Source organism: Condylostylus longicornis, unplaced genomic scaffold (assembly GCF_029603195.1).
Source record: "Condylostylus longicornis isolate FDR11 unplaced genomic scaffold, ASM2960319v2 ptg000049l, whole genome shotgun sequence".
In the NCBI taxonomy this organism is placed as follows: Eukaryota; Metazoa; Arthropoda; class Insecta; order Diptera; family Dolichopodidae; genus Condylostylus; species Condylostylus longicornis.
In genome coordinates, this window is record NW_026578018.1 from 4,065,616 (window position 1) to 4,209,794 (window position 144,179).

Below are 144,179 nucleotides of genomic sequence, written 5' to 3' on the forward strand. Positions count from 1 at the left end.
AATACAATGATAATTTTATTCGCCTTTAATAATATGCTCGAAATTAAAATATTTGCTTTTACTTTTATAACTATAATTTATTTATTTGAATTTATTATTCTTAAACTGTATGAAATACAGTAAAGCCCGCTTAAGAGTTTCTTTAATTATGTCGAAAATTTTGTACAGATACACAAACAAAAAAGATATAACAGATAACAGATGAAAAATCTCTATTTAGCTGTACAAATTATATTATTAATTATATTATTAATTCAATTAATGACAATGACTGACAATGATTTTAAGAAAAAATATGTTAGTAGCAAAAATTCTTTTGTCTTAAACAATATATTTCGTACACGCAATTATTAAAAGAAAAAAGTGATTTTATATAAATTATTCTTAAGTAAATAAACGACAATAAGAAGTGATTTTCCATTAAATAAAAACTATCCCTGATAAAATTTAGCAATTATGCAAGCTACATGAAAAAACACAAAAAAATTCTAAAAACTATGCGACTTTTAAAACAAATTGTGCTGCTAAGCGACGTGAAATATTTATCTGAGTTTTACTGCAGTATATAAATATGTATAGATACTGATATACACAACAAATAAATAACCGCAAATGTTACAATATATATTAATACAAAATAAGTATATTAATCTATACAAATACAAAATAAGTATATTAATCTATATATTCAGATAGATATTTTAATATGCATATGTATCAATATATATGCACATACATATAATCCATAAATGCACAATATGAGATCAGTATAATTCGATAATTTTCACTATATAATATACACTGATTATTTTTAATAAATCTATGTAATATAATTTATTTTATATACTATTCAATATCCTTGTAAATTATAAATCTTGATATCTTCTTATAAAATTCTTTTTTCACTCCTTTATACCATTACAATAGTTCTATTATAGATTTACATTAAATATATGTGCATATACACAATAGTATAGTGTTAATATGAGTCTATATGCATAATGTTTTTGATTCCATGTGTTTTAAATTTTCGGATTTCCTTTATTTATTGTATATAATGTGAGTATATATATATTGCTGATCGACATAATATATCAACATATGTATATCGCTGATTTGTGTTAAATTTTATCAATATTATTAAGTAAATATATATATTTATGTATACATATACACAAATATGTGAATATATCATATACATTCCCATTTATATTGTATATGAGAATTAACTTGTTGAAATAATATAAATTTTAAATTATACATTTTATACATATGTATACATAAAATACCCTTGTATATAATACATCTTGTATTTGATTTACATACATACATACATATTTTTTATAATAAGATCAAATAGAATAAAAGATTACCGTATATACAATATAATTTATACATAAATTTATTTATATTAAGTATATATTTTGTACACATTATTATATACAATGGTATTGATAGCGTAAAAGATAGCTCAAGATGATAACAAATTAAGAATTATATATATATATATATAGAAGGATGAAAAATTGTTGAACAAAATGCTAACGATTACATAAAAAACAATTTTTTATTTTGCTTTTTTTTCCCCCTTTTTACTTAAATTGTTTTGTTTTCATTTTGCCCTTCTAGCTATAATGTGTATTATGTCTGTATTCCGTTCTTTTTTCATCTTCCATTATATAACAATATTAAATCAAATTGAGTAAATCACTAGAGGAGAAAAATAAGACATTAAAGTAAAAATTTGTATGCTACGATGGAAGAAATGAGAGAAACTTATTGAATAATTCATCTATATTAGCAAAAATAAAAGATTAATAGAAAATAAAAGTTTATTTATTATTTTGTTTTTCTTATTTTTTTGTAATTTTTTTTTTGTTAGGTTTACCAAACTGGTAAAAATAATAATAATTTCAAACTATATACGTGTGTGTGTTGAACAGTATATGTGTATATAGATAATCATAAACCTAAATACATAATTAATTTAAAATAAATAAAAAATTAAAAGAAAAAAATTATCCTCTTGGCAGATCAAGTGAACAAATGTCTAAAATGTAATCAGCAAATAAATATGTGGAATAAACTCGGATTAAATGAATAGTTGGGAAAATTGTATACTACATATATGTAAGTAAATTTGAATTGAATTTTGAGCTTCAATGAAATTATCAAATAATTTTTAACATTTCATTTTGTTGCATATATTTAGAAAGACTGTAAGGAACGAAAAGAAACATACTCTGGTTGTGAATTTGCGTTTGCAGTTCTAAAAAAGACGTTTTTATAGTTTGCTGCAAAAAGCATCCCATTTTTGTTGGTGAAGCTGCTTTAGTAGTTCTATTGAAAATTCAACCTTTGCTTTAGTTTTACGTTTCCACTGCGTATTCGATATATTTTAAAATAGTGTCGAATATCAAGAACTTTTAGTATTCATTTTGGAATATGATACATTTTAAATTTTTCGTTTTTTTAGTTACATCGAAAATTAGATGTACAAATTCTAAACAGAGAGGAAATAAGAATTTTGCAAAAATCATATTCTAAATCACGAATTATTTCAAATATAATTTTTTTAAAGTGATATTTAACTATGGTTTGTTAGTATTTATTGTTTTCATAATAGAGCTTGATAAATTTGGGTAGTTTAGAAGGGGGAAACAAAAAGCAAATAGAACCGATAGATTTCATGTAATTTATAATTTAAAAATGCTCTAATTTATGAACTACTGATAGAAACCAAAAATAATTAATTCTATTGCGTTTAATAAAAAATTTAACTTCAATTTTCAACACGATCTTTTAAACCGAATATTAAAAACATAAAATTTTAGCTTCAAAAATCCATCTCTGATATTTTACAAATATAAATATTTATAGATCAATAATATTTTCTTAAGGAATCAATCAACATTTTATAATCATTAAAATACAATAAACTGCACTTTAAAAAAAAAAATAATAAAAAAAATATTATTTTCCTGAACCTGGTGGCAATATTTAATTTATTTGTTATTTCTTGTGAACTTTTATACTCTTTATATATGTATGTATACCTTTTATACTCTATATATACAGATACCATATATAGACCAAATTTGAAGAGATGTTCGTGACAATGAACTAACATAGCAATCTTTATTATTTTTATTGTTATTATTATATTTTTTTCTATTTTCTTCTATTTTTCCTCTATATTATTATTCTAACATTATTATTCTATATATTTTATTTTTTTCTTATTTTTCAATTCTGTTAAAGATGTACCTAATAGATACCATATGGTTAACCACTGTAAAATTGATTAGAAAACTTGAGAGAAAATATTTTATTCTTTATCACTTTTCTTAAGAAATAACTATACAAATATTTATGTATGAATTATGTTCACTAGAGAAAGTATTGTGATGGCAACAAATTCCACATGTCGAATTTTCGAACGAAAATATATAGCCCTTATAATAAAGAACATTAATAAAATATTTTTAATATATTTTTTAGGTCTGTCGGAGCTCGTGTATATCTCATTTAATTTTGAGATATACACGATTGGTTAAACCAATTAATTTTCAATTATAAAATGAATTGTATGGTAAAATGTATGGCTGCTACTGGGGGCTTATTATTTATGTTTAAGAAAATATTCAACTAATTTTCTTGAAATTTAGTATTACAACCCCAGACAACTGCAAAAATGAACTAAAAAAATTTCCTGGAATAACAGAGCTTGAACTTTTAGTATGAAGTTTTAGTATGAAGTTCATTTTATATTTTTTATCGTATTTAAAACCCTAATGAACATAATTTAGTCAAGTTATTAAATTTCAATTCTGTTAATAGACGAAACTGGAAAATTAAATTCTATAGAAAGTGAACTTGTATTAGGGTTCCTAATTTAAATTTTTTAAAATATGGTAGATCTAAATATTGCTTGTTTTCTTAGAATTTAAAAAACTGTTTTAAAAATTTTTTCCTAATCTTATGCAAAATTTCCATTAAACTAATAAAAATATTTATTTACTAGAATTTATATAAAATCTAGTCGGTTTTGCTCTGACGATTACATATTTTCATTTCTTATACACAAACATACATTTATACGGTGTTTATTATGAATAAATGCATTATGTTATACATTTATGTTATACAAAATATGTATATGTATATATGAATACTTGTATCAATTTTATGTTTTTAACAAAACTCTTTTCCACTTTCAATTTCATTTCAAAGAGAAATTTTTGTTTTTCCTTTTTCGTGTTCTTCCTTGTAAAATGAACACGTATAACATATCCTGTGGTAAGCGGATATTTATGAATGTATATATATACATATAAGAACATCGACTTAACTGTTTATTAATGTTAAGTTTCTGTTAAATTTATTTAATATAAAAAAAAAAGAAAAACTTTTATTTTTGAGTTTGATTTAAAAAAAAAAAACATAAATCTTATGAAAAATTTTAAAATAAATCATTAAATTTAAGAAAAATCCAAAAATATGGAAGAATGAGCAATAAAATTATTTAGCACTTTGTCTAATATAATTGATATCGTACGCTAAAAGGAGAAATAAATTACATAGCATTTGCTATATACAATATGGTGGTGATGACTATACTATACGGGTATATGTAATAAAAAAATTTTAAAAATGTCCTTAAAATTTAATAACTTATAAATTATTTTAAATCAACTTTGAAAATTCTGAATATAATGAAATAAATTCTTAAATAATTTATAAGAAAAATATTCTAAGTTCTAATTTATTGTCTTACTGATGAAGAACTTTTAGCTGCTATTTCAACATGTCAAAAAGTATTAAGTAGATCTTCAATCAATCTAAAAGTTTGATATTTAATGAATTAAAAATTATACATTTTAATGAAATTTAAAATGAATTTTAAAAATTTATTGAATACCAACAGTGATCGTCAATAAAATAAACAAGCAAACGTTCCAGAATCTGGTCTTTAAAACTAAATTCATTCAGAATGATCCGGAATGTTGCCTGTTTTATTCCCAGTACACAATTCCGGTCCTTCTGCTGCAAACGAACAATTTTTGCATTTAAAAGTCCTCCTGGAGCATCATCATACATAATTTATTGGCATATTTCTTTGAATAAATTTAACTAAAATTAAAAATCCCAAAAATTATTCAAACTCATTTAATATGGTACAATAACTCATAATTAATATATCTTAAAATATTTTTTGAATATAATTTTAAACTCCCATTGCAAATTAAATTAAATTAAAAAAATATCTAAAGGCGAAATATTTATAATATTATAAAATATATATTATAGAGAAATTATTTGGTATCGTACCCTTAATAATTTATAATCAAAATAACTCAAGCATAAGATATTTTGCTTGGGCGAATCATGTAGATAGAGTCAGTTTAGTCTGATTTAACTGCAATTGAAGTAATCTAAAAATAAGTAATAATAGAAGACGAATGTCATCTTTTTTGAAATTTCTTAAAACTAATTTATGACTATTGGTCTGAAACCACTGTATTTTTAATTTTCAAGGAAAAAATTTTTATAATGACTGTGAAGATGACAACTGATTGAATATTTTACTTTTTTTCTTAAATTTTTGGGATAAAATTATAAAACAGATTTTATTATAAAACAGAAAGATAATCAAATTTTCCTAAAAAATTCTTTTTTAAGATTTTTATGAAAGATTTTGAAAAACTTTCTCAATAAAATATAGTAAAATAATAAGCTGATTAAAAATTATTAGATCAAAAGTTTTGAAATATTATTTTTTATTATTCGAAGAATTATGATAGAAAAAAAAATATTTTTTAAGGATTTATAACGTAGATAAATTGCGTATGAAATTAAAAATTAAATAATTATTTAGATACATAACTGCATAAATTGTTTAAGGGTATTGTAAATATTTATTTAAATATTTTTTTTCAAATTTCTATATTTTAAAACATCTGCAACCAATGAAATGTGCAATTAGTAAAAAAAAATTGCATATATTTGGGCGATTGCTGTTTATTTTATTTGTTTTATTACTGAGGGAAAATTTAAGGTCCTTTGATCGTTTACCAACATGAATGAACATACATAAATACATAAAAACAAAATTGGAATTCGTATGGTTCGAACACAGAAGTCGGAGTTGCAAGGAGACGAACAGTATGGAGGATTTATTCAAAATTTCAACTTCATAGAGAGTTCATTCAAAATTATGGAAGTATTGAAAATTCGATAGGTAATGAATTAAACTCCTTCGCAGTAAAGTTTGAACTATCTTAATTTTTGAACGATTTCTTTTCAACCGAAGCTATGTATTATGACATTTAAAACTATTCACCATATTCTAATAGTCGCTGGTACTATTGGTGATGGGATATTATTAAAAAAATTTTTGATGTTCAAATTTTAAAATATAATTTTATTCAGAAAACTATACAAGAATTTTGAATTACAACTCATCACCTCAAATGAGGCGACTAACAGAATATGGGTGTATGTAAGACGACATATTATATAGAAGGATTATTGTAACCGATATATTATTTTAAGATAATTTATAGAAAAGGGCATAAATTATAACAATTTTTTACTAATCTAAGATACAATCTACTGTAAAATGTTTATCAGGCAACATACTGAAACCTCGTGTTCAATTAATACTAAAATGTTATACAAAATTAAATTAATTTAAAATTAGGGATCAAAAATTTAAAATCTATTTTAAAAATAGAAAAAAAAAATAATTCAACTTTAATTATTTACAAAATTTTAAACTTTATCCAAACTATTTAAATTAGTTTAAAAAAATTTTATTTTTATTTTTTTCATTTTTCCACATTAACTGCTTTCCTCTCCATATAATAATCTTTATTTATTTTCTCATACTTAATTTATAAAAATTTGTTTTTTGAAAATATTTTACAAATTTTCATTTTTGGTTTAATTTTTGTTTTTTTCTTTTTATAATATTCTACTTTGCCTTCCAATTCAACGAATGAAATAAAGGTCAGCGAACATAATATACTTATACGTTTATATATATAAATATTATATATTTTTTCATTTTATTTATGAATTTCGTGATTGATGAATAAATTTATGGATTAAATCATCTTATATATACTATCTTTGTATAGACATATATAGAAATACCTGTGTATATTAAATAAGTATTAATAAAGATACAATAATAATGAATACAACTGAAAAGGATGTTCATTTCTTATATTTTTATATTATATTTTATATTATAATTTCAAAGATTGTAAATGTATAAAATTGTGTGGATATGTACATATGATATACAAAATTATAATTTATATATGTATAATTTAACAACAAATTTTATAAAAGAGAAAAGTTATTACTTTCGAAAAAAAAAAATAAGTATAAATTAAGTACTCTTGAATCGAGTAATCGTCATTTATAATTTATTGAAATAAATTATTTATTAATTAATTTTTAATGGTTTTTTTTTTCTCAATTTCGGATTAAAAAAGGATATCTAGGTTTTTTAAAGGATAAAAATTTTTTTTTGATTATATTTTGTTCTTGTTTTTGTTTCTCTTCTTTTTAATATTTATTTTTAATAAATATAATTTGTCAAAATATTTTATACAACTTTAGTTAAGTTTAATTATAAAATATTGTTTATTTGGTATATTTAAAAAATTTTACCCCAGAAAATATACAATTTCGTATTTAATTAAAATTAATTATGTACGGTTTAATAAAAATCTGTTCATGTAATTTAAAATTCAACAGAGAGTGTAAGTGACTGATTTTTTTACTAAAATGATTTTTAATTATTTTATTTTTTTCTGGTAATTCCCGTCAAATTCGTTACATAGTAGGGTGGCTTTCGAAAATTCGAAATCTAGCTTGGATCTTAATATAAGGCATGTTCGATAAATCAAAACTATACACAACTTTCAAATGTAAGAATTTTCGATTAATCTTTAATACAAAAAAAAAATACGCATTGCATGCTTTAAAATTGTTAGGCACTTTTATTTTAAGAATTAAAAAAAAAATCAGAAAGAAAAATGTGTACGGTATTAAAATCTGAAAAACTGCATCGTTCATTTAGTTGCTCTAGATATGTAATAAAGCAAAAACAAAAATTTTAAAATTTGCGTTAGAACATTAAGTGTGCATATCTAAATTATCGAAAATCCCCTAGTTCTCAACGTCAAATCGAAACATTTTTAATTCCCATTTCATCATACAGAGATTGGGACCGAAATTTTCAAAATTTAAAAAAAATATTATTTACGAATGTATTCAGTTAAGCTTAAGAATGTTCAATGAATGATTTTAGTTTCATGATTCCGACCCGATAAGCAATTTGTTTAGAATATACAATTTGAAGATTGTATATTATTGTGTGTTAATACCAATAATACTAAAATGAATACTGATATTATCATGTTTACTGAAAAATAAAATTGTTTAAATCACAAATCTGAAAAAAAAACCTGAATAAATTGTAATCATCGGTAAATTTCGGTAATTTTCGTAAAGTATTTTTAACATAATATGAAACTTAACGATTTCAACAAAATACATATCTATATGACTCGCATTGTTCACATACACTCATAAAAATTTCATAATATAATCATATTACAAATATAGGCGCAGATTTTGAATGAAAAAATTTTTATGCAAAGGATACTGAAATTAGGTCAAATCTCCTACTACAAAAGAATATTATTTTTTTTTTGTTTTCTTTTTCTTTTAGTAAGAATCTTTGAAATCTAAATATAGAACAAGGCATATACATTCGTATATTTACAAAACAAATAGAAAATGTAAATATTTTTTACACATTTTCATTTTTTTTTGTATTCTTCTCTTTTATTCTGTCTCCAATTTTCTCCCACTCGCATGTTATTCTTTTTTTTTCATTTGTATATCTCTTAAATGGTTGGAAAAATTAAACATTTTTTTTCCATTTTTAAAACTATCAGAAACAGAAATTTTGTAAAATTCTTAAATAATTTTTAAAAATAATAGATATAATATTAAAACCACTATAAAGCTTTATTTCTATTCACCCACGTCTTCTTTTTTTCGCAACTATAGATACATTATATAAAAAATTTTAAGTTCCCATTCCCATACATGTACGACATGGGTATATGTAATTTTATTTATTCAACAGGATCTTACACACAGACATCCTTTTGAATTTTATGAAATTTTAATATCTATATAACACTACCTATATGCACATGTTTTTTATATGTTTATCTTATTGTATATGTATAATTTTATATCCTATATATGTAGGCAAGTATGATTGATATTAAGCTAAAAATAGCTACAATCTTCATTTCATCTCATTTATTTTTGTTTTTGTAACAAAAAATCTTGTAAAATAAAAATGATTTGAATTTTTTTTGCTCTCTTTACAAATGAAATGATATTTTAACTTATTCCTTTTTTTGAATTATTCTTATTTCATATACATACATAAATGTATAAACAACCATACATAATTATATAAAAATATTTTACATTATAAATAAATTGAAAATTTATTATTTTTTTTTTTGTTTTTTGAATTATTTATAGATTTTAAAATTAATACAAATTCTTACTGTGTTTTAAGCCTATTAACGAAAGCATGTTATTGTATAAGAATATAAAATTTATAACTCAATCAAATTTCAATTGAAAAATTAAAAAATATTTAATATTAATATTACATAAACACATATATATGTGTATTTATAGACATACGCACAATAAAAGATACCACATCCTTTCATAGGAACATAAGCATTCCTTCAACATGATTGTAAATTTTATTATACAGTACTTAAAACCACCTAAATAATTTGAATATCGAGAATTTCACGTGTTTCAATTTTCGATATAAAAATGTAAACAATCATCTGCTAGAATGAATATTATCTGCTGGCTTAACTAGTTATCTTAATAACTCTTTTGTTGTCATGAAGTATGCTGAGTTTTATAATTAGAAAATGATTTTTACAAGTTTAAACATTAAAAGATTTATACGATGTGCAATTTGACTGCATTTATATACATCGGTTATAACTGATAAAAATGGAACATGAATCTTTCTCTTCCGTATAGTTTTCTTCTTTCATATTTAATCGATATTCTAATTAGATTCTTACTACGAGATATTTTAAATTAGATTTTAAAGAAAATTGAAGTCTTTAATCGGCCATTTTCTAGAAATTTATTTTACTAAAATCTCTTGAAAGTTCTTATAATATATACATACTTTATTTAAATCGACTATCACGATTTGCGTGAAGAGCTTTTGAATTTTTAACAAACTCCTTAAGGACTATACATAAAAATATCATGCGATTTCTTAATTCGAAATTAGTTATATCCAGAATTTCATGGCTAAAATATAAAAATCAGTATAAATTATATGAAATTTAAGAAACATTATGTTTATGTATGTATACATAAGAATCATATATAATATTGTACAAACATATCATGACTTTTTTTTAAAAATTCAGTAAATAAATTTTGAGTCTTAGACTTGAATAAATACGCATAAATAAGCAAAAAATATTACAATTACTAAAAGTAAAATTTTAATTTTAACTCACAAAAATTTTAATTTTACAAAATTGTCGTCTTAAATCACTTACTCCACTTTCTCTAAAATATGTTTTGATAAAACTTGATCATTTTTATTTCATAAACAATAATAAATTTTTAATTTTCATTTATTTAATTCAAAATTGGTCGCGAATTTCAAGGTTGGTATATTATAATTGTACTTAGATTTATATTCTAAATAAACATATACTAGCTAGCAGTATTTTGAAGTGTATGACGTGTTCATGGCAACTTTGTAAGAAAAATTTTATAATTTTAAATTTTATAGTTCAAAGATTTCTTTGAAATTTTCTACATAATTTGTACATTTATATAAAGATACATAATATTAGTATGTACGTATATAATATGTATGTATAACTTAACTTTCTTTTTATACTTCATCTATCATGTTTTTTTATAATGTGTTTTCTTTATATTTAGTCTAAATTTATTTGCCTTAAGCAAAATGTCATTTCTTCTCTCCAAAATTTTATATAGCTATTCACTTTATTTTTGCTAATATAAAAATTTTATTTTATTTTATAATTTGATATTGAAATTAAAAAAAACAAGGTAAAAAAATACAATTTTTAAAGGTGAACGTTAAGAAAAGCACATATAATTTTTTTATCCTTTTAATGGCACCCTAACAAAGTTGCGTGTTCTTTAGAATGAAACCAATTCAAAAATTTACATAGTTATATAGACAGTTATAAATACATAGATGTAGAAAAAAATTTAACAATTTAGCGCCATATCCAAATTATTTATAGAAACGTAACGTATACATACTTGGGTTCCAGGTGGATTTATATTTATTTCTTTTCGTTGCTATATTAACCGCTTTAAAATCTTTAAGATCCTTTAAAAAAATGTATAAATATTTGCTGTATTTTTTGTTTTTATCACGTGAATTTTATATAATATATTAGTACTTATACGTCAAACATTTTCGTTCTTTATTATCATGTACATGGTGATTCTTCTAAGAATGCACAACAATAATTTCTAAAAAAGAATTTAAAATTTTTTAAATTAGAATTTTTGTTTAAAAATAATTTAAAATTTTCGGAAGTACCTGCTTTGAATTTAATTGTTATTTGCTATATAGCTTCCACTACAACAGAAATGAGACCTTCAAATGAAAGGTGTTTATTAACGCTAGTTTATTGCGGTCATTTATCGCTACAAGAGAAATGTAACCTCCAAACAAAAGATATTAAATAGCGACAGCTCATTGCGGCACGAAGTTAAGGTGGTTGATTTTTGATAATTCTGCTTTAAGTCCAAGCTCCTTAGATAACATGTTTTCGCGTTATATTAACAAAATACTAAGTACTTCATATATTTGATATCAAATACACCAAAACTTCACCCAAACCGTAAAAAATTTTAAACTCCAATTTGTCTTTTCAGATTTTTAAATATGATTTAAACAAATTACTAATTTGCATTAATATATAAGAGTTGAATTTTTCCATAATGCACTATTCCTGCAATATCAGTCAGCATTTCTTCATGAGTGATATATACTTAATAGTTACACTTTTGTTTTATAAAACAATAAGACATACATAAATTACAAATATAAGTCTAAATCAATTTTAAGCAATAACTTTGTAACTTATGTATAACAATATTTCATATACCTACATAATTATTATTTTAAAGAAGAAAATTTAATGTTGTTATTATAACAAATAAAGTTGGATCAAACCAATGGTTTGTATTGTAGCACTTTTCCCTTCAACAAATGAAAATTTTGCTTTTAAATACAGTCTATGTATACCTATCACACTATTAAAATTATTTTCATTCATATACAAAACTATTTCTAGGGTTGCATATATTTAGGATGACGCATATATGCAGTCTTTGAAATAAAGCAAAAATTAATATAAAAAGGGGTTAACATAATGCTCGATTTTAAGGTTTAATTGTGTAAGTTAAGAAAAATAATTATATTTTTTAATTTCATGGAATTTACCGTTAGCTTTTTGCGTTAATAGAAATTTGAAAAAGCTTGCGGTTTCGGAAATATAAGGTGTCAAAAATTCAAATTTTACAAATTTCAAGAGGCGATAACTTGAGAGGGGGTGGAGATGGAAAAAAATTTTCTTCTAGCGAAATGAACTATGTGATAATGTCTAAAAGCTCCTAAAATTTCAAGCTTCTACAGGCTGTAGTTTGGAAAAAAAACGACATCAAAAATTTGCAAAAAAAGGACTTTAGATAACGGTAAATTTGAACGGCCATTTTGTTTTTCTAAAGTTCAAATATAGTATGCCGCGCTAGGGGAAGCAAGCCGCTGCTTTTCTGCGTTTGAAAAATTTCAAAAATGCTTATGGTTTCATTGCAACAAATAGTTAAAAAAGGCCATTTTTAGGGTTTTGGGGGGGTATAACTTCTAGAGGGGAGGAGATAGGTAAAAATTTTGTTCTACAGAAATAAGTTTCTAGTAAAGATCTATGTACATATAAAATTTCAGCTTTGTATCTTCAAGGGTGTAGAAGTTTTGTAAACAGACACACGGACAGACGGACGGACGGACGGACGGACGGACGGACGGACGGACGGACAGAGTGAAACTAATAAGCACTTTTTTTCAAAAAATTTTTGGAAAAGTGCTAAAAACGGAAACCAAACCAGAGATATTTTATCTCCTTCCAATTTCCTAATTTTCTATCAACATTCGCCTCTTTTATTCGTTTATCGTAAATCTAATGACAACGTATTATTACATAACATTTACATATACTCACACACTTCTTAACAAAATATAGGTTACGTTTTAAAAATAGAATATCTATAGCATCAAAATATAGCAAAAGAAAATAAGTTTAAACGGAAATTCATTTTGGATTATAAAAGTGAGAACGGGAAACATTTTCATCTTTATTTTTTTTGTTCTTTCTATATTTTTATTATACTTGACAGTTTATTATAAAAGAATAAATTTTTTTGTTCAATTTTCTCATCGTTTCTTATATAACAATATTTGTGGTATATGTAGATATAGATGGAGATATAGATGGATAGATACCCACCCTACATACCTACCTACCTACCTACATTGATTATTTTTATTTATTTGTCGTCTATATTTTTCGATTTACTTTTATAATTTTAAATGGTTACACTCACCTAAATTGTATATTGTATTTTATATACATATATTTGATATATATATAGACCTGATGTTTATTTAGGTTCTCGATTAGTAAATCTTTAACTTATAAACAATTTCCGAAATATGACATACATATATAAACTTAATAGATTCATTATTTGTATTTAAGTAATACCTAAAAAATTATTTTCGAAGTGTATATTTCAGACTCCGAATGTTTGTACATATTATTCAGCAGTCAGAATTCATCTTTCTCGAATACACTCTACATGAAATGTTACGAGGAAGCTGTGCGACTGATGCTCTATAATTTATATAACAAACATAATTTACTGAATATGCTTATTGAATCACTGAATATGTAAAAAAAATTTCATTCCTCACAATGTATCCTATCTTTTATTTTAATATTCCAATTAAAAAGGCCATCTAATATTATATGTGGATAACTGATAATTGCTAACCAAACAATTTTTCTATGTATTTACATACATACATATATATGTATATTTTAAGAACTATTGTTATATTTTCAATATGCAAAGTGATTTTAATTTTTTAAAATTCATGATCTTCCAATATCAATCTTGTTTTTAAACATCATTTTTGATTTTTTTAAATTAAATATTAAGTAGGTGACTACATGAATGTACGTACATATGTAAATGAGGCCACTTAAAAATTTTTAAAACATTTAAATTAAATTTAAGGATTACTTTTAAGATTAAACTGGTTGCCTTATGCTTTATGAAAAATCTCTTTAAAAAAATTTTTTATAGTTCTAAGTTTCTTAAAATAAGTAAATATAAGTTATAGGTAGATGCAATGTGCACTTACATTTTTGTAACAAATTACCTTTAATAAGTATGAAATGTTATCCAAACTTTCAGTTTAGAATTTTTATACGTTCATCATTCTCAACATTTCAGATCCATTCAATTTTTAAAACAAATTTGCGTTGTACGAATAATAAAGTATTGCAAGTAGTCATTAGCTTAATATTCAAATTTTCTTAATATTTTTAAGATACGTATTCACATTTTCTAAACTTTTGCTATTTGTGTCTCATGAATCCATACAGAATTGGCGCCAATATATAAAATATTACAAAACGTTTGAATTCGTAAAATATATCATTCATTCGCAAGATTATACCATAAAATAATTGAACTTTTTATATTATTATTTCAAATAATATTATAATTAATTTAATAGTCCACAATAAAAATTTGAAAGAAAAATTATTCTAAATTTTTATCAAACGGTAATAAAAATGAATATCAAAATTTAAAAAAGTTTTATAATGTCATAATAATTTTCTGTTTGTAAAGCTGTCAAAAATTCACAATGAAATCTAATGAAATTCACAATAAACAAAATTTTAAAAAAAATGTTAAGAATTTAGGGCAGAAGCCAATTCAATTGCTGAACTAAACTATTGCTTCAATTCAAATCAAATGCGTTATATATATAAATATTGCATTCAGTTTGGAAAAATTTCAGTTATTAAGCAACTAATCCCATACTACCATACAGTTGAATGTGTGCGAGCTTGAATATGAACCTATGCAGTCACAAGCAATCAAACAATTAAGCACTCAAACTATTGCAAAACTAAAAATTCCACGTCTATCTGGCTCTTACAGCTCAGGCTGACATATAATTTTTAATTTTTTAATTACTGCCTGATTGTAAATTCGTTGCCCGCACATCTAAGAAACTAAACTATTGCAGCAAATCAAATCGAGTGCGTTAGCTAAAAATTGCAATCAGTTTATGAAAAATTACAAACTGTCTGATTACTTAATTTAATGCATGAGTTTATATATTATATGGAATTCAGAAGAGCAATCAAATGGTTACAAGACTGAAAATAACATGTTTGTTTGCGCCCTTAAAGCTAGGTTTTTACAATTATCATAAAAACGGATTTATTTAATTTCGACCTATTTCAACTAAATATTTTATATAATCAGCGTTTTTGCTGTGAAAAATACTTATCTTATGTTATGCTGTTAAAAATACTTGAATTATCAATTATTTATAATTAAACTCCTAAATGTAATAAACATTTAGCATTTTGGAACAAAATAGCGAAGATACTAAATTCGGTTAGTTGTTATATACATGTATAACAGGAAAGTCAACACGAAATTTTGTATTTTATTTTATGCGTCTTTTAAAAATAAATAATTATTTAAAATACAGATATGTAAGATATTGTAATATCATTATAATTTTAAAAATCAGTGATAGACACAAAAGTAGTGTTCAAATTTTGTTATTATGAGCTTTTGAAACAAAATTTAGAAAATCACCTTATAAATGTTGACTCTATTGACTTTTTCTGTCGTTAAATTCAATAAATAATTCAATTTTGAACACTTCAAATTACAAAATTGTTAACTTATTAGTCACCAAAGTGGTCTGACGGAAAAAATTGAGTAGAATTGAGGATATTAGACCACATCTACAATACATCTAAAATATTAAGCTCATATTATTATAGAGAACATCGCAAAATCTTTTTTTGTAATATTATACGTCAATACAAAATGATTACTTTTAACTATAGTCTACATATATAATTAAAAAAAGCTTTTCGTGGTATCTTCAACTGACAATTAAAAAAAATTCGAGTCTTGATATTTTTACTTGTCAAATATATTTATTAGAGAATGGTAAAATTTGTCAAATTTGTAAACGAAAACACTTCATAATGAAATAAAAGTTATTTAAAAAGAATCTAACTAAGTTATAAAATATTAAAATCATATAAAAATACAACTCGAATAAAAAACTTAAATTATGACTGAAATTCGAGTACGTCCAAAGCAATTTCTGCTTACTTTAATATTATTTGGTCTTCTGCTATGGTACGTAGCATCTCGAAACAAATGTTCATCAGACCTAGAATATAATGATTCGTTACCTTTAATTTATGCTGTAACACCAACTTATGCAAGACCAACTCAAAAAGCTGAATTAACTAGGTAAGTAACTTCTTTCACATTTTCAAACTAAATTCAAACTAAATTATATTTTTTGTAGGTTATCACATTTAATAACGCTCGTGCCAAATATTCATTGGATATTAGTTGAAGATGCAAATCAACCATCGAAATTAGTACAATCACTATTAGAACTATCAAAATTAATAACTAGATCCACTTTATTAAATATAAAAACACCTGATGAATATAAATTAAATAAAAAAGATCAAAACTGGATGAAACCAAGAGGTGTTGAACAAAGAAATTTAGCAATACAATGGATTAGAGAAAATTCAAATAAAGATAAACATAGTATAGTATATTTTATGGATGATGATAATACATATTCAGTTGAGTTATTTAGTGAAATGATGAAAATTGAACCGGGTAAAGTTGGTGTTTGGCCTGTTGGACTAGTTGGTGGTTTAATGGTTGAAAAACCAATACTAAATGAACAAAATATTGTTACCGGTTTTAATTCTGTATGGAGACCTGAAAGACCATTTCCAATTGATATGGCTGGCTTTGCAATCAGTACAAACTTATTAATAAAATATCCAAAAGCATCTTTTAGTTTTGAAGTAGATAGAGGTTTTCAAGAAAGTGAAATTTTACGATTTGTAACACTTAAAAATGAACTCCAACCATTGGCAAATTTATGTCAAGATGTTTTAGTTTGGCATACAAGAACTGAAAAGCCTAAATTAGTTGGCGAAGATAAATTATTAAAAGAAAAGAAAAAACCATCTAATGATGGAATGGAAGTTTAGAAATTAGATTTTTTTTAATAATCCGAAGTGCGTTAACATTAAAAATTAAGAAATTTTTAAATTTTATAAATATATTTATTGGAATCTGAAAATATTTTTGGTGAATGCAGCATATTTCAAATATTATTGCAGTATATATTTTTTAAAATATTGTCTGTTCTTTCAATATAGAATCAATTAACCAGAACAAATAGTTTAATATTAAATAAGTATTAAAAGTTATATAAATTTAATTAAAATTAAATCCTACTCCTATTAGTTTTTTAAAAACAAGGCAAATTCATTATCTCAATTAAATAAAATAATAGAATTATGATTTTGAATATACTCGTAATGTAATTAGTTAACAATATTTATTACTTTCATATTATACTTTTCAGCTGATTTTGGCTGTGAAAAAAAAGGATTGCTAAAATTTTCTTAAATTGTACCTATAATATTACAATAATTACAATTGAATGTATCCATTGACATATGTATTTATTGATTTTCATGTAATTAGAATGTTTTTTAAGAAAATGTAATTTAGCGAATCCAAGGAACTTGTAATATTTTGATTTTTTTTTAATTAAATAAAAATAAAAACAAAAATTTTATTGCATTACTTTAGTATACTTACTAACTTACATTACAGACTATCTAATTGGCCGAAGTGACTTCTGTGCTGAGTGTAATGCAGTCATTAGAAGAAAACCGATTAGTTTTTCATGGCATGAGGTTTGCAACTTGTTGTAAATCTAATTTACTAAAAACAAGGAATTAATTGCATTATTGTAAATTAAATATATTATAGGCAGATGCATACAGAGATGCAATTTGTTTGAATAGAAATATAAGGTTTTGTTAAAACATAAAATGTTTCTTTAAAAGTAAGAAAAAATTTTGAAATTTTCTATGAAAATTTTCAAATTTTTTGTTATTTGCAGTTTAACAAGATTGTGATTCCGCATAGCGTCCAATTTTTCATAAAAATCCAAAACAATTTTACAATGAACAATATACATACATACCGGAAAGAAATATGTAGATACTAAGAATCTACTAAAAAAATAAAATTCAAATTTTAGTTAACCAAAAATGGTACATGAATTTAGTAAGCAATAAAATTATTACTTTTAAAATTGAAGTAAGCTTTCAAAACCTCAAAATTATAACTAAAAACCAAGGTTTGTGAGGAAAGATTTACAAATTAACGAATAAACGATGTGCGCTGCCATGACAGCAGCATCGTAACGTTTGACGTCTACGTTATGAATAAGCACTACTTGCCGCTTTGAAAAAAATTTTTCATGCTCTTCCAAATAGCGAAAATTCGAATAAAATGGTCACTTTAATATTAAACGTCAATCAATAAATATAAAACAATTGAGGCTTTTGGAACAAACTTCACTTCGCATTAAGAATGAAGTTCATAATTTAAGTAAACAATAAAAATAATAGTAAAATATTTTTATAATTATGGATCAAAATAAAATAACTCCGGTAGATAAATCACTAAGTTTAAAAAATATTAATTTTAAAGTTAAAATAGAAATACATCTAGGGGATAAAAATTCAAATGTTCTAGAGATAGATGTGCCACCAATATCTACAAAATTGGATGAACCGCTTGTAATTGAAAATGAGGATGGAAAGTTTATGGAATATGTTGCCAATACCAATGTGATTTTAAAAACAAAATCACGTGTGAGAATAGAAAAAAAATCTGATAAGAATAAAGATCCCCTTAGTATTAATGGTCATAAAGATATATCTGAAGATGCAAGTATTACTGTTGAATTATTTAAAGACGACGACAAAATTGAAAATAATTGTAACACGAATTGCATTGAAGGAGATTCATACCGTCTTGAAGAAGAAATTAATAGTCAATTAGAAAATGAAATTCTTGGTACTAGTGAGGACACAAATTTTGAAGAAGAATCATATAACGATGAACATGAAATAGATAGTCAAATAGAAAATGATATGCTAGATACTAATGAAATCTCAAATTGTGAAGAAGAATATATTGATGATGAAGAGATTAATAAATTAGATGATGATATACCAATCGTTGAGAACAATAAAAATAATTTAGAATTACCACGTGATGGTCAAGTATTAAGCATTCAACTAATTAATGAAATACCAAATGAAGAGGAAAACCAAAGTAGTGATGATGAAGGTTCTATAACTAGTAGTTTTGCAAGAGAAATTTTAAAAGAAGACATCGAAATAAAGACTGTAACACATATGGCAAAAGAAGTCCTTGGTAAACCTCCACCAGCTTTACGGAAAAAAGGTTATAGTAAATAAAATCGTAAAAAAATAATCATATTCCCATTTAATAATTTTAGGGGTCTTACCAAGACATTGCGTGAAATGTTGTAAAACTTTCGCAAGACCAGCAAGATATCTAAAACATTTGGAAGTTCATAAAAAGAATGAGAAAAAACTTTTTCAATGTTTAGAATGTTTTGAAACGTTCACAGGTGAACAAGATCATGAGCATGATAATATTAGACCTCTACCTAATAGTGTACAAAGAAAAAGAGAAAGAAAATTTGAGTGTACGATTTGTAACAAGAGATTTTCAACAAAAGTTATTTTGAACAATCATTTAACCCTGCATTCTAACGTAAAGAATTTTTCATGTAATTACTGTCCCAAAACTTTTTATACAAATGGAAGTTTAACACGTCATCTGCATAAACATACAGGAGGTAAATATCTAAAAACTATAACTACTTATTAGAATATTATTATTTTAAAACTTACTTAAATTTATAAATTTGTTTCAAAAACCTTTTTAAAATTTTTAGTTAAATGTCGATTTTGTAATGGGTTATTCAGAGCTGGAAATATCCTGGAGACCCATGAACGAACACACACTGGAGAAAAACCTTATATTTGTGAATTATGTGGAAAAACATTTGCGTTATCATCCGGATTAGAATATCATATACGAAGACATAATAATGATAAACGTTATGAATGTGAAACTTGTGGGAAAAAATTTTATACGAACTCTAATCTTAGGAAGCATAGTAAAACACATATTATGTAATACGGAATAAGTTAATATAAATTTTCGTTGTATGTTTTTTAAATAGCATCAAATATTATCTATGTATATATTTTATAAATTAATATCAAAGTAAAAAACGAAATAGGTATGAAAACTCAAAGGAAAGAAACATATGTGTATATGGAACGTTTCAAAGAGATTTTCTGAAAAAGACCACAGATAAATTTGAGGATGTTCATTAAAGAAAATGGTTAAATTTTTCAATATGCTATCCCATAATTGAAAAAAATTGATATGTAACACATTCATACATACATATGGATACTATGTATCAGACCATCATGTACAGATGTTATGTATTCATTTAACCATCGTCATGGAGTAAGTTCTGCACACAGTTTTTTAATAAATTTATTTTTAGAATAATTATTATGACAAAGTGTTTGTACGCAAAAAAGAAAAAAGAATTGTAAATAAATAGTTTTAAAAATCAAATAATTTTTATTAATATAAGATATGTTTGCCGTAAGAAAGTTATTGTATAAAAATTTTAAATTGTTTGTTTTCATTTCTTCATACATTAATTTTATTGTGTAAGGATTTTGTAAAATTACAACTTGTTAAAGTATAAATCAATGTAATATGTAAGCAATTTATTTAAAAATTAAAGATTAGGTACCTACTGCCTTTATTATATTTTAGAAACTTAAAATCAATAAGAAATGTTGCGAAGAAAAACATTAAGAATGATTAATATTAAATAATTATTAAGTACATTTAAAAATTTTATCATAAATTTTCAATTGCATTTGAATGTTCCTACTTCAATAAATGACAAAATAATATAGTTTAAAAATCTTGGCGAAATTAAATGAAAATTAGGATCACAATTTATAAAAAAAAAAACGTGTTCATTAAGAACTGAAAGAGAATTAAAAATTGTTGAAGGACTTGATCTTCGAGAATAGTGATCTGCAATTTTCTACATAAAACAAAGGTTTCTACAGGAACTGAAAGACTTTAGTGCTAAAAATTTAGAAGTAATACAACATTACTACAAATCTAATTCTTGTTGTATGTTTTACCATTTTCATTTCGACTAATAATTTTGTTTTTCCAATCCATTTTTATTTTGTAATCAAATTGTAATGGTTAAAATACTAAATTGAATTGCAACTGATAATATTCTATTAGAGGGCAGCTTAAGTTTGGATTAAGCATTTGGATTGTTGCAAGAGTACTTACGTTATTTTGACAATTTTTAGAACACACAAATTTTAAAAGCTAAAATAAAACTCATTTACTTAGTTCTATTTGTTTTTATCGATTTTTTTTTTAAATTTATTTCCTTTTTCATTTTTTTTGCATTTAATATAAAAAGCTACATTTAACTTTTACAACTTTGCAAGTCAATAATAAAATTTTTACAAATCTATAAAATTTTATAATTATTTTTTTTTTTGTTTTTGATTTTTAAATTATTTACAAAAGAAATATTGAACATTTTATAGTTTCTGACTTCTTATGTTATGCACAATTTATTAAAATCAGAACAAAATTAATTAGAAAAAAAAATATTTAAATTGTAAAAATTTTGTATTAATTTTGTAATTATATTTTGTTTTGTTTTTTTTTTGGACAAATGTAAAACTGAGTGTATTTTATGTTTATAGATTCATAAATAATAATTGTAAAATTTAAAAAATTCAAAAGGTTCATAAAATACAAGGATATGAAAATGATAATGAGATTTATTAAATAAAACAATTAATTGATTAAGAGGCGTTTAGATCACTTTTGCCGATTTTTTCAGATAGTCTGTCATTAAATTTAAGTAACTCATTTACTAAAAGTTAAGTACATAGTTTAAGATATAATTACACTATTTAAATGTTCTAAAATTCTTGATAAACTACTTTGCCAAAAAAATTAATACTTACCAAAACGTAAATAGATAAAAAAAAAGGATGATGAAGGAAAGCTAATGGTAAAGCGTAAAAAATATCAAAATCTGTATTTTTTGAACTTTTAAATATTAATTTTATTATTTTTAGGAACCAATCATAGTAGTGGGACTTTAAAATGGAATTATCAATATTAAATAAAATTAATATTGCCGATTAGTCAGGTTGAAAATGTGTAAGGAGGGCCTGGATATTATTGAGATAAATATTTGCTTTATCGTAAAATTTAAATAGAAAAAGAAATATATACGAGTATTAAATAAAATAAGAATAAATTAATATTAATAAGGAAGAATATTTTTGAAAATTTATTTAATGTATTAATGTGTAAATAAAGGCGTAAAAAATATAAGGGTATAATTATATTGTGTTATTTTATTATTTTATAATAATAAGCCTATAAAATGTAAATTTTGATATAGAAGAATTTTCTTAATTTTTATTTAAACAACATCATTTATTTTTTCAATTATTAAGCAATTAATAAAATTATTAATTAATTTTTCTTGTAACTTACTTTTATTTATTTTTCTTTTTTAAGAACAATTACAAAAAAAATTTTTTTTTTTTTTTTCAATTGTATATTATATTTATTTTATTTAATTATACAATATTATATAATAAAAAATTATATTAAATAAGGCAACTTAGAATAAAAATAATTTTTTTATTTTAATTTTTTCTTTTCACTTTTCTTAATTACTTGTTTATCATTATTCAAAAAAAAAAAACAAAAATTTTAATTTTTAATTATTACATATTTATATTTTTATTTTTTTTTATGTAAATAGTTATATATTTTTTTATTAAAGAATATAAAAAAACAGAAAAAAAAATAAGAAAAAAATTAAAATTAAAATGATTTTTTGAAAGAAAATTTTTCTATTCTTTCATTTAAATTTACTTAATATTAATAATGATAATACAATAATCCGTATAATAATAGCTAAATAATTAAATATAGTATTAATGATAATTACATTTTACAATTAATAATTAAATTATTTATAAAATATTTTATATATAATTTTTTTTTGTTCAAAATAAGTACGTACGTATATATATTTTATTTAATTATTATGCATAAATATAATTATTTCTTTTCTTTTATTTTTTAATAGAATTTTATAATAATTCAATCAAAAATAATTAAAGTAATTAAATTTAAAATACAAAATATATTTGAAAATATTATTTTAATTTCTATATTTTGTTTAATAAACTTTAAATGTGTAATATATGCAAGTTTGTTGCGATTTTTAAATGAAAATTTTGATTATTATAAATAAATAAATTAAATTAAATTTTTGTTTCAGTATATACTTGTTCCGTATTTAATTTTTAACATGTAGTTTTTTTTTAATAGAAATACCATCTATAGTATACAGGAAAATAGGTTTATAATGCAATTTATCAATTCCTCTATTTTGTACTGATTAATTTTTTTATTTTAAAATTAAATTCCTTATAGTAATTACTAATGAAAATAATACAAAATTATAAATATTTTCAAATACATTTTGTAAATTCAAAATTTTTATTACTTTTAAATCATTTTTATTTATATATGCTAATAATAAATGCACATATTATTACTAAATATGCAACTATATAAATGTATATTAGAAATAAATATACATACATATTTAAATTTCTTAAATTCTCTTTGTGTATTATTAAAAAGAAAAAAAAAATAAGTTTAAAATTTAAAATTTTTATTAATAATCTTGTATTTATAATATTCGATATTGCATTTATTAGCAAATTTTGTCATTGGTTCTTAAAATAACATTTTAAAATAAATAAGAATTGGAATACAAATTAAGATAAATAATTAATTATAACAAATTTTAAAATATTTATTTCTACATTTGTTTATTTTGGAATATTGAAATACAAATGTAATATTAATTTAATTTTAAAATAATCGTATAATGTATAAAATTTTATTTTAATAGTGCCGATACTAAACAAATTTCGAATTATTCCAAAAAAAAAAAAAATTATTTCAAAAGAATTTAAGAAAAATAAATAATTTTATGTTATTTCTAATTTAAAGTAACATTTAAAGTAATATTAAAAAATTTGTAAATATATAATACATTTAGATATAATATAATTTTTATATAGTTGCATTTCTTAAGAAAAAAATAAATATTATTTTTATTATAGGCGTATAATTATTATAGGAGGATATTTTATGTAAAAGCTTTAAAGCGACATTATTTTTTTTTTTCATTTTTATACATAAAAAATTTTTTCTTTGCTTTGCTGGGCGATGATTTTATTAAATATATATATGTATTTATTTTTATAATAATTATTTTTTATTTGGCATTGATAAATTAACACAGTTAATTTTTTTTTTTAAATAATTATTATGTAAAATGTATTTTCTATATAATTTTAATTGTATTGTAAAAATTTTGATGAATTTATAATTATAATTAATATTATAAATATTAATTACAATATTGTATATTGAAATTTCAATAATTGGAAAGAAAACAAATTTTATTTTATATTTTAATTATTTATCTCTTTGTTATATATTAGGTAAAATTTGAGGTATTATTAATTATTTATTGTATATTTTTATGTACTTTGATCAAAAAAATTTTTTTATCCAAAAAATAAGAAAATATTTTTTGCATTCTAATAAATAATTAAAATATTATTTTTAATATTGTATATAAGATTTAGAATGTATGTAAATATTAAGATTCATTTTTTTTTTCATAGAGCTATTTTGTATATTATGTTATAGGTATTCATTTTGAAGAAAAAATTTAGAATTGAATTTAGTATCAATAGTATAATTTGTATTTAATTTTTATATTATTTGTTTTTTGTTCAATTTTAAGTATATTTCATTTTTTTTTGTAAGTACTTATACAATGCTAGTATACAGGTTAAATTGTTAATTACCTACATTCTTTTAGATGCATTATTTAAGATACTGGAATACTGTTTAAAAATGTGAAGGATTTCAATACAATAAATTGCAAATTTTTGAATTTTTATTATAATTCTGGAAATTACAAATTATTTTATTAATAATCGATTACTTATTAATGCATCTAAAAGAATATGGGTGATTATATTATGTGTGAAAGTTGTATTTGTAATTAAGATTCTGATTGAAATTTTTGAAAATTTTTCATTCTTGTAATGATTGTATATGTATATGTTTTTAAATAGAAATTTATAGAATTTTTGTAAAAGAAAACTATGTATTAGACATTGTATTGTTCCCATAACATTTGAATACAGTAAATCATTTACAAATTACTATTGCTTTCGCCGGGTTTCTAAAACAACCTTTAACAAAATTTCTATTATTTTCGCAGTAAAGACTATATGCTATTTGAATTTTAAATTGCATTTTAAGAAATTTAGTTAATCCTTTTTTTTTTTAGTTTTTTGTTATATTTATGTTTTTAGAAGCAATATCGGGAATGATTTACTATATTTATAATATTTTTATGAGAACAAAAAATTATATTCATTTAATTTGCTGTATGATTTTAAGCTGTATAAAAATTTCATAGTTTGTATAAGATTTTCATGGTATAAAATATATTTTTATTTTTTATAATATTATCAAAATTTCAACATTGCTATTTTTTTTTCTCTTTAATAATAATAGTTAAAATAAGTTTTAAATTTGTTTTGTTTTTACTTCCAATTTTGATTTTTTTCATTTATATTAGTTATATATTATTTATATGAGTATATTAAATTTAATTTATTGTTCGTTAATACTATAATAATTATAATTTTAATAAAAATTAAAATGAAAATTTAAAAATTAAATTAATAGTGATATTAGAAAACAAAAATGTGATATTTCAATAATAAGTTGAAAATATTTGTAATCAAAATATTTTAGATTTATACATATTCGTTAATTATTTTTGATGATAATTTTTATATAATAGTGATATTATTAATAGTAAGTAGCCGTAATAATATAATCTCATAATTTCCACTTTTGCAAAAAAAAAAAAAAATATATTGCCATAATACTAATCAATTTAATTTCAAAATATCTTACGATATTATACTTAAAAAATGATGTCATGAAAATAATTGTAATTAATATAATTATAATGTTAAAAAATTATTTTAAAGGATTTATAGTAACAATAATGAATAATTCAAATTTATTATTATTTTTTGAACAAATTTAAATTAGATATTTAAAAATTAATTAAGATTTTAAATTAAATTAAGATTATTTAATTTATTATCACTATTATATAAAATTGCAAAATATGCATTTAGTATTGAAAATTGTTCATTGGGGCTATTTTAAATAATATTAAAATAATATTATGATAATGAAATTCTACATGAAAAATTGAGTATATCCCGGTTTTTAATTTAGTTTATTTTTAATTAAATTTAATTTAAATGTGATTTATAGCACACATACATATTTAAATTGTAAGTGATTCACTTATTCGGTTTTATGTAAAATTTCATTATCATTACGAATAAAATTTAAATTAAAGAATTTTATAAAAAAAAAAACGAATGAAAATCCTTAAAAATGTAAAAAAAAAAAATACTATTTTAACTTATATCAATAAGTACATAAATATAATTACGAGTATTAAAAATATTATTTAAATTTTTATTTTAAATTTTATGATTTCATACACAAATTCGGTGTCAATACTTTTTTTTTAAATAATAATTTAATAATAAAATTATTTTTACTTTTAATATTTTATTTATAATTTTTACTTATTATTAAAACTATTTAGAATAACTTAAAATAAATTGGGATGCATGAGAAAATAAAAAAAACAAAATTTAGAAGAAAATAAAATAAAAAATTTTATATTAAAAATATTTAAGAAAATATTTTTTTGGTATAATATTGGTATAAATACATACAATTAAAATGGTATGATGTACTATATTTTGACCTTAAATTGCTCATTATTCAAATGTTTCTTTATATAGTTCTAAAAAGAAATAGGCATAGATAATATTGTACAATGATTAAAGGTCTGTACATATCTGTGCTTGTTTCTTAGTAAAACGTTCTGAAATTCAATAAATTTTTGTGATATTCAAAATATGTAAAAGATTATTATGTATTGTACGATAATTGAAAAACATATTTTTTGGAATATTGAATATCACAATTACAATTTTTAGCAATTTAGATGTAAATGCTTTTTTTTTATATGGCATTCATCAAAATGTATAATGTAATATAAACCTGAATTATTTTAAATAATACAAATTTTAATTATTGAATAATGTGAAATTGATTATAGATTTGCTTAATTTTATATATTATTTATTGAATTAGATTTTAGGCGAGATACTCATATAGTTTGTGTTATTTTAATATATAGTACTCATACACACAATTTAATATTTTAAATTAAAAAATTTTTGAAATATAAATAAGAAAATGTTGTTGCTTCAATATTTTTTAATATTTTCAATATTTTTAAATTAAAATAATTATTTTATTTTATTATAATAATATTTAAATTATTTTTATTAAATAAAATATAAAAATAAAATTGATATTATTAATTATATGTTTAATATAATTATATAAAACATACAAAAATTTTAATCATACAATTATTATAATTATGAACACTTAGAAAAGTTTTGAAATTATACATAATTTATTTCATGTATATAAAACGTGTAATATTATATAATATTATTTTTTTATATTATTTACTTATTTAAATTATTAAAATTAAATTTAAAAATTATTTTTTTTTGTTTTTAATTTTTCTTTTTTAAAAATTATGTTAACTTATTTATGTTGTTTTCTATAATAATATTTATTTCTAATTATATTATATATATATATATAAATTATAAAACAAAAGATGGCGATGCTTTCTACATATATATATATATATATATATATGTAATAATTAATTATTTTTAATATTTTAATAATTACATTTTTTTTTTATACTTTTACAAAATAAATAGGAAATATTTTTATATGAGCAAAAAAAAAAAAAAAAAAAAAGAATTTTCAACTTTATTTTTATATTTTTGTTATTTAATTTTTTAATTTTGTCATGGAGATTTTTGATTTTAAAATGCAAATTAAATTTATTTATAAGAATTATTATATAATTTTGTTTTGTTTTTTTTTTTCAATTATTGTTAATAATAATTATTATAGGTAAATTGTTTTGTTTTTTTCTCTTTTTTCTTATTTTTACATAATACATGTACATTATTTTGCTATACAAATTGTATATTTTGATTATTTGAAAATTTATCTGTTTATTTTATAATTTTTTGAAAAAAAAAAGAATTTCTTTAAAATATGAACTTATAAAATATATTATGTATACTTTATGAGGGAACCGCTTACATTAATTATACTAAATTCGCAATATTTTAATTTCAATAAATAGAAATTTGAATAATTTTGAAATTTATAAAGTAAAATTTAAAATTGTAATTTAAATTTATAAATTTCGAAATAATTTTTGAATTTATACAGCATATAATATGGTGTGTCACACAATATTATATATGCATATGTAAGCGGTTTTATAATATCAAAATAGAAAATAATTCCAAAAAGTGTATTGTAAATTTATATTTAATATTTTTATTTTAATAATACTGTAATAAATTAGTCACTCATATTTAGTTAATCGCATCACTTGAAGTATAATGGGATAATATTGAAAAATATTTTGAATTTTAGTATATTATTTAAAATTTTGGAATTGTTTTAATTCCGAAAACTTCAAAATTTTTAAATAACAATGCGGACTATGAAAATATGAGTACTTTAATATTTTGTTCTTAATGAAATTAGATTTTCTAGTTTGATATAATGTAAGTAACTGGGATGATTTTAGAAGTACAAGCGATTTCGGATTTTTTTTTTTTTTAAATTCATGCTTTTTTATATAATAGGGAAAATATGTATTCCATTGTTTATTAAAATAAAGTAGCCGCTACCTTAGAATCATAAAATACATTTTTATTTTGTCATGACTAATTGAATATAGAATCTTATATAATTCTAATCTAGCGTTCCATTAAAACAGTTAAATTTACAATAATCAAAATTTCGACAATTATAATAATTATTTTTTTTTTTGTTTTATTATATAATTAAATTTTTTTTTATTGAATTCTATATAAACATATAGAAATTTCTTAATAATTTTTTTTTTACTTAAATTTATAGTCTTTGTTGTACAATTCTTACTTTTTTTTTTCCCTTATTACAGTAAAATAATGTTTTTTTTTTTAATTTTTTTTTATAATTTTTTTTTATTTATATACATATATATATTTATTTATACACACATATATATATATATAGGTATATATTTATATAATATTTTAGAAACGATGCCAGTAAAAAACAAATGCATCTGGAACTCACACTGCAGAATTTTTACCAATAATATCACCACTTCTTGAATGTACAAATCTACCATCGAATTCAACTGATGAATTTTTTTTAATACTACCAGTTGGTGTATTTAATGGTTGTTTTTCATCTCTAAAATAATGAAATTTAATATATAATTTTTTTTTAAAATAATAAAAAGAATAGAATTTTAAATAAATTTTTTAATTTTTTAACAAAATACAAAAAAACGGAAAGCATTTGCTATTTTTTTTTTTTAATAAAAATACCAATAATAATTTAATATAGGAGCGTGTTAAAAACAAATTCGGATAGAAGAAGACTAAATATGTTTGGCGTTTAAAGAAACTAGATAATAATTTCATATGCGAGATATATGGAATCAAATTAAGGGTATATTGTAAGTGAAAAGAAAACTTTCTATAGTCATATTGATATTAATAGCGTTTACGATTTTAGTATTTTTGAATTTTAAATGTTGAAATTAAAGGTTCTTTATTATTGAGAATTATTGCGATTTGTATAAGCATACGTTATGTTTTTAAAGGTAAAAATCAATAGTAATTTATTGCATTTAAAAATATAGGAGGAAATTTTAAATTTCGACACCGCTAATTGTATAAAATTTCGATCTCTTTAAAATTTTTGTTTATTATTCGAATTACAATTTTTGATTTCAATTATTTTAAAATATTTTTAATAATTTTCTTCTCTATGGGCTAATTCGGTATTTATTTTATTAAATTTTATATAATTAGTTAATTTTTAGATTTTAAAATTATTAAAACATCACATAAATATTCTTTACAGGGTGTTTTACATAAGATGGCAAATAATTTCAGGAATAATTCTTTGATCAAAAGATGCATCAATTGCGTGTAAAACCGGCACCCAATTGTTAGTCTATATCACATGGTTCCGGAGTTATAAGCAGAAAAAATTTGATAACCTTTTCTTTCAACAGGCTCTAACTCGAAAACGAGTATATCTGCACAACCCCTTCCAACCCAGATAATTTTTTTGCTGGAAATTGATCAAAGAATTATTCGCCACTTTATATGAACCATCCTGTATATATAACCAATAATATTTATAAAACCATTTAACGATAATTTTAAAGATTTACAAATAAATATAAGGCATGCGTTAATGGAGGCTAATTTTAATAAAGGGTAAAAATTTGTAGATCAAAAGGTTTTCGACATTAAACATTAACACAACAATTAAATTGAATTAGCAGGAAAGGAGGACAGAAAACAATTAAATTTCGGATGCTTATACGATAAAAATAAGGTTTAAGATTATTTTAATATCGTAAATTACTTTGAAAATCGCATTTTGTTTTCTTTATTTATTACTTTTGATGTAAATTTTTGATTTTACATGAACACATTGATTTGTTTTAATGTGATTTTCATTAACAAATGTATTGGTATTTAAACAAGAAATTTCTTGAATATGTTGGGTTTTGCTGAAATTAATTAAATAATTTTAATAAAATATATAATTAAAAATAAAATTATAATAAACATATATAGACAAAAAATTAATTTAAAATTAATTATTTTAAAAACTACACGCATTTTTTTTTTAATACGATGATAAATGAAATGAAATGAATTTAAAAAAAAAAAAATAATAATCGGAATAAATTTAATTTTTTAAATTGAGTAAGAAGAATACCCCCCTGGATTGTGAATTGATCTAATTATATTTTATGGTGTTTGTTATTAATCAAGCACTTTAACACAGTCTTAGAAGCTAAAGGAATTTTTGGACACAATAGTTTTCTAAATCAGAATTTTGGGATCTGAGTCAAAAAAGTCAAATTTTTTATGATTTTTAATTAAATATGAAATTGTTACTTTAAAGAAAACTTTTAATTGCTATATAGGAGTAACGGCAGGAAGGAATTAGATGCAGAATTAACTGATTAACGTTTTAGCTTATAGGAGTGAATTAAAATATTGAATTGAATTGGGGGTTATAAGGCTCCGTAATTCAAGACGATCTATTGTACTTCCTCCTTCCCTCTCAGTATGCCAATCTTCAGAATCTTCCGAATTCTAAGAGAAATTCGGATATTATACGAAAATTAAACGAGTCCAAGTACCGCACAAAATTACGACTCTTTACTACTCTATTTCAAACTACCAAAAAGTTCATTCAAATTTTAATTCATTTTGTCGTAGAAATAGCGACAATTTAAGCGACAAAATTTAAATTTTAATAAATTTTGAAATTTTTTTTATTCATAAGCTAATTGCTGGGTGTTGATACAAATCTTCATAGTAATTCGGCAAATTATATTTATTCCGATTAAATTATTTTTTTCTTCTTAAAAAAAAAAGCAATTATTTTTTTGCAATGTTTTAACAAATATTAATAATGAAAGCATAATAATTTTCTTACAATGGTGATGCCATTGGTGATCCACCCAATTTAACTGGTGGCGGTAATGGTAATGGTGATGGTGGTGGCTCCTTAACCATTTGCCCACTGCAATAAGGTAGTGGAAAACGCCAGCCGTAAAGACTGCATTTTATGAGTTTGTTTTTTTTATTTGTTTTGTTGGTTTTTTTTTTTGTCAACATTATTTAAATTTTAAATTTATATGATTGTGTGTGTATACATTAATTATATTACAAAAAAAAAAAAAAATTTTTTTTTTTACAATAATAATTACATAATTATTAAAGCCAATTTGTATACATTTTTAACAAATATAAAAAATTATTTTTAAAAACCAAACAAATAAAAAAATAATAATGAAAAATGAAATAAAAAAAAAATGAAAAAAAAAATATGAAATTAGTTAAAAAAACCAAAACCCAAAAAATACTACACAACAAAAATAATAAAAAATTATTAAAATTATAAATTTACAACAAATTCTATAAAGGTGTTTCTGTAAAATAAGTGCTATCAGAAGCGAAAAATTAAATAGAATACTTCTTGGGAGATGGTAGACCTTTTTGGAGTTAGAAGACTATTGAATTTGTAAAGTTGCAAGTAAAAATTTTGGAAAAAGTTTTCCAACATGTTTCTCTATAGAAAAAATAAAAATTTTCTTAATGGAATTTACCAGATCATCGTAGACAAGTCTGAATTAATTAATGGTGTTGAATATACAATTTTTAGGAAAATCTGCCTTTTTATATAAATAAAGATCTTAAATATTTTTCTTCTGTATTTTTATAATTAATAATAAAATTTTCAAATTAATTTACACAAAATTTTAACAGCTCTATCTAACACATTCATCAACTTGTCTATTCAATATGTTGCTTATGTGATTAAAGAATTTATAAAAATATAATAAAACTAAATATGTACCCAAATTTGCGTGTAATCAAAATACGTCCTCTTAAATATGCTTAAGCACTTATTTTTCAAACACTTTTTCTACATATGTAATAAAAATTAATACATAATATTCTTGAGTTCAAAATCTTAATTCAGAAATTTGTGTTCAAACTGAATTCAGCAATTCATACATATAAGCTGAATTGGATTTGAAGGCAATTATTACTCTAAAAATATATGAAACTCAGGAATAGTATGAAATTTCAATATTGCATTAATACTGTATATTAATACATAATTCAACAAGTTAGAACTCATGAGCCGAATCATTTATTAATACCGTATTACTGCAAGAATTTATTAATACCGTAAGCAGGATTTAAGAAATGTACATTTAGCATTAAAAATTTTCAATTTTTAAAAAATAATAAAAAAAATTACAAATTTTAATCTTAATAATTTCAATATTTTTAAAAATAATATTGCACTTTTTAAATTATATTTTATAAGTTATGGACACTTAATTTGAGTAGGTTCAATTTTGTCATATACACTTAGTCTTCGAGATACAACACTTTTTATTCCAGAAATTTATGTCGTAACTCGAATTATCGTTTGAGGAGAAAAAAAATGTATGGAAACAAAAAGTGTATTAGACAAACTATTTCATATTATATTTCACCTGTTTTTTAAAAAAAGTAGCAAAGTTAATTACTGACTAGTATTTTCAACTAGAAAGAGTTCATTATTGAAGTATGTTCTTTAGACTTGTCTTATAACTAAATTTGTTATAGATTTTTATTCAAAAATCAGTAAAATGTGTAAAATTAAAAATTTTTTTAAATTTTTAAGTCGTATCAGGAATAATATCGCAAGCCGAATAAAAATGGTCCAACTTTATATAATGTCGTAATTCGAAATTCTCGTATTAGAATAATTCGTATCTCGAGAACTTAGTGTAATTTTATTTTTATACATATAGAAGGGCTATCGAGCGAAAAGTATTTATTTAAATAATAAAATGCAATATTATTATTAAAAATCCCTGGTTTTTACTTTACTTCACTCTACAACAGTGTTACATCCCATACACAACAATTTTAAAATAAAAACTACTTAAATTAATGAAAATATTCCTGCAAATTCAAAATTACAGTAATATTAACTGTATTAATACACAATTATTCAGGTTATGAATTCTATAATCTACTTGAATTGTGTTTTAATACCGTAATATTGTAATTTTAAAAACAAGATATAAAATATGTATATAACATTAAAAAACAACAAAAACATTAAAAACCCAAAATATAATAAAAAAAATTTTTTTAAATTTCCTAATGATTTTTACATATCAAATATAATTAGAAAAACAAAAAAATTCAAACTCACCTTCCTAATTTCGCTTCATCATCTAATTCCGATGGTGAACGTTTCTTTTTTCTACATATTGATGCTAAAACACCGGTACGCAATAATAGACAACAGAAGAAATCAATAATTATTAATAAAATAATTATACCAGCAATTGATATACCAACAATTGCTGCTGATGATAAAACTTGTTCTTCTCGAATTATTACTGTATCTGAACCTAAATATTTTTTTTTTTTTGTATTTTTGAAATTATTTCAAAAATATAATGTGAGCGGAGGTAGAAAAAAATAAATAAATAAAAATTTATTAAATTAATTAATTATAATAATAAAAAAAAATTAAAAAATTAAATTTATAATATTCTATATAATTCTAAAATTTAATTAAATCTAATTTTATTATTAATATATTTTATTAAATTTAAAAATAATTCATATAGCTATAGGTAACTATAAAAAAAAAAAATTAATAACCTTAAAAAATGCCTCAAAATTATATATAGAGTATTAATGCATATAATTCCGAAATTTTCTCCCAACAAATATAAAATCAATAAATTAGGGGAACAATAGCATTTTTTGATGCATTTTGAAAGGTATATACATACATACATATGCATAATACAAAAATTGAGGAATAATACAATTCATATATGGTTTAAAGCATACAAATTAAATTATAATATCTGTTATAATTATGTATTTAAATTTCAGCACTATATTAACAGTGCTGTTATATTGTTTAAAATGAACTATTTTTCAAATAAATTTATTAAAAAATAAATTTAAAAATCAAAATTTAAGTCATAAATATTCAAAATTTACATTGAAATTTTCTGTTTGTATATTTTTTTGTGTTAATATTAAGTTTTAATAAAAATTGCATAAATTTAGGGGTACATAAAATTTTAAATAATCAGTACGCTGCTCTTTATTATGGTAATTTATTTATTTTTAATTTTATAAGTAATTTTCTCTTATTTATAGATTTATAGAAAATTATTGTATTATATAAGTTTACTTATGCCATTCTACACTATACCTATATGTTATATTCCTCAATAATTTTGTATATATTTTGCATCTTTTTTTTTTAACCATAATCTAATAACAATTCAATGATTATAATAATTATTGTATTCTAAATACATATAATGAATTAAAATTAAATAATATTATTTATTAATTATATACATATATATACATATATATATATATATATATATATATATATATATATATATATATATGTATACTGTATAATGTAAAAGCATAAATAAATTTCCAGCTTTAAATTGCTCTAATATCATAATTTTTTGAGAATATTCTAAATTCCTAAAATTTTTTACAGAAATTTTGCTTTTTTGCATTTAAAATATTTTTTCTTGATTTTAATTTTATACAAAGCAATAATTATTATTTAACATTATAATATATATTTCTTATATTATATAATATACATACATACAATTAATTAATTATTATATAAATAAAACTTAACCAATAATTCCGAATCCTTAAAGCCAAAAAAAGAAAAAAATTACAGAACAATAAAACATTTCAAAAAAACAAAAAAAAAAAAATAAATGAATAATTAAAAAATTTTCTACATAAATACAAAACATTATTGGATTTAAAAAATTTAAATAAAAAAATTTTCCAAATTTAAAAGCAAATATTTCGAATTTTTCAATTTTTAAACAACAGCTAATTTCAGTCATTAACAATATTAAATAAAAAATTTAATTTTTGTTTGTTTTTGAATAAAATGTGTGTGTGTGTGTATATATACGAGTATATTTAACAAAAAACAATAAAATTTTTTATTTTTAAATAAAAAATAAACAAAAATTATATATCCAAAATTTATATACATACATACATATACATATTAAAATAATGTGGGTATATTCATATACATACAAACAAATATATTTTTATTAATTATATTTATATATTGTTATATTTTATGTATAATAGCAAAATTATAAAGAATTTTATTTTTTTTTTACTATTAATTTTATTAATTTTTAATTATTAATTTTATATAATAAATTCAACTCATAAAACGTACATGCAACAATAAAATGGAATTTCAAATTTTAAAATAATTTTTTATTTTTAACAATATAATTTAATAATATTACTATTTAAATTAAAATCTTTAATATCAATATTAAATTAAATATAATGTCTTGTATAATAATTAATATTTACAAAATAATAAAAAATTTAAGGGAAAAACAATAATTAAATTGAATTAATAATCTTCTTCGAATTATGAATTCTCTCTGATAATTTTAATAATTTTTCATTAAATTTAAATTCAAAATTAAAAATCTACATATTTGAAAGAAATTTTTCTCTTTCTTGCAATTTTTATTTGCATAATTGTTGATACTTGGCCTAAGCAATTTGTCTGATAATTTTAGAAAAAAATTTATTTCCATTGCAAAAGGTTAAGAGCAAAAATGTTAATTAAGAAAAAAACATTGACATAATTGTAATTTGAATTTCTGCAAGGCTAATTTAATTATAATTTAAAATTTGCATTTTATTGCAAATAATTTTTATAAGAATTTCCATTTCGATTCAATAATTTCTAATCAATTGAATAAGTCCGTTTAGAATTTTAAAATATTTTAGATATAACAAATTAAATATTCAGTCCTATCATGAATTTCACTTGCATGCAATTGTACGAATTAAAAACTAAGCTGTCATAGTAAACTTTTTAGTATGATTACAAATTTCTTTCGTATTATACAGAATATTGAATTAGGAATTTGCAGTATCATTTTTCGGCATGTCAAATTTTATTTCGACTGTAAAATATTTGCTATTTTATCAAAATTTTTCAATATTTTTTTGAAAAGTGAAAAACAGATTGTTTTTTTAAACAAATAAGAATTCATTTTCTTTCATGATAGCTTTGTGTTAGAGAAAGAAGAAAATAAAGAATTTTTAACTTTAAACACAAAATTAAAGCAACCGTTCTCTTTAAATTGCTTGTTACGTATGATTATTTCTTTGATGTTTTTACTACGAACGTAATTTATGATTTCTATATTACGAATATTCGGAGCAGAATTTTAATAAATCAGAATTGACAATATCATATATTTGTAATTTTACGAATTTCAGGGCTACGAACGAAATTCATGATATAGGTTTGAATATTTTAGAAACAAAACTGGTACATTGAATTGTAAACATTGAAAGAAAGTAGGTATATAAATGTGACCGTCCTTCTAAAAAAAAAAGTTTTTAGTGTAAGTGGCCTACAAGGTAAAAATTTAAATTGAAGTTTTGTCAGCTCTTACATTTGTAAGGAATTTATTTCTTTTCAAAAAAAATCACTCAATTATTATGTTTTTTTAAATTTTATTTTTAAAAAACACTCAAATAGTCCCAATAAATCAAATAGTTTTTTAGAAAAATTGAAAATTTTAATATTTTCGAAAATTTGCGATAACTTCTTGTAAAAAAAAAAGCAGACCCGATAAAATTATACAAATTCAAATACAACATATTATTGTAACCGATTTTAAGAAATCTGCAAATCAATGAACAATATCAGTAAATTAACAAAATCCGTAGGCTTTAGAAACCTATATTGCCTTAAGGGAATTAGGGGAAAACGTAAAATTCTCGTTCAATATTTTAAGTAGCATAAAATTTTATTTGAAATTAAAATATTCAAATTGGTCGTAAATCATACGTAGATCTAAATCGACTTATAATCGTATAACAGAATTATAGAATAATTAATAGAATTTATGACTGTAAGAATAATTTTATAACAGAATATAATATAACATTATTGTAACAAATTATATAATATAATATATTAAAATAAATAAATCAATTTGTTTATGTATGTTGTATTTTAAAAATTTTTAAAAATACAATTTATAATTTAGAATATAAAATTAAAAATATTTCAATTTTTTTATCAAATTAATTTTAAAATTTTCTTTTATTTTAAGTAATGTATAAGAAAATTGTTAATAAATAATTAATTTTAGAAAAAAAAAAGTTTTTTGCATAACAAATTATTCTCAAAAAACAAAAATCTATTTTCAATGTATTTTTTTTGTTTTTAAAAAATTTTTTAATTATTTCACTAATTTTGGTTTTTTTTGAAATTATTTTATTATTATATTAAATTATATTGAATAAGTATATTTTGTTATATAGAAAAGAAAAATTTGATTTTGGTTTTTAATAAGGTGAAGTTACTATATATATATATATATGTAGAGTTAAACGTGTTAGTATACATACATAAATATAAAAACTGTGTAATATAATATGTAAAATATAGATAGGTACAGAAACCATTAACAATTTAAACTAGTATAACAATATTTTTATAAATAACTGTGTATAACTTTCGCTGCTAGACTAAAATGAATTTCATTCCGAAATTTAATAATAATAATATTTTTTTCATTATCAAATTAATTTTATACTATATCAGGAATTAAATAAAATAATTTAATAAAATTTTTTAATAAACAAATCTGATTTTAAAAAATTTTGAATATGGGTTGCTATTTTATATGAAATAATAAATATTTATTGTGGACCAGTAAATATAATCGCGCATTCTACCATTAACAATAATTATCAAATTATGTAGTATTTATTAAAAAAATTCGAATACATACAAAAATATGTTTAGTATATTTTTTTTTTTTTTCCTTTGTTCACTCCTAGAAGGAGCATAGGGCTAGTGCATGATTTCTCATGCACTAGTTTCATAGCGTCATAGGGGGTTTAACTAGGTAGGTGACTAGCCTGCCGTAGTTTTTTATTTATATTAATTATTTGGGGTTATTAATATTTACTGTTTATTTTTCTTAGTTTTTTATTAATATCGAATATTAGGAATATTTGAAAATTACTTGTATAATATTTTTATTAGTATTGTATATTAAGTTATAATAATATTGAATATAATTTTTATAGTGACCTGACCGGGGTCGAACCCGAGACTCTCCGGTTAAAGGACCGGTGCCATAACCACTGCACCAATGGTCAGATCATGTTTAGTATATTAACTAAACTTTATTTTATTTGGCATTTCACTTTTAATTTAAATTGTGAATTGTACTACATTAAAATGGTAAATGAAAACATTAATTAATGGTTAATTATTTTTAAAAAATATTTAAAAAAATTGTTCCAATTTTAAAATTTTCGAAAACTGATAGTAGTTTTTCTTAGTTTAATTGACTTAAATTTGAATAATTTGTTAAAATTGAATTCAAATAATTATAAATATTTTTAAAAAGAACAAATCAATAATAAGGTAGTCGCAGCGAAAGTATAAAACTATTATATTATATTTATATTATGCAAGGAAACTTATGTGTTAAAATTTTGTTAAACATAACAAACGACTTATGAATCCAATTAAAAAAAAAAAAATATTACTAAATATAAAGTAAATGCTATTCTAAATCTAAAAATATTTAATTGTTATTTAATTAATAAACTCAAAACTATTATAGCTATTAGTAATATTAATGTTATAACTGTTATAATATTAGAAACAAATAAATTATGGTAATATATACTATTTAATATAAAGAGTGTTAATATTTTTAGTAATTTTAATAATTAAACAAAAAAAAAAAATTGTTTTTTTTTTTTAATTTTTTCATTAAGAAATTTAATTACCTTGGAAAATGTTGATTTGTTAAACATTTCTCACTTTATATAGTAGATAAAATATTTTTTATTTTTTTATTAAAATAATTAAAATATTTTTTTTTTAAACTGCTTGTAATTATTTATTTTAATAAATTATAATTTTTTTTTTTTTTTTCAAATTCACTTTTCTTTTCATTATAGAAGATTTATACGAGAAATTTTTTTTGCACTACAAAAAAATTTATTTTTATACTATTAAAATAAAGGTGCAAATAAATTTTTGAATAATTTCTAAGATAATCTCATTTTAGAATTGTATTATATTTTGTTAGTACTATTTTTATTACTTGCAAAGAAAGAGAAAGAGATAATGTTAAAAGTTTTTCTTTTAGTTTATTGGTAAATTACTTACATTTCAGCTGAAATATTGTGTAATTTATAAATGTATACTAATTTTTAAATTAATTAAGGGTGTTCTTTTTCAAAGATTTTAGTTAATTCAGAAAAAATTGTTTACATATTGAAATACAAATTTTTCGATCTTGATAGATGATTCAGAATTTTGTAATGAAATTAGATATCGCTGTAATTTCGGTTTTTTTTGCATAAAATTGTATGTCACATTAGAACGTATAGTGATATACATTTAAATAATACAATACTCCTTGATATTTGAAATTCAATGTAATTGAATATGCAACCAATATAAATATTCAATTACTTTAAGAGATTCTCTAACAATAATCGATTACTTTAATAGATTCTTCTATTTATTCCTAATCCTTTTATATATATATATATATAGCTATTCCCATTCTTAATTAACCCATTTTTGTTATATAACAGACAATAAAACTCTGTCACATATACAAGTTCTTGCCTTTATATAAAATATTCATCTAGAGTAAATAACAGAGATGTCGAGAACAGTTATATGTACCTAAATACATATTTTTTTACTTTAATTTCTTCATATATACCAATATTTTTAATGAGTACAAAATGTGTCTTCCAAATAAAATATTCATCTAGAGTAAATAACAGATATCGAGAATAGTTGTATGTACCTAAATACTGTCACATAATACTATAATATAATGACATAAAACCTTAAACGTATAGTCTCATATTTTTTTTTAGTTTAATTTCTTCATATACCAATATTTTTAATGAGTACAAAATGTGTCTTCCAAATAAAATATTCATTAAGAGTAAATAATAGATGTCGAGAATAGTTATACCTAAATACTGTCATATCGATATAATGTAATGACATAAACCTTAAATGTAATAATGTCTCTATACCAATATTTTTAATGATTACAGCATTAGATGTCAAGAACGAGTACTTACTTTATATTATATCAGTATAATTATAATAAAGTATAATAACATGAAATAATATATAGTATGATTGTATATTATTTGCCAAAAAATTTTCTTCTGCAAATCCAATAATTTTGTATAAGTAAAATATTGACTATTAACGAAAAAAAAAAAAGAAAACAAGTACAAAAAGTAATCGTTTCATTTTTAAATCGTTTCATTATTTAAACATCTCTTATATAAATTTATTTATTTTCCATATTTTTCTTCTATTTTATTTTATTTTTTTTTTTTATATATATAACGCACATTTTTATTCGAATTATTATTATTTTTTTGCTCTTTAATTAATTTTATTATTTATTTTATTATAATATATTATATTTATTGTATTTAAATATAATATTAATATAATTTATATTTTATTAGAATTGTTATACTATATATTATTTATGAATTTTATATAATTTTGAAATTTTTTATTTTGCGATTTTTTTTTTTTTGGTTTTCTATAATTGAATCAATGACAGCATTTTATATTTGAAATATATTTTGCTCTATATATGAATAAGAATTTCATGTGAATTTTGTTTTTTTAAATGTATTATTATGTATATTTATATATAATATATAATATATTTCGAGAGAAAGAATAAAAGTAATGAAATAAAAGGAATTAAAAAAAAAAAGATATAAAATAAATTTACAAATTAATAATTCCTCAACTATATTTTTTCATATAATAACTATAATTACTTTTTTAGTACTATATTTTTAGTTACAATGCATAATTTTTTTTTTTTTGTTTGATTTTTAATTATTTTTTTTTTTATTATTTTGTTCTGAATTCTTATATTTATTTTTCGACATTTACATTATTTTATATTACTATATTAATTAATTTTATTTGTTTTTTATATAATATAATTAAATTGTAACGAATTGATTATTTTTCCAGATGATTCCTTTTTGTTTTTTTCTTTTCAATATTTGAATTTTGAATTTGACTATCTATTTACAGAATTTTATTTTAACAATTAAGTAAATTTTTCTCTTTTTTTTTAAATATTTATTTTTCTATTTATATTGACTCACATTTCTTTTCAATCATAATCAGTTTTTTTTTTTTTAAATTTTTTCTATACCAAATTTTTTTTGAAAAATGGAAATGGACAACTAAAATATATATGTATAAAGTTTAAGGAGAGTATAATTGCAATATATTTTTAATAATTAAAAAAAATTGTGTTAAATAATTAATTATTTGGTATAAAAGTTAAAATATTTCAAGATTTGTAGGCTAATATTTTCGTAAACAACTATCTGTTTTGAAGTAAACTAATGAATAATATACTCATTATAATAAACGAGTACTTTGAAAGTAATCAAACGAAATTGAAAAGCGCCAAACGGAAGTTTTTGGAAGTTTAATAATTACAATGATAATTTAAAATTTTACTCTTTAAAAATTATGTAGTTAGTATAACAGTTTGGATTTATTCTGTTTTATTCTACATTAAATAATTAAATAATTATGTATTTAGGGATCTTTTTAAATTGAATTTGAAATATTGATTAAAAAAATTAAAAAATTAATTATATATTTTTTTTTCGTAATAATGTTGATTGAGTTTTTTTTTGTTTTCTTTTATTGTCACCAAATATCAAGAGTTTTTATCATGAATAAGATTTATATTGAATGCATAATTTAAAATAAAAATTTTTTTTTTTATATTTATACATTTTTGCATATTATATAATATATTATAATAAATATTATGTATTATGAATTATGTACATCAAATTTTAGATTTTATAGTATAATGTATATGAACCTTTTTTCTTGGAATATAATATTATTAATTTTTGGCACACATAAAATAATAATTTTATATTGAAAATTATTACAATAAATAATAAAATATTAATAAGAATTTCATATAGAAAGTTTCTTAATAGGCGGTGAAAATACCACGTATTTCATTAATAAATCAAGTAAATCGAAAATTGAATTTAAAATTCTTAAATTGAATATCTTATAAAATTATATGATATTTTGAACCCTCGGATTGTATGCTAAAAATTTCACGAATTTTTATTATATTTTTGTTAAAAATTAAAAATTATTAATTAAAATTTCAATTTCGTTTCAAAACGAATTGTATGTAAGCTATAATAATGTATTTAGACTAAAATTATGTTTAAATTAAAAAAAAAATAATTTTTCAGATCTCATAATATGTATATAAAATGGAAAATATTTAAAAAATATTATATATATAATACAATTTAAATATAATTATGCTCGTTTTACGAAATTTCTTACATATACATAAATATAATAGATAATTTTTTTTTGTATTTTTTTTCTATATAAATATAAGGCAACATTAATAATGTTAAATAAGATGAGTCAACCACAAATATATATAACATGTCTATTATATTGAAAACAATAAATTTGTTATTATATCAATAATAAATTTTACAAAAACCTTTTTGTTTTCTGAACCCCTGTAATATGAATTAAAGAAAGAAAATAAAGTATGAATATGAAATTTATGGTCATTTTTGTTAAATAATTAATGTAACAATATAATTTAATTAATATAACATAGTAATTTTAATATAATCATACATTTGTATGCCATTTGTAGAACAGTAATTGTTCTTATATTTGAAATAAAAGAAAACCTGTGTGATATTTAAATTCCAGGTAATATATGAAAATTTTACAAAATTTTATGATGCATATTGTAAACTGAAATATTTTTGCAAAGTTACGTAACTAATCCAAAATGTTTAATAAACGTTAAATAAAACCAAGGCGAATAAAACAAACTGTGCATTCAACTTAAAATTTTTAATATACTTTATTTAAAACTTCAAAATTTTTGTCAATTGTATTCGGTAAATGTAAATTTCAAACTGAGCGATTATAGTGATCAAAAATATAAAAATAAATTTTATATTTTTTTTTTTTCAGTGTATTGTTTAGGTAACATAAATTTGTATTATTAGAACGGTATATAAACTGTAATTAAACTTTATTTTGAGACGATTTGTTTTGTAGTGTTCTGCTTTAATATTAATTGAATTAACAAAGAAGTTCTAAATTTATTTCCAAACCCTAACAACAGTATAATTGAGGCGCTCAGCATATTAGTGGTCTAACCAACATTTTTACAAAAATTAGTTTTAATGTTCAATAGAACTGTAGTGGCCTAAAGAATAGTTCTATATTTTAAAAATACTTAATTTACTTCTCTTTTGACGCTACATTAAAGTTTGTTTTTGCTTTTTAAAGCTTTTTTTAAAAATTAAATATTTAACATTTAAAATCGTGATTGATTTACTCGAAATGTTATTTTTGCAAGTAGGCGCTACTAATGCGCTGACCGCCTCAATTGCAACTACGTTTATTTAATTATTCAATATACAAATTGAAATTCATGAATATTATAGCCTTACCAATTTTAAAATAATACCATAATGCCTGAGAACTTTTCAAAGTGTTACCAACATATTAAATGTTTAACCTGATATTGTTACATTTTATACTTTAACAAAAATGATTTATTTACAAAATATGACGCAGAGTTGCAAATTTTCTGATAAAATATTTACAAAAATTTAACATAATTTGTTTTAAGATTTTACAAATTGAATAATAAAAATATAATATATGTATGTTAAAATAATTTATTATTATTGTTAATAATTAGTATTCAAATTTTTTTCCTTTTAATATAAATATACACATTTTATATACACAATATAATAATATTATACAATAATTAATTATTTTTTAAAATTTTGTTGCAAATAATTTCTTAAAAATTTTTTTTAATAGGTACATATGGTAGAACAACAATAATTATATAATAATAATAATAATAGTATAATAATAACTTTAATTAATAATATAACAAAATTTAATTTAATTGTAATATTTAAAAATTTAAAGATTTTTTTTTTTATTAACTTTTAATAATTGAATGAAATGTCAAAATGAATTTCTTTGCGATTGAATTATTCTTCGAATAAATTTACAATATGGGAGGAGCTGCTTTTTGATTTATTTGTATATAATTATAATGTTGATTTTATGTGTTGATAAGTGAATTTGTTTTTTAAATTTTAAATGATTTTTTTTTTGTTTTTGGTAATTTTTTTGTTATTTTGTATAAATTATTTATATATATACAAATATTTTTATTCTATATATAAAAAATTTATTTCTAATAGTTTATTTAAAATTTACACACATTTTGTTTTTTTAATAGCAATTATTTAATTTTTATTAGAAAATTGTTTGATTTTTTTTTTTATATATTTTGCGAATTAATATTAATTTTTGTTTTTTTTTTTTGTTTTTTAATATATAAAAATGGTTTAGTATAAAAACAATTTTTAATGTTGCAATTTGTTAATTTATTTTTTTCCGTGTTTCAGTTTTTACTCCGTGTGTGTGTATACATTAAAGATTATGTATGTATGTAAGTTAATAATTGATTTTTAGGAAATGCGATATTTTAAAAATTTTTATCCTGGCAATATGATAAGTTTGTCTTATTTTAAAATTGTATTTGATGTTAAATTTTATTTATTTTTTTTAATCTGGTTTAATGACTTGGGTACTCTATCCGATTTATGTGTGGCATATTGTAAAATTTTTAAATTGAATGAATTTTCTTTTGTTTTAATATATTTTTTAACTATACAATAATATTGGCATCGTGAGAATAATACCGTAACATCTCTCAATAATTTAAAAGTTCCGAGTGAATTGAATTTGAAATTACGGTATTTTTATATGGGAAATTAATTAAAGACCAAAACATTTTGTTTTACTCGTATATTAGTAAGTATTAAAAATAAGATGAAATATTCCGGTGTTATATTCAATAAAAAAAAGAATAAATTTTATTTCAATAAATGTAAGAGTGCAATATTTTGAGTTATTGCAGTTTAAATCTTAATTTTTTTTCGTAAACGAAATTCGTGGGTATAAATCGAAAATTGTGTACTATTTGAATATAAAGTCGCAGTACTAAATTAAATTATTTTTTGAGTTTGGGTGTTATCGTAAAATATCCCGGTATTTGTATATAACAAGAACCCCACTGTAAAAAAAATGTGGAAAATTGAACTCAGAAAATTGAATTTTGAATAAAATCGATAATTTTTAATATTTTGTTATAAGTGATTTGGGGCAAAATATAGAAAAATATTTTACGATTTTAATTATACGCCTAGCTAAAAAATACTGCGGTATTATTCTCAAGGTGGAAATTTTGAAAATATAAAGACGAAATTATTCTGAGAGTTATATTTGAAAGGGAAAATTTAATAATTTAAAAACATTATTCACACTTGATGTACAATAGTGAATAATAGTGTTAAAGGTATAATTCTAGTGCAAATCGATCTGAAACGTAATTCCGTATATTGTATATAATTTTCAGTTATTTCACTATACACGGCAAGTCTTTTATTGAAAATTGAAAACTAATACGTTATTATAGTTAAGTTTATTAACTCTAAGTATTAAATAGCAAGTAGCAAGATTTCTCAATATTAATGATAAAAAATTATTCAACAAATAATTTTTATAATGTTATATGCAAATTTCCTTTAAGAGAAATTTTGAAATATTTTGCGTAAATCAAAAGATATTTTGAAGAAAGCGTGTCTACATATTCAAGAATAAATGGAATTATAGCCTCCATTTTTAACTGTGGTCTAAATGAAATAAAATAACGAATAAAATTGTATACATTTTATGTATAATATATGAGCTGCTCATGATAAAATTAGAAGTAATTAATATAAACAAATTAACACAGGGTATATACTTAAATGATTTATAGGATTTTATTCACGGTACATTAAATAGATATGTGTAGATATATGCAATGTAATTCAAAATATAATAAGAATAATATTCTGAATCAAAATTACACATAGATTTATGAATATTTATAAAATAATTTTAATTTTAAATTGTGCTATCATAATGGTGTAAGATCGTATAAAATTTTTAATCGGTAAAAATTATAGATTTTTAGCTAAGACTAGGCACATAAGTACATAGTAAATATGTAGTGTATGTAGTGAAATATTTTAAGAACAAATCTAAGAAAATAAAACCCTAAATAATTAAAATTTTAGAAGTAAAACGCAATTATTTTCTATTATATTTTAGGTTGCATGCGGAACATAATGAGAAAAACCAACAACAACATTGATTCTATTATAAATTTTGAATTGTATAAAATAAAAAGAGCTTGCCTTAGTTTGAAAAATGAATTTGTCTCTTTGTATATCAAAAATATGCCAGCAATATGATTAATGTAAGAATAATTTAATATTAATTTATTTTTATGCTAGTATTTTTAATGTTATATACGCATGTATAAATTTTTATAAATTTTTGTATAGATTTTTAGATTTTCAGTCATTTTTTTTTTTAATTATAGCTCCTATGCTTATTTTGTTTGTTAATTGTTTTTTTTTTTGTTTTTTGCTTTTGGAACACATTTAATTTACCTTAAAAATATTGTAAATTTTGAGTTTTTCTCTTTTTTATTTAAAATTTTGACATAGAAAAACAAAAGAGTTCAACAAGTTTCTTTTTTTTTTCACTGTAAAGTTTTATTAATTTCCTTGTATTAATTTTATTAATTAATTATTAAGTTTTTTGTTTTTGTAGTTTGGGAAAAATTTACAAATAATTTTATTAAATACATTACCTTCTATTTGAAATTTTTTTTTGAAATTCCGGAATGGCAATATTATTTTGTTTTTTTTTTTTTAGAAAAAAAAAAATTTTTATTAAAAATTTATGTTTAATATTAGCCTATATATATATTTTATTTAATTAAATTTTTAAGATTTTGGTTTTTAATTTTTAATTATATAATATATACCGTTTTGTATACTTGGTGAGATTTGATCTATATTTTGTTGTTTTCGTAATTAAAAATTAATTTTAATTAGAAAAGAAAAAAAAAAATTATACATTTTTCTCGGATTGTTTTAGAAATTGTTTTTTTTTTTTTTGTAAATATTTTATTAAATTTTTTCGAATTATTTATATTTTGGAATATTTATAAATTTTGTTTTTTTTTTATATATATTTTAACTTTTCTCTAAAATTGGTACAGTAAGTTGCGCTTTTTTTAATAATAAATTATTATTTAAATTCGTTTTGCATTTGCTATCATTATTATTATTATTATTAATTGTATCATCATTTAATTTATTATTACTATTTATCATATTTAATAAATAATATAATTTATTAATATTAGCACCATTATTATTATATATATATTTATTTATTGTTGTTCTTATAAATTTTATAATAATATAATTTTTAATTAAATTTTTTCTAAAACTTATTGATATTTTATTATTGTTATTAATACAATGATCATTATATTCATTATTATTAATATTATTATTATTATTATTATCATTATTATTAATATTCATATAAAATTCGTTTGTATTAATTAATTCATTTGATTTCTTTAAATAATTTTCATTTAATTTTAATTGATTAATTATTTTGATTGTAGTTGCATTATTTGTTGATGATATGTTGTAATTTGTGATGGCTGAAGATGCCATTGCTAATGTTGTTGCCAAAATAATTAATAGTAATAGTCTAGTTGAATGATTATTGAATGTTTTAAATCCACTGGCACCATTATAAGGATTATCTGATAATTTGTAATTTTTTTTTTTTTTTTGTTTTTGCCAAATTTTGTTGATTATGCACATACGCACGAACATTAAGTATATTAACCATTCGAATCAAAAATTTTGTAATTTTTTTTTTTTTTTTTTTTGGTTTTTGGTTGGTAAATTGTTATTTACATTTTAATTATTCATATATATATATATAGATATTTAAACGATTCCCATTATTTTTAATTGAAGTTTTATAATTTGAAAAAAAAAAAATAGAAATACATGAGATATAATGTTCAAATCAGCATAGTAAGGACGACATTAAATTGAGATAAATATATTGATGAAGAGAGAGAAAGAAAGAGAGAGAGAGAGAAATAAAGAAAATACATATTATATATTATAAATTAAAAGGGATCATTAAAAAATTTAATGAATTTTTTTATTTTCTTATATATATATAATAAATTTTTATTTATTTAAATATATAATTATGTATAAATAATTTAATTAAATGTATAGTTTTAAATGTAAAAATTTTAGTTTTTTTTGAAATATATATATGATTTATGTTTCTTTTATATAGAATGTATTTGAAATAATTTTGAAAGAATATTTTTTTTTGGAAAAATTGCTTTAGGAAATTGAGGGGGAAATATTAGTTAAACAACATAAAAAAAAAAATAATTTTTGCACATTTTGAATATAGTGATTTTGAATAATATGAAAGTGTATAACAGATTTTTATGTATATTTTTGTTAATAATAAATTTATTTATGATAATAAATATATAGTTGGTTTATAAAAATATGATAAAGATATTGAAAAATTATGAGCAAAAATTAATTAAAAAACAAAACAAATTTATTTTGAATAATGATTTTTGCTGATGATGCATATGTATAAATTATATATTATGTAATTTTGATATATGTATATTATGATATATTATAATAATTAATAATAAAGTGTTTTATTTTTTTTTTTTTACTATTTAAAAAATTAGTATTATAAGTTATATTAATTAGAGAAAAACAAAAAAAAAATTTTTTTTTAAAGTTGAAAACAAATTTTATATAATTTTAGAAAATTACACAAAAATTATTAACAAAACAAATATAACATATACATTTTTGTATAATGAAATTTTTTTTAAAGAAATTTAAAGTAAAAGTTATTGCAATACCGAAAATTTTCTAAAGTGAATTATGATTATTTAAAAAATGTAGATGCTCTAGACACATTCAAATAAAATTAGAAAAAAAAAATCATCTTAATTGCAGAATTAGTTTATTCTGACAAATTTATGGAAACTCTCCAATTCTTACTTAATTTCTTATCAAATATGCATTATTTTCCTGATAAAACAAATTGATTTTTAATTAAAGAAAATTTGGTGAATCTCATTAGATTCAAGAGATTTTCAAATATTAATTAAAATTTGGAAAAGCCATAGAACTATAATACATACAGTAAAAATCGATTATAATTAAATGTCGATTTATAGAGCACAAAAACGATAACACAATACTTTGATTCATATATAAAATGTATGAAAATAAAAACTGCTTACAATGCAGTTTTAACACAAAAATTAATTATTGCGAATGTTTTTACATCAGCGACATCTCTATTAATATGGAAATAACATAGAATATGAGCGACATCTGATTTTTTATTATACGTAGCTTAAAATTTTCGCTGTTTAAGAAAAGTTTTTATTATGACGAGTCCTTTAATATCATTTTCATTTAAATTTAATTTCCACTTTGATTTTGAATTGAAGAGTAAATAAATTAATAATATTGTAAAAATTGAGAAATAAATAATAATAAATTTTTTTCATTTTTTCCGATCTCTTGAGTGTACGCTCTAACCGATTTCTACTGTATATGCATCAATGTGATTAAATTATAGACTGATATTATAGGCATCACATACACTCATAATGTAGTTCCATTATTGTAGGAAATATTAAAATAATTAAAAATAAAATTTCTTCGCTTTTGCAATAACACTAATGAATATATATATGATTTAAAAATAATTTATTAACAATTATAACAATTAATTATTAGTACTAATATTATTTTAATTTAATTAATTTTTTGATTATCTGTATATAAGAATCCAATGATATTATTATGAAAAATTTTAAATAAATAATAAAATATATTAAATTATTCGATTGATTTTGCTTTAATTTTATTAAAATTTATTAAGTTTTATCTTTTATAAAATAAAACACAAAAAAAATGTTTAATGTAAAATGAACATTTATATATGTATATAGAACAAATATATAACATTAATTTTAAAATTAATACAATTATGTAACTATATATGATAATTTGTCAATTTCTTTGAGTTTCATATAAAAATAGGAATTCAATTTTCCAATCCAATTTAGAAATTTACAAATTTTATATAATTTATTTCAGTAATCATATGTGGCTCAATTAGAAACAAAAAGAATGAACAAATTATTCATCATCATTATTATGCATTGAAAATTCTAATGAAATTTAAATTTTTTGATAAATTTTTTATTTTATTTAAATGTGCATTATTCATAAATCATTATAAATAAAATTTTTTAATTAATTGTACATAAAATATGTATATATGAAAACATTTACGTACGTATATATAAGTTTAAGCTAAAACATTCTTTGTATACAAAAAAAAAAATAATTATAATTATAATATTGTACGTATAATTATGTAACATAACATTCTATAATATATATATATATATATAGATATAAAATCTACAAATTATAAAATTTTATTGAAATGAAAGTGAAATGAGTATAAAAGAAAAATAAAAAAGAATTCTTTCGTATTTAGAAAATGTTGAAGAATGTATAACAAATATTTAATATAAACGTATACGGTACAAAATAGACTTTAGATTAAAAGGCGACAGGATTAATAGGATTCTAGAAATTAATAGCTAGAAATTAATTTGCAATGAAACATAAAATTTAATCTCTTTTTTATGATTCATATATAGTTCTCTTAAAGTTGGATCTATAAAAATATAACCTGAAAATCAAAATTTTTAGAAGATTTTTGCAAGTAGAAATTATTTTAAATTCCAAAAAATCTCAAATCAGTCTCTTAAAACTCTTTGAAATCGATCAAATGGGAATATATTTGATGTTTAATTCAGAAACAAACAAATTATTCCAAAATCAAAAATAGAAATATTCATGACTTTAAATATCATTTCTGGTTCGTATAACTTTTATTAAATAATTTAAATAAAAAACAATATCAATTCATTTTTAAGAATCTAGATATGTGTTTTTTTTATGATATTCTCATACTAATCTTAAAATTCGAGTTGCTCTAATTTTTGGCAATGCACAAATTTACAATACAATTGTAATAGCCCTTGCATTTATTATAATTTTCTCCATTTAGTGACCCACATCGCATATCTCGAAACGGTCATAATAATTATAAGAGAAAATAAATTTGCCAATAAGACTTTTAAAAAATTTAAGTTATTATTAAAACAAAAAAAAATAAAATTTTATAAAATATCTAAAATATGTTATATAAATTATATCGAATATGATGAATACAAAATTTTGAAAAATAAAAATTTTATTTCTGAATTAGTTGTGATTAGATAGATAAATGCAATTAATAATAATTATAGTTTATATAAGTATAAAAATTTAAGATAAAATATTAAAAATGGAAACTACTTTATTAAGAATATAATAATACGAAAAATAAGATGAACAGGAAAACATAAAGTAACATTAAATAGAGAATACATGATATTTAAAAGTGTAGAATGCTATTAATGTGTAATTAAAGGGAAGAAACACATATAATGTGAATGTAAATAAAAATTTTGATAACACTACATCGAAAGGATTTAAAACAAAAACTAATTAATATTTGTGTGTTAGTTTTCAATTAATAAAATTTATTTATTTTAAGACCAAAATAAAAAAAAAAACATAATATTATTAATTGTATACAAAGTTTTGTATTTAATATAAAATATTAAATTAAAAATTATTTAAAATATTTAATATAAATATTGTTGAAAAAATGACTCTGCCATATTGTGCTATTTAAATTTATATTGTTGTAATGGGGTCGATTAACAATCGCTTATCCTTTTCGAAGTAGATATTTAAATGAAAATTATGTGACATTAAAAAAAAATTTATTGCTATTATGAGAAAATTAAACTATATTTATTGTTCTTTTTATTTACAGTTCCGTCTGAACAGAAATTTCTAAAAAGAAATTCTTGAAATAATTCGTTTTTTCTACCCAAAATTTTATTCGACAAAATAAAACTTTCGGAAATAAATTTAATATCCAAAAATACAATTATATCTCAGTTAATATATCGAATATTATATATTAGGCAGATTTTGAATCATATATGCCTCGAGAATTGCCATTATTTTGTAATTAATCAATTTAATTTTATTATTTATTTTCAATGAGATAATTAGATTTTAATTCTAAAATAGTTCAATTTAAAATTCTTATGTTAGAATTTATAATTAGAATTTTTAAAATTCTAATAAAAATTTGTTAGTTTGTATAGTTTGTAATTAATATTAGATAAGAAATTATGTAATATGCGCTAAATATTGTCACTAATTCAGTATAATAATTAATATAAGATCTAAAATTTGATTCAAGTTTAAGCAAATTTCCTGAATTGAATAATGTCGAATAGTGTTACAGAATATAAAAAAACTGTTATATTAATGTTATTAATATTAATATTATTTTGTATATATTATGTTATATTAGGAACAAAAATTAAAACAAAAAACAACAACAACAACAAAAAAAATGTAAAATTTTGGAAAATTTTTGTTTTTATTTCAATAAAGAAATTTTAAAGCATTACAAATTATTTTAATTTAAAAATTAATAATAAAATTTAAGTTTTTACTAATTTAAATAAAAAACTAATTATGTTTTATATAAAAGTTATAGCTTTAATTTATTTATTTTTTTTTTTTTTAAAAAAAAACTTGTATATTAATTTTACATGAAAAGTAAAAAATATTTATAAGTATTCAAAAAATATTATTTTATTCAATTTTCAAGGGAAGTTTAATTTTAATATTTTAAAAAAAAATTATTGTTACCAATTTGGAAAATATGGTCATTTCATTTATGTGTTGTGGATACAATTTGGAATTTAAAACTTTGAAAATCAATAGATCACACTAAAGGAAATATTAATTCAATGCAAATTTCTTCATATAATTGCACAGAACAGACCTCAAACTGAACTCGAACCAGTAACCTAACGCTTTCTATTAGGCGTCATCCATCAATTACTGATTATGTCATCTATCTGTTCTGCAGTTGTATGAAAACATTAATATTATTAGTGTATAATAGGCACAATACTTATTCATTTTAAAGAAAAAAACTATATTCTAAAAAACTGTATTCGAAATTCAGAAAATGATATTAAAGAAAAATTTTAACTTTTTAAGAGAAATAAATAATTTATAGAGAATTAAAAAATATAATATTCTTAAATTGAAATTGTTACTGACTAATAGGGGCAAAATATTTATTTAAAATATTTTTATTTGAATTCAAGTCCTTTTACATTTTAACATTTAACACACAAAGCTATAACTTTGACTAATTATTATTTTTATTTTTGAATGAAATAATATGAATCAACAATTACATAAAATTCATATGAAATAAAATAAAAAATTATTAATAAAAATTAAGAAATAAGAAAAATATTTAAAAAAAAAAAATAAAGATAAGAAATTATAAAATAATAAAATATAAAAAATAAATTTTGTAATTATACGTTTAAACATAAAATCTCTTTTATATTTTTTTATAATTTTTATTTAATTATAAATTATTATATGTATAATAGAGAAGGTGTATTACAATAAAATTATAATTTATTATTTATTTTAATTTCCTAACATATACAAATAAAAAATTACTTATTATATTTTACTTATACAAACCAAAAAAAAAAAATAGAAATAAACATAAAGAAGAAACAATAATTGACAATTATACAAAATACATACACACACAGATAATTTTAAATTCTCTTTTTTTTTCTCTTTTTCTTTTCTTTCTATGTATTATTTTTTAAATTAAAATGTAAAATTAAAAAAATATATATAGAATTATATTTTATGTATATATTGGATGTGTATTTAAAATTATATGATAAAAAAAAATGATGTTTAAAAATTAAAAATTCTATATTAAAAAAAAAAAAATTTAAAATTGAAATAAAAAAATGAGGTCTCTAAGTTTACTGGGATGTTGTCAACCGAAATGAATATACCTCATATTTTTTTTTTTTTATTGTTTATATTTTATTTTTTAATTATTACTTATTTTTTTTTTATTTATTTTTAAATTTTGTTGTTGATTTTTTTATACATTATTTTTAATTAAATAAAAAATTAATATTAAAAATATTTTTTTTAAAATCAAGAAATCTTGTGTTTGTTTTCTTTTAACATAATATTCTATATTATTTTAATTTATATTATTGAAATTATATTTTAAAATTATTTCGTTTTCATGTCGTTTGTGTTTAACACATTTTGTATAATATTAAATGATTTTCTTATTTAAAAAATTTTTTATACATTAATTAAAAAAAAATTATTTTTTACGAATTATTCTTATATGGTAATTAAAATATTTAAAATATTAAAAACGAAAGACTTATTATATTTATTAATAATTATTTATATTATTAATTTGAGAAAAACAAAAAAAAATTAAACAGAATTATTTAATTAAGTTTTGTCTTTATTTAAATATAATTATATTAAATATGTAAAATATATGAATTTTTTGTTTTTTTTTTTAATTAAAAATAAAAAAATTAATTAGATACTAAAATTTAAAAACTATATTGGTTGTTTATTTATTTTTTTTTTTTTATTTGAATAGAATAGAAATTGAATGTATATTCACAGTTTGTCCTTTTTCTTTTTTTTTAATTCGATTTTTTCAATTCGATTTTTTCAATTCGATTTTTTTAATTCGATTCTAGTTTTAAAATTAAAGAGAAACAAGAGTAATTTTTTTTTGTTTTTTATTTTTGTTTCTCATTTGTAAACGAAAATATTTACTGGGATTTTGAAATGGTTTTTTGAGTGTAAATTTTGAGCAAAATTAATTTTTATTGGTTTGGAAATTTTGACCTATAATTTAGAAATTTTGAATTTTTAAGAGTTTTGAAAGAAAATTAAGAAATATTATTTTCTTTTATATTATTTTGAATATGTTTAAGAATAATATTAACCAAAAGCAATGAGTATAAATTAGTTGAACAAGAATCAATTAATTGATTTTATTTGAATTAATATATATTTAGAAATTGAAAATTTTTTAATAATTATTCGAGTAGTTAATTTTAATTTTTATTCAATTTGTACATTGAAAAACAAGTGTTGGGAATATTACGATTTTTAATGCCGAATTTGAATTTTTAGTTTTCCACTGAGTGGATTTTTAGTTTTGCACTGAGTGGATTTTTAGTTTTGCACTGAGTGGATTTTTAGTTTTGCACTGAGTTTTTAAAAGAGCATAACCAAGTGCATTTTTGGCAAAATAACGTTTTGAAAAAGCATTTTGAAATTTTTGAAAAAAAAAGTTCTTAAGGTTTCATTTTCACAGACAGGTTTCATTGTGTGATATACATAGATATTGTGTCACATGTATTTTATTCAACAATTGCAAATTAAATAATCTTTGCTTTTTTAATTGAGCTCCTTTAAATTAATCCAAATTTTTGAAATTTGGTATAAAATGACATTGTATTTTTTTTAATCTAGCTGAATTTACTCGATTAAATATCCCAACATTGTTGAATTCAAAAGAATCTAATCTTTAATGTTTTTTTTTTTTCATTTTTTTTGATGTAAAATATACTCATTATTTTATCGATTATTACACTCATTTTTATATATTATCGATTAAATATTGATTTCGATGCATTATTAATAAAAATTAAAATTTATTTATTTTATTAATTTTGTAAATTGGAATTTAATTTAAATTTGATTCTATATAGATTTTTTTTCTTTTTTGCAAAAAAAATCGATTAAAATTATTTTGGAAAATATTAATAAAACCTATTAATAAAATATCGTTGTTTCTAAATTGATCCTAGCTCATATTTGATAATTTGCGATAATGATTGAAAAAATATTTATATAGTATCGCCTTTAATAAAATTTTTTTTTTTATATTTTATTTATTTTTCATTAATTTTTTTCTCTATGTTTTAAGTTAAGTGTATGAATTTTTTAAATAAAATTATATATAATAATGTAAAATATAATTTGTGCATAATATGTGTATATTGAATTAATAAAATTAAAAAAATAAAAAAGGTATATTGAGTAAAAGATGCGCTTATTATCTTTAAATTTTATATTGAAATTTTGAGTTAAAAAAATTATTAATTTTTTTTTAAATGAGAGTAGATATTTGAAAAGTAAGCATTTCTTTTTCTTGGTATTCATGAAAATTTTACCGAATCAAAAAATTATCTATTTTTATTTAAGAAAATATTAAATTTTTTGTTCTATTAAAAATCATAACATTTTATGGAATATTAAATAAATTTTTTAATATTTTAATTACTTTTATATTTTTCTCAAATCTCAAATTGTGTAGCTCAATTACAAGAAAGATAATCTTAAAAATTTGAAAAATTTTTTAAATGAAATTTTATCATATTTTATGCATATTAAATACCTAAAAGTATGCAATAATTATAACATTATTTGGGTTATTGTATACTGTATAGAATTATACTGAAAAATTAATTACAAATGAGTAGGTTTATACATAATTAATTTGAATGCATTAAAATTACACTCAAATATATTGAAATTTTGCTGAACAGCAGAAATAATTCTTTGATGGGCGGTAGTAGGAGTATAAGTCAATTTTTTGCAAAAACCTGATAAGTACACCAATGTAATCTAGAGCTCAAAATACATCGTCTATCAAAAACTCATAGCGCTACGAAACTTACAAACCTTTGAAACAAATGCATTTAAATATATTGTTCAAAGCAAAAGTGAACAATTTTATTAAGTTTTTTTGCTCTAGTGAAAAATTGATATTTTTGACTTATACTCCTACTACCGCCCATCAAAGAATTGTAGTTGTAAATGTAAAATTAAATTATCAAAATGATTATCGTATATACTCGAATATTTCTCACTATACAATATACAGAATTTATTTGTTGAAATATAAAATAGAACAATATAAAATATTTAAATAGAAAAAGCACAAAAGTACAAAATTAAAATAATAAAAATTTTAATTTTAAAATATTTCATTATTTTATTTGAATGCATTAATATTGTAGTATGTATTGAAAATAATAAGAAAAAAAAATATTCTATGTGTACAATATAAAGACTTTTGTCGTGTTTGTGTAAAATGATTTTGAAAATGCTATTACATTTAATTTCTTCCCCATAATATTTTATGAATTTCAAAAACAACAAAAAAAAAATGTAAATTAATAATAATTTTTAATAATATTTTTTATTATTAAATTTTAATTAAAATTAAAAATAGTGAATTTTTTAGTTATTTTTCTTTTTTTTTTGTTTTTTCAGACACATATCTATTACATATTATTATAATAAGTATAAAAAAGAAAAGAAGAAACGAACGAGCACATTTACAATTTACATAAATATATTTTAATCGAGCATTACATACGTACATACATACATACATACAATAATAACATACACATAGTAATAATTATAGTAAATAATGAATAAAAAAAAAAAAATAAAGGCGATAGCTATTAAGTTTTCATGTATTGATAATTAAAAAAAAAAAAAAAATTCGCACTACAATTGCTTAATTTACGATCATTTTTTACGATAATTGAAAATAATATTATTTTAAATAATAATCTGCAATTTTTGTTAGAATTTTGAACAAATTGATTTTTTGTTTAAAATTCAAATTAAATTTTAGTAGTAGTAGGCATTATAATTACGAGCCTAAATTTATGCAATATTTTAATTTTTTATATTAAAAATGTTTTAAACAAAATTTTTAATAATTTCATTTAAATTTTAATATTAATATTAAAATTAAATAATTTTTATTTTTAAATTTAAAATTTCACAGCTAACATTAAATTTGAATTGAAAGTTTGAGCTTGGAATCGCAAATAGCTCGAAAAAATAGCGATTTTATAGCGAATTTTTTTTTTTTTTTTAATTAATTTAATAATTTTATTTAAGATGTTTTCTTTTGTTTATTGTGAATTAAAATCTTGTTTTATTTTTGTAATGTTTAATAAAATTAAAAAAAAAAAAAACAAAATAAAAACTAATAATTTTGAAAAGTTAAAAAAAAAAAAAATTAATAAAATAAAATAAAAAATTATTGAAATAAAGAATAATAGCTTGTAAATAATGTAGATGTAATTGTTGTTGTCAATATAGTAGTTATTATCATGATAATAGTAGTAGTAGTAGTAGTGGTAGAAGTAAATATCTGATTAGCGGCCGAAACAAAACCAGATGTATACAAAAATTTTCTAAAATTTGCAGTATCAGATTCATCGAACTCACCTCGTGCTGTTTTCATATATAGGCTTGCTGGTGTTGAAAAACCAATTGCATTATGTGCTCTCAATTCAATACGATAATATGTGTTCCCGCTTAATTGTGACATTTCAAATGTTGTTGTTTCAATGACATCACGTGATCTACAATCTTGTTCATTTTCATTCCATGTACCACTAATTTTTTGACCCTGTTTTTAATTAACATTATTTTTATAAAGAAGAGAGAGAAAGAGGGAGAATAAAAAATTAAAAATAAAATTAATGATAATTAAGAAAATATTTATTAATGTTTAATATTTTGTATTTTAAAAATTTCTAATCATTATTTTATTTAGATTTTAATGTTATATATAGTACATAGTGTGTTTTTTTAAATTATTATATAACAGTATAATTTAGAAGAAATTAACACTCAACACGTTTAAATATAATTAAAATTTGAATTGCATACTTTTATGTAGAATAAATCACATTTAATACTAAAATTTGTTATTTACTACGGGAGTTGGTATTTAATTTCAAAAAAATATGAAAATCTGATTTAAAAATCGTATATGAGTTTGTGAACAAAAATGTACAAGGTGACGAAAATGTAGGTGTCTGGAATCGTAGAAAATGGGAAATGGTTTTTTTTAAAACTTTCTCATAAAATTTTTTCACACTATATTTATATAATTTGTTTCGCCTATAATTTTGATCTAAAATGTTGCAGTCTACATAAAGCTTAAAATGCAAACATATGCGTAATAATAATATATGAGGTGTGTTTGTTCAAAAAGCGCATTTGTTTAAAATTATTCTGTTTAACAAAAATAATATTTATTGAAGAAATTTTTATTATTTTATATATAAAATTTTCGTAAAATAGTTTACCGCCTTTTGACCAAACACCTAAAAAATTGAATCATTTTTTAAAATGACTAGTATGAAATTTATAGATCAGAAAACTATATGATCAATTTTCAGTGATATTTTAATAATGTAATTAAAATATGGCTGCCCACTTTTTTATTAAAATCGAAAGTGTAATATGATTCACTAATACTAATGCATTAATTTAAAAATCGAAAGCATTTGGCTAATTAGATCGCTTATTCTCTAACAAGTATAATTGAATATAATTGAAGGTATATAAAAATTAAGCATATAAAATTAAATTAATTAAAATTATTTTGGGGGAATTTTTAGATTTATCCTTTCTAAATTAATAAAATATTTGGATTTCGGTTTAATAAGCATAAATGGTAATTTCTATTTTTTCAGAAAATTACCCAATTCAGACAACCATAACCGCAACTTATTTCTTCAAGCCTTATTAATGTAACAATACATATTTTTAGTGTTGTTTTACATAATAAAGATTCTCTTTTCTGAAAGTTTTAAACTTATTATTTAATAGAAATTAATTTTAATTATAGAATTACAAATTTTTAATTCAGCCTTTGAACAAACATTCCTCATAAATTTTACTTTTATAGTCTAAATATTTTTAATATATAAATTGAGTAATTCCATTATTATATCTGAGCCTAAATTACTTACTTTCATTTTTTTTTTTAAATTTTTATTTTAAAATAATGAAATTTTTATTATCTGCTTTTTAAAATAATTATTTTAAAAGTATTTAGCATTAATTTTATGTTTCTCATCAAATATACTTAGGGACAATATCAATTATTAAACTTACCGGACAGAATTTTACTTGATAAAAATCAATAGGTTCACCATTATCAGCAGGTACATTCCATCTTAATTCAAAATGATCTGAATAAGGTGATACAACAATTGGTTCAGCTTCATCATCATTAACTGGTGAATGTAATACTTTTGGTTCTTCTGGTGCTGAACGTTTTGGTGTAGATTGTGTTACTGTTGCACCCCAACCACCTGTACCAACCATATTTGTTGCTGCAAATCTAAATATATATGATGTTTGTGGCCTTAAACCTTCAACAATATATGGACTATCAGCTGACCATATACGTGATGGTGCATTATTCCAATCATTTAAACCATTTTCTTCTTTATATTGTACTTTAAATGATAATATTGGTAGACCTTTTTCAGTTGGTGGTGATATTATTTCAAATGTCATTGTTGTTGCAGTAACAACTTTTACACGTGCAGATGGAACGTAGTCCGGTAATCTAGCTTCTTTTAATAATATATCAATTTCTTTAACACCATGCGTATTTGTTGCTATACATTTATAAGCAGAATAATAATGACGAGCTACTGGTTTAACAATTAAACTACTTTGTGGTCCAGTACCAATTATTTCTAAATTTTTATCTACTAAATCTTTAACTATACGACCATTCCATCTCCATTCAATTGTTGCATTTGGTATACCCATAGCTAAACAACTTAAATTTGCTGGTCGTTCTTCCCAGCTAAATACTGGTGGATAATCTTTCATATGATCGAAATTTGGTGGATATTCAACAGTTATATGACCAGTTTTATATGCTGTTTCTGCTTGATTTTTAGCAATACATTGATATAAGCCATCATCAGTTCTTAATGAGCTTGTAATTCTTAATGTACCAGATGATTCACCGGCATCTTGATCAAAATGTTGTTCTAAAATAATTCTATCATCATCTGGTTGCGGTCCAATTACAAATTCTTCATCACTACCCCATCTTTTAAATGTTATTTCTGGTGCTGGTCGTCCTTTTGATCTACATGTTATTGCAATTTCTTTACCCTGTACACCAGTTCTATTATATAATTCAAATATTTCTGGTTTTATTTGTACACTAATTTTAGTTGCTTGTTCTGCAAGACCAGCTGCATTTCTTGCCATACATGTATAAACGCCATGATCTTTTTTCTCAACATTTGTTATCGTTAAACGACCAGTTTGTGAATCAACTTGAAAACGATCAGCTGTTGCAACATTTTGTTGTGATTGTTCTTTTATCCATGATATTTCTGGTACAGGTTTTCCTGTTGCATTACATGAGGCCGAAAATGATTGACCTTCAATTGCTTTAAATTCTGGTCTAAGGTCATGTATTACCGGCTTTATGTAAACTTCAACACGAATATGACGTTCATCTAGATCACCGGTTTGCATTACAAGTGCACGACACGTATAAAATCCATCATCAGATTCTTGAACATTTTTAATTAAAAGACCATCAGGTTCTATAACATATTTGGCTCCAGTTCTTATCTAATATTATTAAATATAAGTTTTAGTTTTAAATTTAGATTTAAAAAAAAAATGTATTCAAGAAAACTTACAGGATCTTCATTTCGTAACCAGTCGACTGTTGGCGATGGATTAGCTTCTACTTTACATCTAACTTTATGATCATTACCAAGTACTGGATATTGTTTCTCTGGAGCATCTATCCATGTTATAGCGACTACATGAAAAAAAAATATGCATATTTATTCTGTCAATATTTAAAGCAACTTAAGAACAGTTGTATTTTGCCTAAATATATGCAATGTAATATTTTCGAATTAAGTAATAATTTCAAGTTTCAAATAAAACTTACCGAAAGTTTCAACTTGTACACTTGTTTGTAATAAATTACTATTTGCGTATGATGCTGAACAATAATAACGTCCAGCCATTGAATCTTGAAGGAACGGAATGATAAGAGCTAAATTATCTCCTGGTAATAATTCTGTATACATTGGTGGTGACAATCCAACACTATAAAATAAAATATACAAAAAAAAAATTTAATGTAATAAAATAATTAAAATGATTTTGTTAGAATTGTTTCTATACTTATAAATATTTGTTATAACAACAATATTGTATATGTATTTGTATTTACACATACTATAATATGATCTTTATTTGTAATTAACTATGTATGAATGTATATATATATATTATATGTGAAATTAAAAAATAATTAATTTTACACAAAAAAATGATATAAGAAAAAACTAAAAATTAAAATGTTATATGTTGTATATGAGTTTAGTGTTAGTAAGGAAGGATAATTGTAATGTTATACAAACTTTCTATAGTAGAATAATATACAAGGTTTAAGTATATTTTTTGTATATATTACAAAATTAATATTTATTAAATTAAATTTTATGTAAATGATATATCACATTTCGGAATTAAAATGCATAGTTTCCCTGATAATTAATTAAAAATTTAATTACAAGTTTGCAATTAGAAGCCCCTTCAATATGAACTTTTCATTTTCACTACTAAATTATTAATGTGATATACCATTTGTTGTTATAAGAAACTTTTATAATAAGTAAAATTTTTTATAATTATTGTATTTTAGACACCACAGTAAAACTAAGTGAAAATAGTTTTTGATTAGTTTTCAATTTTAAAATAATTTAACAAATTTGTTGTTAATAATATCATGATGATAATGTCCGTAAATTGTTATATTTTAGAGATGAAATAGTTTTTCTATATAGTATATTCGATAAAAAAATTATAATATAAATTAAATGATATTGAAAATTATGGGTCGAATAATTATGTTTTTAAAATTATGATTTTTAATTTTACTTTAAAAGCTGTTATTTTTAATAGAATTATTATGTTTCATCAATTATCAATAATAAATTAGTTGGAAATTAATAATTAATGTTAATTAGTTGATAAAGCTTCAGAATTGGTGTGCTATAATTTCAATTTTGTGTCCTTATTTTCCTATTTTGATCCTTACAAAAAAAAATTATATATCGTATTTGATTATCTAACAAAAAACTTTTTGAAACGGGGACGAAATTAACTAAATTTTATTAATTTAAATACGTAATAGAAATTATTACTTGAATAAATTTCGAAATCTTTTTGTTTTATTATCGCAAAGTACATACATGTATTTATACGGGGTGTATCGTAACAAAGGGTACTGATATAAACCATTATTCTTGAGTAAATAAAACTTTTGTATGGAGACGATGTTTACAGCTCAATAGGTTCGGAGTTACAGAGGCTTAAAGCCAATTTCGACTGATTTTTTTACATTTTAAAATTTTAAGTATAGCTTCGTGACTATATAAGACACTACATATTATTAAATATGATTTCGAAGCTTAAGAAGAATAGGGGATTTCGGATGAATATCTACGTTACCTATAATCTGATGAGATTCTGAAATCAAATCACTTTAAATTTCGAAAAACTTGATAGTTTAATTATTCATTTTTAAAAAACATTAATTTTCCAGGACATGTAACATTAGAGTTTTCTCCAATTTTAGCTGATTGACCGAGAACTCAGCTTGAATTTGGAATATGAGTCATCATGCTATCTAATCTAGTTTAGGAGTTATTGAGAAAAATAGAGTACTGTAAATTAGAAAAATTTAAAACAACCGTACAAAATTGTGTCTCTCTTCTATTATGCAAATGTTCAACTTAACAAAAGAGTTTCCCTCACATTTGCAAAAATGATTTTGCCATAGAATATCATATTTGGTATTGTCTACTCATAAGGTCCTTTACAATGGTATATAATAGTGCACTTTGATACGGAACACCCTGCATAAACATGCGCATATATTTAAATATATTATATTTGACACAAATTACAATTATTTAAATATAAAATTTTATTTTTATCTAACTATATGCTACATGAATTAATTATACATATTAATAAAATGCTCTTTGTATTTGCCATTCGTCCAAACAATAATAATAAATTTACATTTGTATTCGTCTATAATCTTATTATTTTGAATATAATAATATTTAATTTCATATTTTAAATTGTAATTGAATGAATATTTAAAATTTAATTATTATTAAAATTTAAATTGAAAATTTAATCATATATTGTATATACATACATTTAATTATATAAAAAAAAATTTATTTCATTAATAATGAAAATAATATTGTATGTATGTTACAAGGAATATTTTATACATATAAAAATTTCTATATGAAAATAATGATAATTATTAAATAATATTTAAATTAAATACACGTAATATAATATTTATGAGCATGGAATTATTTAAAAGAATAAACAATTTGTAACCAATATTGTACACAATATTTAAATGTACAATGTTATTTTATTTATATGATTATATAGTTAGTAATATAATTAAAAATTTTGCATTAAATTTATTAAATTTTAACATTCTCATATTTTTAATATTGTGCTCATATTTAAATTATTATTTTAAATATTATTAAATTTTATGTAAATAAATTGCATATTTTCATAATTTGTATATTATGGTAATCTTCTATAATAATAATTTTAAGGTATTAAATTATAAAATATAGAAGCATATACAGAGAGATTTAAATTATAAAAGCTAATTTGAATTTAATTTGATTTTAAACTCAGTATGCAAGGGGTTATAATTTAATATTTCTGAATTTAATTTAAAATGTATAAAAATTATATCTGGTTAAAATAGAAAATTTGTGATATTAAATACTTTATAAATATTCATCTGTAATAACATTGGTGTGAGAGACAAGATTCTATATTCAAATTATGTTCTTGTGATTGTGTGCTTCAAAAAAAAATTACAATTGCATGTAGCTATCGCGTATAAATAATATTTGGTAATCATGATGATTACTGTAGAAGCAATTTGGAGAAAAATTTGCCGGTAATTTCTTCATATTTCTGTAGCTCAGTTGGCAGAGCGTCCGCTTAGAAATAAGTAGATCAGTGGTTTGAATCCAGTTCAAGGAGAAAAATTTATTAATAAATTTCTCTACCTAGACTCGTTTCTTTGGTTACATCATCCACTTGTTCCGCAGTTGTATGATAAAATTTCTATTCTTATAAAGAAATTAATTAAAGATAAACAATCACACGTTATCATTATTCATTTGTAATTCAAATTCAATTCAATTATTCAAAAATTCCGGTATTATTCCGATAAAAAAACAAAAAAATAAAAAAAATTTACAGGAGAATTTCGATTTAGACCAGTTTAATTAAAATTTAACAAAGCAATGAATTTAACATAATTGTTACCTTTCACAGAATTTCGTGTGAATAATTGGAAAGTAAGTGGATTTTGTATATGAAAGTATGTGATTTGTAATACGCTTTTTCACATTGCAATTAAACCTTTTGCAAGGGATTTCATATGGTATATGTGTTTATGTATTGTAGCCTATAATATTGATACTACTAATACATTTTGTAAAACAACATATTATGTGAGAAAAATAAATTTTATAAGAGAATTTTTTTATATTTACATTAATAATATATTTGAAGCAAATATACTAAACTCTTTGATTTGCAACAAGTTACATTTTCAACTTTCTACTAAAATCTCTATATTTTTACAGAAAACAAAAACACACACACAATTAAATTCTTGTGGCACTACATTATATTTTGAGGAAATATACTTATTAAAATTTATTAATTATAATGTACTAAATTTTACATTGAAGCATCATTTTGTTCTGCATAAGGCAAACACCTGCAAAATCAAAAAAAAAAAAAAAAGAAGAGAGAGAGAGAGAAAAAAAACGATTATAAGAACACTAACCAACCACTCTTTTTATAATTTGTTTTTTTGTGCATCACTATATGTGGATTCTAATATAAAGTAATGGTAATAAAGGGTTAACAATATTATTAAAATTAATGAATTTAGATTTTTGTGTAATTTTTATTTAATTTTGCGTATTATAAAGAAAAAATAATAAATTAAATAAAACAGCATAATGAATAAGAATTGGTAGGTATAGTTATGATGTAGTAATCGCACTCATTTTATTAAAAATAAAAAAAAAATAAAAATTTAGAAAACTTAACCAAAATAAAAAAAAATTATTTTATGTATATATATTTAAACCATTTACATTATAAGATTTCAAATCGAAGTGATTTCGAAATTTCTCATTTAAAATTTTTGGGCTGCAAAATAATGAAAATTTGTACTGATTTTAGAGAAATTCGTATTGGAAATTATTCAGAAGCATGATTATACGATATATTTTAAGAATAAGATTTAAAATTTAAGTTGTTGATGAATCACAATCAGAGAAATTAATAAATAAATAGTTGAATTTTTTTTCCCGTATATTAGTAATATTTTTTTTCCAGTGTATACTAATATTGTTTGCGAGTAAAATTGTTGCAAAAAGCTCATTCAAAAAGTAATTCGATCAATTTACCTTAACAGTCTTATATATGAATTAACAGTATGAATAGTCACGAAATGTACGTTGGCATTAATTGGGTTAATATAATTTTTAATAAATTAATGGGTAAACGTGAAAAAATAGAATTGATCATGTCAACTTTGTGATACCCGTACGAATTTGTTATTTTATTTGTAGCTGACTATGGGGCCGGCTATGACTTTAAGTTGCCATTTTACCATATAAATTTATGTAAAATTCCAGTATTTTTCAATATTTTTTAAGATATGGCAAAACTACTATTGAAGTTTGAACTACTATTGAAGTACGGATATAAAAAAGCAGCAACAATATTGTGAAAATATTGAATTAAATTTTTCTCTTTGTTTAATAAAACCGTGAAAATGCGTAATATCACACATTGGGAAGAATAACGATACAACTCAAAAATATAAATTTGACTTTCGGAATTTAAAGTATTTATAGCTGAGTGTAAATTATTATCGTTTGTATAGAACTATTCTATAAGTATATGAACAAATTTTCTATATTACTTTGTTTTTTTCTGTATTTTGTTATTAGTAATAAAAGCAAGTCTGTGGCTCTGCATTTTGACTTATGCTATTGTTCTCACAAATATGTGATATTTATCAATAATATAATTCTTCCTTTTACCATTATTAAGACTAATAAAAGTACAAATTATTAGAAATCCATTATATTTTAAATCACTGTGTAATATTAAAAATCACTTCTCTATTTGAAAAAACTATTCAAATGCAATATGGGTTTAAATATGAAGATTAGAAGAAAAAATAATAGTATGAATGAAATTAAAAAATATTTGGTTTATTTTTTGCATTATAAAAGTTAGAACACTTTTTTGCTTTTAAATTTTGTGCTAATAATGATTGATTGGATTGTGTATGTATTGAACGTATAATGGGGTTATAAAATACATACACAATATATAGTTTATAATATTAAAACAGTTTTGCAAAAGTTTTTCAGAAAAATATTAAACAAAAAAAAAAAAAAACAAATAGCCAGCAGAATTAAAAAAAAAAATATGTGTGTGAAATGATTAACCAAAAGTTTTTTTTTAATAGGAAATGATGGCGGTTTTTAAAATTCGCATTTTGTTTTTTTGTTCTGGTTAATTTTAAATTATGCGCCAAATTCAATGTTACTTATAAAACAAAATATATGTAGAAACAAAAAAAAAATTAAAACAATGAAAAAAATTAAAAAATAAATGAATTTATAAAAGTAAGGATTTTAATAAAAGAAAAAAATAAGTAAAAAATCAGAAAAAAACGAAAAAAAAAAATGAGGAAAAATTTAATATGAAAATGCAAAATTTTCAGCTTTTGTTTTACGAGGCATGGTTATTTTTTTCTGCTTTTTTTTTTGACTCCATTTTGAAAATAATTGCGTTATTGAAGATGGAAACTGTTATTTTTTTTTTCTTAAACTTTTGCTTTTTTTTTTTTGTGTAAGGGTGACTATTTTTTTCGTTTCATTTCGTAGTTTACAAAAAAAAAATAAATAAATTTCAATTTCTGAATTTATTTCTGTGGTTTGTTTTGTTTTAATGCAAAACTTACGACGTCAGATTCTTTCTGATGCGACCCGTGGTATCATATAGTGGTATGTATTTGTCCCTAAATGTATTTTAATTAAAAATAAATAAAATAAAGAAAGAAAAAAAAATTATAAATAATTATAATTAAAATTCGAAAATAGATTTTTTTTGTTTTTTTTTTTTAATAATTAAATATTAAAAAATAATTTGTATTAAAAAATTAATAAAAAAAAAAAATTAAATTACAATATTAAATTAGTAAAAATTTTGTTTCTTTAAATAATTTGTAATAATAGTTAATTAATATACACATACACATAAATAAAATTATAGTAAATTAATAATAATTAATATAGAAACCAAAGACGTATACAAAAAGAATAAAAAACAAAAACAATAAAAAAATAAAAGAAAATATTCAATAATTTAAAAATATTTTAAATTTAAAACAAAAAAATTATAATATTAATCTTAAAATTTTTTTTTATTTTTAATTAATTTAAGTTAAAAAATGTTAGCCAATAATTATTATAACTAATTATACTTGAATAATAATATTAATAATAATACATAATATATATATGCGTAAATAATTTTTGTAAGTATATTAAAATTAACACATTGTTAATAGTTGAAGTAAGATAAAATTTATATGGTCATTCTTAGATGTTAGACCCGTATGATTACACTAATTTCACAAAAAAATTTTTAGAATTCACAAAATATGAATTGATTCCGATTTCTCAATGTGATTGAGAATTCAACTGATGTGATTCAACTGATTCTGTAGTGAAATTCTTACAAATAATTTAGAATAATTTCAAGTGACAAACATGCTGGTTCACACATGGTATATATATACAACAGTATAAACCCATTGTTTACAACAGTATAAACCCATTTTTTTGTTCCGGACTAGGTGCCAAATCTCTAATGTTTTCAAGTTACAGGAATTTTAACGAATTTTCACAAAATTTCTATTTGATTTTCTGAAGTTTTTACAAAATTTTTTTTGATTATAATTTCCGTTCCGAAAAAGATAGAGGCTTCAAAGAAATATTTTTTGAATGGCCTTAGAAATAGGCTAAAAATCAACATGTTATTTGATTATCTATTTTATGTACTTTCGTAATACCAAGCAATGGTATATGTTCTTGTATATGTTTATGAATCAACCTATATAATTTATTAATATAATAAGAATTTTTCATAAACGCAGCATATCGTGATATATATAGCGAAAACTGCGTTATAATTGTGTTTATAAACAAATGTTGCTAACGCTATTTGTTCATAAACATTATGATTATTTTCTTAATATCGTGAAATTAGTATGAAAAGCTCATTTTAATTTTATGAACTATATTTTTTTATTTTTTAGAATATTTATTAATATATTGCATATTTATTACGTTATATGCTTGCAGTATTGTATTTTATAGTAATTTGTTTTGTAGTATTACGTTTTTCAATAATTTGTTTTGTAGTATTACGTTTTTCAATAATTTGTTTTGTAGTATTGCGTTTATATGAAAATATTTATTATTATATAATGGGAACGTAAACAAGTTTTTCCGAATATTGTAAATACAAATTAACATTTTGCACTGTCTTTAAAAATTATCGCACAATACAAAGTGATACAAATATAAGTAAGCAGTATTTTTTTTAATATTTATGAATTTTTGTATAAGAAGACGTAATCATTAAATTGCTGGCCTAAATAATTAATAATATTATGTAATTAATTTTTTTTTTGAAGGTCATGAATATGTAAAATATAAAAAAAAAATTTAGAATTGAAATTTTTACTGTTGCATAATATTTTGATAATAAAAGCTTAAAAGTTTATAAAGCAAAGCAATTTTCGTACAAGTTTCTGCACCAAAAAAATTCATGATTAAGCAAATATTGTTGCAGACAATGTCGAAAGACTTGTTGGATAAGTTACAACTGAATTATGAAAAACAATTGAAATCTTATTAAAACTGTCTTGTCTTTACCCTCTGAAGAAACCGTAAGAACAAGTAAATATTACTGACTATTCTTATTAGACCGGCTTACAATGTGTTAATTTTTTAAATTTTTAATATAATATTAGTTACTTTTTGTGTATACATTTATAATATTTAATATTTTTTTTCCTATTTTCACAATATTTTTTAAAAATTTCTTATTTATTGCAATTTAAAAAAAAAATTATTCCAAAATTTTACATTTTTTTCTTTTAATAAACAAAAGCGAAATTTTTAGTTTAGAAATTTTTTTTCCAAAAAATTAAAATTAATAATTAAAATAATATAAAAATACTTACGATTTTGCCAATACTGTATTATTAAGTGGATCACGCCATTGTAAATCTGTTACCAAATTTAAATCTGCTTCTGTTGCTCTACATGTTAACATTAATGATTTACCTACTGGTTTTCTTTGGATATCTTGTCTTGGTAAAATTTCTAAACGTGGATTGCCTGATTGTTGTTCACAATTAATTATACCTATAAAAAATATAATAAAAAAATTAATTAAGGCTTATGTCAATTTAGTAAATAATTTTAAAATTAATTCTAATTGGTTATAAAAATTAGAATCTATTGTTCTAAAGAAAATTAGAATCTATATTTTTAGGATTACAAATTTCAGAATAATAATAGAATTTTATTTTAGCTTTACAATTAGAATATAAAAGACAGGTGATTTTGTTAAATATTTTAATTGCAATAAGAATTTAAAAATCAATTAATTTAGTTCATTAAATTGCTATTAATTATTTTTAAGGAAATTATTCTACATATTGGTTACGTCAGACAACTCCGAAGTAAGTTGTTGATTTTGAAATTTTTGATTTTTGCTTTAATTATCAAATTGACGAACTAACGAGCCTCTTGAGGAAAAAAAATTTACATTTTTGGAGGAAACATAATATCAGTTGAAATTGGAGTATAGGGAGGCTACAATAAGTCGGAAATGATTGGGGTGGTTTGAGGGATATATGCCCTCTTGTCGCATTTGGTTCCCTTGGAATCTACTAATTTATACTAGTTAAAGCTTATAAATTTTTAACGGAACAGAATTTGATAAGAATCAAATTTTCCAACAGAATTTGATAAGAATTTATTAAATTAGTTTTGTTAATATCAATTTTTTTTGTCTTTTGTTAAATTAATAAGGTTTAACTTATTAAAAATTTGGGTCAATGCTGAGTGCATCAAATTTTTTCATTAATTTTTAAATTCATGTTTCATCTTATTTATAACAATATACAACCAATATACGTAACGTAATTCTAATAGAATTTATGATGCCATCAATAGAACATGAAATAAATGTACCGGATGCAGCGTGTTTTGCTATCAGTTCGTAAAGGAGTGGCAAGATTTATTAATATATTCTTAATAAAAAAACTTCTTTATATTTTGAGATTTGCTTATGCTAAACATAAAATAAATTATGAATTTTTTTCGTAATAATTCGTAGAATTAAATAATTTATTATTTATACTTTAAAATAAAATAAACATGAATTTTAAAAAATTTATTATAAATAATGTAAAAATTTAGAATGCTTCCTTTCATCCTCTGTTTCATTAAATATGTTAAATGAATGAACTAAATTTTTTTAGAATGAAAATTTAAATTTAATATGCAAAAAGAAATTTTTAAATAAAAATTAAAAAAATTTTATGTTTGGAAATTATAAAACGTGATTCTCAATTGAGAATATCTGCATTAAAAATTTTCATTTCAAAAAAAAATTATTTTAATGTTAAATACGTGCAAAATTTCAAAAATATTAAATTACCGCGGAAAATGGTTATGTATATTTTCGGTTTTTTTTTCTCTTCTCATTTTAATTTATGTATATATAAAAATGATTTGTAGGTGGATACTCTTGTGTAAGATCACGCATTATTTTATGTCATAAATAATTTTTCATATATGTATACATGTTTTTATACCAAAGTGTGTACATGTGTAACATTTGTTCTTGTTTACATACAAGTTAATGTTAAAGTTCTTATGTGTGTGTAATTATATATTTTCCACTTTTAATGTAAAATTTTTTGGGCAAAAATTTAAATTTTTCCTAATACAGCTGTACAAATTTAATTTTAATGTGAGGCTTGGCTATACATATTGGGTATATTGGGTTTATGATTTTATATTATTTCATTTTTGTCTTGTATAATTTTGAATTGAATAGAATATTTATTCATATAGAAGACGGATATTTGTTTTGAAAATGTTATATAATGTGTTATTATAAATTTGAAAATTCTTAAAAAGATCTAGAACTGATTTTATTCTGGGCATTTTTATTGAAACCAAAAATTTTGATTTTAAATTAAAATTTTTGTTTATAATGAAAATACAAAACTGATTTATTAAAGTTTCCGAAATTCTATAAGGAAGTAATTCATAATATTGGGTGCTTTATAGTAATTTCCAAAAAAAAAACACCAGAGTCACACAATCATAATTTTACAATTTTAAATACTTGGTTTAACTCAAATATTAATAAATAATTAAATTCTAGCTTTTGTAGTCTTCAATAATTGACTCATGTAAACATAATTGTCTCATATAAATTGAAATTACTTGATAAATGCAGTAATGGATAATCCAGGCGATGGTTTATTATTAGTATACTAATTATTCCCAAATTTGTCTAATAGTCAATAAAAACTTATTGATTATTAAGGAATTTTAAACTGTAAAAGATGTTGCTATAAATATTTAAAATGAGTGCCCAATTTTGATTTTCAAGAGTAAAGAACATTAAATCCAAATTTTAAGAGCACTAAATCCAAATTTATAAGCAGTTTTTTTTTATTTTTAGTTCAACTTTATTTATTTTCATATTTTTTCATATATTTTTATAATTATTGGTTATAAAACCCAAAGAGTTCGGGACGTTTTTTTCCGCAACTGCATAAGCTATACTCTCATTCATTTCTATGTAGGTAAATGTGGCCTTAAAAACTGAAATATATAGTGTTTAATTAATTGCATTTATTTTTTTATTCAATAACGACTATAGAATTGTCAGCTAGCTTTGTATCCTCCATTTACTAGAAATTTTGATTCACATATAGAACAGATTCCTTTAATATTTATGTAGTAAAATTAATTGATTTTTTCCCAAGAATTTTGTAAAAATATTTTTGAAAAGAAAAATTATTTTAAGCAAAAATTTTTGTATTATTATAAAAAAGCTGATCAACTTAAGTAAAAGAAAATAACAAAATGACCTCGGTCATAATACAAAAACAAAAATATTTTATTTTGAAATAAAATACTTATATGTATACCAAAAAAATCCATTCATAAAAAATTCGTATTTCATTATGAATGAGAAAATTTAATACGATAAAAAAATTTTTTAAATGTACGCGTATAATGCCAATATCCAATGCTATACACAAACATTAATGTTTTATCAGGATGAAAATGTAAAACTGAACCTCACATTTTATATTATACTCTAAAAGAAACAAAAAAAAAAACCTTATTTATAATTTTGAAATGTAATTGAAATATTATCTTTTTCTTTTTCTACCGAATATATTTTTTTTTGTATCTCGTATATGAGCTCTACAAAGATATTGAATGAAGCTATTATCATCATATTTCTCTTGTATTTTAAAAATTTATTTTTATTTTTTATTTTAAAAAAATATTTTCTTTCAATATTTTTATTAAATGAATGAATCATATTTTCAATGGAAATATATTGTATATATATATATTTGGATAATATTGAATGTAAATAAATACATATTAAAAATTTTACAAAAAAAAACCAAAAAAAAAAATGTTTGCATACAAATTGAATTAAAATATAAGTACGAGTACATATAAAGTAATAATTTTCAGTACTTATGCATTAATATATAATAATATGTGTATAAATGTGCGATTATGTAAAAATAAAAAGGAATATTCAAAATTATATATAGGGTGTAACGATGGCAAATTTTGAGTAATATTGAGTTAGTCGCGTATAAAACGCAACATATTAATCTATATAAAATATAGGGTGTTTCGAATAAGGTGGCAAATAATTTAAGAAATGATTGTTTGTTCAATTTCCACCAAAAAATTGTATTGAGTCGGGGGGGGGGGGGGGGGAGCTTGGAGATATACTCGTTTTCGAGCTATAACCTGTTGGAAAAAAAAGGTACCAAATTTCTTCTGCATATAAATAAATGCTTTGAATTTCGGAAGTATGTGTACCTCAAAAACGAGCATATTTACACTTGCCCACACATACAATTTTTTTCCGGAAATTGATCAAATAATTATCTCTAAAATTATTTGCCACCTTATACGAAACATCGTGTCTATAAATTTTTTACATTCAAAAATTAATTAGAAGCCAGAACTTAATAACATACAAATTCGTACAACACTATATCATTATTGCAAAATTGCTATATACAAACTTGAAAATTAATTTTAGAAATACTTGGTTTTAGCAATTACTTATTTTAATTTAAATTTTTGTTCTAATATATACCTTACTAGGGGCCCCTGTGGTTTGCTTATAAGCAGTATTATCTGTTGTAAAAACAGGATTGTGGCAATCAATTTTAAAATAAGTTTAGAAAAATTTGTACATATTATGGCATACATATGCAGGTATATACTTGTATATGCATAAATATCATATTGGTTTGAATACTAATGATAAATAAAAGTAATGGAAATATTTTTAATTTAATAAATTTTAAGATGTAATATGTGTCACTGTTAATTACATAGATATGATTAAAATTCAAATTAAGAATTAGTTAACAATTAAGAACGAAAAATTTCCTTCTAAACAACGTTATCTAGATAAGTACGTAACGTAACGTTATTCGTGTTCTTATATCTCTCACAATTTTTAGTTTTATTTTTTTTAATTCCATTCCATGTTAAATACAACAACAAAAAATTATTTTACTCTTACTTAACTCATTTAAAATATTTCGCTTCCTTTTGCTTTTTATTTTTGTTTAAGGTAGTAAAGCAAAAAAACAAAAAAAATATTACTACTCTTTTTTTACTCTCTTTCGCTTTTCGCTTTTCATTTTTTGTTTTTGTTTTACAGTATGTATAATCAATTGAGTAATGTATGTACCCAGTATTCTCTTTTGCTATTTTCATTTCTTTGTTTTTGTTATTTATTAGATTATATGTATACCTGTTCATGAACTGGAAAAATCTTGTAAAATATAATATAGATAATTGAAATACATAAATTAATTTTAATTGCCGATTATTTTCAAAACAGATATTATTTTAAGATCGTATTTAATAAGAGAATATTTTTGAACACGCAGTCTGAGCCAAAATTTGCGTACAGTGAGCTACTAATTTGAATACAGTCTGAGATATGGGTTCTAGATTTTTAATTGCATTAGATTATGCAGTATAATACAGTTTTCGTTATATTTTATTTTGTTATATGAAAATGAATTATTTTGTCATATTTAATAAAAGGATATTTTTGAATACGTAGTCTGAGCTAAAGTTTGAGTACAGTGAGCTATTAATTTGAATACAGTCTGAGATATGGGTTCTAGATTTTTAATTGCATTAGATTATGCAGTATAATACAGTTTTCGTTATATTTTATTTTGTTATATGAAAATAGAATTTATTATATTATATTAGTATATTATAATAATTAGAAGAGAATGAAGACTTAGTATAAGTATTCTATTTCCTTTTAATAATACATATAGCTATATCATCAAATTTTCCAAACAAATTTAAGATTATTTATTAATTAATAATTAATATTATATTTTAAAATTTACTTAATAATTTTTATAACAAAATATTGTTTTGAAACACTCTTTATAACATAATATGAGTATACATATTATATATCGATATTTATATAGAAAATATTCTCAACATTCATAACTGTTATACAATATTAAATATAATACATACTTATATTAAATTTTTTTTTACATTAACACCATCTTTTCTCATCGTTTTGTTTTTCTACGCTTTTATGTGGTTTTGGGAAATGAAAATTGATGACATAAAAAGATTATATAGTTAACGCGTCCATAAATATACATACATATATTTTTTTATAATATATATAGCATTTGTTCATATAAAAATATTCTTATTTATTATATTGGAATAAATGTTATTTGTGGCATAAATAACATACTCTTAATTAAAGAATTTTAATTTTAAATTTTTACTATTAAATGCACGCAAATAATACATGACAATAAAATATTCTTGTATGTACATATGTATATGTGTATGGTATAACAAATGGATTAATTAAAATGTATTTAATAATATTATATGTTTTTTTCGGAAAATACATGAAAAATTATTTGATATAGGATCAAAAGGAATAAAAATAAAAATAAAAAATGAAAAACAATTAATAAAAACTATTCAATTGAAATTGATTGACATAATCTGAAAGAAAATTATAAAATTTATGAACGTTGTATAACAAAATGTAACAATGCAATAAAATTAATAATACCAAATATATTGATTATTTTTAAAGAGTTGTTTTAATTATTATACGGGGTTGGTTTTGTAATAGGTCTGTGAAATTTTCTAAGTAAAACTTATTTGTTATTATTAATTTTAAAACTAAAACAATTAACCAGAACAAAAGCTAATCAGAGCTACAGTTTCTCTTTTTAAAAATTTAATCCTTAAAGTATGCAATTTTTTAGTGAATTACTATAATTAAAATATGCCTACACTGAGATTCTGTTATTCTCATTTGATGTGTAATGGATTTGTTTTTTTTTTCAAAATTTTATTATTTTCTGTATAAAATCAATTTTTATATTTGCAGTTCTATACTGAAAAATAAAATCCTTTACAATAATATATCCCATCACCTGAATAGATGCGATTAACTGAAGTTAGGTGATAATTACTAATGTAATATAGCGTTCAACCTTCAGAAGGTTATATTACTCGTATAGGAGGAAAGTAAAAAATTTTTTGGAAATTTCAAATAAAATTAATGTTATATGAATTAGAAAATTGTGTATTAAGCTAAATATATATTGATTTTCTATATTTAATTTGGAAAAATTGTCATAACAAATAGTTTTAAATTTTATCTGAACTCATTTTGGCTATATTTCAAAAATTAGAAGGATAATAGCATATTATGGTTAGGCGAGTCAAGATTCGACTTAATAATTTCAAATGCTTTAAATGTGTTTTAATCACTTCTGACTATTCTGTTCGACAAAACATACAATATGCATAAAACTTGGAATACATCTTTTCTGAGTAATTTTCTGATTTTATAGCAATTTTTGTAATTACTTGACCTTTTGGTCCCGAAAACCAATTAAAATTTCATCCTAAAAATATGCAATGTAATTTTTTCTCATAAAACTTATTAAATTCATTTTCCGAATTTTATTATCCATAAATAATTTTTTTAATTTGTTCAATGATATTTAACATAAAAATATATTTTTCATAATTTTACTCAATTATTTTTAAAAACCATGCAAAATTAATGGACGAATAGAACAGTGGATGTATGCAAATGCATAACGTACGATTATAAGAATTTTATAGTCTTAAATAAGAATTTTGTCATTAAAAAATGTAGGCAAAAAAAAAGCAAATTGAACATTTAAGCTGAGATCATAACTTTAATTCTGATGCTTTTTTAATATGACGACCAGACTAAAATAATTATGCAAATTGTTTTATTTTTTCTTTATTTTTCCAGATTTTTTAATACTGTATACGCTTATAATGTATGTATGTATGAAATCATAATTTGTATAATGCATTAATGATGGATGCATTGACCATGTTGTTATTGTTTTGAATATTCTCCATTTTTTTTTCATGAATGAATGATTCATTAATGAATGGTTGAAAATTTTTAAATTAAGTAAAACGCAGCACATTTTAATATAATAAGAAATTATGCGTTTAATGACTCATTTTTATGATATTTCCGTTTTTTTTTTCTTTTGCTGCAAAAAATGAAATACAATAAGAATGAAAAGGAAAAAGAGTTGTAATTTAACACTCTTGTTTTTAAACAAATATTTTCACATGATGATATAAAAAATTTTATTATTATGGTATATGAGTGGTTATACAAAAATATTTGAATATTTTTTTAAAATTTTGCTTGAGTTTCAAATTTGTAAACCCTCTAACTTTGAATGAAGAGTAATTCAGTATGCTTCTTAGTTTTTCTTATTAATATTTTTAATTTTAATTCTTTTCTATTCTTACATTATTATAGTAAGCCCGAGCAAGGTTAGCAACTCAATAACTGATTTAATTATAAACGTAAAAATTTCAATTTTCTATTTTCTAGGCCTCAAATAAGCGGCTTTACAACGAACCCAAGTGGCTTAAATGTATTCCCGAATGATCGCGTCAACTTAAACCTAAACCTAGATTTTAAGTAGTTTTTTGATTTATTGCAGTATGTTGCACATTACAACGCATCATTTGAAATTATGTTGCCTATATTAATTAAAATGTTAATATTATTAACAGTTCCATGCTAGCTCGTATACATATTTTATCTGCATCAAACAAAGTCTTACAACCAAATACCATAAAGAAGTTCTTTTGGTTTAATTAAGAATTGTAAAGTAACAAGAATTTTCTTCATTCCTTGATTTCCAAGTATAAGTTTTGTGATCAAATAGATAAGAAATTAGAAGCACTGCTTTCATTATTATTGTTTTAATGTGTGAGTATATGCAATAAGCCAATTTTCCTACTATAATAGAAATAAGCACTAGTAATTTCTTTATAAACTAAAGAAGGTGGCAATTATTACACAACTCTTAATATCATTCATTTGTATTGATATCACAGATTTCGCACGGTTGACTTTACCCATTCTCTACCATATGTTATTATTTTAATTAACATTTTGAATTTATAATTGTTATACAAACAATTTATTTATGTACAATAGTTTAAAAGTCACATAATTTAAAAATTTTCAATACTATTGTGAATACAATTCAAATTAACAAAAAAAAATTCTTTGTCACTGCCATAAACAACAATACCTACACGTTCCCTTAGCAATCATAAGTGTATGTGATTTCAAAGAGAACTTTTGAAGTATTTATACTCAAAAATTCTTTTTAAGTTGATTGTTGATTCATTCTGCTTTTTTTTTTTAATTTATTAAAATTTTTATGATATATTTAACTTTTGGGAAATCAAATTTGTAAAAGTTTTTTTTTTATTTAATATTTTCCAATCAATTTTATTAATTTTCATTAAACTTTGATGAACTGATGAACTGATATACGCTGAACATATTATTATAAGGTTAACAATATTTTATTATAATTAAAGAAGATATTATTATACAAACCCATATAATATATTATTAATACAATAGATCGCATATATTTGTACTTATATATATATATATATATATCCTTATATATATTTTCAAAATATCTTTTATTACATTTGACCTACATATAAAAATTATGTGCTTGCTCAATTTTAATTAATATAAGAAAATTTAAAAATAATATGAAATTGATTCTTGTGTATACAAAAGATATTGTAAAGGAAATGTGGGGGGGGGGGGAATATGTCAGCTTAAACTTTGAAAATATCATTATTATTATTATACTTTTAATAATAATTGTACATATACATACAAAGAAATATATTTCCCAAATCCAAATAAAACGTTTATAATTAATTAATGAAACGACGCGCCGCGCTCAATATGACGTCAATTTAAAATTTGATTGAATGAATGAATGAATGAATAGAGGAAGACTTACACACTTATGAGAAAGCATTTAATTTTTAAAATAGATATTTTAAACAGCTTTTTATATAATAATTATAAATTGCACTATAAATAGTTGTAAAATATGCCATATGGGGGGTTCTAAAAATATTAATCTATTGAATAGATAATATTGATTTTATTCAAGATGTTTGATATATACTTACCTACTTGAATTTTATTGTATTTAGAGACACTAAAAATAATTATATTCTGAAATACTATTATTATAAATGGAATAGAAACGGAGATATAGAGCAGAGGTTATCATATGTGGGGCTGATAGGGTTGAATAATTAGATTTTTATAAAAAAAAAATATTTGAGATATTTTACATGCATCTTGAATTTCTTTTTTATTTCAAAATTACAATAAAATGTAACTTAATAAGTCATTACTCATATCTGAATTTATAATAATATTTAAATTTTTTAATGATATGGTATATAAATATGTAATAAGCTTACACGAACCATTTACACTAGTATAAAACAAAATATTTAATAAAAGCAAACGAAGTGGAAATGTATAAAATTACGGAAGTTTATATGAGTCGAAAGTAGCCTGCTGAAATCGACTGAAAACATTTCTTTCCACAGAAATAATTAAGATTACAATAATAATATCTCAGAAATGTTTTTTCATGTTTTGCAAAAAATTAAAAATTTATATATTAGGTTTTTGACTATTAGAGTGGCCGAACAGTCAACTTATTCTCTTCAATTCTATTTTGTAAGTCAATTAGAGTGGATTTCTTTGCGTGTAATAAACTCAGGCCAACAATATATAATAAAATGCGGAAAATCAATAAAAAGACAGTAAAACTTTTGTAAAATAAAAAGAATCCAAAGCGCGCATTATGTACTACATCTCAATATTCACTGTTATACTAATTTTATTCTCTCTATCTTGTAAAGTTTCGAATTCAAATTTTTCTTCATTAAAAAAATATGAGTCGTCTCTCAACAACTTTGATCAAATAAATAGATACTGCCCAGATCTATAAAACATAATTTGCAATGAAATTGCAATTCCAAATATAAAGTGGTCTCAAACTGGCATTTTTTGTCACTTTCAATACGCTAATTCTTGGAAAATATAGAGTACCGAAAAAATAACAAAAACAGTTAACCTTTTTTTAAAATTTTCAACTTTCTAACCTAAAATTTCATATTTAAGCAACTCTTACTCGAAGACAATAAGTCTGACGTCACCATTGCTGAAACCTTAAATCTTTTCAAGTATCAAATGCCAACAGTTTTAAAGCTGTTATGAATATTTGTCATCAAGAATTTTTCGAATCCTATTTCCTTTAAACATCCTAAAATACTATTAGACGTCCGTGTTCCCATCACACAAACAATTTGTTTTCTATAAAAAATTTTAAGAAGCTCTAGACCACCCCATACAAAAGAACACACTGTAAGAATAAATTGCATTGTATGCTTGTTCTTTCAGCTGAGCTTTCAAAATTTTTTATAAATGAAAATATATATACATATGTCGTATACACATTATTATACATTTATTTGTAATCATTTGAATTAAAACTTTTACTTTAGGGGTTTCACTTTAGGGGGTTCATTATTCAGACATGTAATATGTTTTTGTTGTTCATAAGTTCTCTGCTTCAATTTTACTTTTTTTTTATTTGTAAAAACAAGTAGTTTTATTTCCATATAAATGATGATGATAATGATGATGATAGGAACTTCCTCTGGGGATTCAATATTAAATTACATAAATTCAATTTATTAATTTATGATTATTTATTTAATGTTATACATACATATATGATATACCACTTTTATATTTGACACATTATTATTGTTATTACAATATTGTTATTATATTGCCATTATAATTATTAAAATATATTGTGCAATATAAAAAATTTGAAATGCATTTCGAAAAAATTTTTCGAAAGTTTCGTGATATTTCTATAAAAAGCACTTAAATTCTACACAATGTTTATTCTACACAAAAATTTTGACATTAGATGAGTACGTGACGAAGTCAATTATTTGATTAATTAGGTCAATAAAGCTAAATTTTTATGTACTTTGTCAAAAAGTATAATATTTTTTCCAGTTCTGTGCTAAATTTTATTAAAATATGTTAGTGGCACTGTGGCAATAGCGATTTTGAAAAAAAATTATGGAAATTGACAGTGATCTTTAATTACCCATCAAATTTTTATTGTGTCAAACGCCTCTTTCGACTGAATTAGAAACTTTCGACTAAATTCGAATTAGAAAGAAAACCTTGCACTTCAATATTTTCAAATAGCCCTACTGGAAAATTGTAATTTATATGGGTATAAATAGGTTTTTGGAAATTTTCTACATAAAATCAACATTTTAACTTATTGAACACCTTAATAAATATTCTTGTGTTATACTGTTAAAATTAATAATAGTCTTTGTGTTTTAGAAAAAACTTACATTCAAACTTATAAATTATTTCACTTGTATTTTTGAGAAGTGCATAGGGGTTTGTTATTTTTTTAATATAATTGATAATTTAATTTAATTTAAAACAAAAACAACATGATATCAAAATAGAAGAACACAATACTGTACACATTTATTACACACACAATATTTTGTGTATTATATAAAGCAATGTCAGATGAATTGCACTCATGGGAGTGATATATTTTGACAGCTATATTGTGACATTGAATCATTGAATGTTATGGGAATTAAGTGTAAACAAATATGTGTTTACGCGTCATACGTATGTGTGAATGAATGAGAAAATATAGGAATATTGAAAATAATTATCCTGTTATTTTATTTCATAATTGAATTGAAATAATTATTAGTTTTTTAGAGCTTATGTTATGTACTATTGATTTCATTAATTATTAATGAACTAATTAAAATTTTATTAGTTTTTTTTTTTCAGTATATCCATAGGAGGAACATAAGGGTAATCCATTAAAAATTGAATTTTATTTTGAAATAAGACCTTTCATAAAAATTGTTGCCTTATATTCTAATTTTTTTTTGGATTGATAGCAAGCTTATGTTAATTAGGTTAATTAGGTAGAGATATTGAAAAATTGCCGTATGTATGAGCTTCAACGTAATTCTAATGTATAGAGTTGCGTTCAGTTAACACATAAGTCTAAATAATTCTCATCAAACTAAATCCTAGCTGTACACAAAGTGTTATGTCTAAGATATTATATTCTTCATTTAATAGAACTATATAAGAGCATAAGAGTTCTCAGTAAGCCTCATTTTGAAAATCTATCATTTTGATAAATCATTAGTTTTTATAATTAATATCGTCTAGTCTAATTATTTTATTGTAGTTTTCTATTGTCATGAAAATATAATTGAACTATGGGCGTAAAAGACAAACTTTTTGATATGCGACAGTGTTATTTTACAGCCCAACATTATACACATAATATATAGAATAGAATTTAACATTATTATAATATAATGCTGGCCGCATATAATCATTTACATGACAGATTTCATTTTTGTATAAATTTCTTAACCATTTTTCATGTACATACAACCACAAACATTATTCATAGGCACTATAATAATTCAATATTATGGATGCGAGTGCTATGTATATCATACATATTTTTGAATTATACCAAACAGTATGAATAAAAAATTTTACAATTTTTACAATTTTCATAAAATATTTATAAATTCCTAAAATTGTAAGGATATAGGCAGGATATTTGCAATCATAGAGCATGCACTTTATGTATATGTACTATAAATATCTGTTTTGTTATACAATATTCATCCGTCTATTATTCTAACATGATGTCCATAAATCTACAATGATAATGTTGTAAAACAAGAATTTAAATTTTTTATAAACTATATAAGAGTTTTAGAGGAGCATTATATTTGGTGTCGTATATATGCAATTAAGAAATTAAAATTTTTTGTCAACAACCATATGTATATATGTACATACTATACTATGAAATATACTTAACAAAATAAAAAAATTACTTTGATTATATTGTGTATGAGAGATATTAAAAAATTTTTGAAGTAAATATAAGACTTTTTGATTGGCATAATATTCATTTTTGTACAAACCCAAAAATGTGCAACTTTTACAATATTAAGAAGTAATTTTTTTATTCAAGAGATTCAAGAGTAAAGATTTATTATCAATAAATTCTTTAACATGTTTTGGGTATACTTCAGAAAATTTTTATATAATAAACATTAAAAATATATAGAATGAAACATTAGGAATATAATATGAACTTGTATATTGAACCTGCAAAACAGCAAAATATGTATATAATTACATGGTAATAAATGAAATGAAATTTCCACCCCAAATATGTCATATGTCACTTATATTTTACCTATACATAATGAGCCTTATTCTAGTTGTCGCGTCACTTACGTGACATTTGTCGTTGTCGTTGTCACGTCACTTGAAATGTGGTATTCTAGTTGTCGAGTGACGTGACTGCGAGAAATAAACGAAAATGAAACGTTTCAAGTGAAATTGATACATTTTAAAAAGAAATTTTGGCGAGTAAAGTTCAAACTAAAAAAAAAAATTCGGTGTATATATTTATTTTTTTAAATAAGAGGGAAATAAAAAATGTCGTCATTTGCATTATGGTTTACGGATTCATCAGATTCCGAGAGTGATGAAATCGAAAAAAAACAACAATTAAGGATCAAAAGATTTAAGATTAGGGACAACTCTAATCCATTGGATTTGCCAAATGGAGTGTAAGATAATAATTTTTTCAAATACATTAGTTACAAACATTTTATTTTATTCACAGATTTATAAGCTATTACAGACTTTCAAAGGAGGCCTTTCTATATTTACTAAATATATTTGAGGGAAAAACAAGTACCCCTAAAAGGTGTTTTGGAGTCTCACCTATAATTAAATTAGGAGCTGTTTTACGCTTCCTATCTGAGGGCAGCTATCAAAAAGGTGTTGCTAACGATTTATATACAGGTTTAGCGCAGCCTACGTTCTCTAAAATATTAAAAGAAGTTTTAGCAACTTTAGAAGCTGAAATTTGCAGCAGTTTGATAAAGTTTCCAGAAGAGAATGAAAGAAATGAGATTAAATTAGCATTCTATGAAAAATTTGGGTTTCCTGGAGTGATCGGCTGTGTAGACGGAACACACGTTAGAATTATAACTCCGTCAAAAAATCATCAGCATTTATATTATAACCGGAAGGGTTATCATAGCTTAAACGTTATGTTGGTACGTATAACATTGCTTGTTAAATATTTGTAAATATTTTAATATAATGTGACTTAAAGGTTTGCGATCATAAAATGCGCATCAGGTATGTTGATGCTAATAATCCGGGATCATCTCATGATTCTTTTATTTGGAATTACAGCAGGTTAAATGCAATACTTTCAAGAGAAAATATCAACGGTACACGAAATACCTGGATTTTAGGTAAAAATTTGATTTTTTTTACTTTTATGTTAATTTCATAAACAAAAATTGTTTTTTAGGGGACGCAGGGTACCCACTTAAACCATACTTGATCACGCCGTTCAGAACATATATAAACAGAGGTGACAGCAGTCAAAAAGGAAGATTTAATGAGCTTCATTCCAAGGTACGAAATATAATTGAGAGAACTAATGGAGTTCTCAAAAATACATTCCGCTGCCTGTTGAACGCTCGGGAGCTTCATTATACACCAGAGAAAGCCACACAAATTGTGAACGTGTGCTGTGCTTTGCACAACTTAAAAATCAAATATAACGTGCAAGATGAACCTGTGGAAATAGAAGATGAAAATGATGAAAACGATGAAGATTTAGAGCAGGATGAAGAAGATGCCTCTTTAATAAGAACAAATATTATGAACTCCATTTTTAATTTATAAATAAAGTTTTTATTAGCAGTAACATAAATACATAGTATTATTAAATTATTAACATAACAGACTTTTTTTTGTACTTGCATTTGTTAACTTAATTAATATCACTTATAGTGAATACATTTACTTTAAAGTTTATCACACATATTATTGTCACAGCATTAAAAATCACATTTTAGAAATTTGCAAGGAAATAGCTTGTTTTTTTAATTCCATAATTTCCATTTTTAATTCTATGGCAGCCTCCTTTTTCGCTTGCATGCGTTCATATATTTTCAACTTTTTTTCCATTGCATCAGACATTCTTTTAGCATATTTATTTATTTGAACCATTGAATCACATATTTTACTTAACATTTCGGTTTGTGAAACCAATAAATCTTCTTTATAGGATTCTTGGCGGCGTCTTTTTGAAGTTGATGGTTGTTGAGTACTTGTTGACTGTTGTTGTTGGTCTTGTTCTTGTTCTTCAACTTCATGTATATTTACTGGCGTATCTATTAAATTCCTTTCTTTGGGAGCAAAATTTGAGTTTTCGTCAATGCCAAACACTACGGCGTCATGTGGAACTGTTTTCTGTAAAGACAGTAAATTGATGATTCCTTCATCCATGGCAGTTAGTTGCGCTAATTTAAATAAACCACCGCCAGTTGAATTTAACTCCTTTTTGTTGTGCGCCAGTTTTTTTTTTAACTTCAATTTGTAGTCACACCAAACCTGAAATTTACATAAATTAATTAAATTTTAAATGAAACTTAAGTTAAAATTACCTTCTGCCATCCTGTAGTACTTCTAATGGGCGGACCCAAGCTATTAAGCTTTTCTGTTAGCTGGTTCCATTTTGCATCAAACTCGCATTTGCTTATGCAGCTATTCTCAGCAAATTTAAGGCCTTTCGCAATAAAGGCGTTCTCCGTCATAAAATTCCCCAATTCTTCAAATTGCTTCCTTGTTGTTACTTTTACGCTAAAAATAAAAATTAAATAATATATTATATGGTTTAATTTATGTATTAAATTACAAAATTTATTATTTTTTATATTTTTATTATATTTTTATTAAATTGTTTTGTTTAAACTTACATTTTTGGTGTATCCATCTCGCTTGTCACTTGTTAAATACATTTCGACAAAAAACGTCGTTTCACTACGACATTTGTCGCTCTACAACGACAACTGGAATATACCTGAAACACATTTTCCCGCTATTCCACGACACGTGTCACTGTAATCGCCATTTAGAATACCAAATTCAAGTCGTGACGACAATTGTCGCTCTACTTCGACAACTAGAATAAGGCTCAATGTATATAAATGCAAATATAATATAACAGTTGTATAACTATATGCTTGTATATGTAATGTCTGAATACAATTTTATATTATTGTTATACAGTAATTCTATATAACTTCAAAACATGTCAATGTTATTGAAATATTTTGTTTGATCTCATAGTTTTACAAATTGTAATAAAAATGTTTCTTACTCATATACTTGCACATAAAAATTGTATGTTTTATATTACAAAAATTCTGTGTAATACCAAACCTACCAAAAATTACAAATAAATTAATTTTCTCTTATTAGAAATTTTCTTTTGATAAAAATTATTTTAGTCAGGATTATTAAATAAACAATAATATTATATTTTCCTATGTTTTATACAAATGTATAAGGGCGAGGTATTATACAATTTTCAATCAAATTAAAAATTTCCATAACCTTTAACACATTTTATACATAAGTATAACACAAAAATCTAAATTACAATTTTATGTGCATTTTACCGTTATTTACTTTATGTGTTTGTACTTGTAGAAATTTATTTACAAAATATACTTCGTCGACTGTTTGTCATTTTAATGCATATGGCATGTTTCTTTTAAACGAAAAAATCAAAATTTTTACCATAAGGTAAACATAGGTCAGATAGGCTTGTTGTGAAATGAATTCTGAAGTTAAGCATGAATTTTAATTTCAAAATTGAGTAAAAGTTTACAAAAAAAACATTTTGACAAAAAAATGTTAATTTAATGGGTAACTTATGGTAACACTACTTCTACGAAAGATAATTTTTGATATTCTTCGCTAAACAGGCTAACAATTATGGATATGGATCAAAATATATTCCAAATCGAATTCAAAATACCTCGACCAACTGCTAAAATTAAATGAGATAGCGATTGCATATTCTGAAAGATCATCCTCAGAAACCTATGGAATGTTCTAAAATCAAAAATCACGAAAATGGCGTATAGATTAAAATTCCATTCAGGCGACAAATTGTACACTTGTGACAATTTTTCCTTTTGTACTTCTACTCCTATGAATTTATGTTTAAAAATTTTAAATATAAAACTGTAATAATTTTACAAATTATAGTAATTATTTACATATAGGTAGAAAATATTTTACTCTTTATTCAAAATATTTTATTCTTATAATTATGACAGGTGTTAAATATACAAGGTATACTTGTATTTTTAACCTGCATTACAAAGTTTTCATTGCATTGGTAATTTTGCAGTAAAAATGTCAATAAAATATATGAGAAAATAGGGATTTGGGATACATGCACACATACTATATACATTTGCAATGCAATCACATGTTATTAGAATTTTGTTGTTTTTTTTTCGGAACAGAAAATTGTAATTTAACAACTTGTTTAATTTATATCAGGATTTTCCAACATTTAAAAAATATATATCAGATTTCTGCTCTGAATTTGTAAGGAGATTTTTAAAGATTTGTAAGGAATGTTTTTAAAATTCAGTTCTAAATTTTACAGCTTAAGAGCTTTACAAGTTTTAAACTCAAATTAAACATGTAGTTTTTAGAACGTTTAATTTCTCAGTTCTGATTTTAAAAACTAAATTTTCGAAAACATTCAAACTGTTCTATTAAAAGAACAAATTTCAAAAACCCGTTCAGTAGTTCAAAAACAATTCCGGAAGAATTCATTGTTTAAATATTTAAGAATAATATAAATTGGCGATTACAATTGACCAGCTATAACAATAATTTGCTATTAAACGCGTTTAAATCAATTAATTTAAATTAGTTCAAGATGCTAGAGGGTTCACAGTACACTCTCACTGAAAGTAGCTCCTATATTTGCTAAATTTTAAACCTAATATGTAAAATTATTGTGAGTGTAAAATGTTTTCTTATAGTTTAAATTTTTAGATCTGACACAATCTTTTACTATATACCAATATATAATTTACTTATTTCGAAGTAATCTTTAAATTTCTATAATTCTTTTTCAGAATCAAATACGAGTAATATATAAAATAAATAAGTATTTATAAATGTATGTACAAATGTAAGTAAAGGATGTAAAGGATATTATTACATTATGCATTGCTATATTAAATTAATGACTCTTTTTTTTTTTGAGAGAAATTTGAAAATGATCAAATTTCTTTATATGCGTCACATTAAATATGAGAACATAATCAAATACTTATACTGTATATGAAAATTTATAATAATGTTGCTTCAAAAGATTTAATATGTAGACATGTCATTGAATATACTCTATATATATATATTTGCGTGTATAACGAATATAGAAAATGACCACCTTATATTATGCATGCATATTGTTCAAAAATAATATAAAATTTCAAAATCATCAAAAGATTTTATAATAAAATAAAATATTATACAAAAAAAAAGGTCATTTATGGTCAACAAAAGTAAATTTTTCATATACATACACACATGGGCTCATAGTTATAGTAGATTATAGAGAATTTGATATTTCAATAAAGCTTCTATATAATAATTTAGTAATTTTTGTTTTCTACTCATTTACATAAACATATTTGGCTTTGAAAATTAGTACATACATATGTGTATGTGTATATACCTAAACTTATTTAAAATATGATAACATTTTGTTCACATTTTGTTTGTGAATCATAAATATATGGTACACAAACGATATAGGATAGATTTACAACCATTACACACAATTCTATTAAATACATATGTGCTAATTAATTTGAATTTAGATAGAAATGCGAGTATACACACAGTAATTTTATTACATATAAAAAATATGTAAGTTATTTATATGTAGTGCCATCTATTGCGACATAGCGATAACATTTTGAATTTTTTGCCAAATCCATCATAATTTGCATATACAAAAATACAATTAAATAATTAGTAAAATAAAAATTTTATTATTATTTTCGTATAGGGTCATAAATTAACATCAGTCAATGTCATTTTAAAATTAATTGAATTTCATATTATGCGTATGAATGTACGATATGTAAAATATTTATAGTTATGATAAGAATGTTTATTTAGTACGGAAACATACATACGATATTTGAGACATTGTTTAAATTATAATAAATATAAATTGGCAAATGGTCCTTATACCACAAATATTAATATTTTGATTAACTAAGCATATAATACAGTTGATAGCATTGTTGATCAAAAATGAACACGGGTCTTAGTATGTGATTCGATTTTCATGGAACGGTTTTTGTATTCCGAAAATGGTTTCCAGAGTTTATATTTATGAGAAAGTATATTGCATATTTTGAGGCGTTTTATCAAAACCATCTTTTCATACTCCTTTTAGGAGTCCATGTACATATTTATTATGAGAAAAAAAATCAACCTATTGAAAAATAGAAAATTAAAAATTTTCAACGTTTTGAGCAATAATAGGCCAATTCACTATTTTAAATTGAAAATTTTATTCAAATTTGAAACGGAAAAATCTAAAACCTTGACATATTGAACAGAAGATTGTGCTGTATACTATTTTCAAATATTGAATATCTCTCACAAATTTCTCTCCTACTCTCATATTATATGACCTTTGTAGTATAAATATTTTAAGCTTGAAAATTATATTATCTTTCAACTTATTCCCGTTGAATATCAAATTTTCCAATATAAAATAAAAAAAAACAATAATTTAATATAATATTATTTTATCCATATTGTGTTGATCTTTTATATTTTTAGTTTTTATTTTATGATGTAATTAAAATGATAAACTTAGTTCATGGCTTTTAACTTTTTTAACAACGTACGTTATATAGATTAAATAAGCAATTATTTTAACCCTATAGAATTACCATATTACATACAAACTCAAATAATATTAAATTTATACAATAATTAATATTGTATGTCTGTGTATTGTGCGCGTAGTATCCCCATAGTGTATCGATTTAATTATAACAATGAGTATAACAATATATAATAATTGCTGTAAAATATATTGAAGGTCAAGGATTAAAAAATTAAAAATTTTGGTTTTTTATATTTGTGAAATTTATTAATAATAATAATTATTATTGTTAAATATTGAAGAAATGAATTGAAAGAGGGTCATGAACTAATTATTTTTCATAATTGTTATATAAGTATATAATTAATAGTATACTTTAAATGTTTAAAGTATTTTATGGTTAAATTTTATGATCGTATTAATTTTATGATTAAATTTTTAATTTTTCTTTAAAATTATGGAAAATAGGATAAATTTTTGTAGGTATTGGAAGGAAATTTTAATCTGTTATAATAATAAAATGCAAATTTTTAAATATTTTGCTGAAAAATATTAAAATATTTAATTGGTATAAGGTAAATTATTTGAAAAAACTATGGGGAAAATACATATTATTTTATTTATGGAAATTTATTTATGAATAATCAAGTGTATTGAATCAGGACCGGGACTATAAAATTGGATATTTGATGTCAGAGTACTATACAATATTTCGATAAAATTTAGGGTGTTTAATTTGAAATAGGAACTTATATTTTATTTAAGATTTTTTCTATAATATTATTATTTGAAAGTCCTCATACTATTAATTATACAATTTATTATTGGTTGCAATCGCTGCCGTGCAATTATTGTGACAATCAAATATACTCGTATTATGTTTATTATTATGGGTATAGAACAATACGCCATTCAGAATGGAAAATTCAGTAGTATTTTAGAGAATTTCTATTTTGGAAAAATTATATACCGTCCTACATGATTATACATATGTAGCTATTCATGTTGCCAGATATGAATAGCTACATATGTATGTGATTGATTTTTTTTAAATAATTGTATAACAATTATAAATAATGAAATAATTGAAAAAATTTTTTTTTTTTATTATTTCATATAACACGCATCATAATAATTTGTTATACATAAATTATGTCATGTTAGTAAAAATTTTAATAATTATCTAAATTTTAACATTGAAATTTGAAAGAAAAAGCAAACAACATAATTGTTATATGAAAATTTTTATTAAAAAACAAAATTAGCATTATAACATTATTATTATGTAAATTTTAATTTGTGGGCATGTTAAAATTTTAATAATAATAGTGTTAATATTTATGATATATATTATATATGTATGTATTATTTGAACCTGATATAATTATATGTATGTAGATACGTTGTTCTATTATCTGTACGATTTAAATGAAACTGTTATATAAAATAAAATGTACTCCAAGTATAATAAATAACATAAAAAGAAGTGTTCAGTAGGAATCGAAGGCAACACTATGATTTCCTTAAGCATGACTGGTTCTCATTTTTCCGTTCCGTTTAAGTAAAAATTTAATAGGAGTAAAAGCATATTTCTCTTTCTCAGGTCACCGAAACCATTTTCAATATATTTTATCTTCATTTTTCCTGATTAAAATTTTATATTATTTGACTAATTTAGTTAAATTCAATGTTATAAGCATAATTTGACAAATTATGTATGGAAATTCCTCAGAAAATTGTAATTATTAAATGGGAAGGTGAAATTTAATTTATAAATGCAAAGGCATCTTGAACAATTAACACCATTTTCCAATTTTGTTAAATTCTGTTGTCTCTATGCAAAGCGTATGACGTATAAATCACAATATTTAAAATACAAAATTAAATTTCTAACATTTTTTAGCTTTTGAAAGGCTTTTACGTTAAAATGATATTTTACTGAACACAATTCAAAATTATTTAGAGAAACTTTTTAAATTATTGAATTTCAACTCGTGAAGGAGTCAAAGTTATGCACATGATCTGATACAATGTAATATATATAAATGCCATTTGAAATATATATAGAGAGAAAGAACATCTTAAAATTTTCAATTTCAATATTTTTTGACAGATCCATTTTATTAGGTATATTATTATAAGTAGTTTGGTTTAGATATAACAGATTTTTAACTATGATTTGTTACTTTTAACTTTCGAATTTTTTCAATATAATTTCTATCATATTATTGTTGAAGGTCTTGTAAACAAAAAAATTGAAGAGAAAAATCATATTTAAGCTATTTAAAATGCTAGCTGAGAAATTAGCCTCTCCAAATGAATTTAATCACAATTGCAATATCTATGTACGTACAAATGCGATGGAGCTTCTTGATGTTCGTCTTCACAGTACGAATTATGAATGAGCCGATGATTAGGATGTTGCGCGCCACCAATTCTAATTCTAATTATTTTGATCTTAGTATTGGAAAAGGAATTCTAACGTCTGTACTTTCTAGGAATTTGAATTGTATTTAACTTCGTGCTAGATATCAGTAGTATTGAGACTGAAATTTTTTTTTGTTTTCACTATTTGTTGTAAGTTTTACGTAGCTTAATCCAAAATATTTTTTTTTCTTGTGTCTCTCATACTAATATAAACTGTAACCCATACTAACGCTCCACCATTTCCTTTCCTTTTCCGTTCTCATCAAATGATGACAATTTTGTTAGGCAATCTAATAGTTGCATTTTTAAGCGCCTAAATGATGGTGTTTTTAGTTCTTTCGCGCAATATTAATTTGCAGGATAATCGATGCTTGGCCTAAACAATTCGTCTAAATAATAAATTCAAAAAAAAAGAAAGTAAGACCGAATAAATTCAATTCTATATATTAAATTCAAAATAATGAATGAACGTACAGCTCTTATATTCAATTTTTCTCCAATAATTTCGGATTTATATTGTAACATGTATAAAACTACATTCACAATATTATAGGAAAAAGTTTTTTCCTCTTAAATAAAAAGTTTTCTCTTAGAAATAATGGTATTTAGGTTTCATATTTCTTTTGATTTTCCATACAATACAAACTAAAATCAAAATTAAAAGAAAAAGAAAAAAACAACTTCAAAAATGTTTTCATATTTTTCACATAAAACAACCCGACCAAGTAAAAGTTAAGACATTCAAAGTTTTTACTTCTGATATGTGTAATCATTACAGAATTACCATATACATATGTAACTATGTACAAATGTATATGAGTTAAAAAAAATAACAAATAAATTAATTTCGAAAAATAACAAATAAATAACATTTCGAAAATATAGTTTTTATAGTTGAGAAGAATCTCATAATGAAAAACGTATTATTGAAGAAAATAAGGGTCAGAGAGAAGGAATAGAAGAAAAAAAAAACTTTTAACTAAAAAAGCTGAGAAAAAATTCAAGAAAACTAGAAAAAAACAAAAAGGACAAAACTTTCGTGTTCAAGGATAAATGAGTCCTCTTTCAAAAATCAAAACAAAAAAAAAATTTACTAAAAATATGTTGCGTTCTTGTTTTCTCATTTTCCTTAAATAAAATAGAGAGAAAAGTAAAACAAAACCATTAAGAAATTCTTTCTTTTTTTTTAGAAAAAGTTTTAAAAAAAGTTTTCATTTTTTTTTTTAATATTTTGAAATATTTTTCTAGGAAAAAAAAGTAAAACAGGAGACACACTGACATTACGTGATTTGTAAGTTTTTTTTTTTGAAATTACTTTAGAAAATAATAACAATAATACATGACAAAAGAGCTCAAGAAACAGAAGCCCAACATGTGACTCTTTTATTTAAACTTTTCTCTCTTAACACTATTTTAGACTCATCATATAAAATAATTCTATGCCATTCAACGCTTTAGTTAGGCAAGAGTCATGTTACTCATTCCCTTTTATTTTAATAAATTAAAAAAAAATTTACTCCAAGAAATCACGTAGTTGTTTGCTCTTTTCTATATAAACGAGTAGCAAATTTTTTTTTTCTCATATTTTTAAAATTCTTGAAGTAAAATTGATGATTTTCAAACTAAACATGCATGCACATGTAGTATATATTCGCATTTTTATCAATTATCTCTCTTATATTATTGTTATACACATATTTTACTGTTGTAATTGTAAGTAAGTATAAGAGAATTTCAGGAAATATTCTGCTAACGTGAAATCAATAATAATTTTTAAGTTAATGTAACAGATGCTGTTCTAACAATATTTATTGTCATAACAGCAAATAATAATAATAACAATAATAATGTGATAATCATAAAAAAATTCCATGATACCAAAAATTTTGAGTAGTTATTTAGCTAATTTTTTATTTAAGATTATAATTCTAATGCTTATATTAGTTTTTATAGTATTTTGGTATTAAATATTCAAATTTGAAAATTTTGAATTTTAGATGCCATGATGTAGAATTAATTACATTTTGGTACTAATTTTTTATTTTAATTAAATGAAGTCAAAAACATTTAACATAATGAAATTTAATGTGTTGTAATTACCTTCAAGGCTATAATAATGATTGCTTATTATGGATTATGAATGCTTTGTATAAAAAAAATTCGAAAGGGTTGCTTATTATGAAAATAATTATTCGAGCTATTTAAATGTTGCCTTATTCCTATTACATGATGTCTCTCATATAAGGTATTAAATAATTTTAGGGATGATTCTTTAATGAATTTGAAGCAAAAACTCGTATAAATGGGGTTGCAGATAAACTTTCGAGCTACAGCTTATTGAAAAAATAAGGTATTAGATTTTTCCTGGACATAAATAAATGCTTATAACTTCAGAACCATGTAATATAGAGTAACCATATCGGGGTTGTTTTACAGGGAAGCAATTGATTTGAGCCATAGTTTTCGAGATAAAATTTGTCAAATTTAGAATTTATGATTTTTTTTTTGTAATTTTTTTTTTTTGAATTCGAATTTTTTTTTGAAAATTTATGTTGATATTTTACTATTGATGCGCTATAATCAGGGCTTTTCTGTATCTCTCATAGTTTTGCCACAAAAAATTTTAGTTTTAAGAATATGTAAAAAATGCATAGTACCCTGTAAGTAGTACAGATTATGTAAAATACATATACATTTCAATAACAATAATTTTTATAAAAAATATCAAGTGGATGTTACGAAAGATTAGTGAAAATATTTTTGAAGCATAAAGCCGCAATAGAATTCTTTTATATACTCGTACGATACATGTAATATAGAACGTTTTCCTCCATTCTTTCTAAACTCATATACATTTCATCTACATTTTGAATATTTTTCATACATCTTTAAAAATCACATTTTAATAGAAGTGTCAGTAATGAGAAATTTTAATGTCATCACACAAAATACTATGCAAATTAATGTTATTATGTGCTAGGGATATTTTATGGCATCTCATAAATTTAAAATTTAATAAAAAATTTATTTCATTAAATTTCTAATACCGCTGTACAAAAACTTTCAAACTTTTTTAGAAATTTTTTCAATAATTCAATGACTGTCTTTCATTCGCTTTGCCATGCTGTTTTGTAACATTTTAGATGCGTATACAAAAATTAAATTACTTTGGTTATTTAAAACTGTTTATTAAAATTTCAAAATTCATACATGTATGTATAGGATTTACTTGTATAATACACCAGAATATGCTAACCATATACAAAATATCCCATTTTATTTATAACCAGCTCCAAAATTTTATGAATAGTTAAAAAAATATTTTCATTACAAAGTTTTTTTTTTTTTTGAAATTTTTTTGACATTTAACGTTTTTTTTGCTTTTGCTTTTCTTTTTCCTTTTAATATGAAAAATTTTTTACCTTTTTAAAATAATTTTAAAAGAAAGTTTTTTTTTCTTTTTCCCTTTTTTTTTTTTTGAGCACATAAAAGTTAAAATCATATTATTTAAGAAACGTTGCATATAAAATATTTATAGAAAATCAAAATTTATTATAAATAACATTAAAATGCCAGTTTATGTGCACATACGTGTATCTGTACACGATCTGTATAGTATGAGAGCAATAGAGCAAAGCAACAAATTGTAAAAGTGTGAGATAATGGAAAGAAGAGAAAAGAGATATTTTAAAATGTCAAAAAGAAATTTAAACATTATTTTTTTAATAGAATGTCGTCATACACAACCAATATATAAAATAAATTTTAAAAATTACTTTTACCATTATTTTTTATTAAATAAATATTTACGAAAAGAAAAAGAAAACAAAGAAGAAAACAAAATTACATATAATATGCTCGCAGATATTTCTGTTTTCTTTCTTTTGTTCTTCTTATTCTTATTTAGTATATTCAGGACAATTTGTAATATTCGCGGTAGAGACAACATTTTCAACTCCTTTGCTAAAATAGGCTTACGGAAATATCCGTGATACGAAATATTCATAAATATTGTATTGCTACACAATTTAGCAATTAAAATTTATTAAACTGATAATAAACTGCAAGGTGAATTAAAATGGCATAAATGTAATACTGTCATAAATTACTCTACTTTTGAATTAAGAGTTAAAAGTATACGCTTTCTTATTGCATTACTATTTACTTTTTCCTTTGAAAATACTCTTTCTTATTCTCATAAACTAAATAAAGAGAGGATTAAACATTTTGTATGACAGTGGATTCGTGAAATGAATGAAAAACAAAAATTTCTTGTCAAAATTTCTTCCTAGTTTCCAAAAGAGATTGTTTAAATTCCTGCCATAAATATTATCATGTTCCATGTAGGTGGCTTATTTATATTTTATTTGCTTTCCTATACATATTTGCCTAGCAAATAAACAATAATAACAATAAAAAGAGAAAAAGAATAAAGAATAACCCATCATGACAGTAAAAAAGTTTTTCATCATCACATGTCATGACATCAAAGTTCAAAAAAAAAAAAAAATTTTTATTTTATGAAATGTTTTACTGGTTTTACGAGTACCAAAAAAAAAGCAAATTTTTTTTTTTTTTAAAGGAATGAGGGAAAATAAGCAACATACGTAAAATATTTTACAACATACCGACGTCTTTGTATAAGGACATGTGTTTTACACACAAATATATTGGGTAGCTATACTTAGAATGTTGAAACCTAAATTGCTTTCTATGTAGGTTGTATATGATAATTTTTCAAAAAATATTTACATAAATATAGGCGTACCATCATATAACATCAAAATGTACCACAACAATTTTTTTCCCCTTCATTTTGTGTACTTTGCAAATCTATATTTAATTTTTTTTTTGATTAAAAAAAAATAAATAAATATCCTTCACGTATCAACAATTATTCAAACACATTTACTGTTCTTTGGGGTTTTTTTTTTTTTTGTTTTTGTGGAATTTTATAAATTTAACTAGACATTTTTAGTCTTAAATCTCTAGCTACTAATGCAGAAAAAATTTGTTTGCTTTTTATAAATTTTAATGTTCACATAAACGTATGTGTGTGTAGTCAAAGGAAAACTTTTTTTTTTATTTTAATTTCGGAGTTTTTTCCAATTTTAAGTAAGTATTTTTATAATTTTTTTAATATTCTCATTAAATATTTTTTTTTTTTAAAGTGAGCACAGTATGCATATAGAGAATAAATTTACATATGATATTTAGTGTTGTGTATGTTACGAGTATTAGAATAATGAATGAAATTTTATTTTAAGAAATATAAAATATTTAAAGGATATTTGAGGATTATTGGAAAAATTGAAGAATTTGAAATCATTATAGAAGTCTTAATTTACAAATCAAAAGGAGAAATTTTTTAAGTTGCTATATTTCTAAATGAATATCTTAAAGGGCTGTTGTATTAAATTAAATTCATGAAAATTTGGCAGACATCATAGAAAAAATTGATGATTTTTCATTGAAAAATACACAAAACTATATGAGTAAAGATTAAGGATGAGTAATATGTGTAGAAATAATTATTATGTAATGTTTATTTATCTAATATAAAGTTATCTATTAATTAGATGTCTTTAATAAAATTTAATATATTACCATAGAATATTTAATTACATAATAAATAAGACTTACACTTACTATATAACATCATTACTGTAATATAGGCACAATATACCTATTTATATTCTTGTGATTGTGTGTTTCAAATAGAAGAATGCATATAACAAACAATACTTAGTAATCATGTATAGATTACAGTACTCGTATAAGGCAATATGAGGAACAATTTGTTGATAATTTCTTCATACCTCTGCAGCTCAGTTAGTAAAGCGTACGACTAGAAAGCGGTAAGTCACTGTCCAGTCCGAGGGGAAAAAAACTTTTCATAGCTTGACTCTTTCCTTTGATTACGTTATCTATTTGTTTTGCAGTTGTCAGTTGTATAAGGAAATTTCCATTAGTTATTCTTATGTAGACCTACACTGGTAAACAAATACCATATATTTATTTTAGTTGAGAATTATTTTAGTCAATTGTGGGTTATTATGATTTCGATCTACGTAAGTCTATTTTAAATGAAAATGAAATATTGTACGATTTGGATTTAAAGAAACTTATCGGTTAAATCATTTTATACTATATTTGATTGATATTTTACTTGCCTGGTGAACTATTCATATATTTCAATTTAAATTTATTATTAATATTATAATTGCTTTGAAATTATAATATCAATTGATTTTTGAATTGTAAGTGGAGTAATTATTGTCCTTTTTTTGAAATAAACAAATAGAATTATGAAAATATTGATTATTTGTTTCAATATGCTCTTACACCTGGGTAATTAATGACTTCTTTACAACAAATGCAATTTTTTTTAGTATTTGTTTTCCATTTGATAAGAAGATATTTTTAAATATTTCCACAAAAATTTGAATGAATTTACTTGGTATAATTCTTTTATTAAGTTCCGTATTTTTTATACCCGTATGTTTGTACCGTATTTAAATTGGGGATGATCGCCTCAGTGGTGCCTGGTTATCTGCTCTTTTAAAGATTGTTGGTCGCGCAAATAAGTATATTATTCAGGCAGTGTCGAATTTTGAAGTGATTCAGCCATCATCCTAGTGATAACTTAGAAGTAGATAAAGAACAACTTCGTACGGGTATCACAGAGTTGACATGATAAAATCTATTTGTTCTCTTTTGTTTTTTTTTATTTTGTGTAAAAGAAATTTGCATAATAATATTATAATCTTAAATATGAATAGAATCGCTTAATAACATCAAATTTCAATTCTTTAATCTTTACATAGGTAAGAAAATCTTAAAAGTTTTTCCAAATTATTATTAATAAAATATTCTTATGTTACTTTAAATATTCAATCTTTTCATTTTCCTTTTTCAAAATTTTCCACAGTAACAAAAAATTAAAAAAAAAAATAAAGAAAATTTGTTTTTCCTTTATTTCCTTTTTATGCATGTAGCATACACAATCTGTGTTGTGGGGAGAAAAAAAAAATATGAGAATATTTTTTTCCTATATCAAAAAAAAAATATTGGTAACAATCGTTAAAGTAACAAATATTATTAACCATTATTACCAAAAAAAAAAAAAAAAATTGAAGAGAAAAATTATTGGAAAAAATCACTCTTTGAATAAATAATAACAATTTAATAAAACATAAAGAGCTTGTATGTGAATGTGTGCGTATATGAAAAACTTTTTTCTTATATTTTTTTAATGATTTTTAAAAGAAAATTTTCCTTGTTTTCCTATACTTTTACGACTTATGCTTGTTTGTCTTATTTTTTTGTTTTGTGTAGAGAAAATTCAGATTTTATTTTTTCTCTTCTCTTCTATGTTTCCTCCAAATTTACATATTTTTTGTCTATTTTTGTTGTTGTTTTTGAAATTCTCTTTAAAAAGAAATTCTTTTTTGTTTTCCTTCTTTTTACTCTTGGGATTGATTACCATATTTTTTTTTATAGTGACGAGAGTGCAAGATAATTTTTTAATTTTTTGTTTTTTTTTTTTTTTTTTTGGGTTTTTAATCTTTATTTTTGTCTTATTTTATTTTTTATTCTGTTTTTGGTTGCCTTGGAACAGAAGCATAAAGATCGCATTAGCATTCTGTATCAAATAAGATTTTTTCATTTTTATTTTTAGGATTTATGAAAGAAAATCTGTTTTTTTTTTTCATAGGGAAGGAAATTATAAGTATAAATAAGTAGAATAAAAATTATTAAGTACGAGGTCAGAATGATTTGATTTCCGGAAACAACAGTGTACTTTTACGAATTATCTTTATTATTGGTATTAAAATACGGAAGAGGTTGATTCTTGCTAATAAATGTAATAGTAGCAGTAGTAAAAGTGGGAGGCTTCGGACAGGTACAAAGACGCATCAAAGGCGGACGGGCACAAAGAACATGTTCCACATCTTTGATCTAGGCAATATCCTCACATCCCTGACATAATTTCGTCGTACCAACCCCAAGCATTTTAGATATTTTCCGTAAGAAGAAATGTCCCGTCACCGTTCCCACCAGTATGCTGAGATCAGCCCAACTATATCTCAACAACGTTTTCATCTTCTTCTTGTACGTACAGGGCCACATCGTTCTGGCTCATCCGCTAGGTCAGCACCCCTACTAATAAGAGGAAAATATAAAGTAATTCGAACTCACAGCTAAAAAATTGAAGTAACGGTTTGGTTAATTCACTAAAATTTAAGACCCACGAATAATTTGACAAAAAAAAAATTGTAATTTCCTAAAATTATGAAATTTTTTAATATAGGGTCATGTCGTATGAAATTTGAATATAATAAAAGAAAAGTCATTTCAATACTTTTAAAGAAAGTAGTATAGGAAGATGCTCTGATTTTCTCAATTCTTATGCTTTGTACTCAATAATTGTAATACTGTTTTGTTGTGTATTGTGAATATGGTTGTTATTCATAAAAAAATTAAGGGGACAAATTTTCGAAAAGAAAGGGCAAAATTGAAGGAAAACGGGCCAAAATTAATAATATGCTTAATTTTAGAAATTAAACACTTATTTGTGGTCTAATTTTAAAATTTGAAATGAAATCTATGTGGATGTTAAAACTTTTGTAATTATTTCTAAATATGGAAAAAATGGGTCCTGAGATCAAAATTATTTTAAACAAGAAAAATGGACCATATTTGGCGAAACGATTATATGGTAAACCACAATAAGACAATCTCGTGTCCAAGATTTAATTCGTACAACCCTCGTATATATATAGACATATATATATATTACACGTGTTATTAAAATATTGTAATATTTTCTTTCATTTACAATACATTAACATTGAATTTGGTGCCTTGTTGTCTAAAAGAAATTATAGAAAAAAAAAACTATTGGATAGAAATTGACAAAATCACAACAAGATTATGTTTTTTCTTACTTTCTCTTTATTCTTTCGTTCTTTTCTTTATCATATTATATTTTTGGGGTTTTTTTTATTAAATTTCCATAATATTCATATAGTATGATGCTATAATTTTATACTTAAGTCTCTAAATATGGTGTAAAAAAGAAATCAAAGTCGTAAAAAAGAAAAAAAAAAGTAAGATTTGTTTTTCACTAGTTTTTTTCCTCCAAAAAAAGAAAAAAAATTTTTTTTTTTATTGTCCTATAAAATTTTAGTTTTCCATATATCGTAAAAATTATCATATTTTTTTTTAAATATTCACGTACTTATATGTTTTAATAGGGTAAACAGATTTGTATATAGCCATGTGCTAGTTATAGGTTTTTTTTTAAAATATTCAGACGAGACTGTAAATTTATTTCACATTAATTTCATTTTAAAGATTAATTTTTCGATGAAAAATTCAAATTATAAATGAAAATTCAAGCTAAATTTTATATACCAAAAAATATTTTTCCTATAATTTTCTCAATTATTTTATAATTGTAGTTTTGAAAGACCATGGACCAAAACAATATTTAACAGAAATTTTTAATTTTATTTAACGCCAATTTTAATTTTAATGTTTTAAGAAAATACGAGTATTATAAATTTTATCAATTATAATGAGACCTATTGACGACCCTCGGATTCGATAATACCTTGTTTAATGAAGAACTTGCGAAAAACCTTATACAAACATAACCACAGAACAGTAAATAAATAAAATATAGTGAAAGAAGAAGTAAATTTCAAATTACTCCATATAGATTATTATAGTTTAAATGGATTAAATGGACACTAATTTAGTAGGGCTTTTCAATAAAATAATTTCCAATTTCAATTAAAAAAAAATTTTTAGAATTTCCATTATATTCGTATATAGAATTTCACAATGCAAAACGATGTAGCTTTTGAATTCAATTCATTTTAGGCGCAAATTACGGAATGCAAGCTTAAATATATATTCCCCTTTGAATCTGAATGTCAAAACCTTATTTATTAATTATGCAACTTAAGGCACAATTATGCTTAATCAAAATTAAATACGGAATTCTTTTAAAACATTTTAAATACGGTATTACATAAACGGTATTGCCGTGTCCTTAAAGATTAGCTCTTGCATTTATAATGAAGGTCTTGTTGAGATAAAGCAAAGTCAAGTATTTATAATGTTCTTTATGTAATTATTGTCCCATTTTAGGCGAAGTAAATCAATTCTTGTAAGCTCATTTGAGTACAGAAAAAATTCAATAGTTTCTGGAGTAGTTTTAGGAATCTATGAAATTTTTAAAACAAAAATAAACAAAAAGAAAGTGAAATTCTAATAAAATTTAAAAAAAAACAAAATATTTTGATTTTATGTAAGCATTTAAAAAATTAAAATAAAACTATAAAACATACGTAAAAATAATAAAATTTTAATAAAAAAACTAAAATAAGTACTTAAAATTCTCGGGAAAGAAAAAAAACTTTAGTAAAATCTAAGATAATAAAATGAAATAAAGGTTCACTATAGGGAATTTTTCACCGTTTTTACATAATAAAATTTTTCTATTATAAATAAGTTTGTGGAATTGTACTTACATATATATGCATATATGTTTTAGGGAATAGTATACATATGTACAAACTATAAAATATTAAAATTACCACAATTTCTCAAAATTACTCAAGGGAAATTCAATAAATCAATTTTCTTTTATTTTATTTTTTATTATTGTACTTTTTAAATCTTTATGTATTTCGTTTTATTGTTGTTACTATGCTTAAATTATATACACATATATTATGTACGTATATGAGTATTTTTTGAATATTTTATGAGAAAAGGACTAAAATAGTCTTACACATAAGGTGATGGTTAGCAAACCAATTTCCATTCTATATGCCTAAGAAATTGTATAATAAAAAAAATCAACAGAACGAACTGATATATATAGTATATAGGAATAAATAATTTATATATATGGTTTTTGTATATATACATATAAACATTTGTAGTTGAAATTTTTATTCTTTTATGGTATTTGAAACAACAAGTATTTTTTTTAAAGATTGAGGATAATCAATTTTATCTTTTCATTTTTCATTTGGTTAAGCACTGCTATTTTATATGAAGATTAAAAATATTTTCATATAACGTGTAAACTATAAAATTATTTTATGGTTTTATAGAAATTCAAAAATTTTAATATAGTTTGTAATAAAATAAAGAATTAAGAGATAAAAATTTTCTATTTATAGAATAAAACAGGGTAAGCACATTACCGACGCATTCTGATTTCCTGAATAATTTAAAAAACTTTTACAGAAAAAATTTGGTCAACTCTTTTTTCAAACAAATAAGAGAAATCTGAATACATTTTCTAAAAATTTTACTAAAATTCTGATATTATTCACAAAATTTGTTTGCAAAACACGCACATCTAAGTGACTAAACTTTTGCTTCAATTCAAATCGATTGTGTTAACTAAAAATTGCAATCAGTTTCGAAAAAAATTAAAAACTTTTTGATTGCTTAATTTTAATTGAATCATACAATTGTATGAGTGCACGCTTGAATACAAACCTATATGGAATACAAATAAGCAATCAAATAATTACATAACAAAAAATTGCATATCTGCCTCAGCCTTAAGCAGCTTATAAAATTATTATAGCTCATTTTGCTAATTAAGAATTTTCTTAATATCAATATTAAGCGAATTAGTGGACTATCCAACAGTTTTCCAAAAATGAGTTATTATGTTCAATAGAACTGTAATGGCCTAAAAACTTGTTCTTCCATATTATCAAAATTCTTAGTATACTCAACTTTTCACTCTATTTTGACATAAGTTTTTTATTGTCTTTTAAAAATTTTCTTTGCGATTTTTGAAATCTTGTCATTTCAGTCGCAAATTACACGAAATGCCATTAATTTGCAAGTAGGCCAATAATGAGCTGAGCGCCTCAATTGAAACTGAAATATTATCCTTCCGATGCATTTTCAAATTCGAATCAAATTTTATTTAAAGAAAATTAAAAAAAAATTTCGATTAAAATATTGTATATATATATATATATATAAAATACATTTACATTAAAAATATACGGAACTGGAATTCCATTTACTTGTAAATTTTATGAAAAATTAATGTTGTGTAAGAAAAAAAATCGAAAATCTCAATTATCATAATATACAAATAACATATATAGCGACTATGTATAAAACGTCTGGAATAATAAAACTTACAAATCTTGAATTTTGTATTCGGGGAAAAAAAAACAACTACATAATATATACAAGGTGAACCTGTAACGTGATATAATTTCTCGACTGCAGAAAGGTGGGAGAATTTTATAAAAAAAAACTCATAATTGGAAAGGAGGCAGAGTGGAGCCGCTAATGAATATTTTACCCCTAAAACGCCAGTTGAAAATTTTTGATATTGACAACAGCTTTATCGACTTAAATAGCTATAAATTAGATTATTATTAACCCTTTTAAAAACATTAATAAATTTTTCACTTTAATAACGATTTTTCATGAAATTTTCTTATCTTTCTGTTCCCCAACGGATTATACAACGTTACAGGTTCACGCTGTATTTTATCACAAATGGATACTTGAGAAAACCTTAAAATATACCAAAAGATTTTTATATATGTATATGTATATATACAAAATATTTACAATAGTAATAATCCACGAAAGCAGTTTTTACTTTACTTGTCCTAAAAATCTGTTTTTCGCAATTTTTTCAACCTCTTCCTTATAATATTTAATAGTGCTCTTATAATATGTGTGTATGTACTTGGAAATTACTTTTGTATATAGGAAAAGAAGTTGGAAGTTTTACTTATTTTTTTATTTTTCCTAAAACAGTAGGTAGTGAAAGCAAATAACAAGAAAAGCATATAAGAGTAAGAGCAAAAAAAAATAAAACTTTCAATTTTAAGAATTACGAAAAAGAATTTCAAAATCCTTATAATAAATATCCTTTTACTTCCAAAACAAAAAAAAAAATAAAAATTATTTCATATATGAACAAATACCTTCACATATATAAATTCGTAATCTTTTATATAACATACAAATGTACATTTTATTCTGTATACGGTTATTGTGTATTCTTAAATGGGTTGAGTGAAATTAAACTATTGTATAAAGCCAGCTAGAATATTAAAAAGAACAAGGATTTTGTAATAAAAACGAAAAAAAAAAAATATTGAAGAACAGAAATGAAAACTCCGTGTTGGCGTGTTATCCGGCTAAATATGTTTACTTTGAGAAATTGCCGCCGTTAACAAAATATTTATGTATCATGAAATTTTCATCTATTAAATGTTATTTAGTTGTTTGCAAATACTTTAATAAGGAAAATAACAAAATATCTACATATAGAAATAAAATATTCTGCTACCTTCGACTTCTAGACTTCTAGTGTATTATATAATATTTATGTAAAGGAATTAACACTATTAAAAATGATATGGGACCCACCCACAGTTAATTTAATAGAAGTAATTTTAATATTAAGAAGAAATTTCTAATTATTGCTACATTTTATGTATATATATGCAAATATTTTAGTAAGATAAATTTAAGAATAACATTTTGGTATAGTTGAACTGTATTTTATAAGTATTTTAGTACATTATTTTTAACTGCAAGTTAATATTAATATGTATGTATTTAAAAAAGTAAAAATAATACGCGAATAAAAATGTAATAAGTATTTTTTTCTATTGTGTCATTGAAATGATTTTTTGAAATGAATTCTTTCTGAAAAGTATTGAAAATTAAAGATGTTATAAGAAAGTAAAATATAGTCAAAAGTTAATGTAAACAATTCGGAATTTAAAATTATTTTAATCCTTGAATTCTAAAGAGTAATAAGGTTGTATTATAATCTGATTCAATATTATAATGTTTTGAAAAGAATTTTATAAAGTAGTTAAGTCTTATAAGAAAATCAATTTAAATTGATCTTTAAATATTTTTGTATTGCATATTATGTTAATAATCTTTCAAACCTATTTTATAACACATAATCACTCAATATATTTCCATTTCTTAGTTAATAAATAAATGTTATTAAAATTAATAATTGAAAAATTTAAGAGAATATTCTGGAACTAAGTTTTTTTAAATATTTATTACGTAAAAAGTGTACGTCTTCACCTATTTAATAAAGAAATAATGAAAATATGATAGTGCTAGAAGCGATTCTCCCTTCTCATCACTACAGAAATAAATAAGTTTGCTGTGCATATTCACATAATGAAAGAGCAGAAGATTATTTGTGGTGAGAATCATTCTCTTAATTTCAAAATTTAGAAAATTATCTTTATCTTACTATTGTCATAACACAATTGTATAGTACACTATTTGCTTTTGTCGCTCTCTCTTTTCTTACCGAAGTTGAGAATGAAATCAAAATTAATTTAATCAAAAATATTTGCAATGTTGCATAATAATGTTGCCTAATGATATTATTTTTAAGTGTAGTTTTTTTATTATCACAAACTAATATTAATAAGATTTACAACAAAAACAAATTTAATTTTTAATCTTAATCTTAATATTTTATTTTGGCTTGTAAAATTTTGCAAAAAATATGTATGTAACTAGTTACATTTTGTATGCACATTATTCATAATATTTTAAGAATATTACAATTATTCTCTTATAATGTTCTCATTTACAATACTATCGTGCATATATTATTGCGTTTGCATGTACATTTAAACGCTGTCGTCACAATTCATTTTTATTTCTCTCTATATTTTCAATTTTCTTAAAAGGAGTTGCGGTATATAAAAATGAAAATTACAAAACGAAAAGAAAAGAAATTTTTTTTTTTTTATAATACCGTTATGTCAGACTTTATTTTGTTGTTGTTGTTGTTATTATTGTTCTATTTTAATGTTATTGTTCTATTATTTTTTTTTCTCGATTTTCTATTTCAATTTTTTTTCAAAAAGGATTTTTTTTTCTCATTTTCTTTGTGTAAGCATAAAAATTATTATGATATTTTTTGTTTTTTTTTCTCTTTTACTAATGTGAATTTCCTGTTCTTTAAGTTCAAATGATGCAGCGTCAATGACCCCCAAGGGGGTACTTTCTCTTTGTATGTACTTACGTACTTATTGTATATTGTGTGTTCTTTCTTATGTTTGTATAACATTTTTTTTTTTTTTTAGGTTTTCCACTTGTACTTCTCAAATAGCACTTGAGATAATAAATAACTAGCGGGATTCAAGTGTAGTTAGACAAAGAATAACAAAACAAAACGAAAAAACGAAAAAAAAAAAATAATAATGGCAAATTTGAATGGAGTAGATTTTAAAGAAATTATATTTTTTTTTTATTTTCTTGTCATCTGGCAAAGAAAATTGTATGCAATGCAATGCAGTTTTAAACTTCATACATAATAATATTATTGAGTTGACAATGCAATTGTCTATTGATAAAATGCTGAAAATTAAGTAGCGTTCTGGTTTGTTTTGTTTTTCATAGAAATTGTTTTTTTTTTCCTTTTGATGAAAAAATAAAATTGCGTTGCAATGTTGAAATGTGTATGTGTTTGTATATTTTTTGTTTTTTTGAAAGAAAAACAGGAATGATATTTAAAATGTTGATTAAATATTGATTTTCTTTAACCTTCTGAGTTGATTTTATACTTATAATCAACAATGTATTTTTAATATAACACTTGAGAATTCTTGTACTTTAGTTATAGAATTTAGAAGTAAGATAAGATCTTAATATTATCTAGTCTCTTTAATAAATTTTATATTCAGAGATTATAAGTAGGTATTTGATAGTGATAGCTATAATAGCTATGGTAGTATTTATAAGCGATATTGTTGAATTAACATCAAATTTATGATATTTCTGCTAGAAGTACGAAAAAATTAGAATTTTAAGTACAAAAATAAAATATGTCACTTTAATTATTGAACTTACACAATGTTATCGGTAAAGTGATTGTACGTCAGGATGAAAAATATATATATTTAATTTTAGTTTATTTTCACTGGAGTAAGAATATTCTACGGGCTGTTAATCATTTTTCAGATCATTATTTTCAAATAAGTCTCGAAAATTTATATAAAAATGAGGGAATATATGAACATGAACTTGTTGTTACTTGTTGCTCTATAAAAATGTTAGAATAGCGATTTCTTATTACATCATGGAGTAATATGAATAGTAGCTCGGACAACAAGAGTTTATACAAGAATAGCCTATTTCTTATATAGATTTAAATTAAATAAAATTGATCATAAGACACAAGCATAAAATTTCTTAATCTAAAATTTTAAATTTTTGATTATGATTCTAACTCTAGTTTTTTTTGTATAAAAAAATTTAAAATCCGACGATCTAGCACTTTTATAAAGTAAAATCTAGCACTCTTATAAAATGATAAAATTTTAAAATCGAATTTTAGCACTTATAGTGGGAATTTCGTTATACTGATTTTGTATTTTAATAACACATATAATGAATTAGAAATATTTGCAAAAAAACTTAAAATCCAAAATATAAATAAAACCATTAAAATTATTTAAAAATTAAGATTCACAAAAAGAGTTTACAAGGGTGATATTAACAAAGGAGTATTTGCATAGGGCATGCGAGGCTACAATCTACAATCAACAATGTGTATAGGGCATTTCAGTAAGTAAAGATTATTTTAAAAAATTTTAGATATCGTTTGTTGTATAAGCAGGCTAACATACTTTAGTAAAAGTATGGATTTTAAATTAATTATTCAAAAGTGAAAGTGGATTTTAAATTAATTATACAGTCTAACAAAAGTCAGTATTCTATATAAAATATAGGAGAATTTATTTTCATATCAAAAATTATATATTTTTTTTTGTCATGAAAATTTTAAAGTTGTTTTTAAATGCAAACAAAACATACCTTATTTATTTCAATTCTCTATAGACATTGATTTTTTTTCTCTCTTTAAAATTTTTATCTCATATCAAAAATTTAAAATTCTATATGATTTTTCATAGGCATATATATAATAACAAAATTCATACAGATTAAATATTTTATGCACAATTTTTATTAAACAACCAACATGTTACTTTAAGGCTATGACTTAAAAATCATATACATGTAATTGAAAATGCAAGGAAGATAAAAGAAAAAATAAAAAACAAGCCTGAATTATTCCTACTCAAAATTCCTCTTATTTTTCAAAATTTCTTTCGTCTTTTTGTCAAAATAAAAAATATAATTTCCTTCAAGACATTACGTATTCTGAGCACACAACTTTCATTTTTCTCTATTCTCAACAAAAAAAAATGGAGGAAAAAAATTGCAAACTTTAAAAAAAAAACATAAAAATTTAAGTTGGCAAAAATTATTATTAAATAAACTGACTTTCAAAACCATGTAGTATGCACTTGCTTTTCTCTTACTTAACAGTTTTCCATGAATTTCTCAAAATTTTTTAAACTTCATCTCATTCCAAAAATTCTCATTTACTTTTATATTCAGTTCAGTTACAAGCACAACAGTGCCATACTGCCTGCCATCTTTCAACTATATGATATATTGTTTGAGTAATGTAATTCATATAAAATTTTTATAAAGAGAGAGAGAAAGAGAATATTTAAAAAGTGAAGTATTTTGTTTTCTTTATCCAACATCATCATTGTTAAATGAAAGGAAATACCCACTCTTTAAAATTGAGATATACTCAGAACTTATATAATAATATTAACTTCTATTTTGACATTATACTTTAGATCTTGTGTACATAATATGGGCACAAGAAATATAAGAATAAAGAATATTTAAATTTAAAACTTTCATATAAAAACGAGTCTAAAGATCTGTTTGTATATTTTCATATATTTTAATGATGTTGTGATGATGATGATGATAATAATGCTATTATTCTAATTTCTCTTGTTGGTTTTCTAATAAAAAAAAAAAAATAATGCAAAAGTATTCTTATCACATATGCCAACAGAAATTGCAAGTAAGTCTATTAAAAAAAGTAAAAATATATTCCAATATATTATATGAGAGAAAAGAGAAAATTATTATACAAAGAGGATACAAAAGGATAATATTATGTATTTGAATATAATACTATGTAAGAGCAAATTATAATTATATGGTTGATATTTAAAAACTTGCATAAATATAAAGTAGAATTTATATAAAAATTTCAAATTACTTTTATGGTTTTTTTTTCAAAAATTTTATTATAAAAATTAAATGGTAAAATAGTAGTCGTAAAAGAATTCTCATAAAATGTGTGTTCCGAAAGGATATCCATTTTATAATTTAAGTACTACCGTGTAACCAAATACAAATAATTATTTATGAATTTAAAATCAGGATACTTTCTTTCCATTTTCAATCATTCAAGAATTTCAGAATGGGATATGTTTTGAATGCTGCTTAATTTTAATATCAAGTTTGTCGAAATTTATTGAATAGTGTTATTTTTAAATAAAATAGAATAAAAACGTAATATAAATATTTGGAATTAATATTAAAATTCCTCGGAATCTCATTCAAAAATTCAAAGATTGTAATTCTAATTTTCAAAATTATTGGTGTTTATTCCTAAAATACAAGCTTAACAGTAGCGCAAAAAATTAATCTAATAATAAAAACTATTTTTTTTACTATAAAAAATAAGCAATCGTATAATTTCTAAAAATTCTTATAAATTAATAATTAATAAAAATTAATTTCTCCTGAAAAAATTTTTCAAAATTTTATAATATTCTTCTAATTTTATAATTAATTTTACAAAAGTGTCTTCGAAATTAAATTAAAATATAAGATAAAAATAAACCAAATTTTCAATATGATGACAGTAAATTTCATAATATTTACAGGATTAAAATTTATAATAATAATTTCATATTTAAAAAGTGCAATACATTTTTGCATTTTAAACACTTATTTGTTAATATTAAAAATATAAAATTCTTATACACAACAGTACACAACATAGTAGTAATTGTCTTAATAGGAAATCTGAGAAAATTTCTTTTCCAACATTTTAAAATGAAAATTGTAACGGAACATGGAAAATTTCAACAATTTTCATTTTTGTTCTTCATATTATCCTTCTTCATTTTAAAATTATCTGTTGTCTCATGGGTAAGAGAACAGTATCTAAATAAATAATATTGTATGAAAAATAAGGGATATACGATTTTTAAAAATGAAAACTATTCTTAAATATACATTTATATATATATATATATATATATATATATATACGTTTAAGGATATTTCTTTCTACTTTGTGAACACAAAAAAAATTTTTTTTAAAAATAAAATGCTCTGTCACTTTCTTTTAAGACAATTTTGTCTCTATTCCCGTTGAATTTTTTATGTAAGTGAATCTTGTGGTACTTGACTTTAATATGAAGTATGGAGTATTATAATAGCATTGTTTTTCCATTTATTATATAATTTTTATGACGATTTGTAATTTTCATATAGTAATTTATTAATTACAAATGATAGAACGACAATAATTGAAGACACGAGTGAATGAAGTTGTCATCGACAATTTCTACAAGAATGGGTTTATTGCATAAATAGAAGTTTTATATGTTTACCATTCATATGAAAAAACTAGTTTTTCAAAAAACGACTCAGTTTAAGAAATAGCTTGTCTATAAAAAGTGTTATGTCACATTTTTGAATTATTTTGCTATGAAAATTGGTTAATATTTACTCGAAACTTTAAAAACTGTAGTTGACACCTTAATTGTGATTGCAGCAGCCAATGCATTAAAAATTTTATTGAATTATAAATAAATTATTGTAAAATTTTAAAGCCTTACTGACATTATAATGAAATAGCTTGGAAATTATTGTAAAATTAAAGAGAGTTAATAAAAAATTTCATGCAACGTAAGGTAAATTCTCTCCGAGAATCAAAATATTGAGAGTATTTGTACAATATTTTATTAATTGTATTTCTGATGCTAGTATAGTGATACCAAATTTTCCTTTCTTCAATATTCATCCACCACTATACTTTAAATCGAAAATTATTTTTATAATAAATACCATCGAGAATTTATTCCAATAAATTTTTAAGAATTGTTTGTTTTGGAAAAAAAAAAAAAGGAAATTCAAATTTTTCACAATTTCCCATGATTTTTTTTTTATCTTTTAACTTAATAAATATACATTTAAATTTGGCATATTATGAATATCTTTAAGTTATTTGGCATTAAATTTTATGACTGTGACTCCGCATGCTGTTGGCAGAAAAACAAAATTTATATAATATTTTTTTTTCACTTAACTATAATTGCAAAATTTAATTTTAAAAGTTTTTTTTTTGCTTGTGTTTTATTCCGAGAAGTATAAGAGAAAAAATGTTAAATTTTATTATTCAAGTCATGCACTTGATTTAGAGTATAAGAATATAGATAGTAGAATGAGAACTTTAAAAATTATTATTGTTATTATTACCCTTATGTATTTGGAGTTAATGCAATTTTCAATTCGATTCTTTATCCTTAAAAAAAAGGAAAAATTGATTTTGAATAAAGAACAAAAAAATGTGCAAAATAAATTTGAATCGAAATAATTTGTAGGTTTTCTTAAACATTTGCATAAATTATTTGTGTCGTATGGAAAATTGAATAAAAAAAATTTAGGAAATAATTTTTTTAAACTATTTTGGTTATCTATAAATTTTCAACTTTTTCACTTATAAATCATTTCTATATATTTTTTGTTCTTTCCTTTTTTTTTTTTGGGTATAATTCAAAATATTCAGAAATTCAGAATTTCGAATAAAAATTTTAAAACTTAATTTTCCATCCCATCCATGTATGCATATTGTGCAGCAAATGTTGAATAATACTGTAACAATAGGAAATATGGAGAAAATTAAATAAGAATAGGACGAATTGAATGGTTTCTTCGAATTCATTTTATAAGAGACAAATTACGATAATATAAAATATGATAGTAAGAATGAAATTGGCAAAATATTTGTGACTTATTATAAATATTACATGATTTTCTATAAGAATATTGCAGTTCTCATGCGTATTTAGTGAGTAGATGTAGGATATGACAACAGCAAATTAATGGTATGCCATTATTGTACAAAACAAATACATTTTTCTTTAATGATAGTAAATAGGGGCCATTAATTTGAGAGATGAGAAACATTATTTGACAGTACAACAAAAAATATACGACCATTTAGGTTATGTGTTGCAATGAAAGAAATTCCTTAAACAGTTCGTATAGTATGCAGAGACAATGATTCTTTAATCTAGGACAGGTATAAATTAGCATTTTAAAATATGAATATTTTTTAGTAATATTATTTTTATAGTCTTATCGTAAAATATACGGGATACCTTTCCAATATAGCAAAATTATATTACTATATACATTTTTAACTTCAATATCTCATAATTCAAAATTTTTATCTGCCATTAGTTGTCATTATATTTATACGATATTTATACGATATAATAAATGTGATTCATATGCATATTTAAATAAGAGATACCATTTGAATATAAATAAGTATATATAAGAATCATATGTGAACTATTTGGTGACATTATTTTCTGTGTTTTCTTTTGGTGGAATAAAAAATTATTCAAGAATAAAATCGATTTTAAATTATTGAGGATTTATGTGTATGGATACTAATACGAATATATGGAATTCATCAAGTATAATATTTACATTATAACTTTATTGTATTGAATATAAAATATTAAAAATATATTGAAAGAAAACCAATAGTTTAATGAAAGGAGACACACGTAATTTTTCGATTTAAAAAATTTTTGAATATGAACAAATTATTTGTTAGTATTGCATAAAGGCATAAATAAGGACACAGAAATTATTATTATGGTCAAAATATTGGAATATTTTTTAGAATTTAGTATGCGGTTGAATATTTTAAGGATAGATAGGAAATTCAGTATGTGGTTTAATATTTAGGAGTAAAAATTGCTAGATAAATTTAGAAAAATTAATATTTTACTTTCAAATTGTAAAATTCAAGTTTATTATTTTCTACGAAATACCAATGATTAATTGTTAATTTTTTAGATTTACTTTAAAATTGGGTTAAATATAGCGGAAATTTTATTACAAAGAACTTAAAATTTTCACTAAAATATGAAAAATTAGTGATTAAAGAAATTCCAACCATTTACGCCATTATTAAGGATACGGTATTAATTTCTATTGTATTACAATGCCTTTATAATAATAAATTCCTTAAGGTATAAAATAACTACTTATTTATATAAGTAGTAATTCAAATTTCCACAAAGGAAAATAATATAACATTTTAATATACAAGATATTTGAACGGTATGAAATTATAAGTATTCATTTAATGTTATATTGAGTTTAATTATGGCGCATTGTATTTATATATGTATATGACTTAAAATATGGCTACATTAAATATTTCATTCATATAACAATGAACGTCTGGTGTAAATTTAAATCTTTTGTTTTGCAAACTCGTATATATAACAAATTTCATTTGAATGAAAACGTTTAACTTTTTTTTTTAAAAAAATTTGTATTAAATTATATATATTTAGTAAACAAAAGAAGAATCCATAGACGATGGAATTTGGAGTTAAATACGCTATTCATAAAAGTTATAAAATATCCTAATAATGAAAATGAATTTGTCATAAATAGTGTGGGTACATTTTGCAACTATGTATATAAGAATATCAACTATACGTCATGTTATGCTCGCAAATAGAAATTAACTGTACAGGTAAATTTATCCCTCCTGCCTATATTATAGCATAGTATATATTATAGTGAAGAAGCTCGGTAATAAATTCATTTGAAATTCGACAATGTAAATAGTGACAATTAAAATTCTTTTTTTTTTCATTTTTTTTTTTTTTGTTTTAAAGGAGTTTTAATATTTTTAGTATTTTTTGTACTCTACATAATATTTTTTAGTATAATTCCTTACTTATATAAGGAGATAAGTTTAATTTTTAAAATTTTCAGTCTGTCCGTTGTCAAATTATAATATGATAAAGCAAGTTTTTATAAGATTTATTAAAAATAATTTAAAATAATTAAATATAGGCGTAAAATAACCAAAATTAACAGAAATTGAAGATTTTTTGATGTAATGTTAAATGTTATTTAATTTTAAAGTGTTAAAATTCGATTAATAATTGAAATAATACCAATTGAGGAATAAAGATCGAAAAGAAGAGCGAGGCGATAATAATATCAACTAATAATTATTAATCTGAATCGCAATAGAAAGCAGAATCTTTTAAGAGAAAATTTCAGAATATTACAAGAGAAAAGAGAATTTCGTAACCAAATTAATTATTGCTCTTTTAAATGTTCAAATTTACTGTCGTATTGAAAAATTAATCTCTTGTTATTTGCAATTTTACTGCTGTGGTGTGTTTAAATAATGTCTCAAATAATATATGAATTTCAGAGAGAAATTGCTGATTTCAATGAGAAAAGATTTCCTGTATATATTGATAATATAATATTATTGTTTTTATTAAGCATATTAAATTAAAGAGATTACCTATCCTATACAAAGTAAAAAATTTTATTCAAAAATATAAAACTAAAACTGTATGCTTAACTTTAAACTTGAAAAGTAGAACAGATTTAACATAAAAATTTCTTATCACCACCATTAATTATAGTATGTATGTAGATATATTATACATTGTAATCAGAATAATTTAATTTTATATACGATTTAATGGAAAAAAAATAATTTTTTAAATTATCCTGTAAAGAAAAATTTTCTCTTTTTTGAACAAAAGAAAAATTTATTCAAAAAAATTATAATTTCGAAAAAAAAAAAATTTGAAACACAATAATGGTGAAAGTGATGATGGAATTTCTCTTCTGTCATAAACAAGGACATTTTTCTTTCTTTTGTTGTTATTATTGTTATCCTATTCTATTGTATATTTTCATTTAAAAAAATTTCAACTTTATTTTACATTTTTAAGCTTACGAGTATATAGGTGGAAAAAACCGAAAAAGGATCAAAATATTTCGAATAAAAGAAAATTAAAAAGTAAAAGCCATATAAGGACTACAAAAAATAAATTCTACCTTATAATAAAGGATATGCGGTATTATGATAAATTTTATTCAATTTCAGTTTTTTTTTTCTCGTTTTTATAATAATTACCCCTTCAACTTTTTGTTGTTTTCTCATTGGAGAATAAACCCGAAGTGTAAAAATCAAAAATATACAAAAAAAAATTTTGAGTTTTAAAATTTTTACTTCTTAATATTTTATATATATATATATGTACATATAATATTAAGGATATATCAATTTGGCTTTTGTTTAATGAAAAAAGGATCTCTCCTTCTCTCATCATCATCATCATGATAAAAGAATAATTTATTGTTGTTACCTTGATGATAATTTTTGAAGTTTTTTTTTGTTCGATTCTACAATATTTTGGTACCTCTATATAGGTTTTGGTTTATAGGTTGGTGTTAAAATATTTAGCCAAAATAATACCATGTATAAAAAGGACATGTATACGTATTTGTATATTATAATGTATATCAGTTTTTAAGCAAAAACAATAATAGAACGAAAAAAAGGCAAGAAAAAAAATAAAAAAAAAACATAAATGAATTTTGAAAAGGATTTTTTATAACTTAATATTATAACAGTATATTGTAAATTGAAAAATAGTAAGGAAGGAAGGAAGGATGTGGTTAATATGGTTAGGATTTCCATTAAGGGGTTCTTCAGAAAAGCAAAAAAAAAAATATATGAACAGGAAAACGCAAGAATTTACTTTTTTTTTTTGTTTGTACTTCAGTTACGTTTCAATTTTTTAATCCTTGTTATTTTGGAAATTTTAAAATTTCTTTAAATTATTAAAGAATATAATAATTATTTTAAATGTAATTACAATATAAAGATTTTAAATTAAATTTTCTTTATACTTATAATGTATATATGTAATACTAGGGAATATTAATGATTTTTTTTTAAATTTTAGGGAAACGTTACTTTGTATAGGTAGTATTTTATTTGTACATTAAATACTATGGTGTGCGTTATTATGTTAGAATATTCAATAAATATTTAAATATTATATAATATTTAAATATTATATTTAAATTATTTATTATGTCCTTAATAATGGAATTTGTTTTATACATTTTAGATATTATAAACACTTAATCCTGAAGAAGATCCTTTTTGATTACATAGTAGCTATGCTGAATGTAATAAGTTCAACTGGAAATGGTTTAATATATACTAGATTTAAGCTCAATTGAAAGCGAAAACTGCTAAGTTGAATTTATATTAAAAATTATTAGATTGACATGCCTAGTAGAGTTAACATTTATTCATCAGTATTTTTGGATTTTCCGAATTCGCGAGTTTAAATTTGTAAAATTTTTAAACACAAATTTTCGGTACAGTATTTCAGTATTTTGGCACTAGAACTATTGATATTAATGGCTCTTAATAAATTTTCAAATAGTGAAAGTTCAGTCTAGCAAATTAATATTAAAAGTAGAGTGTTAAGTGTTAATACTTTATTTAATAATTTGTTATTAAATTGTTTTCTATTGTACAAAGTTTAATTGTCTGTCTCACTACAATAAATCAATTATAAAATTTATGTGGCAAAAAAATTATTTTCTTGAATATCAAAAAAATCAAATGCATTCTTTTTTGTTTTGAAAATAAATGAAATTTTTTATTTAATACAATCATTTTGCAAGTTTTCCATATTCAAAAAAAAAACAGGACGATTTTCACTTAAAAACAAAGAGAAAATTAAGTATGTTGTTTTCTCTTTTCTTTGTTTGTTTTCGTTATTGTTCTTATGGTTTTACTTATGTTTTAATGCAGAAAAATAAAAAAACAACAAAAATGCATAAAAAATAGAAGCCAAACAAATAATTTATTTAAAAAATGGATACAAATAAAGTTGGGTCAAACCAATGGTTTGTATTGTAGCACTTTTCCCTTCAGCAAGTGAAAATTCTGCTTTTAAATACAGTCTATGTATACCTATCACACTATTAAAATTATTTTCATTCATATACAAAACTATTTCTAGGATTGCATATATTTAGGATGACGCATATATGCAGTCTTTGAAATAAAGCAAAAATTAATATAAAAAGGGGTTAACACAATGCTCGATTTTAAGCGTTAATTGTGTGAGTTAAGAAAAATAATTATATTTTTTAATTTCATGGAATTTACCGTTAGCTTTTTGCGTTTATAAAAATTTGGAAAAGCTTGCGGTTTCGGAAATATAAGGTGTCAAAAATTCAAATTTTACGAATTTCAAGAGGCAATAACTTGAGAGGGGAAGGAGATGGAAAAAAATTTTCTTCTAACGAAATGAACTATTTGTTAATGTCTAAAAGCCCATAAAATTTCAAGCTTCTACAGGCTGGGGTCTAGAAAATAAACGACATCAAAAATTTGGAAAAAACAGACTTTAGATAACGGTAAATTTGAGCGGCCATTTTGTTTTTCTAAAGTTAACCTTTAGTGTACCCCGCTAGGGGAAGCAAGCCACTGCCTTTCTGCGTTTGCAAAATTTGAAAAATCCTTATGGTTTCATTGCACTAAATAGTTAAAGAATGGCATTTTTAGGGTTTCGGGGGGGTATAACTTCTAAAGGGGGGGAGATAGATAAAAATTTTGTTCTACGAAAATAAGTTTCTAGTAAAAATCTATGTACGTGCAAAATTTCAGCTTTCTATCTTCAAGGGTGTAGAAGTTTTGTAAACAGACACACGGACAGACGGACGGACGGACGGACGGACGGACGGACGGACGGACGGACGGACGGACGGACAGAGTGAAACTAATAAGCACTTTTTTCAAAATTTTTTTGGAAAAGTGCTAAAAAGAAAAGGAGAGAGAAAAAAAAGGAAACAAAATGGAATACCGTTACTTGTTTTTTACATTCACCCCAAACCACAATGAGTATTTTTTTTTTTTTAACTAAAAAGTGCTTAAGTGCCAAGTGTATTTATGTGAAGAAATAGTAGTACATATAAAATTTAGAGTTGTGTTACAGTTATTGATATTATGTAGTAAATTTACTATATAATGTTGGCTATTTTAATTTTACCTATAATATTCACCACAATGATGAAATATTCACCATAATGACAGGAATGTTATATTTATTGTATAGTTGTGATTAATTATTAAATTGTTTGGTAATGGGTTCGGGAGTTTTATTAATAAATTGTATTTATTATTAAGTTCAAATAGATCCATACATGACTTGTAATTTACTAAATTCTTATAAATAAGAGTTAAACTACAGTTTTCTAAAGTATTGTCAAAACTTTGAATACAAAAACTAAGGGATTTTCATTTATAATGATAATTGAGTAAATTTGAGCCATGAAGTCCAAGAACAATAATGGGCAGAAAAATTCCAATATAGCATTAAATTAATCATAATAACAATTATTGGTAAAATTATTAATAAATTCTAAAAAATATTAGAGTGACTCATCGATATTGAATAACTGAAATTCATTTGATTTTCCCGAATTAATTTACTTACGTTACATATATTGAAATTCAGTGTTCTAATCTATATAAATTTGGTAATTTCCTTGACATATAGAAAGAAAATTTCAGTTCTGTATTCGAGAAGTATTTTCATCATAAATCATCATAATATTGATATTTCTAGCTCTGTGTATTAAATAGTAGTCTTTTAATTTTTTGATTGGAGAAATAATCAGCAGAAATCGGAGAAATAAAATTATAGTTTTTATTTAGGGTTATGTCGATGTAGGTGTATTTGTTCATCTGACATTTGATTTGATTTACTAAAGCTCAATACTAATTGTGTAGCCATGCAGTTGACTAAAGCTTTGAATTAAATAATAACATTCGTTACGAAAATAGTTTATATTTATTCTACTATAAAATACTAAACTAGAATTCTTCATTTGTTATTGCTACAATATAAAATTTTAATATATAAACGACAACACTATGACAATATAATGATAGGGGTGTGAAAATAGAGTCAAAGAGACGAGACAAAATAATAAAAAAAAAAATACAACAGGAGGAAATTTAATATAATTCTACGACAAAAATAAATTACAGTTACAAAACTGACAAGAAAAAAAAAATAAAGAAAAGGCAATGAGATTTGGATTACAAAATGCAAGGACCAAAAACAAAAAAGGACCTGCTTTTTTTTGGGCTTTTTTTGTTTTTAAGGGATATATAAAACTTTGTTTCTTATGTATTTCCTGTATAACACTTATTTTTAAAAAAAATTTTTTTTTTCCTTTTTTTTTTGTTTTTAATAATATAAAAGGTTCTTATTGCAATTCTATTCTTTTTGTTGAATATTCTTAATTTCATACATATCTACATGTATAGGATAAAATACAAGATGTTCAATATTCTGAGGGCTATTTAGCAATTCTTTTTGGGAGCATGTGTGGCGGGGTTGGATGAGATATCAAAAATTTACATTGGGGATTTAGATAGATTACTCAAGAGAACCGGTTGGCTTAGATAGGCCACCTGTAGTCGGTAACCTGTAGTGATAGCAAAATTGTACATTTGTGCTAATTGGAGTGCGGTGGATCTGCCGTACCTGCCACGTCAACCAATCAATCAACCAATCAGGAATGTTGATAGTTAATGGTAGTGCCTTTTGAAAGTTCATCATTGCATACTTTTACAGAAACAATTATAAAATTCTGTAATTATAGTAAGCCTTTTTTGGGGAGTTAAAAAATTAAGGTTTGTTAGCGTAACAGGTGGCATAATCGAAATAATTATTTAAAATTTTTGTTACAAAATTAGCCATTTAGAGTAACTTTAATTACTAACTATTAAATAACCCAATAGATTACTTGGTAATGACCGCAATAATTTTAATTCATAAAATAATCTTAATTAAAGTTAGTGAAATTCAATAATTGTCAAAATGCAGGAAAAATATAGTGTAACGTAAGTACATTAATTCGGGAAAATCAAATTTCATATTCGGAAAAAAACTGATACAACAAACTAAATCGATTTTTCAGCGTGTCAACGTCAAAATTGACCAAATTTAGCTTAAAGTATGTGGAAGAAATATTATAATTTTCAAGATTAATGGCATTACGTAGGCTTGTCATTTTTCAATGAAAGCTATTCTTTTATAGAGCTCAGTAGTCGAATATAACATAAATATGGTATTGATATACCGAATTTTCTATTTCTAATTTTCTATTAAGTACTGAACATCCTGTAGATTTTATTTCTCTAATACTACATAAACACTTATAATACAATGGTATATAAGTAATTTAAAAAGGATAAGAATAGTAAAAATTGTTAAATGAAGCGAGTAGATTTTTTGTTTAAGGAATTTTCAAATTTTCAAACAATTTCTATTATCCCATATACATATACATATTTACAAACACAAAAACATAATACACTTATCCCTTTTATTGTATTATTTTTTTTTTAAGTTTGCTTTTTGGTAAGTTACTTAGTGTTGAAATATAAAAATAAAGCATTTGAACTACTTCTATATATAAAAATCTTAGGAAAAATATTGTCGTCTGCAAATTGTTTTTCTCTTTTTCTTTTACTACTTTATAACAATCCAATTGTATTAAAAATAAAAAGATGACAAGCATTTAAATGTTGAGCAGAAAAAAAAACAAGAGAAAAAAAGAGGAAAAAAATATATGGGATTGTGGTAATGGTAAAAAATGTAATTTGCAATATTGAATATATTTTTGCCCAACAGAATATTTGCCGCCCTTTTAACTCTCTATATTGTCATAAATTGCAATATTGCATTACTAGAGAAGAAAGAGAAAAAATTCGATTATAACCCATAATAATTTAATATTACTGCTATGTTGCATATACATATACATATAAACACAAATGGATATATAAGTAAATTCGATTATATTATCATGAATTAATTGAATATTTTTCCCCATTTCTTTTCAAGTACATATTTTTCTCTTCTCTCTATATATTTCTCATTTTATTAAAGTATCTCTCTTCAATTATTGAATTCAAATGACATGATATTAAATATCATTATTGTTTTATTACTACAACATTGTATATAACAATATGCATAGTTATCAACGCTCTTTTGCTTAGTCCTTAATATCAATTTTGGATACAAAAGCACACAAAGAGAAATAAAGGCAAAAAAAAAAACAAAAGAAATTGAAAGTTTTCAATAAAAAATTAATTTTGTTAAAAAAAAACAATGGAGGAAAACAATAATTTTACTTTTAAGAATCCTTAAAGGAAATAATATTGAATTGATTTGAACTATGTGTTTCTCTTTTTACTCTTGAAAGTTTCTCTTTTATTTTTGCCCTCTTATATTGAATAATGGAAGAGAAGATATGTTAAGGGGAAGAGATAAGGTATTAAAGAAGAGGAAATGTAGAAATGAAAATCACGTTTTTTTTGTTATTCTTGCATTGTTATTATTATTTTTTGTGTTTTTTGAAGTTTAAATTAGTCAGGATGTACTCATTCATGTGAGAAAAAAGTCAAGGATTATCATACACAATATATTATATATTACAATCTTTTGTAGTATGCATGAATTGATCCTTAATTTATTCATGTCAACGTACATACACACGTACTTAAAAATGTTAATGTTTTATGATTTGTTAATTGCTTTGTTAAAAGAAAATTTTTGTTTCAAATGGCTATAATAAAAAACTGTGATTCGTTGTTGAATATTGTAGAATATTGTAGAACATTGTAGAAAAATACTTGTTTGTAATCGAAAATTTTTATATTATACACTACCTACAATTTTGATTAATTATTACCAATATTTCATTAAAATTCAAGTTATGCACTGTAAACAATCCACAAGTGATTAATCATTGATTCTCTTACTTTTAACAAGTTATTCGAATTCTTAATATATTTTTTTTTAAATATTGTTTAACTTTTATTTATTATTAATAAAGTTTTATTTTTATCATATATTGAATATATCAATAATAAATTAACAATTAAATATGATAAATTCCAATGATGAAAATATGAGACAAAAAACAATGTTATTAAAATAAATTAAAAAAAATGTATGAAATATGAATTTTCACTACGATTCTCACTGTTATACACAAGTGGGAATATTATTATATGAAAAAATGTATAAAAATTTATTATTATTTTTGTTTTCCAATTCTGACCTACTTTATTATTAATTTTAAAAATTATCACTTCTCCACAATATTCTGACAATTTATTGTATTTTCAACATTTCACTGTTTACGTTTGTTTGTTAATTGTTATATAGGTGATAATTAAAATAATAAAGACTGAGAGGAAGAGAAAAAGAGATTAATCAAATTTGCAAGTGTTAAAAAATAAAGCCTTCCATAAAATATTTTACTCTTGAATTATATAATTATTTTGTGTAAAATAAATAAATATTAAAATTTTTTTATCAGATTCATAAAAATATTTTCATCATTTTATTAAATAATAATTTATGAATACAAAACCATACATTTTGTTTTTAAAATTAAAATAATTTTTAATTCTTTTCGAAAATAATCATTGTTCTATATATTGGAAAATTCTGGAAATTGAACACAATCATTGTTACCGAGACATAAAAATTACAGCAATACTGTTGCAACTTTCCATTTCAATCTACAATCAATTATAATATTCAAATTTCAATACGGGACGCAGTATAACTCAATTGAATTTTATCACATGAATGCATTTTGTAATTCATTTGGAAGGCAATCGATTTATCGACTAATAATATACAATTGAGTAAATTCAATCCATTTTTTTTAATATACAAGTTCGATTTAAATATTAAAATTTAATTCATTTATTGAAATTTAAAAGAATTCAATTGTATGTTAAAAAAAATGACTTAAAACAATTTTTATTCACGAATTTTAATAATATTTTTTCATTGAAGTAAGAGAATAAGAGAAGAGAAAAAAAATGTATGACAAAGTCTATTATAACAGTTTTACTATATGATTTATAAATATTTTAATGGAATTTATTTTATATTGAAAAAAAAAACGCAAAAATAAAAGCATTTTTTATGCGAAATAAAACTGAGAACATGTGAAATAAAAAGTGTTGAAATTTTCATGTTAATGCGAATAAAAAAAACAAACAAACAAGGGGGTCCTTTTGCTTTCTTGTTTTCACTTTTTTTTTTTTTTTTTTTGATAAATAAAATTCTTTTATTTTTGATGCTTCTTTTTCGGTCTTCAATTATATTTCAACAATTTTAACATTTTTAATATTTAATTTATATGGTTTTATTTAATTTAAAAATTGGGGCTTCTACATGTAGGGTGATTCAGCAACAAATTAGCACTTTTTTACATTTTATTGTGGCCTTTAAAATCCGGACATAAAAATGGTGTTTTTCGTTATATCTCATGTAACATACAAGAATTTTTAACATTTATTGACTTAAATTAAAGCTTTAACAGTTGGATAAAATTCTGTAAAAAGCAAATGCATTAAACTAAAGCTTTTGCTGCTAATAATGTAATTTTGGAAACTTTCAAAAATTTTATGAGAAATTGTCAGGATAAAACAAAGTGACAAATTATAAACAAGGAAAATTTAGATTTTAGTGAAATTCAAAGGCATAAATTTCCCTAAAAGTATGCAAAACCAAACAATCTATTTAAAAAAAAAATCTTTATTTCTCTAAAACCTCTCTAATTTTTGTAAAAGCCCCTTTCAAAAACTGTTTGTTTGAAGCTTCTATCTTTTTTAGAACTAGAATTATAAGCAAAAAAAATCTTGGGTATGTCAAAATTTCGCCAAATTTTCTTAAAATCAATGAAGCTCGGAAACGATTTCGATTTTATGCTATATTCCGAAAAAAAAAAATTTGCTCATTTTCAACCGTCTCTATTTATAATGGTCGCAATATGATATTTACTTACTTTCGATGATATTTGGTTCTTAAGTTGTTGCTGAATCACTCTGTATATTATTATGGTTACACTACAAGATGCAAGATGCAAAATTTTTGCATATATGTGTAATGCACAAAGGTATTTTCGCTCTTGTATGGTTTTACAACCCAATCATAGAATAAAATTATGGGAAATTTTACATTTGTCGCAGAGTCCTATATAATTTTGTTGTGTATAATCATGTTAAAGGTAAATTTAAAACTTTTTACAAAAATTTCTATTTCAGTTTCCTATTACCTATTCCCATTTATATAAAATGGTATTGCCAACATCAAAAAGAAAAGTACTGTGGTCCATACCTTAAATTTTTAATTAGAAAAAAATTTCAATTTCAAAGAAAAACCACAAAATTAAAAAACCACAAAATTATATTGCATATTTACATTAAAAACATAAAAGGTGGGATTCTTTTTATTTTTTTTGGAGTACACGTGATATAAAATACTACCCTAACCATTAATTAGGGTACCTGATAAAATAATAACCATTTATTGGAGGACCTGATTTTTTTTTTAATGTAATTTTCTTTTATTTTAGTTTTCAAAGCTCATTAAATATACGATCCTAATATTTGAATCTTAATTTTCAAACTTATTTTCTTTTCATCTTTAATTTTATATTTATTAATTTCATTAATTGATTATTAAAATTGAAGTTGTGTTTCTGAATTTAAAATCAAAAGAATTTAGCAAGAAGCAAATACCATAGGCAATTTAATTTTGCTAGTCAAAACTGTATTTTATATTACGAAAATTTAATTGAAATTACTCTACAGAATAGCTGAGACTCTGATCCAAAAGGTAATATTCTTAAAAATATTGTGAGAATAATTTTAGTGATTTAAGTATTATGTCTTCTCTGGATTTTAATACGACTTCCATTGCTGTCGAATTCACTTCTGCTCCCATAAATATAACACATCACATATTCTCTTTCTAAGACATAATTTCTCTAACATACGCCGAAAATTGTGTGTGCAGTCGCTGTTAAAATTACATGTCCACCTTCAATTTTGTATTTATGTTCTAAATTAATGTAAAATTTTTTAATAACTTTGGAATCCTTTTTTTCCATTGACCCCTTTCAATTTTACTCTTTAATATTCGTTTATGTATAAAAATTTAATATGTGTTTCAATGGCTCTAATAGTCCCAATGGTTTCTATAATTTCTATTTGAAAAAATTCTGAACTTTTTTACTCTTTTTACAATTTTATGAGATTTCATATCAAAGTAAATGTGCTCACCATATTTTTGATAATATTTGGAGGTACGGAGGAAACACAAACACAATTTTTCAATTTAGAATATGTGAATATTAACAAACGTTCTCTGTGCTTAAAAATTTTTATATTTAATTTTTTATTTCTATATTTGCCTAACTTTTTTTTTTATTTTTGACAAACATTTACTTAAGCGTGAATGAAAGCGTTTTGCGTTTTCTATAGAAAATGTCAATTTAGAAGTAAAATGGGAAAAAGTTTGGTTTTTTTTCTTTGTTGTTGGTTACTTTTCGAAAAGTGATGTGGTTAGTCTACAAGGATATTATTTAATTATCGTTTTAGAAGTACAATTAAAAAAAAAAATTTAAAACAAGTTTTAATTTTTTTTTCATGGAAATAGAAGAAGCCATGAAAATGAATTGAAATAAAATTATTTGAGTACAAAATTTAGTACCCATTTATTCTAGCGTACATTTATGGTTAAATATTCAAAAAGTAAAAGGGAAAATTGAAGAAAAACTTTTTTTTTCATTTTAAAAATCTGGAACGATGAAAATCAATATTTAAAAGTGAAGGCATATAAAAAGGGTTTTTGAAGAGGCGATTTTGAAAAAAAAATCAATGGTTAAAAATATTTACATTATGTAATTAACAATATCACGCTGTGAAATTGAATAATCTCGTTTAAGATGCGGAGTGAATTTTACATTATGGTGTAAAGATTCAAACAGTCTACTTAATTAGGTGTCTACCTTTTTTCAGTCACCATTTTAAATCACGTTCAAATCAGAATTTTAATTTTTGTTTTTAAATTGGACATATAATTTTCACGATAAAACTAATAATAATTATTTCAATTTGATTCTCTAGTCATTTTCATGATGTCCGACTATATTTGCGAAAACCAACTTAATGAATAAAATTAACGCTATTAATGAATAAACGCTATTAATGAATAAATGATAGTCTCTCACTTTCTTCTCATCTCATATATTTTAAAATTTTTCTAATGTTAATAAATATTCTCTTTGAATTAAAAAAAACTCTTTATTAGGTATAGGACAAGAATCTCGTTGAATGATCTTCTCTTAAATTGAGTAATTATATTGTTTATAATTAATATTGTATTTTAAAAAATTATATTTTATTTAACATTGTGTATTTAAATTGAATTAAAAAATTTTTTAAAAAAAAATTAAATAAATTTAAAATTCTATGAAAAAATTGCCTACATTTAGGCGAGATTTTTCATTATATTATTACAAATAGTACCGGATAGGAAAACTGCTTTAAGAAAAGTTGCTATGAGGCCAGTAAGATTTTAAAAAAATTTTTGTTTCTCTTGGGTTCTCGCAATTTGAGAGATTATATTAGATTTAGAGATTGACTTACAGCGAGGGAGAGAGAGAAAAAAAGGTTTTTTTTTTTGTCTGCAATTGAAATTTTATGCGACAATTTTTTCCGTAATTTTTCCGTAAATTTTAATTGATTAATTTTTGATGTAAAATGGTAATAATTACTAGAAATTAAATTCTTGCAATAAGATGAGACTGATTTGGCGTTATTTTATTAAAACGTGGTATTTTTTACTTTTAACCGTAAATTTTTGTTGACAAATAAATTGTGGGTTTTGGAACTAAAATAATCACCTTGTCATAACATTTTGATTTCTGTCGTATAATGGGAATATATGTATGTATGCTATTTGAAAAAGCAAAATCACACCATTTTCAAAAAAAAAATTATTTTAAAAACACAATCATATGAAAAGAAATTTTTTTTTATTAAGTAATATTTAAAATGTAAAAAGTTCAAGGGAATAAAAAAATAAAAAAAAACTTTCGGAAGCAAAGAACTTTTTTAGTTTTTTTTGCTTTTTTTTTGAGATATGTGGTTTTTTTTTAATACAAACATGTAAGAATGTAAGAGAAAGAGGAAATGAAATAAAAAATGCATTTTATTTATTTGACAGAAAATACCGGATATCTTACAGACACTTTTCGCTTTCTTTTATTGTGCTTTATGTAAATTTTAATTATTTTTTTATTTTTTTTTTGTTGCAAGTACAAAAATACAATAAAAATTTTTATAATAAATTTTTTTTTTAACACTTTTCTATACACCCGCCATTTTTATGTTTATATTTACAACGAAAATATATAATTAGTTTTTGGATGTTCAAAAGACTTCAGAAATAAATTAAAAATATACGGAAAATGAAATTCAATTTATCATTGTTAAAAAATTTATTATTGATTTTCTAAACTGTGACGGTCTGAAATAGAGTGGAATCTTTTTGTAATAACAAAATCACTTAATACGGCAGAACAATAAATTTCGAGAAAATGCTCAAAAAGAAGAATAGAAGCGAATATTTTGAGATTTGAAAAAGTTAACGAAAATAATTTTATTTTGAAGAGAAGTTGTATGTTGAGTAAGGCTCTAAATGATAAAAATTTGAGAATTTTCGAGTAAAAATATTAAATAATTCTAATATATAAGATAAATTGTATAGCATGACTAACTTATATAATAAAATTATTAAAAATTTTCAAAATTTAATTTAGTTAAAGCTGTCGAAGAAAAATTAATTTGACTTTACCTAGGTTCATAACAGAAAATATGAACTATTTTTGCTGTCCTTTTCAGAATAACAAAAAAAGAAAGGAAATTTTTTAAAAATAATCTCATTTTACAGCGTGGGGGGGTTTAAGAAAATGTGACATTGTAATTTTTGACATAGGTCATATTTTAAAAATCGAAAAATCGGATATTTTTTGGTTTTTGACACTTCCGTTTTTCCATGGGGATTTTTTATAGTAAATAAAATTCTATGCTGTTTTTATGAAGAAAAAAAAAATTTGTGGTAAAAAGCAGTTCGATATTCCATTCATTTTCTTTTAGAAATGAAAATTTATTTTGTTTGCACTTTATTTTACTGATTTTAATTAAATTTTTAATTAGATGCCAAATTTTTGCTATACTGTAATTTTTCAATTATACGTATTGAGCTTTAGGAGTTGCAATAATATTGTTGAAGAATAATATTGTTCTAGTTTCTTAATTAATTATTGTAAAATATGCAACAATTAAAATAAAATTTTATTTTTAAAATTTAAATATCTTGGGGGTAATGAATGCATTTAATTAATATAGAATTTGTAAGGAATTTTAAAATTGCGCTAAAAGCACATTTTATAAAAAAAAGATGAATAACTTTTTAATTTTCCGATATTACTATTGTATTTATAGGAAGGCACTGTATAATTATTCAGTTAATTAGAAACAAAAAGGCACAGTTTTCAGATGAAACATTTGTTAAATCTGGAAAAACGAGATTTAAGTAAATTCGCTTAAATTCCCTATGCTCTTTAAAAAAATATCTGGTGATTTTTATAATTTTTTCATACACATATTTTTGGGCACTATTTCATTTAAATTTTAACAAAATATAAATTAAAATATTTAAAGAATCTTAATATAACATAAAATTTTAAATTTTCGAACTCAATAATTTCTTATTAACGAATAGAGATTTTTACTGCACATTACAAGCTTTAATTATTTAATTAACTACCATAACATTTTATAGTCATTGTCATTCATTGGTTCAATATAATTTGGTTATGTTGGGACAAAATTTGTAATAATTTTCTGAATTTAAATAATTTTTTTTCACAAATTTATTATAATCAAATTCGAATATGCTCCAAATATATTTTGTGCTCCGTTTAATATACGGTATTATGCATTATTCTTAATTTGATGAGATTTTAAACAAATAAAAATTGATTTGACGCATTCTAGTGGTTATTTACACTACATATATTTATTTTGAAATTTAAATTGTAAGTTTTATTAATGAAATTCCAATTGAACTTAATATTCCATATATATATGAAAAAAGTAAATGCAATCATCATGATGTGTAAGTAGTACAGTTAAGTTAAAATATTTGAAATGAATTTTATTCATAAAGAATTTGAAAAAGAGAATTTTTGAATTAAATTTTTATTTTTGTATTGGTTTTTTTTTATTAAATTTCCATATTTTTTTCAGAGTTCATAATATTTTTCAATATTAAATAGAATTTTCTTTTCTCTCTACACACATAAATTTTCTAATATCGCTTTATTGCTTCCAGATCATTTGATATAAAAATTGCTTTATGAATATATTGACGGAAAAAGTAATGAATCCTTTTAAATTTGGATTTTGTTTTTTTTTGGTTTTAATTTTGTTCGTTCTAGTGTTCTTCATATAGTCTTCTTTGTGTTGAATGTGTGTTTATTGCATTGATAATTTTGATTGTATTGCAAAAAAATTTTTATTTTGCAAATAAAATCATTTTCAAATATTTCTCATTTACTTTTAGTATAGCTCTTCTACTCAATAGTGTGTATGTGCATTTTTAGGTATGTAAAATATGTGGATGTGAATTTTGTGCTTCATTGGTTGTAAATTATCTATACATGTACACACTCACACACATACATAACGTATATAAAATATAAGAGCAAGAATACTGGAGGTCATCTTTAAATTGAACTTAATTAATAATATGAAAAGTAATTAATTTGGGTATATTTTATTTTTATTTTGGAAATTCTTTGGAATTATGTAATTTGAACTAATAATAAAATATAGAGATTAAAAAAAAATTAAACAGGAAATATTCAATTAAAATCATGCAAATTTTATTTTAACTTTTTAAATAAGAGGCAAAAGGGATATGAAGATTTTCGAGGGCAAGAAGATTTTCGTTTTTATATTTTTTAATTTATTGGTATATTTTATGAATGAATGTGCACAATTAAAATATTCGTTAATTGTATAACATATTTGATTAGAGCGGAAAAAGGTTAAATTTTTTTAAATATAATTTTCACAGAGAGAAATTTCTCATAGAATTTTTTTTTTGGTAAGTAAATTGGTTTAAATTTAAAGTAAAAATCAAAAAATTCATGCAAATATTCTGAAATCTACTTTAATTTTTGTACAAAATCATCTTGAAAATTTACTCCTTATAATTTAACTCTTTTGGTTTTCCGATATTGCTAGTGTATTCATGGGAATGCACTATTTCATTCCTTAGTTAATTATAAAATTCTCACAATGTTTTAGTTTTAAGGCATGAGCAATGAATTTTAAGTATAACAGATTATTGTCAAATTAAAAATTTTGTCAACAAATTCACATTTCGCATATTGTGGAGCTTAACAACTTATTTTTTCTGTGGTGAGCATTTATGAAGAGATTCAATTTTTTCTTACGGAATTGAAAACTTAAACCAGTAATAACATACACCGATATCCGAAAATAAATTACTTATAGCAACCAATAATCTAGAATTTTACGCTGATTAATTAGCTTTATCTTTGCCAGATTCCCGTAAATATAATTAAATTTTTCGTAAATTAAAATTAAATTTTAAAATCAAATACTTTTCCTTGTTCGCTATACAATAATTCCCCTTGTTTAAATTTAAATTGAAAAATAGTTTTATTTCTATTTTCTTTTAAAATTTAAAATCTTCATAAAATGCAAGTACGTACTTATATTTTCTTTTTCAATTAAATTTGCAATACAACCGCATATCAAGATAAGTAAATTAAAAAAAAAAATATTAAAAAATATTTTCTTATTTTTATAACACTTGTATCTATATGTAATTATTTTATAATAAAATTTTAAGTGCGATTTATAAGTGCAAATTAAAAAATTTCAATTTATTTTTGTTCCATTGCCCCCACGAATATTCTCCGATAAAAGTAAAAGTTGAAAATATTTCCAATTTTTAAGTTCCCACTTTAAAATCAAAAATTCCTTTTTTTTTTTTTGACACCTTCTTCTACCATAATCTCTATAGTATTTTAAGTATTATTATAATCGAAATCAAATTATATATGTATATATAAAATATTCAAGTGTTAATCGAATAATCTCGAATATTTCTTTTATTCGAATATTTTAAGATTGCAAATGTGAAAAAAGAATTGTTGTGTTGAGTATCTCTTTTATGTTTTGTGTTGTGTTTGAGAAAAAGCAACATATGAAATATTAACGCAAATTCGTTTTTCTTTTTTCAGAATAATAAATAGAGAGAGAGAAAAAATATTTCGAAATCAATAATGATGTAATTTTCCGAGCGAAAAATATGAAAATATAAAAAGAAAGCAAATTTTAATGGAAAAGTAAAAGAAAGGTGAACTTAAAACTGAATTTTGTATTAAAACTAAAATGGGACTTGAAAAATTAAGAATATTTAATGGGATATGAGATCGAGAATTGCATTCAGTTTTCTGACGGTTTTTGGGATGAAATTGTTAAAAGGACATTTATTAATAAAAGTGTTCAAAAAATAAAAGTCTATGGTAGTTTGTTGCCAATTTGATATTGATTTTCAGTCACAAATTTTAGTAGTTGTAAGGAAGTCAATAAAATTGAATAGAATTTTCGAAGAAGCCAGAAAGCGTCCCTCTTTTATAATATTATTCTACATCCTGTTTTAGATTACTATTAATTAACAAGATAAAAACGCAATTCTAAATTTAGTGTTAAATATTCCATCTGCATAAAAATAAATCATTCATATTTTTAATAAATTACAACAACGTGTTTCCTGGTATGTGAGCAAAACTTAAAGGAGAGGCTAGGACAAAAATACTGAAACGTACAAATCTTCCGCGCCTTCTTTCACGCAATGTAAATACAAAACATGATATAGGCAAAGCTAACGGTTAACCAGTCTGACTAGTTTTAGTGGTTCATAGTTTTAGGTGCGTTTTCAGTTTTAGTCCCCCATTATTGACAGGTTTGACGACAGTTTGGTTCCGTCTATATTTGTCTTTCGATAATTTTTAAAATTAAAAAAAAAACCAAAAAGATTGTTTTAAAAAAAGAGATCGAAAATTAATTCAAGCCTAATGCCTTCCATTGCAAATAACCCGAGAAAACTTATATAATTATATGTGTTATACTTTTTCTCAATTTGACATGAATTCATCTTATTCTGATTTCAATCTTTTTTTTCATAGTATAACACACATTATAATATTCTTATTACATATGAATGTGTTCTTATTTTAAAGTGAAAATTTTTTTTAAATCGAATTTCTCCATTCTTTAGATTTAAACAAATAAAATAACAAGTAAAAACGTTTCAGTCGGTATAAACCGATTGAATTATACCCTGCACCTTTCGTTATTGTGTAGCAATTACTCGAACCCGTGAAGTCATTCTATAGAAACTTCACGGATATGTCTGACCTATAATTGGACATCCCACTGCTAAGTTTCATGTATCTGATTTTATAATTTTTCCAAATATTTAAAATTAGCTTTAGGAGTTGTATGGCAAGTACCTGAACCTGTCAAGCAATTCCATCAAAACTTGATATATCTGATCTACAATCGGACACACAACTGCCAAGTTTCATGAATCTGACTTTATTATTTTTCCAAATATTAAGAATAAGCTTTTAGGCTTGTATGGTATCTACTCGAACCTGTCAAGCAATTCCACCAAAACTTCAGAAATATATCTGACCTGTAACTCGACATACAAGTGCCAAGTTTCATGAATCTGACTTTATTATTTTTCCAAATATTTAAAATAAGCTTTTGGAGTTGTATGGCAAGTACCCGAACCTGTCAAGCAATTCCACTAAAACCTCACAAATATATCTGATCTACAATCGGACACACAACTGCCAAGTTTCATGAATCTGACTTTATTATTTTTCAAAATATTAAGTATAAGCTTTTAGACTTGTATGGGAGCTACTCGAACCTGACAAGCAATCCCACCAAAACTTTATAAATATGTCTGACCTATAATTGGACACACGACTGCCAAGTTTCATGAATCTGACTTTATTATTTTTCCAAATATTAAGAATAAACTTTTAGACTTGTATGGGAGCTACTCGAACCTGCCAAGCAATCCCACCAAAACTTCAGAAATATATCTGACCTATAACTCGACATACAACTGGCAAGTTTCATAAATCTGACTTTATTATTTTTGCAAATATTTAAAATAAGCTTTTGGAGTTGTATGGCAAGTACCCGAACCTGTCAAGCAATTCCACTAAAACTTCACAAATATATCTGATCTACAATCGGACACGCAACTGCCAAGTTTCATGAATCTGACTTTATTATTTTTCCAAATATTTAAAATTAGCTTCTGGAGTTGTATGGCAGGTACCCGAACCTGTCAAGCAATTCTTCTAAAACTTCAGAAATATATTTGACCTATAATTGGACACATGACTGCCAAGTTTCATGAATCTGACTTTATTATTTTGCCGAATATAAAAAATTTGCTTTTGGAGTTGTATGGCAGCCACCCAAACTGGTGCAGCTATCCCATTATAATTTTTAGAGCATGTGTAGAATAAAATTGGACACATGTATACAAAATTTTATATTTATAGCTTTATTAGTTTTCGAAATATTTAAAATAAACTCTTTGAGTTGTATGGCAGCTACCCGAACCCGTTGTCCGAATTAGTCCAATAACAATAGGGTTCGTCCTTGGCACAAAAGAAAAAACTTGTGAAAGTTTGGTGTCGATAGCATTATTCGTTTTTGAGTTATCGTGCGATCGGACGGACGGACGGACGGACGGACGGACGGACGGACGGACGGACGGACGGACGGACGGACGGACGGACGGACGGACGGACGAACATGTCTAAATCGACGCAGAATTTTACGCTGAGCAAGAATATATATATATGTCCATACCGCAGATGACTCCTTCAAGTAGTTACAAACTCCATACCAAAGTTAATATACCCTTCACGAAGTGCAGGGTATAAAAAGGTAAAAGAGAAGATCATTCAATCTTTAATCCTCTACCCTCTCCTTTCCTTTCCCTCTCTCTTTTCTTCGTAAAAAATTAAAAAAAAATTCTCTTTTAAACAGAATTCTTTATGCTCCTTTTATATGAAAAAGGAGAAAAAAAATTAAATATTACTAGGTCTATGCACTTAAGATAATAATAAAAACGGTACTTAAAAAAAAAAGAGAGAAAAATCTTTAAGAATTAATGACGTAAGAATTATGTCAAATCAACAGTATATTTCTGTTATATTTATATACGTCATATTATATTATCTGTATGTATGAATATTCATATATAGTTCAAATTGTATAAAATCGAACTTTCATTGTTATACAATTGGTGAATGCGATCGATTTCGCTCAATTTAGAATCAAATTTTCATACAAGATTTTCAATTCTTAAAAGATTATTAGATTTTAAGCAGATTTTGTAAAGATTTTATTTAAGAAATCTTCAAAAGTACAAAAAATTTTCGATATTCTACTTGTTCCGGAATTAATAACTTTCTTAACAAATTTGATTTTAATTCAACACGAATTTCCCAAATTTATAAAATTTATACCATGTGATTTCGAACAGTTCTCCTATTAACTATTTCACTTTTTCATTCAATTCAGAATGGTTTTCAGAAATATTTTTAACAGTTTAATAAGTATAAAATAAATTTCCATCTCTTTTCTTTCTCAATTTGTAGAAATGATTACCCCGAATTCAAATTTATAAAATGAATATTTAGTTATTTTCGTATTAAAGTAATAAAAGTAAAAACGTATAAAAGTTAAGATATGCTATTATACACAAATAATAAAAGAATTACTTACCGAAGTTAAGGAAAACAGTAAACCTACACAATTTCATTTTGGCTTATCTTAACTTTAAAAATTCATCACAAATTTTCTTCTTTCGAACCATTAATATGCTCTAAATCCATAGTTATAAAGAATTTTTGTTGTTGATTTAATATACAGTATTTTTAAACTTTCATAATAAATATGTTCTATGAAATAAGAATTTAAGATTTTTCTAAGAATTTAGTGCAAGATTTTTCTATTTTAGGAAAATTATATTAAATTTAAATTAACAGTGAAAGTATATCAAATACTAGGGAAATTGAAAATATCCAGGGCAGGAATCACTGTTAATATATTGATTATGGAGAGATTATTGGGATAAATACAGAGAAGTTGTATTTAGAAATAATAAGGTGGAAAGAGAAATTAAATTTAGAAAAGCTCAGTTTATTGTGTAAGAAATTAAATAATATTAATAAATTATGTTAGTGTAATAATAAAAAGGGATGAAGTTTATGAGAAAATAAATATATTCAAATTAAGCAAATAAATTTGAGAGTTATACATTGGGTTTGATTATTCTGGTTCTAAACCACTGTGATGTAATATGAGAGGAGAGAGAGAAAATTATTGCATGCAACACATTATGCATTGGATTTTCTTAAGAGATAAAACAGTATTATAGATAAGAAGAAATTGCAGTTAATTAATTTGTCGTTCCATTTTCCATGCGTGAGTTCGACTTATCATTAAGCAAATAAACATACATTATCATACAAAGTTATCTGGGGTAAGATTCATTCGCCATCATATTTTTGAAGCGCAATTGAACTGAATTTTATAAAAAAATTTTTTATTCTCTTTTTCTCTAAAATCAAAATGGTATGTTATGTTAAATATGCGAATATTTTTGATAATTATCAAAATTATTTTATTCAAAAAATTTCGATTTTTTATACTATTTGTAACATAATTAAGTTAAGTGTCAAGAATGCTTGCCAAAATTTTAGCACTGAAAAAAAATTGTATAATATGCAAAACCAATTATATAAAATTGTAATATTAATCTAAATACATATACATATCATATAATAACATGTGTTTAAATAAATATTTGCAAATGCCTACTCGTATCTATCTTAGGGCTAAGGTACATACATATACGAAAGTATGAAATTAAATTGCAAAAAATTGTATAAAAATATGGGAAAATAATTTAAAAATAACGATGGGAATTGATTTTTTTCTTACGTAAGTAATAAAAAGTTGATTCTATTTTTTTATTTTCTGTTATACAACTTTTTCTATATGAATAGGCAGATTACATACTAATATACACGTATAAATGTGAAATAATGCAAAATTCCAATATGTAAGTAGAAAAATGCAAGTGCATTTTTATAAAGGCGCCTTATATTTTCTCCTGTACATTATTGCTTATGAGTAATGCATATATTACGCCAGCATTAACAGTTTTATATTGAAGCACACCATACAAATAATATGCGCCTCAATAAGTGAAAATTGTAATAAAAAAAAAGAAAGGAAAAACTCTTATGAATTACATTTTTACCAGAATTATATTATAAAAAATGTTAAAGAAGAGAGTAAATGAGAAAAAAAGAGAAAAAGAGTGAAAGAGAAAAAGGATAATATGGATTCAATCTAAGTACTTGAAAATATGATTCAGTAGGTCGAGTGATATTGCATGCAACAGCGATATATCCTTAACTAACATCTATATAGCCATACGTCATATTATGAGTATATGTGCAAATTGCATATGAGACTGTATAACGTACTTAAGTATTATATTATGTGGGTATATCATATGGGACTACAGTTGCAATTGCAATTTCATATGTATATATCGAAGAATTCTTATTCCATGTAATTTATTTTTAACAAACAAAAAAATTTTTACATAATTTTATTTTCATTTTATTCTCACATTTCCATAGCATTATATTATTATTATCATTATAAAGCTGAAGAATATTCAGAAAACATATTATACTCAAAGGATTTTAATGTCCTTGTATTTATTATAAGTATGAGTTTTTAATTTTTTTTCATATCTTTGAATTTTTATAGTGAAATCATTAAAAATTATCAATTTTTTTTCTGGTGTTTTATTCACTTATTTTGAAAAAAAAGTGAATGATTGAAAAAGGATTAAAAGAATTATTGTCGGTCTTATACATTTTTTTTTTTGAACATATTCAATTACATTTTAAGAATTTAAAGTCTGAATAGGGTGCATATATGGTTATCTTTTGTGATAATCTTGGATATAGATGTTATGTTTTGAATAATGTTGTTAAATTGCTCTTTTGCGAATATTTATTCTTGAATCTTGGGGTAATATGACCTACTATAGTTTAAGGTGATTGATTTAATATAGTGAGAACAAACACTGATCTTTATTATTTGAAATTTTTTATTGGAAATTTTTTGAATTTTAAAAATGTCAACATATTTGAAGAATTTCTAAAATGGAATTAATTCGAGATTTTAAGAGTAATCTTAGAGAAACAAATAATAATTTTAAAGAAAATTTATTTGAAAATTTATACTGCAATAATAGAGAGTTTTATATTTTCGAAGAAGCAAGTTTTCCGAAGATTATGTAGAGCATTTGTAAAAAATTAACATTTTACATTAATACAACAAATGGCCATTATTTGTAAGAATTTAAGATAAAAATATCTTAAAAATTTTAGACTAGGAAGAATTGTGTTATATTTTTAATATAAATTTAATATAAACTTTTATTTACTTACAAATTATAGAATATTTAAAATTTTATGGCTGAAATGTCACTAACCTGAAAAACAAAAAGAAAATTTAAATTAGTTATTAATTAAATTAAAAAATTATATAAAAAATTGTGATTAAATTAAATTGTTTACAATTACTGAATATCAATTAACAATGTATGAGAATATTGAAACTATTATATTTTGAAAAGGGTCTTATCTTGGCATTTCAATGCACAATATTTTAATAATCTAGAGGCTAGAATTATTTCGGGAAATATCAGATGCTGCCAAAATTTAATTTTTCCAATTTAAAGATTTTGTTATTTATACAAATACAATTAATAAGAAACTCGCAATTATGAATTAAAGGACGAAAAAATTGAACACTAACCAGTAGTAATTTTAAAAACAAAAACAAATTTCGAATTTAACCTCCTCGGAACGATTTATGAAAAATGTACACGCGTATAAATTCAAATTTATTTATAGTTCTAAGTCAATAAGTTTAAATTAACCAATTTTGCTTAAACTAATCTATATATAAAAGGCTCGTCACCTATCTGGTAAAATCAATGATACAAGGAAATGGTTATCTACGATATTTATGCAGCACCTCTATGCTCTTCATATTTATAAATATTACAATTTTTAAATTTTAAATTATTAATTGTGATTCTCTAATTTTAAATCAAAATATTTTTGATATTCATGAATTTCCTGTTACACCTGACAAAAAAGATTAAAATCAAAAAACAAATTTTTTTTAAAAATTGAAAATTACAAACTTCACAAAGGAACTATTTGGAAATAAGTTATAATTCTTGTTATACGACCCCTACAGAATGTATGATATTTTTGGACGTCACTCAGTGTAGTTGATTAAATTATTAAAAATTCAGAATAAATTAATGAAAATTAAAATAAAAAAAATTTGATAAATTTAATTTATTTTTCTAGCATGTCCTAGGTTTTATTTAGAATAAAGAAAATATTTAAATTATACAGGAAGAAGTTAAATTGGCACAGTTATGGAATTCGAAGCTTTATATACCGTATTTATAATTTAAAAGTGAAAAATTTATACAAGCAGCATGATGACTAACTCTAACGTATATATACAACTAATTTTTTAGAAAAATAATTGAAATACAAAGTAAAATTTTGAGATTACCCACCCTATTAATTCCCAGTAATTTATTAATATACTTATAATCTAAATTTAACTATAAATTTCTCTTAAATTTTACTCTCACATTCAAAATCAACCAATTTATAATGTCTTTAATTTTTTTTTTAAAATTTTCATCTTAAATTTTCTCATCATTATTCACAAAATTCTCTTTAATAAATGTCTTCACTCATTAATTAATAAGTTTTATGAGAAAATAATTTTTTTTTGACTATGTGGTAAAAAACAAATATGTATAATTAAATTTATATAAATAAATTTATTTTCACCTTAAAAATTAATTATTAGCAATCAATTTTAATTAAATAATTAATTTTTTCTTCACTTTTATCGTATTATTTTTTTTTTTTTTGAGACAAAAAGAGAAGAAATTTTTTAGTACAATAAAAATTTTGTAATTTTTTCACCACATAGTTATTAAATTAGTTGAAGTAAAGGAAAAAGGGGAGGACATTAATTTTTTAAAGCAAAAAGAGAAAGAGGAAGAAAAACTTTTATTCTCTATTATAAGCTTTAATCATCTTTCTCCTTTATAACATTTTACTGTATTCTATTAGAAAATTAAATACAACCAAACCTTTTGTTTCTGGAATTAAACGTTCACAGTTTGCACGACTAAAAGTTATTAACACCCCACTGTTAACTAATTATTCTTAATTTTTAAATATAGGAAGCTAAAATAGAAGAAATTAAAAGTTTTTTAATAGATTTTTCAGGTTTTTTTTTCCTTCTCCGTTTTTAATTTGATTTTTTTATTTTAGAAAAATTCTATAGAACTTTAAAGATGAAATAAAATTTTTTTTTTTAATTTTTAAAAACTTTAAGAATTAGAGATCTTGTAACCACCAATTTTCTAACAATTTTGTACGCCTTGCAATTATTGTAATTCTATTATATACCTGATTACATACATGGTACTCTGGTTATTTTAAAAATTAAAATTCTAAAATGAGTTATAAAAAATATTTATTCGATAACTAAACTCTTATACACTATTCAAAATTTCATTGATCAACATTTTGGAACTATGGCACTGAGGTAGATTATTGTCTTCAGTGTGAAAGAACGAAAGTGTTTCTACTTTACAAAAAATATATGACATTCGTCTCAAATACAATATCTCAAAATATATCTTTAAGCGAAGTTTACTATATTGTTGCCGTTTTCAGCAATTAACCCTATAAAAGGTTTAAATATATTAGCGTTCCACCGTATATAATATTATATGATATATTTTTCAAAATCCAATTTTTGACTGAATAACAAATCTGTGTGATAGCAGCATTCAGACATGAAAAAATTATTGTAATCACTATTGCCAAACTTCACAAAACGATGATGTTAATGTAGGTTTTAGTGTTTCTTTAGTAATATGTTCTAAAGTAAAAATTCCAAGTAAGGTGATTTTACATATGATGCGATGACTATAATATAATTAGTTATAATAACAATGTTGGCTCTAAATTTAAAGTTGTATCAAGGAATAATTGATTGAAACTAATTAAAATAAAGAATCCAAAATACAATTTTTAGTTTTGTAATTGCTGCTTGATTGTGGAATCGTTGCGCGCGCATTAACCAACAAAACTGTACAAACTGTTTGATTGCTTAATTGTATGTAACCATACAGTTGCATATGTGCACGTTTAAAGATAAACCTATGCAATACAAATAAGCAATCAAACAGTTGCAATAC

The 144,179-nt window shown here is 22.3% G+C and overlaps 5 protein-coding genes across 7 annotated transcripts; 3 read left to right on the forward strand and 2 right to left on the reverse strand.

The window, feature by feature from the left end:
- The first annotated feature begins 16,422 nt into the window (after positions 1-16,422).
- On the forward strand, positions 16,423-17,853 carry LOC129611387 (galactosylgalactosylxylosylprotein 3-beta-glucuronosyltransferase I). The gene is made up of 2 exons (XM_055524523.1): positions 16,423-16,728; positions 16,787-17,853. The coding sequence occupies exons 1-2, from the start codon at positions 16,544-16,546 to the stop codon at positions 17,496-17,498; spliced, it is 897 nt and encodes a 298-aa protein (XP_055380498.1). The 5' UTR covers positions 16,423-16,543; the 3' UTR covers positions 17,499-17,853.
- A 1,048-nt stretch (positions 17,854-18,901) lies between these two features.
- Positions 18,902-21,887, forward strand: LOC129611372 (zinc finger and SCAN domain-containing protein 2-like). 2 transcript variants are annotated; one of them, XM_055524499.1, is made up of 4 exons: positions 18,942-18,980; positions 19,042-19,782; positions 19,838-20,203; positions 20,303-21,887. In XM_055524499.1, the coding sequence occupies exons 2-4, from the start codon at positions 19,137-19,139 to the stop codon at positions 20,545-20,547; spliced, it is 1,257 nt and encodes a 418-aa protein (XP_055380474.1). In that variant the 5' UTR covers positions 18,942-18,980; positions 19,042-19,136; the 3' UTR covers positions 20,548-21,887. The 2 variants fall into 2 exon arrangements, with proteins under 2 accessions (XP_055380473.1, XP_055380474.1); XM_055524498.1 differs by having other exon boundaries at positions 18,902-19,782.
- Positions 21,888-29,691: 7,804 nt separating this feature from the next.
- Positions 29,692-85,749, reverse strand: LOC129611468 (fasciclin-2). The gene is made up of 11 exons (XM_055524644.1): positions 85,743-85,749; positions 71,851-72,067; positions 69,559-69,615; positions 67,249-67,284; positions 63,379-63,539; positions 63,119-63,243; positions 61,554-63,047; positions 59,871-60,054; positions 34,570-34,771; positions 32,284-32,406; positions 29,692-30,003 (listed from the first exon to the last, which is right to left on the reverse strand). The coding sequence occupies exons 1-11, from the start codon at positions 85,747-85,749 to the stop codon at positions 29,880-29,882; spliced, it is 2,730 nt and encodes a 909-aa protein (XP_055380619.1). The 3' UTR covers positions 29,692-29,879.
- A 37-nt stretch (positions 85,750-85,786) lies between these two features.
- On the forward strand, positions 85,787-87,296 carry LOC129611403 (putative nuclease HARBI1). Of its 2 annotated transcripts, XM_055524543.1 has the most exons (5): positions 85,787-86,080; positions 86,137-86,575; positions 86,635-86,660; positions 86,718-86,779; positions 86,839-87,296. In XM_055524543.1, the coding sequence occupies exons 1-5, from the start codon at positions 85,947-85,949 to the stop codon at positions 87,216-87,218; spliced, it is 1,041 nt and encodes a 346-aa protein (XP_055380518.1). In that variant the 5' UTR covers positions 85,787-85,946; the 3' UTR covers positions 87,219-87,296. The 2 variants fall into 2 exon arrangements, with proteins under 2 accessions (XP_055380518.1, XP_055380517.1); XM_055524542.1 differs by having other exon boundaries at positions 85,791-86,080; positions 86,635-86,779; positions 86,839-87,292.
- An 84-nt stretch (positions 87,297-87,380) lies between these two features.
- Positions 87,381-88,441, reverse strand: LOC129611469 (uncharacterized). The gene is made up of 3 exons (XM_055524645.1): positions 88,295-88,441; positions 87,983-88,178; positions 87,381-87,929 (listed from the first exon to the last, which is right to left on the reverse strand). Exons 1-3 carry the CDS (start codon positions 88,309-88,311, stop codon positions 87,381-87,383), a joined length of 762 nt encoding a protein of 253 aa, XP_055380620.1. The 5' UTR covers positions 88,312-88,441.
- Between the last annotated feature and the right edge of the window lie 55,738 nt (positions 88,442-144,179).

Coding starts and splice junctions, on each gene's coding strand:
- LOC129611387 (XM_055524523.1), top strand. CDS start 16,544: ATGACTGAAATTCGAGTACGTCCAAAGCAATTTCTGCTTACTTTAATA. Junction 16,729..16,786: donor CAAAAAGCTGAATTAACTAG/GTAAGTAACTTC, acceptor TATTTTTTGTAG/GTTATCACATTTAATAACGC.
- LOC129611469 (XM_055524645.1), bottom strand. Junction 87,930..87,982: donor GTACTACAGGATGGCAGAAG/GTAATTTTAACT, acceptor TGTAAATTTCAG/GTTTGGTGTGACTACAAATT.
- LOC129611468 (XM_055524644.1), bottom strand. Junction 60,055..61,553: donor ATCAAGTAAAATTCTGTCCG/GTAAGTTTAATA, acceptor AATTAAAAACAG/GGTCAAAAAATTAGTGGTAC. Junction 32,407..34,569: donor GATGAAGCGAAATTAGGAAG/GTGAGTTTGAAT, acceptor CATAAAATGCAG/TCTTTACGGCTGGCGTTTTC.
- LOC129611403 (XM_055524542.1), top strand. CDS start 85,947: ATGTCGTCATTTGCATTATGGTTTACGGATTCATCAGATTCCGAGAGT. Junction 86,081..86,136: donor TTGGATTTGCCAAATGGAGT/GTAAGATAATAA, acceptor TTTTATTCACAG/ATTTATAAGCTATTACAGAC. Junction 86,780..86,838: donor ACGAAATACCTGGATTTTAG/GTAAAAATTTGA, acceptor ATTGTTTTTTAG/GGGACGCAGGGTACCCACTT.
- LOC129611372 (XM_055524498.1), top strand. CDS start 18,957: ATGGATCAAAATAAAATAACTCCGGTAGATAAATCACTAAGTTTAAAA. Junction 19,783..19,837: donor ACCAGCTTTACGGAAAAAAG/GTTATAGTAAAT, acceptor TAATAATTTTAG/GGGTCTTACCAAGACATTGC. Junction 20,204..20,302: donor TCTGCATAAACATACAGGAG/GTAAATATCTAA, acceptor TAAAATTTTTAG/TTAAATGTCGATTTTGTAAT.